We start from the raw sequence: 144,179 nt of genomic DNA, 5'->3' as shown, positions 1-144,179 counted from the left end.
GTTTCCTTTGTCACCTCTACCTTTCAGTTTCTTATGTCACTTCTACTTTTCAGTTTCCTGTCACCTCTACATTTCAGCTTCATATGTCACCTCTACCTTTCAGTTTCCTTTTGTCACCTCAACCTATCAGTTTCCTGTCCCCTCTACCTCTTAGTTTCATGTCACCTCTACCTCTCAGGTTCCTTTGTCACCTCTACCTTTCAGTTTCCTGTTACCTCTACCTTTCAGTTTCCTGTCACCTCTACTTTTTAGTTCCATATGTCACCTCTACCTTTCAGTTTCCTTTGTCACCCCTACCTTTTAGTTTCCTGTGACATCTACCTTTCAGTTTCCTTTGTCACCTCTACCTTTCAGTTTCCTGTCACCTCTACCTTTCAGTTTCCTGTCAACTTTACTTTTCAACTTCATATGTCACCTCTACCTTTCAGTTTCCTTTGTCACCTATACCTTTCAGTTTCCTGTCACTTCTACCTTTCAGTTTCCCTTGTCATCTATACCTTTCAGTTTCCTGTCATTTCTACCTTTCAGTTTCCTTTGTCACCTCTACCTTTCAGTTTCCTGTCATCTCTACCTTTAAGTTTCCTATATCCTGTCTACTTTTCAGTTTCCTTTGTCACCTCTACCTTTCAGTTTCCTGTCACCTCTACTTTTCAGCTTTATATATCACCTCTACCTTTCAGTTTCCTTTGTCACCTCTACCTTTTTGTTTCCTGTGACTTCGACCTTCCAGTTTCCTACGTCACCTCTACCTTTTAGTGTCCTGTCACCTCTACCTTTCAGTTTCTTATGTCACCTCTAACTTTCAGTTTCCTGTCACCTCTACTATTCAGTTTCCTATGTCACCTCTACCTTTCAGTTTCCTATGTCACCTCTACCTTTCAGTTTCCTGTCACCTCTACCTTTCAGTTACCGTTGTCACCTCTACCTTTCAGTTTCCTGTCACTTCTACTTTTCATCTTTATATGTCAGCTCTACCTGTCAGTTTCCTTTTTTCACCTCTACCTTTCAGTTTCCTGTCACTTTTACTTTTCATCTTTATATGTCAGCTCTACCTTTCAGTTTCCTTTGTCACCTCTACCTTTCAGTTTCCTATGTCACTTCTACTTTTCAGTTTCCTTTGTCACCTCTACCTTTCAGTTTCCTTTGTCACCTCTACTTTTTAGTTTCATGTCAACTCTACCTCTCAAGTACCTTTGTCACCTCTACCTTTATGTTTCCTGTCACCTCTGCCTTTCAGTTTCCTGCCACCTCTACCTTTCAGTATCCTTCGTCACCTCTACCTTTCAGTTTCCTGTCACTTCTACTTTTCATCTTGATATGTCAGCTCTACCTTTCAGTTTCCTTTGTCACCTCTACCTTTCAGTTTCTTATGTCACTTCTACTTTTCAGTTTCCTGTCACCTCTACATTTCAGCTTCATATGTCACCTCTACCTTTCAGTTTCCTTTTGTCACCTCAACCTATCAGTTTCCTGTCCCCTCTACCTCTTAGTTTCATGTCACCTCTACCTCTCAGGTTCCTTTGTCACCTCTACCTTTCAGTTTCCTGTTACCTCTACCTTTCAGTTTCCTGTCACCTCTACTTTTTAGTTCCATATGTCACCTCTACCTTTCAGTTTCCTTTGTCACCCCTACCTTTTAGTTTCCTGTGACATCTACCTTTCAGTTTCCTTTGTCACCTCTACCTTTCAGTTTCCTGTCACCTCTACCTTTCAGTTTCCTGTCAACTTTACTTTTCAACTTCATATGTCACCTCTACCTTTCAGTTTCCTTTGTCACCTATACCTTTCAGTTTCCTGTCACTTCTACCTTTCAGTTTCCCTTGTCATCTATACCTTTCAGTTTCCTGTCATTTCTACCTTTCAGTTTCCTTTGTCACCTCTACCTTTCAGTTTCCTGTCATCTCTACCTTTAAGTTTCCTATATCCTGTCTACTTTTCAGTTTCCTTTGTCACCTCTACCTTTCAGTTTCCTGTCACCTCTACTTTTCAGCTTTATATATCACCTCTACCTTTCAGTTTCCTTTGTCACCTCTACCTTTTTGTTTCCTGTGACTTCGACCTTCCAGTTTCCTAGGTAACCTCTACCTTTTAGTGTCCTGTCACCTCTACCTTTCAGTTTCTTATGTCACCTCTAACTTTCAGTTTCCTGTCACCTCTACTATTCAGTTTCCTATGTCACCTCTACCTTTCAGTTTCCTATGTCACCTCTACCTTTCAGTTTCCTGTCACCTCTACCTTTCAGTTACCGTTGTCACCTCTACCTTTCAGTTTCCTGTCACTTCTACTTTTCATCTTTATATGTCAGCTCTACCTGTCAGTTTCCTTTGTCACCTCTACCTTTCAGTTTCCTGTCACTTTTACTTTTCATCTTTATATGTCAGCTCTACCTTTCAGTTTCCTTTGTCACCTCTACCTTTCAGTTTCCTATGTCACTTCTACTTTTCAGTTTCCTTTGTCACCTCTACCTTTCAGTTTCCTTTGTCACCTCTACTTTTTAGTTTCATGTCAACTCTACCTCTCAAGTACCTTTGTCACCTCTACCTTTATGTTTCCTGTCACCTCTGCCTTTCAGTTTCGTGCCACCTCTACCTTTCAGTATCCTTCGTCACCTCTACCTTTCAGTTTCCTGTCACCTCTACTTTTCAGCTTTATATGTCATCTCTACCTTTCAGTTTCCTTTGTCACCTCTACATTTCAGCTTCATATATCACCTCTACCTTTCAGTTTCATTTTGTCACCTCTACCTATCAGTTTCCTGTCCCCTCTACCTCTTAGTTTCATGTCAACTCTACCTCTCAGGTTCCTTTGTCACCTCTACCTTTCAGTTTCCTGTTACCTCTAGCTTTCAGTTTCCTGTCACCTCTACATTTTAGTTCCATATGTCACCTCTACCTTTAAGTTTCCTTTGTCACCCCTACCTTTTAGTTTCCTGTGACCTCTGCCTTTCAGTTTCCTTTGTCACCAAAACTTTCAGTTTACTGTCACCTCTACCTTTCAGTTTCCTGTCAACTTTACTTTTCAACTTCATATGTCACCTCTACCTTTCAGTTTCCTTTGTCACCTATACCTTTCAGTTTACTGTCACTTCTACCTTTCAGTTTCCCTTGTCACCTATACCTTTCAGTTTCCTGTCATTTCATCCTTTCAGTTTCCTTTGTCACCTCTACCTTTCAGTTTCCTGTCATCTCTACCTTTTCAGTTTCCTTTGTCACCTATACCTTTCAGTTTCCTGTCAGTTCTACCTTTCAGTTCCCTATGTCACCTCTACCTTTCAGTTTCCTATGTCACCTCTACCTTTCAGTTTCCTGTCACCTCTACCTTTCAGTTTCTTATGTCACCTCTAACTTTCAGTTTCCTGTCACCTCTACTATTCAGTTTCCTATGTCACCTCTACCTTTCAGTTTCCTATGTCACCTCTACCTTTCAGTTTCCTGTCACCTCTACTTTTCATCTTTATATGTCAGCTCTACCTTTCAGTTTCCTTTGTCACCTCTACCTTTCAGTTTCCTATGTCACTTCTACTTTTCAGTTTCCTTTGTCACCTCTACCTTTCAGTTTCCTTTGTCACCTCTACTTTTTAGTTTCATGTCAACTCTACCTCTTAAGTACCTTTGTCACCTCTACCTTTATGTTTCCTGTCACCTCTGCCTTTCAGTTTCCTGCCACCTCTACCTTTCAGTTTCCTGTCACCTCTACCTTTTTGTTTCCTGTCACCTCTACCTTTCAGTTTCCTTTGTCACCTCTACATTTCAGCTTCATATGTCACCTCTACCTTTCAGTTACCTTTTGTCACCTCTACCTTTCAGTTTCCTGTCACCTCTACTTTTCAGCTTTATATGTCATCTCTACCTTTCCGTTTCCTTTGTCACCTCTACATTTCAGCTTCATATGTCACCTCTACCTTTCAGTTTCCTTTTGTCACCTCTACCTTTCAGATTCCTGTCCCCTCTACCTTTTAGTTTCATGTCACCTCTACCTCTCAGCTTCCTTTGTCACCTCTACCTTTAAGTTTCCTGTTACCTCTACCTTTCAGTTCCATATGTCACCTCTACCTTTCAGTTTCCTTTGTCACCTCTACCTTTCAGTTTCCCTTGTCACCTATACCTTTCAGTTTCCTGTCACTTCTACCTTTCAGTTTCCTTTGCCACCTCTACCTTTCAGTTTCCTTTCACCTCTACTTTTCAGCTTCATATTACACCTCTAACTTTGAGTTTCCTTTTTCACCTATACCTTTTAGTTTCCTGTCACTTCTACCTTCCATTTTCCTATGTCACCTCTACCTTTCAGTTTCCTATGTCCCCTCTACCTTTCAGTTTCCTGTAACCTCTAACTTTCAGTTTCATGTCACGTCTACTTTTCAGTTTCCTTTGTCACCTCTACCTCTCAGGTTCCTTTGTCACCTCTATCTTTCAGTTTCCTGTTACCTCTACCTTTCAGTTTCCTGTCTCCTCTACTTTTTAGTTCCATATGTCACCTCTACCTTTCAGTTTCCTTTGTCACCCCTACCTTTTAGTTTCCTGTGACCTCTACCTTTCAGTTTCCTTTGTCACCTCTACCTTTCAGTTTCCTGTCACTTCTACCTTTCAGTTTCCCTTGTCACCAAAACGTTCAGTTTCCTGTCACCTCTACCTTTCAGTTTCCTGTCAACTTTACATTTCAACTTCATATGTCACCTCTACCTTTCAGTTTCCTTCGTCACCTATACCTTTAAGTTTCCTGTCACTTCTACCTTTCAGTTTCCCTTGTCATCTATACCTTTCAGTTTCCTGTCATTTCTACCTTTGAGTTTCCTTTGTCACCTCTACCTTTCAGTTTCCTGTCATCTCTACCTTTAAGTTTCCTATATCCTGTCTACTTTTCAGTTTCCTTTGTCACCTCTACCTTTCAGTTTCCTGTCACCTCTACTTTTCAGCTTTATATATCACCTCTACCTTTCAGTTTCCTTTGTCACCTCTACCTTTTTGTTTCCTGTGACTTCGACCTTCCAGTTTCCTAAGTCACCTCTACCTTTTAGTGTCCTGTCACCTCTACCTTTCAGTTTCTTATGTCACCTCTAACTTTCAGTTTCCTGTCACCTCTACTATTCAGTTTCCTATGTCACCTTTACCTTTCAGTTTCCTATGTCACCTCTACCTTTCAGTTTCCTGTCACCTCTACCTTTCAGTTACCGTTGTCACCTCTACCTTTCAGTTTCCTGTCACTTCTACTTTTCATCTTGATATGTCAGCTCTACCTTTCAGTTTCCTTTGTCACCTCTACCTTTCAGTTTCTTATGTCACTTCTACTTTTCAGTTTCCTGTCACCTCTACATTTCAGCTTCATATGTCACCTCTACCTTTCAGTTTCCTTTTGTCACCTCTACCTTTCAGTTTCCTTTGTCACCTCTACTTTTTAGTTTCATGTCAACTCTACCTCTCAAGTACCTTTGTCACCTCTACCTTTATGTTTCCTGTCACCTCTGCCTTTCAGTTTCCTGCCACCTCTACCTTTCAGTTTCCTGTCACCTCTACCTTTTTGTTTCCTGTCACCTCTACCTCTGTTTCCTTTGTCATCTCTACCTTTCAGTTTCCTTTGTCACCTCTACATTTCAGCTTCATATGTCACCTCTACCTTTCAGTTTCCTTTTGTGACCTCTACCTTTCAGTTTCCTGTCACCTCTACTTTTCAGCTCTATATGTCATCTCTACCTTTCCGTTTCCTTTGTCACCTCTACATTTCAGCTTCATATGTCAACTCTACCTTTCAGTTTCCTTTTGTCACCTCTACCTTTCAGTTTCCTGTCCCCTCTACCTTTTAGTTTCATGTCACCTCTACCTCTCAGCTTCCTTTGTCACCTCTACCTTTAAGTTTCCTGTTACCTCTACCTTTCAGTTCCATATGTCACCTCTACCTTTCAGTTTCCTTTGTCACCCCTACTTTTTAGTTTCCTGTGACCTCTACCTTTCAGTTTCCTGTCACCTTTACTTTTTACCTTTATATGTCACCTCTACCTTTCAGTTTCCCTTGTCACCTATACCTTTCAGTTTCCTTTGCCACCTCTACCTTTCAGTTTCCTTTCACCTCTACTTTTCAGCTTCATATTACACCTCTACCTTTGAGTTTCCTTTGTCACCTATACCTTTTAGTTTCCTGTCACTTCTACCTTCCATTTTCCTATGTCACCTCTACCTTTCAGTTTCCTATATCCCCTCTACCTTTCAGTTTCCTGTCAGTTCTACCTTTCAGTTCCCTATGTCACCTCTACCTTTCAGTTTCTTATGACACCTCTACCTTTCAGTTTCCTGTAACCTCTACCTTTCAGTTTCATGTCACGTCTACTTTTCAGTTTCCTTTGTCACCTCTACCTTTCAGTTTCCTGTCACCTCTACCTTTCAGCTTCATATTTTACCTCTACCTTTCAGTTTCATTTGTCACCTCTACCTTTAAGTTTCCTGTGACTTCGACCTTCCAGTTTCCTATGTCACCTCTACCTTTTAGTTTCCTGTCACCTCTACCTTTCAGTTTCTTATATCACCTCTACCTTTCAGTTTCCTGTCACCTCTACTATTCGGTTTCCTGTCACCTCTACCTTTCAGTTTCCTATGTCACCTCTACCTTTCAGTTTCCTTTGTCACCTCTACATTTCAGCTTCATATGTCACCTCTACCTATCAGTTTCCTTTTGTCACCTCTACCTTTCAGTTTCCTGTCACCTGTACCTTTTAGTTTAATTTCACCTCTACCTCTCAGGTTCCTTTGTCACCTCTACCTTTCAGTTTCCTGTCACCTCTACCTTTCAGTTTCCTTTGTCACCTGTACCTTTCAGTTACCTATCACCTCTACTTTTGAGCTTTATATGTCATCTCTACCTTTCAGTTTCCTTTGCCACCTCTACATTTCAGTTCCGTATGTAACCTCTACCTTTCAGTTTCCTTTGTCACCCCTGCCTTTTAGTTTCCTGTGACTTCGACCATCCAGTTTCCTATGTCACCTCTACCTTTTAGTTTCCTGTCCCCTCTACCTTTTAGTTTCATGTCACCTCTACCTTTCAGTTTAATGTCACGTCTACTTTTAAGTTTCATTTGTCACCTCTACCTTTAAGTTTCATGTCAACTCTACCTCTCAGGTTCGTTTGTCACCTCTACCTTTCAGTTTCCTGTCACCTCTACTTTTCAGCTATATATGTCATCTCTACCTTTCAGTTTCCTTTGTTACCTCTACATTTCAGCTTCATATGTAACCTCTACCTTTCAGTTTCCTTTTCTTCACCTCTACCTTTCAGTTCTCTGTCCTTTCTACCTTTTAGTTTCATGTCACCTCTACCTCTCAGGTTCCTTTGTCACCTCTACCTTTCAGTTTCCTGTTACCTCTACCTTTCAGTTTCCTGTCACCTCTACTTTTCAGTTCCATATGTCACCTCTACCTTTCAGTTTCCTTTGTCACCCCTACCTTTTAGTTTCCTGTGACTTCGACCTTCCAGTTTCCTATGTCACCTCTACCTTTTAGTTTCCTGTCACCTCTACCTTTCAGTTTCTTATATCACCTCTACCTTTCAGTTTCCTGTCACCTCTACTATTCGGTTTCCTATGTCACCTCTACCTTTCAGTTTCCTGTCACCTCTACCTTTCAGTTTCCTATGTCACCTCTACCTTTCAGTTTCCTTTGTCACCTCTACATTTCAGCTTCATATGTCACCTCTACCTATCAGTTTCCTTTTGTCACCTCTACCTTTCAGTTTCCTGTCACCTGTACCTTTTAGTTTAATTTCACCTCTACCTCTCAGGTTCCTTTGTCACCTCTACCTTTCAGTTTCCTGTCACCTCTACCTTTCAGTTTCCTTTGTCACCTGTACCTTTCAGTTTCCTGTCACCTCTACTTTTCAGCTTTATATGTCATCTCTACATTTCAGTTTCCTTTGTCACCTCTACATTTCAGTTCCGTATGTAACCTCTACCTTTCAGTTTCCTTTGTCACCCTGGCCTTTTAGTTTCCTGTGACTTAGACCATCCAGTTTCCTATGTCACCTCTACCTTTTAGTTTCCTGTCACCTCTACCTTTCAGCTTCATATGTCACCTCTACCTTTCAGTTTCCTTTTGTCACCTCTACCTTTCAGTTTCCTGTCCCCTCTACCTTTTAGTTTCATGTCACCTCTACCTCTCAGCTTCCTTTGTCACCTCTACCTTTAAGTTTCCTGTTACCTCTACCTTTCAGTTTCCTTTGTCACCCCTACCTTTTAGTTTCCTGTGACCTCTACCTTTCAGTTTCCTGTCACCTTTACTTTTTACCTTTATATGTCACCTCTACCTTTCAGTTTCACTTGTCACCTATACCTTTCAGTTTCCTGTCACTTCTACCTTTCAGTTTCCTTTGCCACCTCTACCTTTCAGTTTCCTTTCACCTCTACTTTTCAGCTTCATATGTCACCTCTACCTTTGAGTTTCCTTTGTCACCTATACCTTTTAGTTTCCTGTCACTTCTACCTTCCATTTTCCTATGTCACCTCTACCTTTCAGTTTCCTATGTCCCCTCTACCTTTCAGTTTCCTGTCAGTTCTACCTTTCAGTTCCCTATGTCACCGCTACCTTTCAGTTTCTTATGACACCTCTACCTTTCAGTGTCCTGTAACCTCTACCTTTCAGTTTCATGTCACGTCTACTTTTCAGTTTCCTTTGTCACCTCTACCTTTCAGTTTCCTGTCACCTCTTCCTTTCACCTTCATATTTTACCTCTACCTTTCAGTTTCATTTGTCACCTCTACCTTTAAGTTTCATGTCAACTCTACCTCTCAGGTTCCTTTGTCACCTCTACCTTTCAGTTTCCTGTCACCTCTACTTTTCAGCTTTATATGTCATCTCTACCTTTCAGTTTCCATTGTCACCTCTACATTTCAGCTTCATATGTAACCTCTACCTTTCAGTTTCCTTTTGTCACCTCTACCTTTCAGTTCCCTGTCCTTTCTACCTTTTAGTTTCATGTCACCTCTACCTCTCAGGTTCCTTTGTCACCTCTACATTTCAGCTTCATATGTAACCTCTACCTTTCAGTTTCCTTTTGTCATCTCTACCTTTCAGTTCCCTGTCCTTTCTATCTTTTAGTTTCATGTCACCTCTACCTCTCAGGTTCCTGTTACCTCTACCTTTCAGTTTCCTGTCACCTCTACTTTTCAGTTCCATATGTCACCTCTACCTTTCAGTTTCCTTTGTCACCCCTACCTTTTAGTTTCCTGTGACTTCGACCTTCCAGTTTCCTATGTCACCTCTACCTTTTAGTTTCCTGTCACCTCTACCTTTCAGTTTCTTATGTCACCTCTACCTTTCAGTTTCCTGTCACCTCTACTATTCGGTTTCCTATGTCACCTCTACCTTTCAGTTTCCTGTCACCTCTACCTTTCAGTTTCCTATGTCACCTCTACCTTTCAGTTTCCTTTGTCACCTCTACATTTCAGCTTCATATGTCACCTCTACCTTTCAGTTTACTTTTGTCACCTCTACCTTTCAGTTTCCTGTCACCTTTACCTTTTAGTTTAATTTCACCTCTACCTCTCAGGTTCCTTTGTCACCTCTACCTTTTAGTTTCCTTTGTCACCTCTACATTTCAGTTCCGTATGTAACCTCTACCTTTCAGTTTCCTTTGTCACCCCTTCCTTTTAGTTTCCTGTGACTTCGACCTTCCAGTTTCCTATGTCACCTCTACCTTTTAGTTTCCTGTCACCTCTACCTTTCAGTTTCTTATGTCACCTCTGCCTTTCAGTTTCCTGTCACCTCTACTATTCAGTTTCCTATGTCACCTCTACCTTTCAGTTTCCTATGTCACCTCTACCTTTCAGTTTCCTTTGTCACCTCTACTTTTTAGTTTCATGTCAACTCTACCTCTCAACTACCTTCGTCACCTCTACATTTATGTTTCCATTCACCTCTTCCTTTCAGTTTCCTGTCACCTCTACCTTTCAGTTTCCTATGTCACCTCTACCTTTCAGTTCCATATGTAACCTCTACCTTTCAGTTTCCTTTTGTCACCTCTACCTTTCAGTTCCCTGTCCTTTCTACCTTTTAGTTTCATGTCACCTCTACCTCTCAGGTTCCTTTGTCACCTCTACATTTCAGCTTCATATGTAACCTCTACCTTTCAGTTTCCTTTTGTCATCTCTACCTTTCAGTTCCCTGTCCTTTCTATCTTTTAGTTTCATGTCACCTCTACCTCTCAGGTTCCTGTTACCTCTACCTTTCAGTTTCCTGTCACCTCTACTTTTCAGTTCCATATGTCACCTCTACCTTTCAGTTTCCTTTGTCACCCCTACCTTTTAGTTTCCTGTGACTTCGACCTTCCAGTTTCCTATGTCACCTCTACCTTTTAGTTTCCTGTCACCTCTACTTTTCAGTTTCTTATGTCACCTCTACCTTTCAGTTTCCTGTCACCTCTACTATTCGGTTTCCTATGTCACCTCTACCTTTCAGTTTCCTGTCACCTCTACCTTTCAGTTTCCTATGTCACCTCTACCTTTCAGTTTCCTTTGTCACCTCTACATTTCAGCTTCATATGTCACCTCTACCTTTCAGTTTCCTTTTGTCACCTCTACCTTTCAGTTTCCTGTCACCTTTACCTTTTAGTTTAATTTCACCTCTACCTCTCAGGTTCCTTTGTCACCTCTACCTTTTAGTTTCCTTTGTCACCTCTACATTTCAGTTCCGTATGTAACCTCTACCTTTCAGTTTCCTTTGTCACCCCTTCCTTTTAGTTTCCTGTGACTTCGACCTTCCAGTTTCCTATGTCACCTCTACCTTTTAGTTTCCTGTCACCTCTACCTTTCAGTTTCTTATGTCACCTCTGCCTTTCAGTTTCCTGTCACCTCTACTATTCAGTTTCCTATGTCACCTCTACCTTTCAGTTTCCTATGTCACCTCTACCTTTCAGTTTCCTTTGTCACCTCTACTTTTTAGTTTCATGTCAACTCTACCTCTCAACTACCTTCGTCACCTCTACCTTTATGTTTCAATTCACCTCTTCCTTTCAGTTTCCTGTCACCTCTACCTTTCAGTTTCCTATGTCACCTCTACCTTTCAGTTCCATATGTCACCTCTACCTTTCAGTTTCCTTTGTCACCTCTACCTTTTAGTTTCATGTCACCTCTACTTTTCAGCTTCATATGTAACCTCTAACTTTCAGTTTCCTTTTGTCACCTCTACCTTTCGATTTCATGTCACCTCTACCTCTCAGGTTCCTTTGTCACCTCTACCTTTCAGTTTCCTGTTACCTCTACCTTTCAGTTTCCTGTCACCTCTACTTTTCAGTTCCATATGTCACCTCTACCTTTCAGTTTCCTTTGTCACCTCTACCTTTTGGTTTCCTGTCACCTTTACTTTTAAACTTTATATGTCACCTCTACCTTTTAGTTTCCTTTGTCACCTATACCTTTCAGTTTCCTGTCACTTCTACCTTTCAGTTTCCCTTGTCACCTATACCTTTCAGTCTCCTGTCATTTCTACCTTTCAGTTTCCTCTGTCACCTCTACCTTTCAGTTTCGTGTCACCTCTACCTTTCAGTTTCGTGGTACCTCTACTTTTCAGCTTTATATGTCACCTCTACCTTTTCAGTTTCCTTTGTCACCTATACCTTTCAGTTTCCTGTCACTTCTACCTTCTAGATTCCTTTGTAACCTCTACCTTTCAGTTTCCTATGTCACCTCTACCTTTCAGTTTCCTGTCAGTTCTACCTTTCAGTTCCCTATGTCACCTCTACCTTATAGTTTCCTTTCACCGCTACCTTTCAGTTTCTTATGACACCTCTACCTTTCAATTTCCTGTCACCTCTACCTTTCAGTTTCCTATGTCACCTCTACCTTTCAGTTTCCTGTCACCTCTACCTTTTAGTTTCCTGGCACCTCTACTTTTCAGCTTCATATGTCACCTCTACCTTTCAGTTTCCTTTTGTCACCTCTACCTTTCAGTTTCCTGTCACCCGTTCCTTTTAGTTTCATGTCACCTCTACCTCCCAGGTTCCTTTGCCACCTCTACCTTTAAGTTTCCTGTTACCTCTACCTTTCAGTTTCCTTTTTCACCCCTACCTTTTAGTTTCCTGTGACCTCTACCTTTCAGTTTCCTGTCACCTTTACTTTTTACCTTTATATGTCACCTCTACCTTTCAGTTTCCCTTGTCACCTATACCTTTCAGTTTCCTGTCGATTCTACCTTTCAGTTTCCTTTGCCACCTCTACCTTTCAGTTTCCTTTCACCTCTACTTTTCAGCTTCATATGTCACCTCCACCTTTGAGTTTCCTTTGTCACCTATACCTTTCAGTTTCCTGTCACCTTTACTTTTTACCTTTATATGTCACCTCTACCTTTCAGTTTCCCTTGTCACCTATACCTTTCAGTTTCCTGTCACTTCTACCTTTCAGTTTCCTTTGCCACCTCTACCTTTCAGTTTCCTTTCACCTCTACTTTTCAGCTTCATATGTCACCTCCACCTTTGAGTTTCCTTTGTCACCTATACCTTTTAGTTTCCTGTCACTTCTATCTTCCATTTTCCTATGTCACCTCTACCTTTCAGTTTCCTATGTCACCTCTACCTTTCAGTATCCTGTCAGTTCTACCTTTCAGTTCCCTATGTCACCGCTACCTTTCAGTTTCTTATGACACCTCTACCTTTAAGTTTCATGTCAACTCTACCTCTCAGGTTCGTTTGTCACCTCTACCTTTCAGTTTCCTGTCACCTCTACTTTTCAGCTATATATGTCATCTCTACCTTTCAGTTTCCTTTGTTACCTCTACATTTCAGCTTCATTTGTAACCTCTACCTTTCAGTTTCCTTTTGTCACCTCTACCTTTCAGTTCTCTGTCCTTTCTACCTTTTAGTTTCATGTCACCTCTACCTCTCAGGTTCCTTTGTCACCTCTACCTTTCAGTTTCCTGTTACCTCTACCTTTCAGTTTCCTGTCACTTCTACTTTTCAGTTCCATATGTCACCTCTACCTTTCAGTTTCCTTTGTCACCCCTACCTTTTAGTTTCCTGTGACTTCGACCTTCCAGTTTCCTATGTCACCTCTACCTTTTAGTTTCCTGTCACCTCTACCTTTCAGTTTCTTATATCACCTCTACCTTTCAGTTTCCTGTCACCTCTACTATTCGGTTTCCTATGTCACCTCTACCTTTCAGTTTCCTGTCACCTCTACCTTTCAGTTTCCTATGTCACCTCTACCTTTCAGTTTCCTTTGTCACCTCTACATTTCAGCTTCATATGTCACCTCTACCTATCAGTTTCCTTTTGTCACCTCTACCTTTCAGTTTTCTGTCACCTGTACCTTTTAGTTTAATTTCACCTCTACCTCTCAGGTTCCTTTGTCACCTCTACCTTTCAGTTTCCTGTCACCTCTACATTTCAGTTCCGTATGTAACCTCTACCTTTCAGTTTCCTTTGTCACCCCTGCCTTTTAGTTTCCTGTGACTTCGACCATCCAGTTTCCTATGTCACCTCTACCTTTTAGTTTCCTGTCACCTCTACATTTCAGCTTCATATGTCACCTCTACCTTTCAGTTTCCTTTTGTCACCTCTACCTTTCAGTTTCCTGTCCCCTCTACCTTTTAGTTTCATGTCACCTCTACCTCTCAGCTTCCTTTGTCACCTCTACCTTTAAGTTTCCTGTTACCTCTACCTTTCAGTTTCCTTTTTCACCCCTACCTTTTAGTTTCCTGTGACCTCTACCTTTCAGTTTCCTGTCACCTTTACTTTTTACCTTTATATGTCACCTCTACCTTTCAGTTTCCCTTGTCACCTATACCTTTCAGTTTCCTGTCACTTCTACCTTTCCGTTTCCTTTGCCACCTCTACCTTTCAGTTTCCTTTCACCTCTACTTTTCAGCTTCATATGTCACCTCTACCTTTGAGTTTCCTTTGTCACCTATACCTTTTAGTTTCCTGTCACTTCTACCTTCCATTTTCCTATGTCACCTCTACCTTTCCGTTTCCTATGTCCCCTCTACCTTTCAGTTTCCTGTCATTTCTACCTTTCAGTTCCCTATGTCACCGCTACCTTTCAGTTTCTTATGACACCTCTACCTTTCAGTTTCCTGTAACCTCTACCTTTCAGTTTCATGTCACGTCTACTTTTCAGTTTCCTTTGTCACCTCTACCTTTCAGTTTCCTGTCACCTCTTCCTTTCACCTTCATATTTTACCTCTACCTTTCAGTTTCATTTGTCACCTCTACATTTCAGCTTCATATGTAACCTCTACCTTTCAGTTTCCTTTTGTCACCTCTACCTTTCCGTTTCCTATGTCCCCTCTACCTTTCAGTTTCCTGTCATTTCTACCTTTCAGTTCCCTATGTCACCGCTACCTTTCAGTTTCTTATGACACCTCTACCTTTCAGTTTCCTGTAACCTCTACCTTTCAGTTTCATGTCAACTCTACCTCTCAGGTTCCTTTGTCACCTCTACCTTTCAGTTTCCTGTCACCTCTACTTTTCAGCTTTATATGTCATCTCTACCTTTCAGTTTCCTTTGTCACCTCTACATTTCAGCTTCATATGTAACCTCTACCTTTCAGTTTCCTTTTGTCACCTCTACCTTTCAGTTCCCTGTCCTTTCTACCTTTTAGTTTCATGTCACCTCTACCTCTCAGGTTCCTTTGTCACCTCTACCTCCCAGGTTCCTTTGTCACCTCTACCTTTCAGTTTCCTGACACCTCTACTTTTCAGTTCCATATGTCACCTCTACCTTTCAGTTTCCTTTGTCACCCCTACCTTTTAGTTTCCTGTGACTTCGACCTTCCAGTTTCCTATCTCACCTCTACCTTTTAGTTTCCTGTCACCTCTACCTTTCAGTTTCCTTTGTCACCTCTACTTTTTAGTTTCATGTCAACCCTACCTCTCAACTACCTTCGTCACCTCTACCTTTATGTTTCCTGTCACCTCTACCTTTCAGTTTCCTATGTCACCTCTACCTTTCAGCTTCATATGTCACCTCTACCTCTCAGCTTCCTTTGTCACCTCTACCTTTAAGTTTCCTGTTACCTCTACCTTTCAGTTTCCTTTTTCACCCCTACCTTTTAGTTTCCTGTGACCTCTACCTTTCAGTTTCCTGCCCCCTTTACTTTTTACCTTTATATGTCACCTCTACCTTTCAGTTTCCCTTGTCACCTATACCTTTCAGTTTCCTGTCACTTCTACCTTTCAGTTTCCTTTGCCTTCTCTACCTTTCAGTTTCCTTTCACCTCTACTTTTCAGCTTCATATGTCACCTCTACCTTTGAGTTTCCTTTGTCACCTATACCTTTTAGTTTCCTGTCACTTCTACCTTCCATTTTCCTATGTCACCTCTACCTTTCAGTTTCCTATGTCCCCTCTACCTTTCAGTTTCCTGTCAGTTCTACCCTTCAGTTCCCTATGTCACCGCTACCTTTCAGTTTCATTTGTCACCTCTACCTTTAAGTTTCATGTCAACTCTACCTCTCAGGTTCCTTTGTCACCTCTACCTTTCAGTTTCCTGTCACCTCTACTTTTCAGCTTTATATGTCATCTCTACCTTTCAGTTTCCTTTGTCACCTCTACATTTCAGCTTCATATGTAACCTCTACCTTTCAGTTTCCTTTTGTCACCTCTACCTTTCAGTTCCCTGTCCTTTCTACCTTTTAGTTTCATGTCACCTCTACCTCTCAGGTTCCTTTGTCACCTCTACCTTTCAGTTTCCTGTTACCTCTACCTTTCAGTTTCCTGTCACCTCTACTTTTCAGTTCCATATGTCACCTCTACCTTTCAGTTTCCTTTGTCACCCCTACCTTTTAGTTTCCTGTGACTTCGACCTTCCAGTTTCCTATGTCACCTCTACCTTTTAGTTTCCTGTCACCTCTACCTTTCAGTTTCTTATATCACCTCTACCTTTCAGTTTCCTGTCACCTCTACTATTTGGTTTCCTATGTCACCTCTACCTTTCAGTTTCCTGTCACCTCTACCTTTCAGTTTCCTATGTCACCTCTACCTTTCAGTTTCCTTTTGTCACCTCTACCTTTCACTTTCCTGTCACCTGTACCTTTTAGTTTAATTTCACCTCTACCTCTCAGGTTCCTTTGTCACCTCTACCTTTCAGTTTCCTTTGTCACCTCTACATTTCAGTTCCGTATGTAACCTCTACCTTTCAGTTTCCTTTGTCACCCCTGCCTTTTAGTTTCCTGTGACTTCGACCTTCCAGTTTCCTATGTCACCTCTACCTTTAAGTTTCCTGTCACCTCTACCTTTCAGTTTCTTATGTCACCTCTGCCTTTCAGTTTCCTGTCACCTCTACTATTCAGTTTCCTATGTCACCTCTACCTTTCAGTTTCCTATGTCACCTCTACCTTTCAGTTTCCTTTGTCACCTCTACTTTTTAGTTTCATGTCAACTCTACCTCTCAACTACCTTCGTCACCTCTACCTTTATGTTTCCATTCACCTCTACCTTTCAGTTTCCTGTCACCTCTACCTTTCAGTTTCCTATGTCACCTCTACCTTTCAGTTCCATATGTCACCTCTACCTTTCAGTTTCCTTTGTCACCTCTACCTTTTAGTTTCATGTCACCTCTACTTTTCAGCTTCATATGTAACCTCTAACTTTCAGTTTCCTTTTGTCACTTCTACCTTTCATATTCCTGTCCCCTCTACCTTTTAGATTCATGTCACCTCTACCTCTCAGGTTCCTTTGTCACCTCTACCTTTCAGTTTCCTGTTACCTCTACCTTTCAGTTTCCTGTCACCTCTACTTTTCAGTTCCATATGTCACCTCTACCTTTCAGTTTCCTTTGTCACCTCTACCTTTTAGTTTCCTGTCACCTTTACTTTTAAACTTTAAATGTCACCTCTACCTTTCAGTTTCCTTTGTCACCTATACCTTTCAGTTTCCTGTCACTTCTACCTTTCAGTTTCCCTTGTCACCTATACCTTTCAGTCTCCTGTCATTTCTACCTTTCAGTTTCCTTTGTCACCTCTACCTTTCAGTTTCGTGTCACCTCTACCTTTCAGTTTCGTGTCACCTCTACTTTTCAGCTTTATATGTCACCTCTACCTTTTCAGTTTCCTTTGTCACCTCTACCTTTGAGTTTCCTTTGTCACCTATACCTTTTAGTTTCCTGTCACTTCTACCTTCCATTTTCCTATGTCACCTCTACCTTTCAGTTTCCTATGTCCCCTCTACCTTTCAGTTTCCTGTCACCTCTACCTTTCAGTTTCCTGTCACCTCTACTTTTCAGTTCCATATGTCACCTCTACCTTTCAGTTTCCTTTGTCACCCCTACCTTTTAGTTTCCTGTGACTTCGACCTTCCAGTTTCCTATGTCACCTCTACCTTTTAGTTTCCTGTCACCTCTACCTTTCAGTTTCTTATATCACCTCTACCTTTCAGTTTCCTGTCACCTCTACTATTTGGTTTCCTATGTCACCTCTACCTTTCAGTTTCCTGTCACCTCTACCTTTCAGTTTCCTATGTCACCTCTACCTTTCAGTTTCCTTTTGTCACCTCTACCTTTCAGTTTCCTGTCACCTGTACCTTTTAGTTTAATTTCACCTCTACCTCTCAGGTTCCTTTGTCACCTCTACCTTTCAGTTTCCTTTGTCACCTCTACATTTCAGTTCCGTATGTAACCTCTACCTTTCAGTTTCCTTTGTCACCCCTGCCTTTTAGTTTCCTGTGACTTCGACCTTCCAGTTTCCTATGTCACCTCTACCTTTAAGTTTCCTGTCACCTCTACCTTTCAGTTTCTTATGTCACCTCTGCCTTTCAGTTTCCTGTCACCTCTACTATTCAGTTTCCTATGTCACCTCTACCTTTCAGTTTCCTATGTCACCTCTACCTTTCAGTTTCCTTTGTCACCTCTACTTTTTAGTTTCATGTCAACTCTACCTCTCAACTACCTTCGTCACCTCTACCTTTATGTTTCCATTCACCTCTACCTTTCAGTTTCCTGTCACCTCTACCTTTCAGTTTCCTATGTCACCTCTACCTTTCAGTTCCATATGTCACCTCTACCTTTCAGTTTCCTTTGTCACCTCTACCTTTTAGTTTCATGTCACCTCTACTTTTCAGCTTCATATGTAACCTCTAACTTTCAGTTTCCTTTTGTCATTTCTACCTTTCATATTCCTGTCCCCTCTACCTTTTAGATTCATGTCACCTCTACCTCTCAGGTTCCTTTGTCACCTCTACCTTTCAGTTTCCTGTTACCTCTACCTTTCAGTTTCCTGTCACCTCTACTTTTCAGTTCCATATGTCACCTCTACCTTTCAGTTTCCTTTGTCACCTCTACCTTTTAGTTTCCTGTCACCTTTACTTTTAAACTTTAAATGTCACCTCTACCTTTCAGTTTCCTTTGTCACCTATACCTTTCAGTTTCCTGTCACTTCTACCTTTCAGTTTCCCTTGTCACCTATACCTTTCAGTCTCCTGTCATTTCTACCTTTCAGTTTCCTTTGTCACCTCTACCTTTCAGTTTCGTGTCACCTCTACCTTTCAGTTTCGTGTCACCTCTACTTTTCAGCTTTATATGTCACCTCTACCTTTTCAGTTTCCTTTGTCACCTCTACCTTTGAGTTTCCTTTGTCACCTATACCTTTTAGTTTCCTGTCACTTCTACCTTCCATTTTCCTATGTCACCTCTACCTTTCAGTTTCCTATGTCCCCTCTACCTTTCAGTTTCCTGTCAGTTCTACCTTTCAGTTCCCTATGTCACCGCTACCTTTCAGTTTCTTATGACACCTCTACCTTTCAGTTTCCTGTCACTTCTACCTTTCAGTTTCCTTTGCCACCTCTACCTTTCAGTTTCCTTTCACCTCTACTTTTCAGCTTCATATGTCACCTCCACCTTTGAGTTTCCTTTGTCACCTATACCTTTCAGTTTCCTGTCACCTGTTCCTTTTAGTTTCATGTCACCTCTACCTCCCAGGTTCCTTTGCCACCTCTACCTTTCAGTTTCCTTTTGTCACCTCTACCTTTCAGTTTCCTGTCACCCGTTCCTTTTAGTTTCATGTCACCTCTACCTCCCAGGTTCCTTTGCCACCTCTACCTTTAAGTTTCCTGTTACCTCTACCTTTCAGTTTCCTTTTTCACCCTTACCTTTTAGTTTCCTGTGACCTCTACCTTTCAGTTTCCTGTCACCTTTACTTTTTACCTTTATATGTCACCTCTACCTTTCAGTTTCCCTTGTCACCTATACCTTTCAGTTTCCTGTCACTTCTACCTTTCAGTTTCCTTTGCCACCTCTACCTTTCAGTTTCCTTTCACCTCTACTTTTCAGCTTCATATGTCACCTCCACCTTTGAGTTTCCTTTGTCACCTATACCTTTCAGTTTCCTGTCACCTTTACTTTTTACCTTTATATGTCACCTCTACCTTTCAGTTTCCCTTGTCACCTATACCTTTCAGTTTCCTGTCACTTCTACCTTTCAGTTTCCTTTGCCACCTCTACCTTTCAGTTTCCTTTCACCTCTACTTTTCAGCTTCATATGTCACCTCCACCTTTGAGTTTCCTTTGTCACCTATACCTTTTAGTTTCCTGTCACTTCTACCTTCCATTTTCCTATGTCACCTCTACCTTTCAGTTTCCTATGTCACCTCTACCTTTCAGTTTCCTGTCAGTTCTACCTTTCAGTTCCCTATGTCACCGCTACCTTTCAGTTTCTTATGACACCTCTACCTTTCAGTTTCCTGTAACCTCTACCTTTCAGTTTCATGTCACGTCTACTTTTCAGTTTCATTTGTCACCTCTACCTTTAAGTTTCATGTCAACTCTACCTCTCAGGTTCCTTTGTCACCTCTACCTTTCAGTTTCCTGTCACCTCTACTTTTCAGCTATATATGTCATCTCTACCTTTCAGTTTCCTTTGTTACCTCTACATTTCAGCTTCATATGTAACCTCTACCTTTCAGTTTCCTTTTGTCACCTCTACCTTTCAGTTCCCTGTCCTTTCTACCTTTTAGTTTCATGTCACCTCTACCTCTCAGGTTCCTTTGTCACCTCTACCTTTCAGTTTCCTGTTACCTCTACCTTTCAGTTTCCTGTCACCTCTACTTTTCAGTTCCATATGTCACCTCTACCTTTCAGTTTCCTTTGTCACCCCTACCTTTTAGTTTCCTGTGACTTCGACCTTCCAGTTTCCTATGTCACCTCTACCTTTTAGTTTCCTGTCACCTCTACCTTTCAGTTTCTTATATCACCTCTACCTTTCAGTTTCCTGTCACCTCTACTATTCGGTTTCCTATGTCACCTCTACCTTTCAGTTTCCTGTCACCTCTACCTTTCAGTTTCCTATGTCACCTCTACCTTTCAGTTTCCTTTGTCACCTCTACATTTCAGCTTCATATGTCACCTCTACCTATCAGTTTCCTTTTGTCACCTCTACCTTTCAGTTTCCTGTCACCTGTACCTTTTAGTTTAATTTCACCTCTACCTCTCAGGTTCCTTTGTCACCTCTACCTTTCAGTTTCCTGTCACCTCTACCTTTCAGTTTCCTTTGTCACCTGTACCTTTCAGTTTCCTGTCACCTCTACTTTTCAGCTTTATATGTCATCTCTACCTTTCAGTTTCCTTTGTCACCTCTACATTTCAGTTCCGTATGTAACCTCTACCTTTCAGTTTCCTTTGTCACCCCTGCCTTTTAGTTTCCTGTGACTTCGACCATCCAGTTTCCTATGTCACCTATACCTTTTAGTTTCCTGTCACTTCTACCTTCCATTTTCCTATGTCATCTCTACCTTTCAGTTTCCTATGTCCCCTCTACCTTTCAGTTTCCTGTCAGTTCTACCCTTCAGTTCCCTATGTCACCGCTACCTTTCAGTTTCTTATGACACCTCTACCTTTCAGTTTCCTGTAACCTCTACCTTTCAGTTTCATGTCACGTCTACTTTTCAGTTTTCTTTGTCACCTCTACCTTTCAGTTTCCTGTCACCTCTACCTTTCACCTTCATATTTTACCTCTACCTTTCAGTTTCATTTGTCACCTCTACCTTTAAGTTTCATGTCAACTCTACTTCTCAGGTTCCTTTGTCACCTCTACCTTTCAGTTTCCTGTCACCTCTACTTTTCAGCTTTATATGTCATCTCTACCTTTCAGTTTCCTTTGTCACCTCTTCATTTCAGCTTCATATGTAACCTCTACCTTTCAGTTTCCTTTTGTCACCTCTACGTTTCAGTTCCCTGTCCTTTCTACCTTTTAGTTTCATGTCACCTCTACCTCTCAGGTTCCTTTGTCACCTCTACCTTTCAGTTTCCTGTTACCTCTACCTTTCAGTTTCCTGTCACCTCTACTTTTCAGTTCCATATATCACCTCTACCTATCAGTTTCCTTTGTCACCCCTACCTTTTAGTTTCCTGTGACTTCGACCTTCCAGTTTCCTATGTCACCTCTACCTTTTAGTTTCCTGTCACCTCTACCTTTCAGTTTCTTATGTCACCTCTACCTTTCAGTTTCCTGTCACCTCTACTATTCGGTTTCCTATGTCACCTCTACCTTTCAGTTTCCTGTCACCTCTACCTTTCAGTTTCCTATGTCACCTCTACCTTTCAGTTTCCTTTGTCACCTCTACATTTCAGCTTCATATGTCACCTCTACCTTTCAGTTTCCTTTTGTCACCTCTACCTTTCAGTTTCCTGTCACCTGTACCTTTTAGTTTAATTTCACCTCTACCTCTCAGGTTCCTTTGTCACCTCTACCTTTCAGTTTCCTTTGTCATCTCTACATTTCAGTTCCGTATGTAACCTCTACCTTTCAGTTTCCTTTGTCACCCCTGCCTTTTAGTTTCCTGTGACTTCGACCTTCCAGTTTCCTATGTCACCTCTACCTTTTAGTTTCCTGTCACCTCTACCTTTCAGTTTCTTATGTCACCTCTGCCTTTCAGTTTTCTGTCACCTCTACTATTCAGTTTCCTATGTCACCTCTACCTTTCAGTTTCCTATGTCACCTCTACCTTTCAGTTTCCTTTGTCACCTCTACTTTTTAGTTTCATGTCAACTCTACCTCTCAACTACCTTCGTCACCTCTACCTTTATGTTTCCATTCACCTCTACCTTTCAGTTTCCTATGTCACCTCTACCTTTCAGTTCCATATGTCACCTCTACCTTTCAGTTTCCTTTGTCACCTCTACCTTTTAGTTTCATGTCACCTCTACTTTTCAGCTTCATATGTAACCTCTAACTTTCAGTTTCCTTATGTCACCTCTACCTTTAATTTTCCTGTCCCCTCTACCTTTTAGTTTCATGTCACCTCTACCTCTCAGGTTCCTTTGTCACCTCTACCTTTCAGTTTCCTGTTACCTCTACCTTTCAGTTTCCTGTCACCTCTACTTTTCAGTTCCATATGTCACCTCTACCTTTCAGTTTCCTTTGTCACCTCTACCTTTTAGTTTCCTGTCACCTTTACTTTTAAACTTTATATGTCACCTCTACCTTTCAGTTTCCTTTGTCACCTATACCTTTCAGTTTTCTGTCACTTCTACCTTTCAGTTTCCCTTGTCACCTATACCTTTCAGTCTCCTGTCATTTCTACCTTTCAGTTTCCTTTGTCACCTCTACCTTTCAGTTTCGTGTCACCTCTACCTTTCAGTTTCGTGTCACCTCTACTTTTCAGCTTTATATGTCACCTCTACCTTTTCAGTTCCTTTGTCACCTATACCTTTCAGTTTCCTGTCACTTCTACCTTCTAGATTCCTTTGTCACCTCTACCTTTCAGTTTCCTGTCAGTTCTACCTTTCAGTTCCCTATGTCACCTCTACCTTATAGTTTCCTTTCACCGCTACCTTTCAGTTTCTTATGACACCTCTACCTTTCAATTTCCTGTCACCTCTACCTTTCAGTTTCCTATGTCACCTCTACCTTTCAGTTTCCTGTCACCTCTACCTTTTAGTTTCCTGTCACCTCTACTTTTCAGCTTTATATGTCACCTCTACCTTTTCAGTTTCCTTTGTCATCTATACCTTTCAGTTTCCTGTCACTTCTACCTTCTAGATTCCTTTGTCACCTCTACCTTTCAGTTTCCTGTCACCTCTACCTTTCAGTTTCCTATCAGTTCTACCTTTCAGTTCCCTATGTCACCTCTACCTTATAGTTTCCTTTCACCGCTACCTTTCAGTTTCTTATGACACCTCTACCTTTCAATTTCCTGTCACCTCTACCTTTCAGTTTCCTTTTGTCACCTCTACCTTTCAGTTTCCTGTCACCCGTTCCTTTTAGTTTCATGTCACCTCTACCTCCCAGGTTCCTTTGTCACCTCTACCTTTCAGTTTCCTGTCACCTCTACCTTTCAGTATCCTTTGTCACCTCTACCTTTCAGTTTCCTGTCACCTCTACTTTTCAGCTTTATATGTCATCTCTACCTTTCAGTTTCCTTTGTCACCTCTACATTTCAGCTTCATATGTCACCTCTACCTTTCAGTTTCCTTTTGTCACCTATACCTAGCAGTGTCCTGTCCCCTCTACCTCTTAGTTTCATGTCACCTCTACCTCTCAGGTTCCTTTGTCACCTCTACCTTTCAGTTTCCTGTTACCTCTACCTTTCAGTTTCCTGTCACCTCTACTTTTTAGTTCCATATGTCACCTCTACCTTTCAGTTTACTTTGTCACCCCTACCTTTTAGTTTCCTGTGACCTCTACCTTTCAGTTTCCTTTGTCACCTCTACCTTTCAGTTTCCTGTCACCTATACCTTTCAGTTTCCTGTCAACTTTACTTTTCAACTTCATATGTCACCTCTACCTTTCAGTTTCCTTTGTCACCTATACCTTTCAGTTTCCTGTCACTTCTACCTTTCAGTTTCCCTTGTCACCTCTGCCTTTCAGTTTCCTGTCACCTCTACCTTTCAGTTTCCTATGTCACCTCTACCTTTCAGTTCCATATGTCACCTCTACCTTTCAGTTTCCTTTGTCACCTCTACCTTTTAGTTTCATGTCACCTCTACTTTTCAGCTTCATATCTAACCTCTAACTTTCAGTTTCCTTTTGTCACCTCTACCTTTCATTTTCCTGTCCCCTCTACCTTTTAGTTTCATGTCACCTCTACCTCTCAGGTTCCTTTGTCACCTCTACCTTTCAGTTTCCTGTTACCTCTACCTTTCAGTTTCCTGTCACCTCTACTTTTCAGTTCCATATGTCACCTCTACCTTTCAGTTTCCTTTGTCACCTCTACCTTTTAGTTTCCTGTCACCTATACTTTTAAACTTTATATGTCACCTCTTCCTTTCAGTTTCCTTTGTCACCTTTACCTTTCAGTTTCCTGTCACTTCTACCTTTCAGTTTCCCTTGTCATCTATACCTTTCAGTTTCCTGTCATTTCTACCTTTCAGTTTCCTTTGTCACCTCTACCTTTCAGTTTCCTGTCATCTCTACCTTTAAGTTTCCTATATCCTGTCTACTTTTCAGTTTCCTTTGTCACCTCTACCTTTCAGTTTCCTGTCACCTCTACTTTTCAGCTTTATATATCACCTCTACCTTTCAGTTTCCTTTGTCACCTCTACCTTTTTGTTTCCTGTGACTTCGACCTTCCAGTTTCCTACGTCACCTCTACCTTTTAGTGTCATGTCACCTCTACCTTTCAGTTTCTTATGTCACCTCTAACTTTCAGTTTCCTGTCACCTCTACTATTCAGTTTCCTATGTCACCTCTACCTTTCAGTTTCCTATGTCACCTCTACCTTTCAGTTTCCTGTCACCTCTACCTTTCAGTTACCGTTGTCACCTCTACCTTTCAGTTTCCTGTCACTTCTAATTTTCATCTTTATATGTCAGCTCTACCTGTCAGTTTCCTTTGTCACCTCTACCTTTCAGTTTCCTATGTCACTTCTACTTTTCAGTTTCCTTTGTCACCTCTACCTTTCAGTTTCCTTTGTCACCTCTACTTTTTAGTTTCATGTCAACTCTACCTCTCAAGTACCTTTGTCACCTCTACCTTTATGTTTCCTGCCACCTCTACCTTTCAGTTTCCTGTCACCTCTACCTTTTTGTTTCCTGTCACCTCTACCTCTGTTTCCTTTGTCATCTCTACCTTTCAGTTTCCTTTGTCACCTCTACATTTCAGCTTCATATGTCACCTCTACCTTTCAGTTTCCTTTTGTCACCTCTACCTTTCAGTTTCCTGTCCCCTCTACCTTTTAGTTTCATGTCACCTCTACCTCTCAGCTTCCTTTGTCACCTCTACCTTTACGTTTCCTGTTACCTCTACCTTTCAGTTCCATATGTCACCTCTACCTTTCAGTTTCCTTTGTCACCCCTACTTTATAGTTTCCTGTCACCTCTACCTTTCAGTTTCCCTTGTCACCTATACCTTTCAGTTTCCTGTCACTTCTACCTTTCAGTTTCCTTTGCCACCTCTAACTTTCAGTTTCCTTTCACATCTACTTTTCAGCTTCATATTAGACCTCTACCTTTGAGTTTTCTTTGTCACCTATACCTTTTAGTTTCCTGTCACTTCTACCTTCCATTTTCCTTTGTCACCTCTACCTTTCAGTTTCCTATGTCCCCTCTACCTTTAAGTTTCCTGTGACTTCGACCTTCCAGTTTCCTATGTCACCTCTACCTTTTAGTTTCCTGTCACCTCTACCTTTCAGTTTCTTATATCACCTCTACCTTTCAGTTTCCTGTCACCTCTACTATTCGGTTTCCTGTCACCTCTACCTTTCAGTTTCCTATGTCACCTCTACCTTTCAGTTTCCTTTGTCACCTCTACATTTCAGCTTCATATGTCACCTCTACCTATCAGTTTCCTTTTGTCACCTCTACCCTTCAGTTTCCTGTCACCTGTACCTTTTAGTTTAATTTCACCTCTACCTCTTAGGTTCCTTTGTCACCTCTACCTTTCAGTTTCCTGTCACCTCTACCTTTCAGTTTCCTTTGTCACCTGTACCTTTCAGCTACCTGTCACCTCTACTTTTCAGCTTTATATGTCATCTCTACCTTTCAGTTTCCTTTGCCACCTCTACATTTCAGTTCCGTATGTAACCTCTACCTTTCAGTTTCCTTTGTCACCCCTGCCTTTTAGTTTCCTGTGACTTCGACCATCCAGTTTCCTATGTCACCTCTACCTTTTAGTTTCCTGTCCCCTCTACCTTTTAGTTTCATGTCACCTCTACCTCTCAGCTTCCTTTGCCACCTCTACCTTTAAGTTTCCTGTTACCTCTACCTTTCAGTTTCCTTTTTCACCCCTACCTTTTAGTTTCCTGTGACCTCTACCTTTCAGTTTCCTGTCACCTTTACTTCTTACCTTTATATGTCACCTCTACCTTTCAGTTTCCCTTGTCACCTATACCTTTCAGTTTCCTGTCACTTCTACCTTTCAGTTTCCTTTGCCACCTCTACCTTTCAGTTTCCTTTAACCTCTACTTTTCAGCTTCATATGTCACATCCACCTTTGAGTTTCCTTTGTCACCTATACCTTTTAGTTTCCTGTCACTTCTACCTTCCATTTTCCTATGTCACCTCTACCTTTCAGTTTCCTATGTCACCTCTACCTTTCAGTTTCCTGTCAGTTCTACCTTTCAGTTCCCTATGTCACCGCTACCTTTCAGTTTCTTATGACACCTCTACCTTTCAGTTTCCTGTAACCTCTACCTTTCAGTTTCATGTCACGTCTACTTTTCAGTTTCATTTGTCACCTCTACCTTTAAGTTTCATGTCAACTCTACCTCTCAGGTTCGTTTGTCACCTCTACCTTTCAGTTTCCTGTCACCTCTACTTTTCAGCTATATATGTCATCTCTACCTTTCAGTTTCCTTTGTTACCTCTACATTTCAGCTTCATATGTAACCTCTACCTTTCAGTTTCCTATGTCACCTCTACCTTTCAGTTTCCTTTGTCACCTCTACATTTCAGCTTCATATGTCACCTCTACCTATCAGTTTCCTTTTGTCACCTCTACCTTTCAGTTTCCTGTCACCTGTACCTTTTAGTTTAATTTCACCTCTACCTCTCAGGTTCCTTTGTCACCTCTACCTTTCAGTTTCCTGTCACCTCTACCTTTCAGTTTCCTTTGTCACCTGTACCTTTCAGTTTCCTGTCACCTCTACTTTTCAGCTTTATATGTCATCTCTACCTTTCAGTTTCCTTTGTCACCTCTACATTTCAGTTCCGTATGTAACCTCTACCTTTCAGTTTCCTTTGTCACCCCTGCCTTTCAGTTTCCTGTGACTTCGACCATCCAGTTTCCTATGTCACCTCTACCTTTTAGTTTCCTGTCACCTCTACCTTTCAGTTTCTTATGTCACCTCTGCCTTTCAGTTTCCTGTCTCCTCTAGTATTCAGTTTCCTATGTCACCTCTACCTTTCAGTTTCCTTTGTCACCTCTACATTTCAGCTTCATATGTCACCTCTACTTTTCAGTTTCCTTTTGTCACCTCTACCTTTCAGTTTCCTGTCCCCTCTACCTTTTAGTTTCATGTCACCTCTACCTCTCAGCTTCCTTTGTCACCTCTACCTTTAAGTTTCCTGTTACCTCTACCTTTCAGTTTCCTTTGTCACCCCTACCTTTTAGTTTCCTGTGACCTCCACCTTTCAGTTTCCTGTCACCTTTACTTTTTACCTTTATATGTCACCTCTACCTTTCAGTTTCCCTTGTCACCTATACCTTTCAGTTTCCTGTCACTTCTACCTTTCAGTTTCCTTTGCCACCTCTACCTTTCAGTTTCCTTTCACCTCTACTTTTCAGCTTCATATGTCACCTCTACCTTTGAGTTTCCTTTGTCACCTATACCTTTTAGTTTCCTGTCACTTCTACCTTCCATTTTCCTATGTCACCTCTACCTTTCAGTTTCCTATGTCCCCTCTACCTTTCAGTTTCCTGTCAGTTCTACCTTTCAGTTCCCTATGTCACCGCTACCTTTCAGTTTCTTATGACACCTCTACCTTTCAGTTTCCTGTAACCTCTACCTTTCAGTTTCATGTCACGTCTACTTTTCAGTTTCCTTTGTCACCTCTACCTTTCAGTTTCCTGTCACCTCTTCCTTTCACCTTCATATTTTACCTCTACCTTTCAGTTTCATTTGTCACCTCTACCTTTAAGTTTCATGTCAACTCTACCTCTCAGGTTCCTTTGTCACCTCTACCTTTCAGTTTCCTGTCACCTCTACTTTTCAGCTTTATATGTCATCTCTACCTTTCAGTTTCCTTTGTCACCTCTACATTTCAGCTTCATATGTAACCTCTACCTTTCAGTTTCCTTTTGTCACCTCTACCTTTCAGTTCCCTGTCCTTTCTACCTTTTAGTTTCATGTCACCTCTACCTCTCAGGTTCCTTTGTCACCTCTACCTTTCAGTTTCCTGTTACCTCTAGCTTTCAGTTTCCTGTCACCTCTACTTTTCAGTTCCATATGTCACCTCTACCTTTCAGTTTCCTTTGTCACCCCTACCTTTTAGTTTCCTGTGACCTCGACCTTCCAGTTTCCTATGTCACCTCTACCTTTTAGTTTCCTGTCACCTCTACCTTTCAGTTTCTTATGTCACCTCTACCTTTCAGTTTCCTGTCACCTCTACTATTCGGTTTCCTATGTCACCTCTACCTTTCAGTTTCCTGTCACCTCTACCTCTCAGGTTCCTTTGTCACCTCTACCTTTCAGTTTCCTTTGTCACCTCTACATTTCAGTTCCGTATGTAACCTCTACCTTTCAGTTTCCTTTGTCACCCCTGCCTTTTAGTTTCCTGTGACTTCGACCTTCCAGTTTCCTATGTCACCTCTACCTTTTAGTTTCCTGTCACCTCTACCTTTTAGTTTCTTATGTCACCTCTGCCTTTCAGTTTCCTGTCACCTCTACTATTCAGTTTCCTATGTCACCTCTACCTTTTAGTTTCCTATGTCACATCTACCTTTCAGTTTCCTTTGTCACCTCTACTTTTTAGTTTCATGTCAACCCTACCTCTCAACTACCTTCGTCACCTCTACCTTTATGTTTCCTGTCACCTCTACCTTTCAGTTTCCTATGTCACCTCTACCTTTCAGCTTCATATGTCACCTCTACCTCTCAGCTTCCTTTGTCGCCTCTACCTTTAAGTTTCCTGTTACCTCTACCTTTCAGTTTCCTTTTTCACCCCTACCTTTTAGTTTCCTGTGACCTCTACCTTTCAGTTTCCTGTCACCTTTACTTTTTACCTTTATATGTCACCTCTACCTTTCAGTTTCCCTTGTCACCTATACCTTTCAGTTTCCTGTCACTTCTACCTTTCAGTTTCCTTTGCCGTCTCTACCTTTCAGTTTCCTTTCACCTCTACTTTTCAGCTTCATATGTCACCTCTACCTTTGAGTTTCCTTTGTCACCTATACCTTTTAGTTTCCTGTCACTTCTACCTTCCATTTTCCTATGTCACCTCTACCTTTCAGTTTCCTATGTCCCCTCTACCTTTCAGTTTCCTGTCAGTTCTACCCTTCAGTTCCCTATGTCACAGCTACCTTTCAGTTTCTTATGACACCTCTACCTTTCAGTTTCCTGTAACCTCTACCTTTCAGTTTCATGTCACGTCTACTTTTCAGTTTCCTTTGTCACCTCTACCTTTCAGTTTCCTGTCACCTCTACCTTTCACCTTCATATTTTACCTCTACCTTTCAGTTTCATTTGTCACCTCTACCTTTAAGTTTCATGTCAACTCTACCTCTCAGGTTCCTTTGTCACCTCTACCTTTCAGTTTCCTGTCACCTCTACTTTTCAGCTTTATATGTCATCTCTACCTTTCAGTTTCCTTTGTCACCTCTACATTTCAGCTTCATATGTAACCTCTACCTTTCAGTTTCCTTTTGTCACCTCTACCTTTCAGTTCCCTGTCCTTTCTACCTTTTAGTTTCATGTCACCTCTACCTCTCAGGTTCCTTTGTCACCTCTACCTTTCAGTTTCCTGTTACCTCTACCTTTCAGTTTCCTGTCACCTCTACTTTTCAGTTCCATATGTCACCTCTACCTTTCAGTTTCCTTTGTCACCCCTACCTTTTAGTTTCCTGTGACCTCGACCTTCCAGTTTCCTATGTCACCTCTACCTTTTAGTTTCCTGTCACCTCTACCTTTCAGTTTCTTATGTAACCTCTACCTTTCAGTTTCCTGTCACCTCTACTATTCGGTTTCCTATGTCACCTCTACCTTTCAGTTTCCTGTCACCTCTACCTTTCAGTTTCCTATGTCACCTCTACCTTTCAGTTTCCTTTGTCACCTCTACATTTCAGCTTCATATGTCACCTCTACCTTTCAGTTTCCTTTTGTCACCTCTACCTTTCAGTTTCCTGTCACCTGTACCTTTTAGTTTAATTTCACCTCTACCTCTCAGGTTCCTTTGTCACCTCAACCTTTCAGTTTCCTTTGTCACCTCTACCTTTCAGCTTCATATGTCACCTCTACCTCTCAGCTTCCTTTGTCGCCTCTACCTTTAAGTTTCCTGTTACCTCTACCTTTCAGTTTCCTTTTTCACCCCTACCTTTTAGTTTCCTGTGACCTCTACCTTTCAGTTTCCTGTCACCTTTACTTTTTACCTTTATATGTCACCTCTACCTTTCAGTTTCCCTTGTCACCTATACCTTTCAGTTTCCTGTCACTTCTACCTTTCAGTTTCCTTTGCCGTCTCTACCTTTCAGTTTCCTTTCACCTCTACTTTTCAGCTTCATATGTCACCTCTACCTTTGAGTTTCCTTTGTCACCTATACCTTTTAGTTTCCTGTCACTTCTACCTTCCATTTTCCTATGTCACCTCTACCTTTCAGTTTCCTATGTCCCCTCTACCTTTCAGTTTCCTGTCAGTTCCACCCTTCAGTTCCCTATGTCACCGCTACCTTTCAGTTTCTTATGACACCTCTACCTTTCAGTTTCCTGTAACCTCTACCTTTCAGTTTCATGTCACGTCTACTTTTCAGTTTCCTTTGTCACCTCTACCTTTCAGTTTCCTGTCACCTCTACCTTTCACCTTCATATTTTACCTCTACCTTTCAGTTTCATTTGTCACCTCTACCTTTAAGTTTCATGTCAACTCTACCTCTCAGGTTCCTTTGTCACCTCTACCTTTCAGTTTCCTGTCACCTCTACTTTTCAGCTTTATATGTCATCTCTACCTTTCAGTTTCCTTTGTCACCTCTACATTTCAGCTTCATATGTAACCTCTACCTTTCAGTTTCCTTTTGTCACCTCTACCTTTCAGTTCCCTGTCCTTTCTACCTTTTAGTTTCATGTCACCTCTACCTCTCAGGTTCCTTTGTCACCTCTACCTTTCAGTTTCCTGTTACCTCTACCTTTCAGTTTCCTGTCACCTCTACTTTTCAGTTCCATATGTCACCTCTACCTTTCAGTTTCCTTTGTCACCCCTACCTTTTAGTTTCCTGTGACTTCGACCTTCCAGTTTCCTATGTCACCTCTACCTTTTAGTTTCCTGTCACCTCTACCTTTCAGTTTCTTATGTCACCTCTACCTTTCAGTTTCCTGTCACCTCTACTATTCGGTTTCCTATGTCACCTCTACCTTTCAGTTTCCTGTCACCTCTACCTTTCAGTTTCCTATGTCACCTCTACCTTTCAGTTTCCTTTGTCACCTCTACATTTCAGCTTCATATGTCACCTCTACCTTTCAGTTTCCTTTTGTCACCTCTACCTTTCAGTTTCCTGTCACCTGTACCTTTTAGTTTAATTTCACCTCTACCTCTCAGGTTCCTTTGTCACCTCAACCTTTCAGTTTCCTTTGTCACCTCTACATTTCAGTTCCGTATGTAACCTCTACCTTTCAGTTTCCTTTGTCACCCCTGCCTTTTAGTTTCCTGTGACTTCGACCTTCCAGTTTCCTATGTCACCTCTACCTTTTAGTTTCCTGTCACCTCTACCTTTCAGTTTCTTATGTCACCTCTGCCTTTCAGTTTCCTGTCACCTCTACTATTCAGTTTCCTATGTCACCTCTACCTTTCAGTTTCCTATGTCACCTCTACCTTTCAGTTTCCTTTGTCACCTCTACTTTTTAGTTTCATGTCAACCCTACCTCTCACCTACCTTCGTCACCTCTACCTTTATGTTTCCTGTCACCTCTACCTTTCAGTTTCCTGTCACCTCTACCTTTCAGTTTCCTATGTCACCTCTACCTTTCAGCTTCATATGTCACCTCTACCTCTCAGCTTCCTTTGTCACCTCTACCTTTAAGTTTCCTGTTACCTCTACCTTTCAGTTTCCTTTTTCACCCCTACCTTTTAGTTTCCTGTGACCTCTACCTTTCAGTTTCCTGTCACCTTTACTTTTTACCTTTATATGTCACCTCTACCTTTCAGTTTCCCTTGTCACCTATACCTTTCAGTTTCCTGTCACTTCTACCTTTCAGTTTCCTTTGCCTTCTCTACCTTTCAGTTTCCTTTCACCTCTACTTTTCAGCTTCATATGTCACCTCTACCTTTGAGTTTCCTTTGTCACCTATACCTTTTAGTTTCCTGTCACTTCTAGCTTCCATTTTCCTATGTCACCTCTACCTTTCAGTTTCCTATGTCCCCTCTACGTTTCAGTTTCCTGTCAGTTCTACCCTTCAGTTCCCTATGTCACCGCTACCTTTCAGTTTCTTATGACACCTCTACCTTTCAGTTTCCTGTAACCTCTACCTTTCAGTTTCATGTCACGTCTACTTTTCAGTTTCCTTTGTCACCTCTACCTTTCAGTTTCCTGTCACCTCTACCTTTCACCTTCATATTTTACCTCTACCTTTCAGTTTCATTTGTCACCTCTACCTTTAAGTTTCATGTCAACTCTACCTCTCAGGTTCCTTTGTCACCTCTACCTTTCAGTTTCCTGTCACCTCTACTTTTCAGCTTTATATGTCATCTCTACCTTTCAGTTTCCTTTGTCACCTCTACATTTCAGCTTCATATGTAACCTCTACCTTTCAGTTTCCTTTTGTCACCTTTACCTTTCAGTTCCCTGTCCTTTCTACCTTTTAGTTTCATGTCACCTCTACCTCTCAGGTTCCTTTGTCACCTCTACCTTTCAGTTTCCTGTTACCTCTACCTTTCAGTTTCCTGTCACCTCTACTTTTCAGTTCCATATGTCACCTCTACCTTTCAGTTTCCTTTGTCACCCCTACCTTTTAGTTTCCTGTGACTTCGACCTTCCAGTTTCCTATGTCACCTCTACCTTTTAGTTTCCTGTCACCTCTACCTTTCAGTTTCCTTTGTCACCTGTACCTTTCAGTTACCTATCACCTCTACTTTTCAGCTTTATATGTCATCTCTACCTTTCAGTTTCCTTTGCCACCTCTACATTTCAGTTCCGTATGTAACCTCTACCTTTCAGTTTCCTTTGTCACCCCTGCCTTTTAGTTTCCTGTGACTTCGACCATCCAGTTTCCTATGTCACCTCTACCTTTTAGTTTCCTGTCCCCTCTACCTTTTAGTTTCATGTCACCTCTACCTCTCAGCTTCCTTTGCCACCTCTACCTTTAAGTTTCCTGTTACCTCTACCTTTCAGTTTCCTTTTTCACCCCTAACCTTTAGTTTCCTGTGACCTCTACCTTTCAGTTTCCTTTAACCTCTACTTTTCAGCTTCATATGTCACCTCCACCTTTGAGTTTCCTTTGTCACCTATACCTTTTAGTTTCCTGTCACTTCTACCTTCCATTTTCCTATGTCACCTCTACCTTTCAGTTTCCTATGTCACCTCTACCTTTCAGTTTCCTGTCAGTTCTACCTTTCAGTTTCCTATGTCACCGCTACCTTTCAGTTTCTTATGACACCTCTACCTTTCAGTTTCCTGTAACCTCTACCTTTCAGTTTCATGTCACGTCTACTTTTAAGTTTCATTTGTCACCTCTACCTTTAAGTTTCATGTCAACTCTACCTCTCAGGTTCGTTTGTCACCTCTACCTTTCAGTTTCCTGTCACCTCTACTTTTCAGCTATATATGTCATCTCTACCTTTCAGTTTCCTTTGTTACCTCTACATTTCAGCTTCATATGTAACCTCTACCTTTCAGTTTCCTTTTGTCACCTCTACCTTTCAGTTCTCTGTCCTTTCTACCTTTTAGTTTCATGTCACCTCTACCTCTCAGGTTCCTTTGTCACCTCTACCTTTCAGTTTCCTTTTACCTCTACCTTTCAGTTTCCTGTCACCTCTACTTTTCAGTTCCATATGTCACCTCTACCTTTCAGTTTCCTTTGTCACCCCTACCTTTTAGTTTCCTGTGACTTCGACCTTCCAGTTTCCTATGTCACCTCTACCTTTTAGTTTCCTGTCACCTCTACCTTTCAGTTTCTTATATCACCTCTACCTTTCAGTTTCCTGTCACCTCTACTATTCGGTTTCCTATGTCACCTCTACCTTTCAGTTTCCTGTCACCTCTACCTTTCAGTTTCCTATGTCACCTCTACCTTTCAGTTTCCTTTGTCACCTCTACATTTCAGCTTCATATGTCACCTCTACCTATCAGTTTCCTTTTGTCACCTCTACCTTTCAGTTTCCTGTCACCTGTACCTTTTAGTTTAATTTCACCTCTACCTCTCAGGTTCCTTTGTCACCTCTACCTTTCAGTTTCCTGTCACCTCTACCTTTCAGTTTCCTTTGTCACCTGTACCTTTCAGTTTCCTGTCACCTCTACTTTTCAGCTTTATATGTCATCTCTACCTTTCAGTTTCCTTTGTCACCTCTACATTTCAGTTCCGTATGTAACCTCTACCTTTCAGTTTCCTTTGTCACCCCTGCCTTTTAGTTTCCTGTGACTTCGACCATCCAGTTTCCTATGTCACCTCTACCTTTTAGTTTCCTGTCACCTCTACCTTTCAGTTTCTTATGTCACCTCTGCCTTTCAGTTTCCTGTCTCCTCTACTATTCAGTTTCCTATGTCACCTCTACCTTTCAGTTTCCTTTGTCACCTCTACATTTCAGCTTCATATGTCACCTCTACCTTTCAGTTTCCTTTTGTCACCTCTACCTTTCAGTTTCCTGTCCCCTCTACCTTTTAGTTTCATGTCACCTCTACCTCTCAGCTTCCTTTGTCACCTCTACCTTTAAGTTTCCTGTTACCTCTACCTTTCAGTTTCCTTTTTCACCCCTACCTTTTAGTTTCCTGTGACCTCTACCTTTCAGTTTCCTGTCACCTTTACTTTTTACCTTTATATGTCACCTCTACCTTTCAGTTTCCCTTGTCACCTATACCTTTCAGTTTCCTGTCACTTCTACCTTTCAGTTTCCTTTGCCACCTCTACCTTTCAGTTTCCTTTCACCTCTACTTTTCAGCTTCATATGTCACCTCTACCTTTGAGTTTCCTTTGTCACCTATACCTTTTAGTTTCCTGTCACTTCTACCTTCCATTTTCCTATGTCACCTCTACCTTTCAGTTTCCTATGTCCCCTCTACCTTTCAGTTTCCTGTAACCTCTACCTTTCAGTTTCATGTCACGTCTACTTTTCAGTTTCCTTTGTCACCTCTACCTTTCAGTTTCCTGTCACCTCTTCCTTTCACCTTCATATTTTACCTCTACCTTTCAGTTTCATTTGTCACCTCTACCTTTAAGTTTCATGTCAACTCTACCTCTCAGGTTCCTTTGTCACCTCTACCTTTCAGTTTCCTGTCACCTCTACTTTTTCAGCTTTATATGTCATCTCTACCTTTCAGTTTCCTTTGTCACCTCTACATTTCAGCTTCATATGTAACCTCTACCTTTCAGTTTCCTTTTGTCACCTCTACCTTTCAGTTCCCTGTCCTTTCTACCTTATAGTTTCATGTCACCTCTACCTCTCAGGTTCCTTTGTCACCTCTACCTTTCAGTTTCCTGTTACCTCTAGCTTTCAGTTTCCTGTCACCTCTACTTTTCAGTTCCATATGTCACCTCTACCTTTCAGTTTCCTTTGTCACCCCTACCTTTTAGTTTCCTGTGACTTCGACCTTCCAGTTTCCTATGTCACCTCTACCTTTTAGTTTCCTGTCACCTCTACCTTTCAGTTTCTTATGTCACCTCTACCTTTCAGTTTCCTGTCACCTCTACTATTCGGTTTCCTATGTCACCTCTACCTTTCAGTTTCCTGTCACCTCTACCTTTCAGTTTCCTATGTCACCTCTACCTTTCAGTTTCCTTTGTCACCTCTACATTTCAGCTTCATATGTCACCTCTACCTTTCAGTTTCCTTTTGTCACCTTTACCTTTCAGTTTCCTGTCACCTGTACCTTTTAGTTTAATTTCACCTCTACCTCTCAGGTTCCTTTGTCACCTCTACCTTTCAGTTTCCTTTGTCACCTCTACATTTCAGTTCCGTATGTAACCTCTACCTTTCAGTTTCCTTTGTCACCCCTGCCTTTTAGTTTCCTGTGACTTCGACCTTCCAGTTTCCTATGTCACCTCTACCTTTTAGTTTCCTGTCACCTCTACCTTTCAGTTTCTTATGTCACCTCTGCCTTTCAGTTTCCTGTCACCTCTACTATTCAGTTTCCTATGTCACCTCTACCTTTCAGTTTCCTATGTCACCTCTACCTTTCAGTTTCCTTTGTCACCTCTACTTTTTAGTTTCATGTCAACTCTACCTCTCAACTACCTTCGTCACCTCTACCTTTATGTTTCCTGTCACCTCTACCTTTCAGTTTCCCTTGTCACCTATACCTTTTAGTTTCCTGTCACTTCTACCTTTCAGTTTCCTTTGCCGTCTCTACCTTTCAGTTTCCTTTCACCTCTACTTTTCAGCTTCATATGTCACCTCTACCTTTGAGTTTCCTTTGTCACCTATACCTTTTAGTTTCCTGTCACTTCTACCTTCCATTTTCCTATGTCACCTCTACCTTTCAGTTTCCTATGTCCCCTCTACCTTTCAGTTTCCTGTCAGTTCTACCCTTCAGTTCCCTATGTCACCGCTACCTTTCAGTTTCTTATGACACCTCTACCTTTCAGTTTCCTGTAACCTCTACCTTTCAGTTTCATGTCACGTCTACTTTTCAGTTTCCTTTGTCACCTCTACCTTTCAGTTTCCTGTCACCTCTACCTTTCACCTTCATATTTTACCTCTACCTTTCAGTTTCATTTGTCACCTCTACCTTTAAGTTTCATGTCAACTCTACCTCTCAGGTTCCTTTGTCACCTCTACCTTTCAGTTTCCTGTCACCTCTACTTTTCAGCTTTATATGTCATCTCTACCTTTCAGTTTCCTTTGTCACCTCTACATTTCAGCTTCATATGTAACCTCTACCTTTCAGTTTCCTTTTGTCACCTCTACCTTTCAGTTCCCTGTCCTTTCTACCTTTTAGTTTCATGTCACCTCTACCTCTCAGGTTCCTTTGTCACCTCTACCTTTCAGTTTCCTGTTACCTCTACCTTTCAGTTTCCTGTCCCCTCTACTTTTCAGTTCCATATGTCACCTCTACCTATCAGTTTCCTTTGTCACCCCTACCTTTTAGTTTCCTGTGACTTCGACCTTCCAGTTTCCAATGTCACCTCTACCTTTTAGTTTCCTGTCACCTCTACCTTTCAGTTTCTTATGTCACCTCTACCTTTCAGTTTCCTGTCACCTCTACTATTCGGTTTCCTATGTCACCTCTACCTTTCAGTTTCCTGTCACCTCTACCTTTCAGTTTCCTATGTCACCTCTACCTTTCAGTTTCCTTTGTCACCTCTACATTTCAGCTTCATATGTCACCTCTACCTTTCAGTTTCCTTTTGTCACCTCTACCTTTCAGTTTCCTGTCACCTGTACCTTTTAGTTTAATTTCACCTCTACCTCTAAGGTTCCTTTGTCACCTCTACCTTTCAGTTTCCTTTGTCACCTCTACATTTCAGTTCCGTATGTAACCTCTACCTTTCAGTTTCCTTTTGTCACCTCTACCTTTCAGTTCCCTGTCCTTTCTACCTTATAGTTTCATGTCACCTCTACCTCTCAGGTTCCTTTGTCACCTCTACCTTTCAGTTTCCTGTTACCTCTAGCTTTCAGTTTCCTGTCACCTCTACTTTTCAGTTCCATATGTCACCTCTACCTTTCAGTTTCCTTTGTCACCCCTACCTTTTAGTTTCCTGTGACTTCGACCTTCCAGTTTCCTATGTCACCTCTACCTTTTAGTTTCCTGTCACCTCTACCTTTCAGTTTCTTATGTCACCTCTACCTTTCAGTTTCCTGTCACCTCTACTATTCGGTTTCCTATGTCACCTCTACCTTTCAGTTTCCTGTCACCTCTACCTTTCAGTTTCCTATGTCACCTCTACCTTTCAGTTTCCTTTGTCACCTCTACATTTCAGCTTCATATGTCACCTCTACTTTTCAGTTTCCTTTTGTCACCTTTACCTTTCAGTTTCCTGTCACCTGTACCTTTTAGTTTAATTTCACCTCTACCTCTCAGGTTCCTTTGTCACCTCTACCTTTCAGTTTCCTTTGTCACCTCTACATTTCAGTTCCGTATGTAACCTCTACCTTTCAGTTTCCTTTGTCACCCCTGCCTTTTAGTTTCCTGTGACTTCGACCTTCCAGTTTCCTATGTCACCTCTACCTTTTAGTTTCCTGTCACCTCTACCTTTCAGTTTCTTATGTCACCTCTGCCTTTCAGTTTCCTGTCACCTCTACTATTCAGTTTCCTATGTCACCTCTACCTTTCAGTTTCCTATGTCACCTCTACCTTTCAGTTTCCTTTGTCACCTCTACTTTTTAGTTTCATGTCAACCCTACCTCTCAACTACCTTCGTCACCTCTACCTTTATGTTTCCTGTCACCTCCACCTTTCAGTTTCCCTTGTCACCTATACCTTTTAGTTTCCTGTCACTTCTACCTTTCAGTTTCCTTTGCCGTCTCTACCTTTCAGTTTCCTTTCACCTCTACTTTTCAGCTTCATATGTCACCTCTACCTTTGAGTTTCCTTTGTCACCTATACCTTTTAGTTTCCTGTCACTTCTACCTTCCATTTTCCTATGTCACCTCTACCTTTCAGTTTCCTATGTCCCCTCTACCTTTCAGTTTCCTGTCAGTTCTACCCTTCAGTTCCCTATGTCACCGCTACCTTTCAGTTTCTTATGACACCTCTACCTTTCAGTTTCCTGTAACCTCTACCTTTCAGTTTCATGTCACGTCTACTTTTCAGTTTCCTTTGTCACCTCTACCTTTCAGTTTCCTGTCACCTCTACCTTTCACCTTCATATTTTACCTCTACCTTTCAGTTTCATTTGTCACCTCTACCTTTAAGTTTCATGTCAACTCTACCTCTCAGGTTCCTTTGTCACCTCTACCTTTCAGTTTCCTGTCACCTCTACTTTTCAGCTTTATATGTCATCTCTACCTTTCAGTTTCCTTTGTCACCTCTACATTTCAGCTTCATATGTAACCTCTACCTTTCAGTTTCCTTTTGTCACCTCTACCTTTCAGTTCCCTGTCCTTTCTACCTTTTAGTTTCATGTCACCTCTACCTCTCAGGTTCCTTTGTCACCTCTACCTTTCAGTTTCCTGTTACCTCTACCTTTCAGTTTCCTGTCCCCTCTACTTTTCAGTTCCATATGTCACCTCTACCTATCAGTTTCCTTTGTCACCCCTACCTTTTAGTTTCCTGTGACTTCGACCTTCCAGTTTCCAATGTCACCTCTACCTTTTAGTTTCCTGTCACCTCTACCTTTCAGTTTCTTATGTCACCTCTACCTTTCAGTTTCCTGTCACCTCTACTATTCGGTTTCCTATGTCACCTCTACCTTTCAGTTTCCTGTCACCTCTACCTTTCAGTTTCCTATGTCACCTCTACCTTTCAGTTTCCTTTGTCACCTCTACATTTCAGCTTCATATGTCACCTCTACCTTTCAGTTTCCTTTTGTCACCTCTACCTTTCAGTTTCCTGTCACCTGTACCTTTTAGTTTAATTTCACCTCTACCTCTAAGGTTCCTTTGTCACCTCTACCTTTCAGTTTCCTTTGTCACCTCTACATTTCAGTTCCGTATGTAACCTCTACCTTTCAGTTTCCTTTTGTCACCTCTACCTTTCAGTTCCCTGTCCTTTCTACCTTATAGTTTCATGTCACCTCTACCTCTCAGGTTCCTTTGTAACCTCTACCTTTCAGTTTCCTGTTACCTCTAGCTTTCAGTTTCCTGTCACCTCTACTTTTCAGTTCCATATGTCACCTCTACCTTTCAGTTTCCTTTGTCACCCCTACCTTTTAGTTTCCTGTGACTTCGACCTTCCAGTTTCCTATGTCACCTCTACCTTTTAGTTTCCTGTCACCTCTACCTTTCAGTTTCTTATGTCACCTCTACCTTTCAGTTTCCTGTCACCTCTACTATTCGGTTTCCTATGTCACCTCTACCTTTCAGTTTCCTGTCACCTCTACCTTTCAGTTTCCTATGTCACCTCTACCTTTCAGTTTCCTTTGTCACCTCTACATTTCAGCTTCATATGTCACCTCTACTTTTCAGTTTCCTTTTGTCACCTTTACCTTTCAGTTTCCTGTCACCTGTACCTTTTAGTTTAATTTCACCTCTACCTCTCAGGTTCCTTTGTCACCTCTACCTTTCAGTTTCCTTTGTCACCTCTACATTTCAGTTCCGTATGTAACCTCTACCTTTCAGTTTCCTTTGTCACCCCTGCCTTTTAGTTTCCTGTGACTTCGACCTTCCAGTTTCCTATGTCACCTCTACCTTTTAGTTTCCTGTCACCTCTACCTTTCAGTTTCTTATGTCACCTCTGCCTTTCAGTTTCCTGTCACCTCTACTATTCAGTTTCCTATGTCACCTCTACCTTTCAGTTTCCTATGTCACCTCTACCTTTCAGTTTCCTTTGTCACCTCTACTTTTTAGTTTCATGTCAACCCTACCTCTCAACTACCTTCGTCACCTCTACCTTTATGTTTCCTGTCACCTCCACCTTTCAGTTTCCCTTGTCACCTATACCTTTTAGTTTCCTGTCACTTCTACCTTTCAGTTTCCTTTGCCGTCTCTACCTTTCAGTTTCCTTTCACCTCTACTTTTCAGCTTCATATGTCACCTCTACCTTTGAGTTTCCTTTGTCACCTATACCTTTTAGTTTCCTGTCACTTCTACCTTCCATTTTCCTATGTCACCTCTACCTTTCAGTTTCCTATGTCCCCTCTACCTTTCAGTTTCCTGTCAGTTCTACCCTTCAGTTCCCTATGTCACCGCTACCTTTCAGTTTCTTATGACACCTCTACCTTTCAGTTTCCTGTAACCTCTACCTTTCAGTTTCATGTCACGTCTACTTTTCAGTTTCCTTTGTCACCTCTACCTTTCAGTTTCCTGTCACCTCTACCTTTCACCTTCATATTTTACCTCTACCTTTCAGTTTCATTTGTCACCTCTACCTTTAAGTTTCATGTCAACTCTACCTCTCAGGTTCCTTTGTCACCTCTACCTTTCAGTTTCCTGTCACCTCTACTTTTCAGCTTTATATGTCATCTCTACCTTTCAGTTTCCTTTGTCACCTCTACATTTCAGCTTCATATGTAACCTCTACCTTTCAGTTTCCTTTTGTCACCTCTACCTTTCAGTTCCCTGTCCTTTCTACCTTTTAGTTTCATGTCACCTCTACCTCTCAGGTTCCTTTGTCACCTCTACCTTTCAGTTTCCTGTTACCTCTACCTTTCAGTTTCCTGTCCCCTCTACTTTTCAGTTCCATATGTCACCTCTACCTATCAGTTTCCTTTGTCACCCCTACCTTTTAGTTTCCTGTGACTTCGACCTTCCAGTTTCCAATGTCACCTCTACCTTTTAGTTTCCTGTCACCTCTACCTTTCAGTTTCTTATGTCACCTCTACCTTTCAGTTTCCTGTCACCTCTACTATTCGGTTTCCTATGTCACCTCTACCTTTCAGTTTCCTGTCACCTCTACCTTTCAGTTTCCTATGTCACCTCTACCTTTCAGTTTCCTTTGTCACCTCTACATTTCAGCTTCATATGTCACCTCTACCTTTCAGTTTCCTTTTGTCACCTCTACCTTTCAGTTTCCTGTCACCTGTACCTTTTAGTTTAATTTCACCTCTACCTCTAAGGTTCCTTTGTCACCTCTACCTTTCAGTTTCCTTTGTCACCTCTACATTTCAGTTCCGTATGTAACCTCTACCTTTCAGTTTCCTTTGTCACCCCTGCCTTTTAGTTTCCTGTGACTTCGACCTTCCAGTTTCCTATGTCACCTCTACCTTTTGGTTTCCTGTCACCTCTACCTTTCAGTTTCTTATGTCACCTCTGCCTTTCAGTTTCCTGTCACCTCTACTATTCAGTTTCCTATGTCACCTCTACCTTTCAGTTTCCTATGTCACCTCTACCTTTCAGTTTCCTTTGTCACCTCTACTTTTTAGTTTCATGTCAACTCTACCTCTCAACTACCTTCGTCACCTCTACCTTTATGTTTCCATTCACCTCTACCTTTCAGTTTCCTATGTCATCTCTACCTTTCAGTTCCATATGTCACCTCTACCTTTCAGTTTCCTTTGTCACCTCTACCTTTTAGTTTCATGTCACCTCTACTTTTCAGCTTCATATGTAACCTCTAACTTTCAGTTTCCTTTTGTCACCTCTACCTTTCATTTTCCTGTCCCCTCTACCTTTTAGTTTCATGTCACCTCTACCTCTCAGGTTCCTTTGTCACCTCTACCTTTCAGTTTCCTGTTACCTCTACCTTTCAGTTTCCTGTCACCTCTACTTTTCAGTTCCATATGTCACCTCTACCTTTCAGTTTCCTTTGTCACCTCTACCTTTTAGTTTCCTGTCACCTTTACTTTTAAACTTTATATGTCACCTCTACCTTTCAGTTTCCTTTGTCACCTATACCTTTCAGTTTCCTGTCACTTCTACCTTTCAGTTTCCCTTGTCACCTATACCTTTCAGTCTCCTGTCATTTCTACCTTTCAGTTTCCTTTGTCACCTCTACCTTTCAGTTTCGTGTCACCTCTACCTTTCAGTTTCGTGTCACCTCTACTTTTCAGCTTTATATGTCACCTCTACCTTTTCAGTTTCCTTTGTCACCTATACCTTTCAGTTTCCTGTCACTTCTACCTTCTAGATTCCTTTGTCACCTCTACCTTTCAGTTTCCTATGTCACCTCTACCTTTCAGTTTCCTGTCAGTTCTACCTTTCAGTTCCCTATGTCACCTCTACCTTATAGTTTCCTTTCACCGCTACCTTTCAGTTTCTTATGACACCTCTACCTTTCAATTTCCTGTCACCTCTACCTTTCAGTTTCCTATGTCACCTCTACCTTTCAGTTTCCTGTCACCTCTACCTTTTAGTTTCCTGTCACCTCTACTTTTCAGCTTTATATGTCACCTCTACCTTTTCAGTTTCCTTTGTCACCTATACCTTTCAGTTTCCTGTCACTTCTACCTTCTAGATTCCTTTGTCACCTCTACCTTTCAGTTTCCTATGTCACCTCTACCTTTCATTTTCCTGTCAGTTCTACCTTTCAGTTCCCTATGTCACCTCTACCTTATAGTTTCCTTTCACCGCTACCTTTCAGTTTCTTATGACACCTCTACCTTTCAATTTCCTGTCACCTCTACCTTTCAGTTTCCTATGTCACCTCTACCTTTCAGTTTCCTGTCACCTCTACCTTTTAGTTTCCTGTCACCTCTACTTTTCAGCTTTATATGTCACCTCTACCTTTTCAGTTTCCTTTGTCACCTATACCTTTCAGTTTCCTGTCACTTCTACCTTCTAGATTCCTTTGTCACCTCTACCTTTCAGTTTCCTATGTCACCTCTACCTTTCATTTTCCTGTCAGTTCTACCTTTCAGTTCCCTATGTCACCTCTACCTTATAGTTTCCTTTCACCGCTACCTTTCAGTTTCTTATGACACCTCTACCTTTCAATTTCCTGTCACCTCTACCTTTCAGTTTACTATGTCACCTCTACCTTTCAGTTTCCTGTCACCTCTACTTTTCAGCTTTATATGTCATCTCTACCTTTCCGTTTCCCCAAGTCACCTCTACCTTTCAGTTTCCTTTTGTCACCTCTACCTTTCAGTTTCCTGTCACCCCTTCCTTTTAGTTTCATGTCACCTCTACCTCCCAGGTTCCTTTGTCACCTCTACCTTTCAGTTTCCTGTCACCTCTACCTTTCAGTATCCTTTGTCACCTCTACCTTTCAGTTTCCTGTCACCTCTACTTTTCAGCTTTATATGTCATCTCTACCTTTCAGTTTCCTTTGTCACCTCTACATTTCAGCTTCATATGTCACCTCTACCTTTCAGTTTCCTTTTGTCACCTCTACCTATCAGTTTCCTGTCCCCTCTACCTCTTAGTTTCATGTCACCTCTACCTCTCAGGTTCCTTTGTCACCTCTACCTTTCAGTTTCCTGTTACCTCTACCTTTCAGCTTCCTGTCACTTCTACTTTTTAGTTCCATATGTCACCTCTACCTTTCAGTTTCCTTTGTCACCCCTACCTTTTAGTTTCCTGTGACCTCTACCTTTCAGTTTCCTTTGTCACCTCTACCTTTCAGTTTCCTGTCACTTCTACCTTTCAGTTTCCCTTGTCACCAAAACTTTCAGTTTCCTGTCACCTCTACCTTTCAGTTTCCTGTCAACTTTACTTTTCAACTTCATATGTCACCTCTACCTTTCAGTTTCCTTTGTCACCTATACCTTTCAGTTTCCTGTCACTTCTACCTTTCAGTTTCCCTTGTCACCTATACCTTTCAGTTTCCTGTCATTTCTACCTTTCAGTTTCCTTTGTCACCTCTACCTTTCAGTTTCCTGTCATCTCTACCTTTTCAGTTTCCTTTGTCACCTATACCTTTCAGTTTCCTGTCACTTCTACCTTCTAGATTCCTATGTCACCTCTACCTTTCAGTTTCCTATGTCACCTCTACCTTTCAGTTTCCTGTCTGTTCTACCTTTCAGTTCCCTATGTCACCTCTACCTTATAGTTTCCTTTCACCGCTACCTTTCAGTTTCTTATGACACCTCTACCTTTCAATTTCCTGTAACCTCTACCTTTCAGTTTCATGTCACTTCTACATTTCAGTTTCCTGTCACCTTTACCTTTCAGTTTCCTGTCACCTCTACCTTTCAGTTTCTTATGTCACCTCTACCTTTAAGTTTCCTATATCCTGTCTACTTTTCAGTTTCCTTTGTCACCTCTACCTTTCAGTTTCCTGTCACCTCTACTTTTCAGCTTTATATATCACCTCTACCTTTCAGTTTCCTTTGTCACCTCTACCTTTTTGTTTCCTGTGACTTCGACCTTCCAGTTTCCTACGTCACCTCTACCTTTTAGTGTCCTGTCACCTCTACCTTTCAGTTTCTTATGTCACCTCTAACTTTCAGTTTCCTGTCACCTCTGCTATTCAGTTTCCTATGTCACCTCTACCTTTCAGTTTCCAATGTCACCTCTACCTTTCAGTTTCCTGTCACCTCTACCTTTCAGTTACCGTTGTCACCTCTACCTTTCAGTTTCCTGTCACTTCTACTTTTCATCTTGATATGTCAGCTCTACCTTTCAGTTTCCTTTGTCACCTCTACCTTTCAGTTTCCTATGTCACTTCTACTTTTCAGTTTCCTTTGTCACCTCTACCTTTCAGTTTCCTTTGTCACTTCTACCTTTCAGTTTCCCTTGTCATCTATACCTTTCAGTTTCCTGTCATTTCTACCTTTCAGTTTCCTTTGTCACCTCTACCTTTCAGTTTCGTGTCACCTCTACCTTTCAGTTTCGTGTCACCTCTACTTTTCAGCTTTATATGTCACCTCTACCTTTTCAGTTTCCTTTGTCACCTATACCTTTCAGTTTCCTGTCACTTCTACCTTCTAGATTCCTTTGTCACCTCTACCTTTCAGTTTCCTATGTCACCTCTACCTTTCAGTTTCCTGTCAGTTCTACCTTTCAGTTCCCTATGTCACCTCTACCTTATAGTTTCCTTTCACCGCTACCTTTCAGTTTCTTATGACACCTCTACCTTTCAATTTCCTGTCACCTCTACCTTTCAGTTTCCTATGTCACATCTACCTTTCAGTTTCCTGTCACCTCTACTTTTCAGCTTTATATGTCATCTCTACCTTTCCGTTTCCTATGTCACCTCTACCTTTCAGTTTCCTTTTGTCACCTCTACCTTTCAGTTTCCTGTCACCCCTTCCTTTTAGTTTCATGTCACCTCTACCTCCCAGGTTCCTTTGTCACCTCTACCTTTCAGTTTCCTGTCACCTCTACCTTTCAGTATCCTTTGTCACCTCTACCTTTCAGTTTCCTGTCACCTCTACTTTTCAGCTTTATATGTCATCTCTACCTTTCAGTTTCCTTTGTCACCTCTACATTTCAGCTTCATATGTCACCTCTACCTTTCAGTTTCCTTTTGTCACCTCTACCTATCAGTTTCCTGTCCCCTCTACCTCTTAGTTTCATGTCACCTCTACCTCTCAAGTTCCTTTGTCACCTCTACCTTTCAGTTTCCTGTTACCTCTACCTTTCAGCTTCCTGTCACTTCTACTTTTTAGTTCCATATGTCACCTCTACCTTTCAGTTTCCTTTGTCACCCCTACCTTTTAGTTTCCTGTGACCTCTACCTTTCAGTTTCCTTTGTCACCTCTACCTTTCAGTTTCCTGTCAACTTTACTTTTCAACTTCATATGTCACCTCTACCTTTCAGTTTCCTTTGTCACCTATACCTTTCAGTTTCCTGTCACTTCTACCTTTCAGTTTCCCTTGTCACCTATACCTTTCACTTTCCTGTCATTTCTACCTTTCAGTTTCCTTTGTCACCTCTACCTTTCAGTTTCCTGTCATCTCTACCTTTTCAGTTTCCTTTGTCACCTATACCTTTCAGTTTCCTGTCACTTCTACCTTCTAGATTCCTATGTCACCTCTACCTTTCAGTTTCCTTTCAGTTCTACCTTTCAGTTCCCTATGTCACCTCTACCTTATAGTTTCCTTTCACCGCTACTTTTCAGTTTCTTATGACACCTCTACCTTTCAATTTCCTGTAACCTCTACCTTTCAGTTTCATGTCACTTCTACATTTCAGTTTCCTGTCACCTCTACCTTTCAGTTTCCTTTTGTCACCTCTACCTTTCAGTTTCCTGTCACCCCTTCCTTTTAGTTTCATGTCACCTCTACCTCCCAGGTTCCTTTGTCACCTCTACCTTTCAGTTTCCTGTCACCTCTACCTTTCAGTATCCTTTGTCACCTCTACCTTTCAGTTTCCTGTCACCTCTACTTTTCAGCTTTATATGTCATCTCTACCTTTCAGTTTCCTTTGTCACCTCTACATTTCAGCTTCATATGTCACCTCTACCTTTCAGTTTCCTTTTGTCACCTCTACCTATCAGTTTCCTGTCCCCTCTACCTCTTAGTTTCATGTCACCTCTACCTCTCAAGTTCCTTTGTCACCTCTACCTTTCAGTTTCCTGTTACCTCTACCTTTCAGCTTCCTGTCACTTCTACTTTTTAGTTCCATATGTCACCTCTACCTTTCAGTTTCCTTTGTCACCCCTACCTTTTAGTTTCCTGTGACCTCTACCTTTCAGTTTCCTTTGTCACCTCTACCTTTCAGTTTCCTGTCAACTTTACTTTTCAACTTCATATGTCACCTCTACCTTTCAGTTTCCTTTGTCACCTATACCTTTCAGTTTCCTGTCACTTCTACCTTTCAGTTTCCCTTGTCACCTATACCTTTCAGTTTCCTGTCATTTCTACCTTTCAGTTTCCTTTGTCACCTCTACCTTTCAGTTTCCTGTCATCTCTACCTTTTCAGTTTCCTTTGTCACCTATACCTTTCAGTTTCCTGTCACTTCTACCTTCTAGATTCCTATGTCACCTCTACCTTTCAGTTTCCTTTCAGTTCTACCTTTCAGTTCCCTATGTCACCTCTACCTTATAGTTTCCTTTCACCGCTACTTTTCAGTTTCTTATGACACCTCTACCTTTCAATTTCCTGTAACCTCTACCTTTCAGTTTCATGTCACTTCTACATTTCAGTTTCCTGTCACCTTTACCTTTCAGTTTCCTGTCACCTCTACCTTTCAGTTTCTTATGTCACCTCTACCTTTAAGGTTCCTATATCCTGTCTACTTTTCAGTTTCCTTTGTCACCTCTACCTTTCAGTTTCCTGTCACCTCTACTTTTCAGCTTTATATATCACCTCTACCTTTCAGTTTCCTTTGTCACCTCTACCTTTTTGTTTCCTGTGACTTCGACCTCAGTTTCCTACGTCACCTCTACCTTTTAGTGTCCTGTCACCTCTACCTTTCAGTTTCCTTTGTCACCTCTACCTTTTTGTTTCCTGTGACTTCGACCTCAGTTTCCTACGTCACCTCTACCTTTTAGTGTCCTGTCACCTCTACCTTTTTGTTTCCTGTCACCTCTACCTCTGTTTCCTTTGTCATCTCTACCTTTCAGTTTCCTTTGTCACCTTTACATTTCAGCTTCATATGTCACCTCTACCTTATAGTTTCCTTTCACCGCTACCTTTCAGTTTTTTATGACACCTCTACCTTTCAATTTCCTTTTACCTCTACCTTTCAGTTTCATGTCACTTCTACATTTCAGTTTCCTGTCACCTTTACCTTTCATTTTCCTTTCACCTCTACCTTTCAGTTTCTTATGTCACCTCTACCTTTAAGTTTCCTATATCCTGTCTACTTTTCAGTTTCCTTTGTCACCTCTACCTTTCAGCTTTATGTATCACCTCTACCTTTCAGTTTCCTTTGTCACCTCTACTTTTTTGTTTCCTGTGACTTCGACCTTCCAGTTTCCTACGTCACCTCTACCTTTTAGTGTCCTGTCACCTCTACCTTTCAGTTTCTTATGTCACCTCTAACTTTCAGTTTCCTGTCACCTCTGCTATTCAGTTTCCTATGTCACCTCTACCTTTCAGTTTCCTATGTCACCTCTACCTTTCAGTTTCCTGTCACCTCTACCTTTCAGTTCCCGTTGTCACCTCTACCTTTCAGTTTCCTGTCACTTCTACTTTTCATCTTTATATGTCAGCTCTACCTTTCAGTTTCCTTTGTCACCTCTACCTTTCAGTTTCCTATGTCACTTCTACTTTTCAGTTTCCTTTGTCACCTCTACCTTTCAGTTTCCTTTGTCACCTCTACTTTTTAGTTTCATGTCAACTCTACCTCTCAAGTACCTTTGTCAGCTCTACCTTTATGTTTCCTGTCACCTCTGCCTTTCAGTTTGCTGGCACCTCTACTTTTCAGTTTCCTGTCACCTCTACCTTTTTGTTTCCTGTCACCTCTACCTCTGTTTCCTTTGTCATCTCTACCTTTCAGTTTCCTTTGTCACCTTTACATTTCAGCTTCATATATCACCTCTACCTTTCAGTTTCCTTTTGTCACCTATACCTTTCAGTTTCCTGTCACCTCTACTTTTCAGCTTTATATGTCATCTCTACCTTTCCGTTTCCTATGTCACCTCTACCTTTCAGTTTCCTTTTGTCACCTCTACCTTTCAGTTTCCTGTCACCTCTACTTTTCAGCTTTATATGTCATCTCTACCTTTCAGTTTCCTTTGTCACCTCTACATTTCAGCTTCATATGTCACCTCTACCGTTCAGTTTCCTTTTGTCACCTCTACCTTTCAGTTTCCTGTTACCTCTACCTTTCAGCTTCCTGTCACTTCTACTTTTTAGTTCCATATGTCACCTCTACCTTTCAGTTTCCTTTGTCACCCCTACCTTTTAGTTTCCTGTGACCTCTACCTTTCAGTTTCCTTTGTCACCTCTACCTTTCAGTTTCCTGTCACTTCTACCTTTCAGTTTCCCTTGTCACCAAAACTTTCAGTTTCCTGTCACCTCTACCTTTGAGTTTCCTGTCAACTTTGCTTTTCAACTTCATATGTCACCTCTACCTTTCAGTTTCCTTTGTCACCTATACCTTTCAGTTTCCTGTCACTTCAACCTTTCAGTTTCCCTTGTCACCTATACCTTTCAGTTTCCTGTCATTTCTACCTTTCAGTTTCCTTTGTCACCTCTACCTTTTAGTGTCCTGTCACCTCTACCTTTCAGTTTCTTATGTCACCTCTAACTTTCAGTTTCCTGTCACCTCTGCTATTCAGTTTCCTATGTCACCTCTACCTTTCAGTTTCCTATGTCACCTCTACCTTTCAGTTTCCTGTCACCTCTACCTTTCAGTTCCCGTTGTCACCTCTACCTTTCAGTTTCCTGTCACTTCTACTTTTCATCTTTATATGTCAGCTCTACCTTTCAGTTTCCTTTGTCACCTCTACCTTTCAGTTTCCTATGTCACTTCTACTTTTCAGTTTCCTTTGTCACCTCTACCTTTCAGTTTCCTTTGTCACCTCTACTTTTTAGTTTCATGTCAACTCTACCTCTCAAGTACCTTTGTCAGCTCTACCTTTATGTTTCCTGTCACCTCTGCCTTTCAGTTTGCTGGCACCTCTACTTTTCAGTTTCCTGTCACCTCTACCTTTTTGTTTCCTGTCACCTCTACCTCTGTTTCCTTTGTCATCTCTACCTTTCAGTTTCCTTTGTCACCTTTACATTTCAGCTTCATATATCACCTCTACCTTTCAGTTTCCTTTTGTCACCTATACCTTTCAGTTTCCTGTCACCTCTACTTTTCAGCTTTATATGTCATCTCTACCTTTCCGTTTCCTATGTCACCTCTACCTTTCAGTTTCCTTTTGTCACCTCTACCTTTCAGTTTCCTGTCACCTCTACTTTTCAGCTTTATATGTCATCTCTACCTTTCAGTTTCCTTTGTCACCTCTACATTTCAGCTTCATATGTCACCTCTACCGTTCAGTTTCCTTTTGTCACCTCTACCTTTCAGTTTCCTGTTACCTCTACCTTTCAGCTTCCTGTCACTTCTACTTTTTAGTTCCATATGTCACCTCTACCTTTCAGTTTCCTTTGTCACCCCTACCTTTTAGTTTCCTGTGACCTCTACCTTTCAGTTTCCTTTGTCACCTCTACCTTTCAGTTTCCTGTCACTTCTACCTTTCAGTTTCCCTTGTCACCAAAACTTTCAGTTTCCTGTCACCTCTACCTTTGAGTTTCCTGTCAACTTTGCTTTTCAACTTCATATGTCACCTCTACCTTTCAGTTTCCTTTGTCACCTATACCTTTCAGTTTCCTGTCACTTCAACCTTTCAGTTTCCCTTGTCACCTATACCTTTCAGTTTCCTGTCATTTCTACCTTTCAGTTTCCTTTGTCACCTCTACCTTTCAGTTTCCTGTCATCTCTACCTTTTCAGTTTCCTTTGTCACCTATACCTTTCAGTTTCCTGTCACTTCTACCTTCTAGATTCCTATGTCACCTCTACCTTTCAGTTTCCTATGTCACCTCTACCTTTCCGTTTCCTGTCAGTTCTACCTTTCAGTTCCCTATGTCACCTCTACCTTATAGTTTCCTTTCACCGCTACCTTTCAGTTTCTTATGACACCTCTACCTTTCAATTTCCTGTAACCTCTACCTTTCAGTTTCATGTCACTTCTACATTTCAGTTTCCTGTCACCTTTACCTTTCAGTTTCCTGTCACCTCTACCTTTCAGTTTCTTATGTCACCTCTACCTTTAAGTTTCCTATATCCTGTCTACTTTTCAGTTTCCTTTGTCACCTCTACCTTTCAGTTTCCTGTCACCTCTACTTTTCAGCTTTATATATCACCTCTACCTTTCAGTTTCCTTTGTCACCTCTACCTTTTTGTTTCCTGTGACTTCGACCTTCCAGTTTCCTACGTCACCTCTACCTTTTAGTGTCCTGTCACCTCTACCTTTCAGTTTCTTATGTCACCTCTAACTTTCAGTTTCCTGTCACCTCTGCTATTCAGTTTCCTATGTCACCTCTACCTTTCAGTTTCCTATGTCACCTCTACCTTTCAGTTTCCTTTCACCTCTACCTTTCAGTTACCGTTGTCACCTCTACCTTTCAGTTTCCTGTCACTTCTACTTTTCATCTTTATATGTCAGCTCTACCTTTCAGTTTCCTTTGTCACCTCTACCTTTCAGTTTCCTATGTCACTTCTACTTTACAGTTTCCTTTGTCACCTCTACCTTTCAGTTTCCTTTGTCACCTCTACTTTTTAGTTTCATTTCAACTCTACCTCTCAAGTACCTTTGTCACCTCTACTTTTATGTTTCCTGTCACCTCTGCCTTTCAGTTTCCTGCCACCTCTACCTTTCAGTTTCCTGTCACCTCTACCTTTTTGTTTCCTGTCACCTATACCTCTGTTTCCTTTGTCATCTCTACCTTTCAGTTTCCTTTTTCACCTTTACATTTCAGCTTCATATGTCACCTCTACCTTTCAGTTTCCTTTTGTCACCTCTACCTTTCAGTTTCCTGTCACCTCTACTTTTCAGCTTTATATGTCATCTCTACCTTTCCGTTTCCTTTGTCACCACTACATTTCAGCTTCATATGTCACCTCTACCTTTCAGTTTCCTTTTGTCACCTCTACCTTTCAGTTTCCTGTCCCCTCTACCTTTTAGTTTCATGTCACCTCTACCTCTCAGCTTCCTTTGTCACCTCTACCTTTAAGTTTCCTGTTACCTCTACCTTTCAGTTCCATATATCATCTCTACCTTTCAGTTTCCTTTGTCACCCCTACCTTTTAGTTTCCTGTGACCTCTACCTTTCAGTTTCCTGTCACCTTTACTTTTTACCTTTATATGTCACCTCTACCTTTCAGTTTCCCTTGTCACCTATACCTTTCAGTTTCCTGTCACTTCTACCTTCCATTTTCCTATGTCCCCTCTACCTTTCAGTTTCCTGTCAGTTCTACCTTTCAGTTCCCTATGTCACCGCTACCTTTCAGTTTCTTATGACACCTCTACCTTTCAGTTTCCTGTAACCTCTACCTTTCAGTTTCATGTCACGTCTACTTTTCAGTTTCCTTTGTCACCTCTACCTTTCAGTTTCCTGTCACCTCTACCTTTCAGCTTCATATTTTACCTCTACCTTTCAGTTTCATTTTTCACCTCTACCTTTAAGTTTCATGTCAACTCTACCTCTCAGGTTCCTTTGTCACCTCTACCTTTCAGTTTCCTGTCACCTCTACTTTTCAGCTTTATATGTCATCTCTACCTTTCAGTTTCCTTTGTCACCTCTACATTTCAGCTTCATATGTAACCTCTACCTTTCAGTTTCCTTTTGTCACCTCTACCTTTCAGTTCCCTGTCCTTTTAACTTTTAGTTTCATGTCACCTCTACCTCTCAGGTTCCTTTTTCACCTCTACCTTTCAGTTTCCTGTTACCTCTACCTTTCAGTTTCCTGTCACCTCTACTTTTCAGTTCCATATGTCACCTCTACCTTTCAGTTTCCTTTGTCACCCCTACCTTTTAGTTTCCTGTGACTTCGACCTTCGAGTTTCCTATGTCACCTCTACCTTTTAGTTTCCTGTCACCTCTACCTTTCAGTTTCTTATATCACCTCTACCTTTCAGTTTCCTGTAACCTCTACCTTTCAGTTTCATGTCACTTCTACATTTCAGTTTCCTGTCACCTTTACCTTTCAGTTTCCTGTCACTTCAACCTTTCAGTTTCCCTTGTCACCTATACCTTTCAGTTTCCTGTCATTTCTACCTTTCAGTTTCCTTTGTCACCTCTACCTTTCAGTTTCCTGTCATCTCTACCTTTTCAGTTTCCTTTGTCACCTATACCTTTCAGTTTCCTGTCACTTCTACCTTCTAGATTCCTATGTCACCTCTACCTTTCAGTTTCCTATGTCACCTCTACCTTTCCGTTTCCTGTCAGTTCTACCTTTCAGTTCCCTATGTCACCTCTACCTTATAGTTTCCTTTCACCGCTACCTTTCAGTTTCTTATGACACCTCTACCTTTCAATTTCCTGTAACCTCTACCTTTCAGTTTCATGTCACTTCTACATTTCAGTTTCCTGTCACCTTTACCTTTCAGTTTCCTGTCACCTCTACCTTTCAGTTTCTTATGTCACCTCTACCTTTAAGTTTCCTATATCCTGTCTACTTTTCAGTTTCCTTTGTCACCTCTACCTTTCAGTTTCCTGTCACCTCTACTTTTCAGCTTTATATATCACCTCTACCTTTCAGTTTCCTTTGTCACCTCTACCTTTTTGTTTCCTGTGACTTCGACCTTCCAGTTTCCTACGTCACCTCTACCTTTTAGTGTCCTGTCACCTCTACCTTTCAGTTTCTTATGTCACCTCTAACTTTCAGTTTCCTGTCACCTCTGCTATTCAGTTTCCTCTGTCACCTCTACCTTTCAGTTTCCTATGTCACCTCTACCTTTCAGTTTCCTTTCACCTCTACCTTTCAGTTACCGTTGTCACCTCTACCTTTCAGTTTCCTGTCACTTCTACTTTTCATCTTTATATGTCAGCTCTACCTTTCAGTTTCCTTTGTCACCTCTACCTTTCAGTTTCCTATGTCACTTCTACTTTACAGTTTCCTTTGTCACCTCTACCTTTCAGTTTCCTTTGTCACCTCTACTTTTTAGTTTCATTTCAACTCTACCTCTCAAGTACCTTTGTCACCTCTACTTTTATGTTTCCTGTCACCTCTGCCTTTCAGTTTCCTGCCACCTCTACCTTTCAGTTTCCTGTCACCTCTACCTTTTTGTTTCCTGTCACCTATACCTCTGTTTCCTTTGTCATCTCTACCTTTCAGTTTCCTTTTTCACCTTTACATTTCAGCTTCATATGTCACCTCTACCTTTCAGTTTCCTTTTGTCACCTCTACCTTTCAGTTTCCTGTCACCTCTACTTTTCAGCTTTATATGTCATCTCTACCTTTCCGTTTCCTTTGTCACCACTACATTTCAGCTTCATATGTCACCTCTACCTTTCAGTTTCCTTTTGTCACCTCTACCTTTCAGTTTCCTGTCCCCTCTACCTTTTAGTTTCATGTCACCTCTACCTCTCAGCTTCCTTTGTCACCTCTACCTTTAAGTTTCCTGTTACCTCTACCTTTCAGTTCCATATATCATCTCTACCTTTCAGTTTCCTTTGTCACCCCTACCTTTTAGTTTCCTGTGACCTCTACCTTTCAGTTTCCTGTCACCTTTACTTTTTACCTTTATATGTCACCTCTACCTTTCAGTTTCCCTTGTCACCTATACCTTTCAGTTTCCTGTCACTTCTACCTTCCATTTTCCTATGTCCCCTCTACCTTTCAGTTTCCTGTCAGTTCTACCTTTCAGTTCCCTATGTCACCGCTACCTTTCAGTTTCTTATGACACCTCTACCTTTCAGTTTCCTGTAACCTCTACCTTTCAGTTTCATGTCACGTCTACTTTTCAGTTTCCTTTGTCACCTCTACCTTTCAGTTTCCTGTCACCTCTACCTTTCAGCTTCATATTTTACCTCTACCTTTCAGTTTCATTTTTCACCTCTACCTTTAAGTTTCATGTCAACTCTACCTCTCAGGTTCCTTTGTCACCTCTACCTTTCAGTTTCCTGTCACCTCTACTTTTCAGCTTTATATGTCATCTCTACCTTTCAGTTTCCTTTGTCACCTCTACATTTCAGCTTCATATGTAACCTCTACCTTTCAGTTTCCTTTTGTCACCTCTACCTTTCAGTTCCCTGTCCTTTTAACTTTTAGTTTCATGTCACCTCTACCTCTCAGGTTCCTTTTTCACCTCTACCTTTCAGTTTCCTGTTACCTCTACCTTTCAGTTTCCTGTCACCTCTACTTTTCAGTTCCATATGTCACCTCTACCTTTCAGTTTCCTTTGTCACCCCTACCTTTTAGTTTCCTGTGACTTCGACCTTCGAGTTTCCTATGTCACCTCTACCTTTTAGTTTCCTGTCACCTCTACCTTTCAGTTTCTTATATCACCTCTACCTTTCAGTTTCCTGTCACCTCTACTATTCGGTTTCCAATGTCACCTCTACCTTTCAGTTTCCTGTCACCTCTACCTTTCAGTTTCCTATGTCACCTCTTCCTTTCAGTTTCCTTTGTCACCTCTACATTTCAGCTTCATATGTCACCTCTACCTATCAGTTTCGTTTTGTCACCTCTACCTTTCAGTTTCCTGTCACCTGTACCTTTTAGTTTAATTTCACCTCTACCTCTCAGGTTCCTTTGTCACCTCTACCTTTCAGTTTCCTGTCACCTCTACCTTTCAGTTTCCTTTGTCACCTGTACCTTTCAGTTTCCTGTCACCTCTACTTTTCAGCTTTATATGTCATCTCTACCTTTCAGTTTCCTTTGTCACCTCTACATTTCATTTCCGTATGTAACCTCTACCTTTCAGTTTCCTTTGTCACCCCTGCCTTTTAGTTTCCTGTGACTTCGACCATCCAGTTTCCTATGTCACCTCTACCTTTTAGTTTCCTGTCACCTCTAGCTTTCAGTTTCTTATGTCACCTCTGCCTTTCAGTTTCCTGTCACCTCTACCTTTCAGTTTCCTTTTGTCACCTCTACCTTTCAGTTTCCTGTCCCCTCTACCTTTTAGTTTCATGTCACCTCTACCTCTCAGCTTCCTTTGTCACCTCTACCTTTAAGTTTCCTGTTACCTCTACCTTTCAGTTTCCTTTTTCACCCCTACCTTTTAGTTTCCTGTGACCTCTACCTTTCAGTTACCCTTGTCACCTATACCTTTTAGTTTCCTTTCACTTCTACCTTTCAGTTTCCTTTCACGTCTACTTTTCAGCTTCATATGTCACCTCTACCTTTGAGTTTCCTTTGTCACCTATACCTTTTAGTTTCCTGTCACTTCTAGCTTCCATTTTCCTATGTCACCTCTACCTTTCAGTTTCCTACGTCCCCTCTACCTTTCAGTTTCCTGTCAGTTCTACCTTTCAGTTCCCTATGTCACCGCTACCTTTCAGTTTCTTATGACACCTCTACCTTTCAGTTTCCTGTAACCTCTACCTTTCAGTTTCATGTCACGTCTACTTTTCAGTTTCATTTGTCACCTCTACCTTTAAGTTTCATGACAACTCTACCTCTCAGGTTCCTTTGTCAACTCTACCTTTGAGTTTCCTGTCACCTCTACTTTTCAGCTATATATGTCATCTCTACCTTTCAGTTTCCTTTGTTACCTCTACATTTCAGCTTCATATGTAACCTCTACCTTTCAGTTTCCTTTTGTCACCTCTACCTTTCAATTCCCTGTCCTTTCTACCTTTTAGTTTCATGTCACCTCTACCTCTCAGGTTCCTTTGTCACCTCTACCTTTCAGTTTCCTGTTACCTCTACCTTTCAGTTTCCTGTCACCTCTACTTTTCAGTTCCATATGTCACCTCTACCTTTCAGTTTCCTTTGTCACCCCTAGCTTTTAGTTTCCTGTGACTTCGACCTTCCAGTTTCCTATGTCACCTCTACCTTTCAGTTTCCTGTCTCCTCTACTATTCAGTTTCCTATGTCACCTCTACCTTTCAGTTTCCTTTGTCACCTCTACATTTCAGCTTCATATGTCACCTCTACCTTTCAGTTTCCTTTTGTCACCTCTACCTTTCAGTTTCCTGTCCCCTCTACCTTTTAGTTTCATGTCACCTCTACCTCTCAGCTTCCTTTGTCACCTCTACCTTTCAGTTTCCTGTCCCCTCTACCTTTTAGTTTCATGTCACCTCTACCTCTCAGCTTCCTTTGTCACCTCTACCTTTAAGTTTCCTGTTACCTCTACCTTTCAGTTTCCTTTTTCACCCCTACCTTTTAGTTTCCTGTGACCTCTACCTTTCAGTTTCCTGTCACCTTTACTTTTTACCTTTATATGTCACCTCTACCTTTCAGTTTCCCTTGTCACCTATACCTTTCAGTTTCCTGTCACTTCTACCTTTCAGTTTCCTTTGCCACCTCTACCTTTTAGTTTCCTTTCACCTCTACTTTTCAGCTTCATATTACACCTCTACCTTTGAGTTTCCTTTGTCACCTATACCTTTTAGTTTCCTGTCACTTCTACCTTCCATTTTCCTATGTCACCTCTACCTTTCAGTTTCCTATGTCCCCTCTACCTTTCAGTTTCCTGTCAGTTCTACCTTTCAGTTCCCTATGTCACCGCTACCTTTCAGTTTCTTATGACACCTCTACCTTTCAGTTTCCTGTAACCTCTACCTTTCAGCTTCATATTTTACCTCTACCTTTCAGTTTCATTTTTCACCTCTACCTTTAAGTTTCATGTCAACTCTACCTCTCAGGTTCCTTTGTCACCTCTACCTTTCAGTTTCCTGTCACCTCTACTTTTCAGCTTTGTATGTCATCTCTACCTTTCAGTTTACTTTGACACCTCTACATTTCAGCTTCATATGTAACCTCTACCTTTCAGTATCTTTTTGTCACCTCTACCTTTCAGTACCCTGTCCTTTCTACCTTTTAGTTTCATGTCACCTCTACCTCTCAGGTTCCTTTGTCACCTCTACCTTTCAGTTTCCTGTTACCTCTACCTTTCAGTTTCCTGTCACCTCTACTTTTCAGTTCCATATGTCACCTCTACCTTTCAGTTTCCTTTGTCACCCCTACCTTTTAGTTTCCTGTGACTTCGACCTTCGAGTTTCCTATGTCACCTCTACCTTTTAGTTTCCTGTCACCTCTACCTTTCAGTTTCTTATATCACGTCTACCTTTCAGTTTCCTGTCACCTCTACTTTTCAGCTTTATATGTCATCTCTACCTTTCAGTTTCCTTTGTCACCTCTACATTTCATTTCCGTATGTAACCTCTACCTTTCAGTTTCCTTTGTCACCCCTGCCTTTTAGTTTCCTGTGACTTCGACCATCCAGTTTCCTATGTCACCTCTACCTTTCAGTTTCTTATGTCACCTCTGCCTTTCAGTTTCCTGTCACCTCTACTATTCAGTTTCCTATGTCACCTCTACCTTTCAGTTTCCTTTGTCACCTCTACATTTCATCTTCATATGTCACCTCTACCTTTCAGTTTCCTTTTGTCACCTCTACCTTTCAGTTTCCTGTCCCCTCTACCTTTTAGTTTCATGTCACCTCTACCTCTCAGCTTCCTTTGTCACCTCTACCTTTAAGTTTCCTGTTACCTCTACCTTTCAGTTTCCTTTTTCACCCCTACCTTTTAGTTTCCTGTGACCTCTACCTTTCAGTTTCCTGTCACCTTTACTTTTTACCTTTATATGTCACCTCTACCTTTCGGTTTCCCTTGTCACCTATACCTTTTAGTTTCCTTTCACTTCTACCTTTCAGTTTCCTTTCACGTCTACTTTTCAGCTTCATATGTCACCTCTACCTTTGAGTTTCCTTTGTCACCTATACCTTTTAGTTTCCTGTCACTTCTAGCTTCCATTTTCCTATGTCACCTCTACCTTTCAGTTTCCTACGTCCCCTCTACCTTTCAGTTTCCTGTCAGTTCTACCTTTCAGTTCCCTATGTCACCGCTACCTTTCAGTTTCTTATGACACCTCTACCTTTCAGTTTCCTGTAACCTCTACCTTTCAGTTTCATGTCACGTCTACTTTTCAGTTTCATTTGTCACCTCTACCTTTAAGTTTCATGACAACTCTACCTCTCAGGTTCCTTTGTCACATCTACCTTTCAGTTTCCTGTCACCTCTACTTTTCAGCTATATATGTCATCTCTACCTTTCAGTTTCCTTTGTTACCTCTACATTTCAGCTTCATATGTAACCTCTACCTTTCAGTTTCCTTTTGTCACCTCTACCTTTCAATTCCCTGTCCTTTCTACCTTTTAGTTTCATGTCACCTCTACCTCTCAGGTTCCTTTGTCACCTCTACCTTTCAGTTTCCTGTTACCTCTACCTTTCAGTTTCCTGTCACCTCTACTTTTCAGTTCCATATGTCACCTCTACCTTTCAGTTTCCTTTGTCACCCCTACCTTTTAGTTTCCTGTGACTTCGACCTTCCAGTTTCCTATGTCACCTCTACATTTTAGTTTCCTGTCACCTCTACCTTTCAGTTTCTTATATCACCTCTACCTTTCAGTTTCCTGTCACCTCTACTATTCGGTTTCCTATGTCACCTCTACCTTTCAGTTTCCTGTCACCTCTACCTTTCAGTTTCCTATGTCACCTCTACCTTTCAGTTTCCTTTGTCACCTCTACATTTCAGCTTCATATGTCACCTCTACCTATCAGTTTCCTTTTGTCACCTCTACCTTTCAGTTTCCTTTCACCTGTACCTTTTAGTTTAATTTCACCTCTACCTCTCAGGTTCCTTTGTCACCTCTACCTTTCAGTTTCCTGTCACCTCTACCTTTCAGTTTCCTTTGTCGCCTGTACCTTTCAGTTTCCTGTCACCTCTACTTTTCAGCTTTATATGTCATCTCTACCTTTCAGTTTCCTTTGTCACCTCTACATTTCAGTTTCGTATGTAACCTCTACCTTTCAGTTTCCTTTGTCACCCCTGCCTTTTAGTTTCCTGTGACTTCGACCATCCAGTTTCCTATGTCACCTCTACCTTTTAGTTTCCTGTCACCTCTACCTTTCAGTTTCTTATGTTACCTCTGCCTTTCAGTTTCCTGTCTCCTCTACTATTCAGTTTCCTATGTCACCTCTACCTTTCAGTTTCCTTTGTCACCTCTACATTTCAGCTTCATATGTCACCTCTACCTTTCAGTTTCCTTTTGTCACCTCTACCTTTCAGTTTCCTGTCCCCTCTACCTTTTAGTTTCATGTCACCTCTACCTCTCAGCTTCCTTTGTCACCTCTACCTTTCAGTTTCCTGTCCCCTCTACCTTTTAGTTTCATGTCACCTCTACCTCTCAGGTTCCTTTGTCACCTCTACCTTTAAGTTTCCTGTTACCTCTACCTTTCAGTTTCCTTTTTCACCCCTACCTTTTAGTTTCCTGTGACCTCTACCTTTCAGTTTCCTGTCACCTTTACTTTTTACCTTTATATGTCACCTCTACCTTTCAGTTTCCCTTGTCACCTATACCTTTCAGTTTCCTGTCACTTCTACCTTTCAGTTTCCTTTGCCACCTCTACCTTTTAGTTTCCTTTCACCTCTACTTTTCAGCTTCATATTACACCTCTACCTTTGAGTTTCCTTTGTCACCTATACCTTTTAGTTTCCTGTCACTTCTACCTTCCATTTCCTATGTCACCTCTACCTTTCAGTTTCCTATGTCCCCTCTACCTTTCAGTTTCCTGTCAGTTCTACCTTTCAGTTCCCTATGTCACCGCTACCTTTCAGTTTCTTATGACACCTCTACCTTTCAGTTTCCTGTAACCTCTACCTTTCAGTTTCATGTCACGTCTACTTTTCAGTTTCATTTGTCACCTCTACCTTTAAGTTTCATGACAACTCTACCTCTCAGGTTCCTTTGTCACCTCTACCTTTCAGTTTCCTGTCACCTCTACTTTTCAGCTATATATGTCATCTCTACCTTTCAGTTTCCTTTGTTACCTCTACATTTCAGCTTCATATGTAACCTCTACCTTTCAGTTTCCTTTTGTCACCTCTACCTTTCAATTCCCTGTCCTTTCTACCTTTTAGTTTCATGTCACCTCTACCTCTCAGGTTCCTTTGTCACCTCTACCTTTCAGTTTCCTGTTACCTCTACCTTTCAGTTTCCTGTCACCTCTACTTTTCAGTTCCATATGTCACCTCTACCTTTCAGTTTCCTTTGTCACCCCTACCTTTTAGTTTCCTGTGACTTCGACCTTCCAGTTTCCTATGTCACCTCTACCTTTTAGTTTCCTGTCACCTCTACCTTTCAGTTTCTTATATCACCTCTACCTTTCAGTTTCCTGTCACCTCTACTATTCGGTTTCCTATGTCACCTCTACCTTTCAGTTTCCTGTCACCTCTACCTTTCAGTTTCCTATGTCACCTCTACCTTTCAGTTTCCTTTGTCACCTCTACATTTCAGCTTCATATGTCACCTCTACCTATCAGTTTCCTTTTGTCACCTCTACCTTTCAGTTTCCTTTCACCTGTACCTTTTAGTTTAATTTCACCTCTACCTCTCAGGTTCCTTTGTCACCTCTACCTTTCAGTTTCCTGTCACCTCTACCTTTCAGTTTCCTTTGTCACCTGTACCTTTCAGTTTCCTGTCACCTCTACTTTTCAGCTTTATATGTCATCTCTACCTTTCAGTTTCCTTTGTCACCTCTACATTTCAGTTTCGTATGTAACCTCTACCTTTCAGTTTCCTTTGTCACCCCTGCCTTTTAGTTTCCTGTGACTTCGACCATCCAGTTTCCTATGTCACCTCTACCTTTTAGTTTCCTGTCACCTCTACCTTTCAGTTTCTTATGTTACCTCTGCCTTTCAGTTTCCTGTCTCCTCTACTATTCAGTTTCCTATGTCACCTCTACCTTTCAGTTTCCTTTGTCACCTCTACATTTCAGCTTCATATGTCACCTCTACCTTTCAGTTTCCTTTTGTCACCTCTACCTTTCAGTTTCCTGTCCCCTCTACCTTTTAGTTTCATGTCACCTCTACCTCTCAGCTTCCTTTGTCACCTCTACCTTTCAGTTTCCTGTCCCCTCTACCTTTTAGTTTCATGTCACCTCTACCTCTCAGCTTCCTTTGTCACCTCTACCTTTAAGTTTCCTGTTACCTCTACCTTTCAGTTTCCTTTTTCACCCCTACCTTTTAGTTTCCTGTGACCTCTACCTTTCAGTTTCCTGTCACCTTTACTTTTTACCTTTATATGTCACCTCTACCTTTCAGTTTCCCTTGTCACCTATACCTTTCAGTTTCCTGTCACTTCTACCTTTCAGTTTCCTTTGCCACCTCTACCTTTTAGTTTCCTTTCACCTCTACTTTTCAGCTTCATATTACACCTCTACCTTTGAGTTTCCTTTGTCACCTATACCTTTTAGTTTCCTGTCACTTCTACCTTCCATTTTCCTATGTCACCTCTACCTTTCAGTTTCCTATGTCCCCTCTACCTTTCAGTTTCCTGTCAGTTCTACCTTTCAGTTCCCTATGTCACCGCTACCTTTCAGTTTCTTATGACACCTCTACCTTTCAGTTTCCTGTAACCTCTACCTTTCAGCTTCATATTTTACCTCTACCTTTCAGTTTCATTTTTCACCTCTACCTTTAAGTTTCATGTCAACTCTACCTCTCAGGTTCCTTTGTCACCTCTACCTTTCAGTTTCCTGTCACCTCTACTTTTCAGCTTTGTATGTCATCTCTACCTTTCAGTTTACTTTGACACCTCTACATTTCAGCTTCATATGTAACCTCTACCTTTCAGTATCTTTTTGTCACCTCTACCTTTCAGTACCCTGTCCTTTCTACCTTTTAGTTTCATGTCACCTCTACCTCTCAGGTTCCTTTGTCACCTCTACCTTTCAGTTTCCTGTTACCTCTACCTTTCAGTTTCCTGTCACCTCTACTTTTCAGTTCCATATGTCACCTCTACCTTTCAGTTTCCTTTGTCACCCCTACCTTTTAGTTTCCTGTGACTTCGACCTTCGAGTTTCCTATGTCACCTCTACCTTTTAGTTTCCTGTCACCTCTACCTTTCAGTTTCTTATATCACGTCTACCTTTCAGTTTCCTGTCACCTCTACTATTCGGTTTCCTATGTCACCTCTACCTTTCAGTTTCCTGTCACCTCTACCTTTCAGTTTCCTATGTCCCCTCTTCCTTTCAGTTTCCTTTGTCACCTCTACATTTCAGCTTCATATGTGACCTCTACCTTTTCTTATATCACGTCTACCTTTCAGTTTCCTGTCACCTCTACTATTCGGTTTCCTATGTCACCTCTACCTTTCAGTTTCCTGTCACCTCTACCTTTCAGTTTCCTATGTCCCCTCTTCCTTTCAGTTTCGTTTTGTCACCTCTACCTTTCAGTTTCCTGTCACCTGTACCTTTTAGTTTAATTTCACCTCTACCTCTCAGGTTCCTTTGTCACCTCTACCTTTCAGTTTCCTGTCACCTCTACCTTTCAGTTTCCTTTGTCACCTGTACCTTTCAGTTTCCTGTCACCTCTACTCTTCAGCTTTAAATGTCATCTCTACCTTTCAGTTTCCTTTGTCACCTCTACATTTCAGTTCCGTATGTAACCTCTACCTTTCAGTTTCCTTTGTCACCCCTGCCTTTTAGTTTCCTGTGACTTCGACCATCCAGTTTCCTATGTCACCTCTACCTTTTAGTTTCCCTTCACCTCTACCTTTCAGTTTCTTATGTCACCTCTGCCTTTCAGTTTCCTGTCACCTCTACTATTCAGTTTCCTATGTCACCTCTACCTTTCAGTTTCCTTTGTCACCTCTACATTTCAGCTTCATATGTCACCTCTAACTTTCAGTTTCCTTTTGTCACCTCTACCTTTCAGTTTCCTGTCCCCTCTACCTTTTAGTTTCATGTCACCTCTACCTCTCAGCTTCCTTTGTCACCTCTACCTTTAAGTTTCCTGTTACCTCTACCTTTCAGTTTCCTTTTTCACCCCTACCTTTTAGTTTCCTGTGACCTCTACCTTTCAGTTTCCTGTCACCTTTACTTTTTACCTTTATATGTCACCTCTACCTTTCAGTTTCCCTTGTCACCTATACCTTTCAGTTTCCTGTCACTTCTACCTTTCAGTTTCCTTTGCCACCTCTACCTTTCAGTTTCCTTTCACCTCTACTTTTCAGCTTCATATGTCACCTCTACCTTTGAGTTTCCTTTGTCACCTATACCTTTTAGTTTCCTGTCACTTCTAGCTTCCATTTTCCTATGTCACCTATACCTTTCAGTTTCCTATGTCCCCTCTACCTTTCAGTTTCCTGTCAGTTCTACCTTTCAGTTCCCTATGTCACCGCTACCTTTCAGTTTGTTATGACACCTCTACCTTTCTACCTTTTAGTTTCATGTCACCTTTACCTCTCAGGTTCCTTTGTCACCTCTACCTTTCAGTTTCCTGTTACCTCTACCTTTCAGTTTCCTGTCACCTCTACTTTTCAGCTCCATATGTCACCTCTACCTTTCAGTTTCCTATGTCCCCTATACCTTTCAGTTTCCTGTCAGTTCTACCTTTCAGTTCCCTATGTCACCGCTACCTTTCAGTTTCTTATGACACCTCTACCTTTCAGTTTCCTGTAACCTCTACCTTTCAGCTTCATATTTTACCTCTACCTTTCAGTTTCATTTTTCACCTCTACCTTTAAGTTTCATGTCAACTCTACCTCTCAGGTTCCTTTGTCACCTCTACCTTTCAGTTTCCTGTCACCTCTACTTTTCAGCTTTGTATGTCATCTCTACCTTTCAGTTTCCTTTGACACCTCTACATTTCAGCTTCATATGTAACCTCTACCTTTCAGTATCTTTTTGTCACCTCTACCTTTCAGTACCCTGTCCTTTCTACCTTTTAGTTTCATGTCACCTCTACCTCTCAGGTTCCTTTGTCACCTCTACCTTTCAGTTTCCTGTTACCTCTACCTTTCAGTTTCCTGTCACCTCTACTTTTCAGTTCCATATGTCACCTCTAACTTTCAGTTTCCTTTGTCACCCCTACCTTTTAGTTTCCTGTGACTTCGACCTTCGAGTTTCCTATGTCACCTCTACCTTTTAGTTTCCTGTCACCTCTACCTTTCAGTTTCTTATATCACGTCTACCTTTCAGTTTCCTGTCACCTCTACTATTCGGTTTCCTATGTCACCTCTACCTTTCAGTTTCCTGTCACCTCTACCTTTCAGTTTCCTATGTCCCCTCTTCCTTTCAGTTTCCTTTGTCACCTCTACATTTCAGCTTCATATGTGACCTCTACCTATCAGTTTCGTTTTGTCACCTCTACCTTTCAGTTTCCTGTCACCTGTACCTTTTAGTTTAATTTCACCTCTACCTCTCAGGTTCCTTTGTCACCTCTACCTTTCAGTTTCCTGTCACCTCTACCTTTCAGTTTCCTTTGTCACCTGTACCTTTCAGTTTCCTGTCACCTCTACTTTTCAGCTTTATATGTCATCTCTACCTTTCAGTTTCCTTTGTCACCTCTACATTTCAGTTCCGTAATTAACCTCTACCTTTCAGTTTCCTTTGTCACCCCTGCCTTTTAGTTTCCTGTGACTTCGACCGTCCAGTTTCCTATGTCACCTCTACCTTTTAGTTTCCCTTCACCTCTACCTTTCAGTTTCTTATGTCACCTCTGCCTTTCAGTTTCCTGTCACCTCTACTATTCAGTTTCCTATGTCACCTCTACCTTTCAGTTTCCTTTGTCACCTCTACATTTCAGCTTCATATGTCACCTCTACCTTTCAGTTTCCTTTTGTCACCTCTACCTTTCAGTTTCCTGTCCCCTCTACCTTTTAGTTTCATGTCACCTCTACCTCTCAGCTTCCTTTGTCACCTCTACCTTTAAGTTTCCTGTTACCTCTACCTTTCAGTTTCCTTTTTCACCCCTACCTTTTAGTTTCCTGTGACCTCTACCTTTCAGTTTCCTGTCACCTTTACTTTTTACCTTTATATGTCACCTCTACCTTTCAGTTTCCCTTGTCACCTATACCTTTCAGTTTCCTGTCACTTCTACCTTTCAGTTTCCTTTGCCACCTCTACCTTTCAGTTTCCCTTCACCTCTACTTTTCAGCTTCATATGTCACCTCTACCTTTGAGTTTCCTTTGTCACCTATACCTTTTAGTTTCCTGTCACTTCTAGCTTCCATTTTCCTATGTCACCTATACCTTTCAGTTTCCTATGTCCCCTCTACCTTTCAGTTTCCTGTCAGTTCTACCTTTCAGTTCCCTATGTCACCGCTACCTTTCAGTTTGTTATGACACCTCTACCTTTCAGTTTCCTGTAACCTCTACCTTTCAGTTTCATGTCACGTCTACTTTTCAGTTTCATTTGTCACCTCTACCTTTAAGTTTCATGACAACTCTACCTCTCAGGTTCCTTTGTCAACTCTACCTTTGAGTTTCCTGTCACCTCTACTTTTCAGCTATATATGTCATCTCTACCTTTCAGTTTCCTTTGTTACCTCTACATTTCAGCTTCATATGTAACCTCTACCTTTCAGTTTCCTTTTGTCACCTCTACCTTTCAATTCCCTGTCCTTTCTACCTTTTAGTTTCATGTCACCTCTACCTCTCAGGTTCCTTTGTCACCTCTACCTTTCAGTTTCCTGTTACCTCTACCTTTCAGTTTCCTGTCACCTCTACTTTTCAGCTCCATATGTCACCTCTACCTTTCAGTTTCCTTTGTCACGTATACCTTTTACTTTCCTGTCACTTCTAGCTTCCATTTTCCTATGTCACCTATACCTTTCAGTTTCCTATGTCCCCTCTATCTTTCAGTTTCCTGTCAGTTCTACCTTTCAGTTCCCTATGTCACCGCTACCTTTCAGTTTCTTATGACACCTCTACCTTTCAGTTTCCTGTAACCTCTACCTTTCAGTTTCATGTCACGTCTACTTTTCAGTTTCATTTGTCACCTCTATCTTTAAGTTTCATGACAACTCTACCTCTCAGGTTCCTTTGTCAACTCTACCTTTCAGTTTCCTTTGTCACCTCTACATTTCAGCTTCATATGTCACCTCTACCTTTCAGTTTCCTTTTGTCACCTCTACCTTTCAGTTTCCTGTCCCCTCTACCTTTTAGTTTCATGTCACCTCTACCTCTCAGCTTCCTTTGTCACCTCTACCTTTAAGTTTCCTGTTACCTCTACCTTTCAGTTTCCTTTTTCACCCCTACCTTTTAGTTTCCTGTGACCTCTACCTTTCAGTTTCCTGTCACCTTTACTTTTTACCTTTATATGTCACCTCTACCTTTCAGTTTCCCTTGTCACCTATACCTTTCAGTTTCCTGTCACTTCTACCTTTCAGTTTCCTTTGCCACCTCTACCTTTCAGTTTCCTTTCACCTCTACTTTTCAGCTTCATATGTCACCTCTACCTTTGAGTTTCCTTTGTCACCTATACCTTTTAGTTTCCTGTCACTTCTAGCTTCCATTTTCCTATGTCACCTATACCTTTCAGTTTCCTATGTCCCCTCTACCTTTCAGTTTCCTGTCAGTTCTACCTTTCAGTTCCCTATGTCACCGCTACCTTTCAGTTTGTTATGACACCTCTACCTTTCAGTTTCCTGTAACCTCTACCTTTCAGTTTCATGTCACGTCTACTTTTCAGTTTCATTTGTCACCTCTACCTTTAAGTTTCATGACAACTCTACCTCTCAGGTTCCTTTGTCAACTCTACCTTTGAGTTTCCTGTCACCTCTACTTTTCAGCTATATATGTCATCTCTACCTTTCAGTTTCCTTTGTTACCTCTACATTTCAGCTTCATATGTAACCTCTACCTTTCAGTTTCCTTTTGTCACCTCTACCTTTCAATTCCCTGTCCTTTCTACCTTTTAGTTTCATGTCACCTCTACCTCTCAGGTTCCTTTGTCACCTCTACCTTTCAGTTTCCTGTTACCTCTACCTTTCAGTTTCCTTTGTCACCCCTACCTTTTAGTTTCCTGTGACTTCGACCTTCCAGTTTCCTATGTCACCTCTACCTTTTAGTTTCCTGTCACCTCTACCTTTCAGTTTCTTATATCACCTATACCTTTCAGTTTCCTGTCACCTCTACTATTCGGTTTCCTATGTCACCTCTACCTTTCAGTTTCCTGTCACCTCTACCTTTCAGTTTCCTATGTCACCTCTACCTTTCAGTTTCCTTTGTCACCTCTACATTTCAGCTTCATATGTCACCTCTACCTATCAGTTTCCTTTTGTCACCTCTACCTTTCAGTTTCCTTTCACCTGTACCTTTTAGTTTAATTTCACCTCTACCTCTCAGGTTCCTTTGTCACCTCTACCTTTCAGTTTCCTGTCACCTCTACCTTTCAGTTTCCTTTGTCACCTGTACCTTTCAGTTTCCTGTCACCTCTACTTTTCAGCTTTATATGTCATCTCTACCTTTCAGTTTCCTTTGTCACCTCTACATTTCAGTTTCGTATGTAACCTCTACCTTTCAGTTTCCTTTGTCACCCCTGCCTTTTAGTTTCCTGTGACTTCGACCATCCAGTTTCCTATGTCACCTCTACCTTTTAGTTTCCTGTCACCTCTACCTTTCAGTTTCTTATGTTACCTCTGCCTTTCAGTTTCCTGTCTCCTCTACTATTCAGTTTCCTATGTCACCTCTACCTTTCAGTTTCCTTTGTCACCTCTACATTTCAGCTTCATATGTCACCTCTACCTTTCAGTTTCCTTTTGTCACCTCTACCTTTCAGTTTCCTGTCCCCTCTACCTTTTAGTTTCATGTCATCTCTACCTCTCAGCTTCCTTTGTCACCTCTACCTTTAAGTTTCCTGTCCCCTCTACCTTTTAGTTTCATGTCACCTCTACCTCTCAGGTTCCTTTGTCACCTCTACCTTTCAGTTTCCTGTTACCTCTACCTTTCAGTTTCCTGTCACCTCTACTTTTCAGTTCCATATATCACCTCTACCTTTCAGTTTCCTTTGTCACCCCTACCTTTTAGTTTCCTGTGACTTCGACCTTCCAGTTTCCTATGTCACCTCTACCTTTTAGTTTCCTGTCACCTCTACCTTTCAGTTTCTTATATCACCTCTACCTTTCAGTTTCCTGTCACCTCTACTATTCGGTTTCCTATGTCACCTCTACCTTTCAGTTTCCTGTCACCTCTACCTTTCAGTTTCCTATGTCACCTCTACCTTTCAGTTTCCTTTGTCACCTCTACATTTCAGCTTCATATGTCACCTCTACCTATCAGTTTCCTTTTGTCACCTCTACCTTTCAGTTTCCTTTCACCTGTACCTTTTAGTTTAATTTCACCTCTACCTCTCAGGTTCCTTTGTCACCTCTACCTTTCAGTTTCCTGTCACCTCTACCTTTCAGTTTCCTTTGTCACCTGTACCTTTCAGTTTCCTGTCACCTCTACTTTTCAGCTTTATATGTCATCTCTACCTTTCAGTTTCCTTTGTCACCTCTACATTTCAGTTTCGTATGTAACCTCTACCTTTCAGTTTCCTTTGTCACCCCTGCCTTTTAGTTTCCTGTGACTTCGACCATCCAGTTTCCTATGTCACCTCTACCTTTTAGTTTCCTGTCACCTCTACCTTTCAGTTTCTTATGTTACCTCTGCCTTTCAGTTTCCTGTCTCCTCTACTATTCAGTTTCCTATGTCACCTCTACCTTTCAGTTTCCTTTGTCACCTCTACATTTCAGCTTCATATGTCACCTCTACCTTTCAGTTTCCTTTTGTCACCTCTACCTTTCAGTTTCCTGTCCCCTCTACCTTTTAGTTTCATGTCACCTCTACCTCTCAGCTTCCTTTGTCACCTCTACCTTTCAGTTTCCTGTCCCCTCTACCTTTTAGTTTCATGTCACCTCTACCTCTCAGCTTCCTTTGTCACCTCTACCTTTAAGTTTCCTGTTACCTCTACCTTTCAGTTTCCTTTTTCACCCCTACCTTTTAGTTTCCTGTGACCTCTACCTTTCAGTTTCCTGTCACCTTTACTTTTTACCTTTATATGTCACCTCTACCTTTCAGTTTCCCTTGTCACCTATACCTTTCAGTTTCCTGTCACTTCTACCTTTCAGTTTCCTTTGCCACCTCTACCTTTTAGTTTCCTTTCACCTCTACTTTTCAGCTTCATATTACACCTCTACCTTTGAGTTTCCTTTGTCACCTATACCTTTTAGTTTCCTGTCACTTCTACCTTCCATTTTCCTATGTCACCTCTACCTTTCAGTTTCCTATGTCCCCTCTACCTTTCAGTTTCCTGTCAGTTCTACCTTTCAGTTCCCTATGTCACCGCTACCTTTCAGTTTCTTATGACACCTCTACCTTTCAGTTTCCTGTAACCTCTACCTTTCAGCTTCATATTTTACCTCTACCTTTCAGTTTCATTTTTCACCTCTACCTTTAAGTTTCATGTCAACTCTACCTCTCAGGTTCCTTTGTCACCTCTACCTTTCAGTTTCCTGTCACCTCTACTTTTCAGCTTTGTATGTCATCTCTACCTTTCAGTTTACTTTGACACCTCTACATTTCAGCTTCATATGTAACCTCTACCTTTCAGTATCTTTTTGTCACCTCTACCTTTCAGTACCCTGTCCTTTCTACCTTTTAGTTTCATGTCACCTCTACCTCTCAGGTTCCTTTGTCACCTCTACCTTTCAGTTTCCTGTTACCTCTACCTTTCAGTTTCCTGTCACCTCTACTTTTCAGTTCCATATGTCACCTCTACCTTTCAGTTTCCTTTGTCACCCCTACCTTTTAGTTTCCTGTGACTTCGACCTTCGAGTTTCCTATGTCACCTCTACCTTTTAGTTTCCTGTCACCTCTACCTTTCAGTTTCTTATATCACGTCTACCTTTCAGTTTCCTGTCACCTCTACTATTCGGTTTCCTATGTCACCTCTACCTTTCAGTTTCCTGTCACCTCTACCTTTCAGTTTCCTATGTCCCCTCTTCCTTTCAGTTTCGTTTTGTCACCTCTACCTTTCAGTTTCCTGTCACCTGTACCTTTTAGTTTAATTTCACCTCTACCTCTCAGGTTCCTTTGTCACCTCTACCTTTCAGTTTCCTGTCACCTCTACCTTTCAGTTTCCTTTGTCACCTGTACCTTTCAGTTTCCTGTCACCTCTACTCTTCAGCTTTATATGTCATCTCTACCTTTCAGTTTCCTTTGTCACCTCTACATTTCAGTTCCGTATGTAACCTCTACCTTTCAGTTTCCTTTGTCACCCCTGCCTTTTAGTTTCCTGTGACTTCGACCATCCAGTTTCCTATGTCACCTCTACCTTTTAGTTTCCCTTCACCTCTACCTTTCAGTTTCTTATGTCACCTCTGCCTTTCAGTTTCCTGTCACCTCTACTATTCAGTTTCCTATGTCACCTCTACCTTTCAGTTTCCTTTGTCACCTCTACATTTCAGCTTCATATGTCACCTCTAACTTTCAGTTTCCTTTTGTCACCTCTACCTTTCAGTTTCCTGTCCCCTCTACCTTTTAGTTTCATGTCACCTCTACCTCTCAGCTTCCTTTGTCACCTCTACCTTTAAGTTTCCTGTTACCTCTACCTTTCAGTTTCCTTTTTCACCCCTACCTTTTAGTTTCCTGTGACCTCTACCTTTCAGTTTCCTGTCACCTTTACTTTTTACCTTTATATGTCACCTCTACCTTTCAGTTTCCCTTGTCACCTATACCTTTCAGTTTCCTGTCACTTCTACCTTTCAGTTTCCTTTGCCACCTCTACCTTTCAGTTTCCTTTCACCTCTACTTTTCAGCTTCATATGTCACCTCTACCTTTGAGTTTCCTTTGTCACCTATACCTTTTAGTTTCCTGTCACTTCTAGCTTCCATTTTCCTATGTCACCTATACCTTTCAGTTTCCTATGTCCCCTCTACCTTTCAGTTTCCTGTCAGTTCTACCTTTCAGTTCCCTATGTCACCGCTACCTTTCAGTTTGTTATGACACCTCTACCTTTCAGTTTCCTGTAACCTCTACCTTTCAGTTTCATGTCACGTCTACTTTTCAGTTTCATTTGTCACCTCTACCTTTAAGTTTCATGACAACTCTACCTCTCAGGTTCCTTTGTCAACTCTACCTTTGAGTTTCCTGTCACCTCTACTTTTCAGCTATATATGTCATCTCTACCTTTCAGTTTCCTTTGTTACCTCTACATTTCAGCTTCATATGTAACCTCTACCTTTCAGTTTCCTTTTGTCACCTCTACCTTTCAATTCCCTATGTCACCGCTACCTTTCAGTTTCTTATGACACCTCTACCTTTCAGTTTCCTGTAACCTCTACCTTTCAGTTTCATGTCACGTCTACTTTTCAGTTTCATTTGTCACCTCTATCTTTAAGTTTCATGACAACTCTACCTCTCAGGTTCCTTTGTCAACTCTACCTTTCAGTTTCCTTTGTCACCTCTACATTTCAGCTTCATATGTCACCTCTACCTTTCAGTTTCCTTTTGTCACCTCTACCTTTCAGTTTCCTGTCCCCTCTACCTTTTAGTTTCATGTCACCTCTACCTCTCAGCTTCCTTTGTCACCTCTACCTTTAAGTTTCCTGTTACCTCTACCTTTCAGTTTCCTTTTTCACCCCTACCTTTTAGTTTCCTGTGACCTCTACCTTTCAGTTTCCTGTCACCTTTACTTTTTACCTTTATATGTCACCTCTACCTTTCAGTTTCCCTTGTCACCTATACCTTTCAGTTTCCTGTCACTTCTACCTTTCAGTTTCCTTTGCCACCTCTACCTTTCAGTTTCCTTTCACCTCTACTTTTCAGCTTCATATGTCACCTCTACCTTTGAGTTTCCTTTGTCACCTATACCTTTTAGTTTCCTGTCACTTCTAGCTTCCATTTTCCTATGTCACCTATACCTTTCAGTTTCCTATGTCCCCTCTACCTTTCAGTTTCCTGTCAGTTCTACCTTTCAGTTCCCTATGTCACCGCTACCTTTCAGTTTGTTATGACACCTCTACCTTTCAGTTTCCTGTAACCTCTACCTTTCAGTTTCATGTCACGTCTACTTTTCAGTTTCATTTGTCACCTCTACCTTTAAGTTTCATGACAACTCTACCTCTCAGGTTCCTTTGTCAACTCTACCTTTGAGTTTCCTGTCACCTCTACTTTTCAGCTATATATGTCATCTCTACCTTTCAGTTTCCTTTGTTACCTCTACATTTCAGCTTCATATGTAACCTCTACCTTTCAGTTTCCTTTTGTCACCTCTACCTTTCAATTCCCTGTCCTTTCTACCTTTTAGTTTCATGTCACCTCTACCTCTCAGGTTCCTTTGTCACCTCTACCTTTCAGTTTCCTGTTACCTCTACCTTTCAGTTTCCTTTGTCACCCCTACCTTTTAGTTTCCTGTGACTTCGACCTTCCAGTTTCCTATGTCACCTCTACCTTTTAGTTTCCTGTCACCTCTACCTTTCAGTTTCTTATATCACCTATACCTTTCAGTTTCCTGTCACCTCTACTATTCGGTTTCCTATGTCACCTCTACCTTTCAGTTTCCTGTCACCTCTACCTTTCAGTTTCCTATGTCACCTCTACCTTTCAGTTTCCTTTGTCACCTCTACATTTCAGCTTCATATGTCACCTCTACCTATCAGTTTCCTTTTGTCACCTCTACCTTTCAGTTTCCTTTCACCTGTACCTTTTAGTTTAATTTCACCTCTACCTCTCAGGTTCCTTTGTCACCTCTACCTTTCAGTTTCCTGTCACCTCTACCTTTCAGTTTCCTTTGTCACCTGTACCTTTCAGTTTCCTGTCACCTCTACTTTTCAGCTTTATATGTCATCTCTACCTTTCAGTTTCCTTTGTCACCTCTACATTTCAGTTTCGTATGTAACCTCTACCTTTCAGTTTCCTTTGTCACCCCTGCCTTTTAGTTTCCTGTGACTTCGACCATCCAGTTTCCTATGTCACCTCTACCTTTTAGTTTCCTGTCACCTCTACCTTTCAGTTTCTTATGTTACCTCTGCCTTTCAGTTTCCTGTCTCCTCTACTATTCAGTTTCCTATGTCACCTCTACCTTTCAGTTTCCTTTGTCACCTCTACATTTCAGCTTCATATGTCACCTCTACCTTTCAGTTTCCTTTTGTCACCTCTACCTTTCAGTTTCCTGTCCCCTCTACCTTTTAGTTTCATGTCACCTCTACCTCTCAGCTTCCTTTGTCACCTCTACCTTTCAGTTTCCTGTCCCCTCTACCTTTTAGTTTCATGTCACCTCTACCTCTCAGCTTCCTTTGTCACCTCTACCTTTAGGTTTCCTGTTACCTCTACCTTTCAGTTTCCTTTTTCACCCCTACCTTTTAGTTTCCTGGGACCTCTACCTTTCAGTTTCCTGTCACCTTTACTTTATACCTTTATATGTCACCTCTACCTTTCAGTTTCCCTTGTCACCTATACCTTTCAGTTTCCTGTCACTTCTACCTTTCAGTTTCCTTTGCCACCTCTACCTTTTAGTTTCCTTTCACCTCTACTTTTCAGCCTCATATTACACCTCTACCTTTGAGTTTCCTTTGTCACCTATACCTTTTAGTTTCCTGTCACTTCTACCTTCCATTTTCCTATGTCACCTCTACCTTTCAGTTTCCTATGTCCCCTCTACCTTTCAGTTTCCTGTCAGTTCTACCTTTCAGTTCCCTATGTCACCGCTACCTTTCAGTTTCTTATGACACCTCTACCTTTCAGTTTCCTGTAACCTCTACCTTTCAGCTTCATATTTTACCTCTACCTTTCAGTTTCATTTTTCACCTCTACCTTTAAGTTTCATGTCAACTCTACCTCTCAGGTTCCTTTGTCACCTCTACCTTTCAGTTTCCTGTCACCTCTACTTTTCAGCTTTGTATGTCATCTCTACCTTTCAGTTTACTTTGACACCTCTACATTTCAGCTTCATATGTAACCTCTACCTTTCAGTATCTTTTTGTCACCTCTACCTTTCAGTACCCTGTCCTTTCTACCTTTTAGTTTCATGTCACCTCTACCTCTCAGGTTCCTTTGTCACCTCTACCTTTCAGTTTCCTGTTACCTCTACGTTTCAGTTTCCTGTCACCTCTACTTTTCAGTTCCATATGTCACCTCTACCTTTCAGTTTCCTTTGTCACCCCTACCTTTTAGTTTCCTGTGACTTCGACCTTCGAGTTTCCTATGTCACCTCTACCTTTTAGTTTCCTGTCACCTCTACCTTTCAGTTTCTTATATCACGTCTACCTTTCAGTTTCCTGTCACCTCTACTTTTCAGCTTTATATGTCATCTCTACCTTTCAGTTTCCTTTGTCACCTCTACATTTCATTTCCGTATGTAACCTCTACCTTTCAGTTTCCTTTGTCACCCCTATCTTTTAGTTTCCTGTGACTTCGACCATCCAGTTTCCTATGTCACCTCTACCTTTCAGTTTCTTATGTCACCTCTGCCTTTCAGTTTCCTGTCACCTCTACTATTCAGTTTCCTATGTCACCTCTACCTTTCAGTTTCCTTTGTCACCTCTACATTTCAGCTTCATATGTCACCTCTACCTTTCAGTTTCCTTTTGTCACCTCTACCTTTCAGTTTCCTGTCCCCTCTACCTTTTAGTTTCATGTCACCTCTACCTCTCAGCTTCCTTTGTCACCTCTACCTTTAAGTTTCCTGTTACCTCTACCTTTCAGTTTCCTTTTTCACCCCTACCTTTTAGTTTCCTGTGACCTCTACCTTTCAGTTTCCTGTCACCTTTACTTTTTACCTTTATATGTCACCTCTACCTTTCGGTTTCCCTTGTCACCTATACCTTTTAGTTTCCTTTCACTTCTACCTTTCAGTTTCCTTTCACGTCTACTTTTGAGCTTCATATGTCACCTCTACCTTTGAGTTTCCTTTGTCACCTATACCTTTTAGTTTCCTGTCACTTCTAGCTTCCATTTTCCTATGTCACCTCTACCTTTCAGTTTCCTACGTCCCCTCTACCTTTCAGTTTCCTGTCAGTTCTACCTTTCAGTTCCCTATGTCACCGCTACCTTTCAGTTTCTTATGACACCTCTACCTTTCAGTTTCCTGTAACCTCTACCTTTCAGTTTCATGTCACGTCTACTTTTCAGTTTCATTTGTCACCTCTACCTTTAAGTTTCATGACAACTCTACCTCTCAGGTTCCTTTGTCACATCTACCTTTCAGTTTCCTGTCACCTCTACTTTTCAGCTATATATGTCATCTCTACCTTTCAGTTTCCTTTGTTACCTCTACATTTCAGCTTCATATGTAACCTCTACCTTTCAGTTTCCTTTTGTCACCTCTACCTTTCAATTCCCTGTCCTTTCTACCTTTTAGTTTCATGTCACCTCTACCTCTCAGGTTCCTTTGTCACCTCTACCTTTCAGTTTCCTGTTACCTCTACCTTTCAGTTTCCTGTCACCTCTACTTTTCAGTTCCATATGTCACCTCTACCTTTCAGTTTCCTTTGTCACCCCTACCTTTTAGTTTCCTGTGACTTCGACCTTCCAGTTTCCTATGTCACCTCTACCTTTTAGTTTCCTGTCACCTCTACCTTTCAGTTTCTTATATCACCTCTACCTTTCAGTTTCCTGTCACCTCTACTATTCGGTTTCCTATGTCACCTCTACCTTTCAGTTTCCTGTCACCTCTACCTTTCAGTTTCCTATGTCACCTCTACCTTTCAGTTTCCTTTGTCACCTCTACATTTCAGCTTCATATGTCACCTCTACCTATCAGTTTCCTTTTGTCACCTCTACCTTTCAGTTTCCTTTCACCTGTACCTTTTAGTTTAATTTCACCTCTACCTCTCAGGTTCCTTTGTCACCTCTACCTTTCAGTTTCCTGTCACCTCTACCTTTCAGTTTCCTTTGTCACCTGTACCTTTCAGTTTCCTGTCACCTCTACTTTTCAGCTTTATATGTCATCTCTACCTTTCAGTTTCCTTTGTCACCTCTACATTTCAGTTTCGTATGTAACCTCTACCTTTCAGTTTCCTTTGTCACCCCTGCCTTTTAGTTTCCTGTGACTTCGACCATCCAGTTTCCTATGTCACCTCTACCTTTTAGTTTCCTGTCACCTCTACCTTTCAGTTTCTTATGTTACCTCTGCCTTTCAGTTTCCTGTCTCCTCTACTATTCAGTTTCCTATGTCACCTCTACCTTTCAGTTTCCTTTGTCACCTCTACATTTCAGCTTCATATGTCACCTCTACCTTTCAGTTTCCTTTTGTCACCTCTACCTTTCAGTTTCCTGTCCCCTCTACCTTTTAGTTTCATGTCACCTCTACCTCTCAGCTTCCTTTGTCACCTCTACCTTTCAGTTTCCTGTCCCCTCTACCTTTTAGTTTCATGTCACCTCTACCTCTCAGCTTCCTTTGTCACCTCTACCTTTAAGTTTCCTGTTACCTCTACCTTTCAGTTTCCTTTTTCACCCCTACCTTTTAGTTTCCTGTGACCTCTACCTTTCAGTTTCCTGTCACCTTTACTTTTTACCTTTATATGTCACCTCTACCTTTCAGTTTCCCTTGTCACCTATACCTTTCAGTTTCCTGTCACTTCTACCTTTCAGTTTCCTTTGCCACCTCTACCTTTTAGTTTCCTTTCACCTCTACTTTTCAGCTTCATATTACACCTCTACCTTTGAGTTTCCTTTGTCACCTATACCTTTTAGTTTCCTGTCACTTCTACCTTCCATTTTCCTATGTCACCTCTACCTTTCAGTTTCCTATGTCCCCTCTACCTTTCAGTTTCCTGTCAGTTCTACCTTTCAGTTCCCTATGTCACCGCTACCTTTCAGTTTCTTATGACACCTCTACCTTTCAGTTTCCTGTAACCTCTACCTTTCAGTTTCATGTCACGTCTACTTTTCAGTTTCATTTGTCACCTCTACCTTTAAGTTTCATGACAACTCTACCTCTCAGGTTCCTTTGTCACCTCTACCTTTCAGTTTCCTGTCACCTCTACTTTTCAGCTATATATGTCATCTCTACCTTTCAGTTTCCTTTGTTACCTCTACATTTCAGCTTCATATGTAACCTCTACCTTTCAGTTTCCTTTTGTCACCTCTACCTTTCAATTCCCTGTCCTTTCTACCTTTTAGTTTCATGTCACCTCTACCTCTCAGGTTCCTTTGTCACCTCTACCTTTCAGTTTCCTGTTACCTCTACCTTTCAGTTTCCTGTCACCTCTACTTTTCAGTTCCATATGTCACCTCTACCTTTCAGTTTCCTTTGTCACCCCTACCTTTTAGTTTCCTGTGACTTCGACCTTCCAGTTTCCTATGTCACCTCTACCTTTTAGTTTCCTGTCACCTCTACCTTTCAGTTTCTTATATCACCTCTACCTTTCAGTTTCCTGTCACCTCTACTATTCGGTTTCCTATGTCACCTCTACCTTTCAGTTTCCTGTCACCTCTACCTTTCAGTTTCCTATGTCACCTCTACCTTTCAGTTTCCTTTGTCACCTCTACATTTCAGCTTCATATGTCACCTCTACCTATCAGTTTCCTTTTGTCACCTCTACCTTTCAGTTTCCTTTCACCTGTACCTTTTAGTTTAATTTCACCTCTACCTCTCAGGTTCCTTTGTCACCTCTACCTTTCAGTTTCCTGTCACCTCTACCTTTCAGTTTCCTTTGTCACCTGTACCTTTCAGTTTCCTGTCACCTCTACTTTTCAGCTTTATATGTCATCTCTACCTTTCAGTTTCCTTTGTCACCTCTACATTTCAGTTTCGTATGTAACCTCTACCTTTCAGTTTCCTTTGTCACCCCTGCCTTTTAGTTTCCTGTGACTTCGACCATCCAGTTTCCTATGTCACCTCTACCTTTTAGTTTCCTGTCACCTCTACCTTTCAGTTTCTTATGTTACCTCTGCCTTTCAGTTTCCTGTCTCCTCTACTATTCAGTTTCCTATGTCACCTCTACCTTTCAGTTTCCTTTGTCACCTCTACATTTCAGCTTCATATGTCACCTCTACCTTTCAGTTTCCTTTTGTCACCTCTACCTTTCAGTTTCCTGTCCCCTCTACCTTTTAGTTTCATGTCACCTCTACCTCTCAGCTTCCTTTGTCACCTCTACCTTTCAGTTTCCTGTCCCCTCTACCTTTTAGTTTCATGTCACCTCTACCTCTCAGCTTCCTTTGTCACCTCTACCTTTAAGTTTCCTGTTACCTCTACCTTTCAGTTTCCTTTTTCACCCCTACCTTTTAGTTTCCTGTGACCTCTACCTTTCAGTTTCCTGTCACCTTTACTTTTTACCTTTATATGTCACCTCTACCTTTCAGTTTCCCTTGTCACCTATACCTTTCAGTTTCCTGTCACTTCTACCTTTCAGTTTCCTTTGCCACCTCTACCTTTTAGTTTCCTTTCACCTCTACTTTTCAGCTTCATATTACACCTCTACCTTTGAGTTTCCTTTGTCACCTATACCTTTTAGTTTCCTGTCACTTCTACCTTCCATTTTCCTATGTCACCTCTACCTTTCAGTTTCCTATGTCCCCTCTACCTTTCAGTTTCCTGTCAGTTCTACCTTTCAGTTCCCTATGTCACCGCTACCTTTCAGTTTCTTATGACACCTCTACCTTTCAGTTTCATATTTTACCTCTACCTTTCAGTTTCATTTTTCACCTCTACCTTTAAGTTTCATGTCAACTCTACCTCTCAGGTTCCTTTGTCACCTCTACCTTTCAGTTTCCTGTCACCTCTACTTTTCAGCTTTGTATGTCATCTCTACCTTTCAGTTTACTTTGACACCTCTACATTTCAGCTTCATATGTAACCTCTACCTTTCAGTATCTTTTTGTCACCTCTACCTTTCAGTACCCTGTCCTTTCTACCTTTTAGTTTCATGTCACCTCTACCTCTCAGGTTCCTTTGTCACCTCTACCTTTCAGTTTCCTGTTACCTCTACCTTTCAGTTTCCTGTCACCTCTACTTTTCAGTTCCATATGTCACCTCTACCTTTCAGTTTCCTTTGTCACCCCTACCTTTTAGTTTCCTGTGACTTCGACCTTCGAGTTTCCTATGTCACCTCTACCTTTTAGTTTCCTGTCACCTCTACCTTTCAGTTTCTTATATCACGTCTACCTTTCAGTTTCCTGTCACCTCTACTATTCGGTTTCCTATGTCACCTCTACCTTTCAGTTTCCTGTCACCTCTACCTTTCAGTTTCCTATGTCCCCTCTTCCTTTCAGTTTCCTTTGTCACCTCTACATTTCAGCTTCATATGTGACCTCTACCTTTTCTTATATCACGTCTACCTTTCAGTTTCCTGTCACCTCTACTATTCGGTTTCCTATGTCACCTCTACCTTTCAGTTTCCTGTCACCTCTACCTTTCAGTTTCCTATGTCCCCTCTTCCTTTCAGTTTCGTTTTGTCACCTCTACCTTTCAGTTTCCTGTCACCTGTACCTTTTAGTTTAATTTCACCTCTACCTCTCAGGTTCCTTTGTCACCTCTACCTTTCAGTTTCCTGTCACCTCTACCTTTCAGTTTCCTTTGTCACCTGTACCTTTCAGTTTCCTGTCACCTCTACTCTTCAGCTTTATATGTCATCTCTACCTTTCAGTTTCCTTTGTCACCTCTACATTTCAGTTCCGTATGTAACCTCTACCTTTCAGTTTCCTTTGTCACCCCTGCCTTTTAGTTTCCTGTGACTTCGACCATCCAGTTTCCTATGTCACCTCTACCTTTTAGTTTCCCTTCACCTCTACCTTTCAGTTTCTTATGTCACCTCTACCTTTCAGTTTCCTTTGTCACCTGTACCTTTCAGTTTCCTGTCACCTCTACTTTTCAGCTTTATATGTCATCTCTACCTTTCAGTTTCCTTTGTCACCTCTACATTTCAGTTTCGTATGTAACCTCTACCTTTCAGTTTCCTTTGTCACCCCTGCCTTTTAGTTTCCAGTGACTTCGACCATCCAGTTTCCTATGTCACCTCTACCTTTTAGTTTCCTGTCACCTCTACCTTTCAGTTTCTTATGTTACCTCTGCCTTTCAGTTTCCTGTCTCCTCTACTATTCAGTTTCCTATGTCACCTCTACCTTTCAGTTTCCTTTGTCACCTCTACATTTCAGCTTCATATGTCACCTCTACCTTTCAGTTTCCTTTTGTCACCTCTACCTTTCAGTTTCCTGTCCCCTCTACCTTTTAGTTTCATGTCACCTCTACCTCTCAGCTTCCTTTGTCACCTCTACCTTTCAGTTTCCTGTCCCCTCTACCTTTTAGTTTCATGTCACCTCTACCTCTCAGCTTCCTTTGTCACCTCTACCTTTAAGTTTCCTGTTACCTCTACCTTTCAGTTTCCTTTTTCACCCCTACCTTTTAGTTTCCTGTGACCTCTACCTTTCAGTTTCCTGTCACCTTTACTTTTTACCTTTATATGTCACCTCTACCTTTCAGTTTCCCTTGTCACCTATACCTTTCAGTTTCCTGTCACTTCTACCTTTCAGTTTCCTTTGCCACCTCTACCTTTTAGTTTCCTTTCACCTCTACTTTTCAGCTTCATATTACACCTCTACCTTTGAGTTTCCTTTGTCACCTATACCTTTTAGTTTCCTGTCACTTCTACCTTCCATTTTCCTATGTCACCTCTACCTTTCAGTTTCCTATGTCCCCTCTACCTTTCAGTTTCCTGTCAGTTCTACCTTTCAGTTCCCTATGTCACCGCTACCTTTCAGTTTCTTATGACACCTCTACCTTTCAGTTTCATATTTTACCTCTACCTTTCAGTTTCATTTTTCACCTCTACCTTTAAGTTTCATGTCAACTCTACCTCTCAGGTTCCTTTGTCACCTCTACCTTTCAGTTTCCTGTCACCTCTACTTTTCAGCTTTGTATGTCATCTCTACCTTTCAGTTTACTTTGACACCTCTACATTTCAGCTTCATATGTAACCTCTACCTTTCAGTATCTTTTTGTCACCTCTACCTTTCAGTACCCTGTCCTTTCTACCTTTTAGTTTCATGTCACCTCTACCTCTCAGGTTCCTTTGTCACCTCTACCTTTCAGTTTCCTGTTACCTCTACCTTTCAGTTTCCTGTCACCTCTACTTTTCAGTTCCATATGTCACCTCTACCTTTCAGTTTCCTTTGTCACCCCTACCTTTTAGTTTCCTGTGACTTCGACCTTCGAGTTTCCTATGTCACCTCTACCTTTTAGTTTCCTGTCACCTCTACCTTTCAGTTTCTTATATCACGTCTACCTTTCAGTTTCCTGTCACCTCTACTATTCGGTTTCCTATGTCACCTCTACCTTTCAGTTTCCTGTCACCTCTACCTTTCAGTTTCCTATGTCCCCTCTTCCTTTCAGTTTCCTTTGTCACCTCTACATTTCAGCTTCATATGTGACCTCTACCTTTTCTTATATCACGTCTACCTTTCAGTTTCCTGTCACCTCTACTATTCGGTTTCCTATGTCACCTCTACCTTTCAGTTTCCTGTCACCTCTACCTTTCAGTTTCCTATGTCCCCTCTTCCTTTCAGTTTCGTTTTGTCACCTCTACCTTTCAGTTTCCTGTCACCTGTACCTTTTAGTTTAATTTCACCTCTACCTCTCAGGTTCCTTTGTCACCTCTACCTTTCAGTTTCCTGTCACCTCTACCTTTCAGTTTCCTTTGTCACCTGTACCTTTCAGTTTCCTGTCACCTCTACTCTTCAGCTTTATATGTCATCTCTACCTTTCAGTTTCCTTTGTCACCTCTACATTTCAGTTCCGTATGTAACCTCTACCTTTCAGTTTCCTTTGTCACCCCTGCCTTTTAGTTTCCTGTGACTTCGACCATCCAGTTTCCTATGTCACCTCTACCTTTTAGTTTCCCTTCACCTCTACCTTTCAGTTTCTTATGTCACCTCTGCCTTTCAGTTTCCTGTCACCTCTACTATTCAGTTTCCTATGTCACCTCTACCTTTCAGTTTCCTTTGTCACCTCTACATTTCAGCTTCATATGTCACCTCTAACTTTCAGTTTCCTTTTGTCACCTCTACCTTTCAGTTTCCTGTCCCCTCTACCTTTTAGTTTCATGTCACCTCTACCTCTCAGCTTCCTTTGTCACCTCTACCTTTAAGTTTCCTGTTACCTCTACCTTTCAGTTTCCTTTTTCACCCCTACCTTTTAGTTTCCTGTGACCTCTACCTTTCAGTTTCCTGTCACCTTTACTTTTTACCTTTATATGTCACCTCTACCTTTCAGTTTCCCTTGTCACCTATACCTTTCAGTTTCCTGTCACTTCTACCTTTCAGTTTCCTTTGCCACCTCTACCTTTCAGTTTCCTTTCACCTCTACTTTTCAGCTTCATATGTCACCTCTACCTTTGAGTTTCCTTTGTCACCTATACCTTTTAGTTTCCTGTCACTTCTAGCTTCCATTTTCCTATGTCACCTATACCTTTCAGTTTCCTATGTCCCCTCTACCTTTCAGTTTCCTGTCAGTTCTACCTTTCAGTTCCCTATGTCACCGCTACCTTTCAGTTTGTTATGACACCTCTACCTTTCAGTTTCCTGTAACCTCTACCTTTCAGTTTCATGTCACGTCTACTTTTCAGTTTCATTTGTCACCTCTACCTTTAAGTTTCATGACAACTCTACCTCTCAGGTTCCTTTGTCAACTCTACCTTTGAGTTTCCTGTCACCTCTACTTTTCAGCTATATATGTCATCTCTACCTTTCAGTTTCCTTTGTTACCTCTACATTTCAGCTTCATATGTAACCTCTACCTTTCAGTTTCCTTTTGTCACCTCTACCTTTCAATTCCCTGTCCTTTCTACCTTTTAGTTTCATGTCACCTCTACCTCTCAGGTTCCTTTGTCACCTCTACCTTTCAGTTTCCTGTTACCTCTACCTTTCAGTTTCCTGTCACCTCTACTTTTCAGCTCCATATGTCACCTCTACCTTTCAGTTTCCTTTGTCACGTATACCTTTTAGTTTCCTGTCACTTCTAGCTTCCATTTTCCTATGTCACCTATACCTTTTAGTTTCCCTTCACCTCTACCTTTCAGTTTCTTATGTCACCTCTGCCTTTCAGTTTCCTGTCACCTCTACTCTTCAGTTTCCTATGTCACCTCTACCTTTCAGTTTCCTTTGTCACCTCTACATTTCAGCTTCATATGTCACCTCTACCTTTCAGTTTCCTTTTGTCACCTCTACCTTTCAGTTTCCTGTCCCCTCTACCTTTTAGTTCCATGTCACCTCTACCTCTCAGCTTCCTTTGTCACCTCTACCTTTAAGTTTCCTGTTACCTCTACCTTTCAGTTTCCTTTTTCACCCCTACCTTTTAGTTTCCTGTGACCTCTACCTTTCAGTTTCCTGTCACCTTTACTTTTTACCTTTATATGTCACCTCTACCTTTCAGTTTCCCTTGTCACCTATACCTTTCAGTTTCCTGTCACTTCTACCTTTCAGTTTCCTTTGCCACCTCTACCTTTCAGTTTCCTTTCACCTCTACTTTTCAGCTTCATATGTCACCTCTACCTTTGAGTTTCCTTTGTCACCTATACCTTTTAGTTTCCTGTCACTTCTAGCTTCCATTTTCCTATGTCACCTATACCTTTCAGTTTCCTATGTCCCCTCTACCTTTCAGTTTCCTGTCAGTTCTACCTTTCAGTTCCCTATGTCACCGCTACCTTTCAGTTTGTTATGACACCTCTACCTTTCAGTTTCCTGTAACCTCTACCTTTCAGTTTCATGTCACGTCTACTTTTCAGTTTCATTTGTCACCTCTACCTTTAAGTTTCATGACAACTCTACCTCTCAGGTTCCTTTGTCAACTCTACCTTTGAGTTTCCTGTCACCTCTACTTTTCAGCTATATATGTCATCTCTACCTTTCAGTTTCCTTTGTTACCTCTACATTTCAGCTTCATATGTAACCTCTACCTTTCAGTTTCCTTTTGTCACCTCTACCTTTCAATTCCCTGTCCTTTCTACCTTTTAGTTTCATGTCACCTCTACCTCTCAGGTTCCTTTGTCACCTCTACCTTTCAGTTTCCTGTTACCTCTACCTTTCAGTTTCCTGTCACCTCTACTTTTCAGCTCCATATGTCACCTCTACCTTTCAGTTTCCTTTGTCACGTATACCTTTTAGTTTCCTGTCACTTCTAGCTTCCATTTTCCTATGTCACCTATACCTTTCAGTTTCCTATGTCCCCTCTATCTTTCAGTTTCCTGTCAGTTCTACCTTTCAGTTCCCTATGTCACCGCTACCTTTCAGTTTCTTATGACACCTCTACCTTTCAGTTTCCTGTAACCTCTACCTTTCAGTTTCATGTCACGTCTACTTTTCAGTTTCATTTGTCACCTCTATCTTTAAGTTTCATGACAACTCTACCTCTCAGGTTCCTTTGTCAACTCTACCTTTCAGTTTCCTTTGTCACCTCTACATTTCAGCTTCATATGTCACCTCTACCTTTCAGTTTCCTTTTGTCACCTCTACCTTTCAGTTTCCTGTCCCCTCTACCTTTTAGTTTCATGTCACCTCTACCTCTCAGCTTCCTTTGTCACCTCTACCTTTAAGTTTCCTGTTACCTCTACCTTTCAGTTTCCTTTTTCACCCCTACCCTTTAGTTTCCTGTGACCTCTACCTTTCAGTTTCCTGTCACCTTTACTTTTTACCTTTATATGTCACCTCTACCTTTCAGTTTCCCTTGTCACCTATACCTTTCAGTTTCCTGTCACTTCTACCTTTCAGTTTCCTTTGCCACCTCTACCTTTCAGTTTCCTTTCACCTGTACCTTTTAGTTTAATTTCACCTCTACCTCTCAGGTTCCTTTGTCACCTCTACCTTTCAGTTTCCTTTGTCACCTGTACCTTTCAGTTTCCTGTCACCTCTACTTTTCAGCTTTATATGTCATCTCTACCTTTCAGTTTCCTTTGTCACCTCTACATTTCAGTTTCGTATGTAACCTCTACCTTTCAGTTTCCTTTGTCACCCCTGCCTTTTAGTTTCCTGTGACTTCGACCATCCAGTTTCCTATGTCACCTCTACCTTTCAGTTTCCCGTCACCTCTACTATTCAGTTTCCTATGTCACCTCTACCTTTCAGTTTCCTTTGTCACCTCTACATTTCAGCTTCATATGTCACCTCTACCTTTCAGTTTCCTTTTGTCACCTCTACCTTTCAGTTTCCTGTCCCCTCTACCTTTTAGTTTCATGTCACCTCTACCTCTCAGCTTCCTTTGTCACCTCTACCTTTAAGTTTCCTGTTACCTCTACCTTTCAGTTTCCTTTTTCACCCCTACCTTTTAGTTTCCTGAGACCTCTACCTTTCAGTTTCCTGTCACCTTTACTTTTTACCTTTATATGTCACCTCTACCTTTCAGTTTCCCTTGTCACCTCTACCTTTCAGTTTCCTATGTCCCCTCTACCTTTCAGTTTCCTGTCACCTCTACTTTTCAGCTTAATATGTAACCTCTACCTTTCAGTTTCCTTTTGTCACCTCTACCTTTCAGTTCCCTGTCCTTTCTACCTTTTAGTTTCATGTCACCTCTACCTCTCAGGTTCCTTTGTCACCTCTACCTTTCAGTTTCCTGTTACCTCTACCTTTCAGTTTCCTGTCACCTCTACCTTTCAGTTTTCATTTGTCACCTGTACCTTTCAGTGTCCTGTCACCTCTACTTTTCAGCTTTATATGTCATCTCTACCTTTCAGTTTCCTTTGTCACCTCTACATTTCAGTTTCGTATGTAACCTCTACCTTTCAGTTTCCTTTGTCACCCCTGCCTTTTAGTTTCCTGTGACTTCGGCCATCCAGTTTCCTATGTCACCTCTACCTTTTAGTGTCCTGTCACCTCTACCTTTCAGTTTCTTATGTTACCTTTACTTTTTACCTTTATATGTCACCTCTACCTTTCAGTTTCCCTTGTCACCTATACCTTTCAGTTTCCTGTCACTTCTACCTTTCAGTTTCCTTTGCCACCTCTACCTTTCAGTTTCCTTTCACCTCTACTTTTCAGCTTCATATGTCACCTCTACCTTTGAGTTTCCTTTGTCACCTATACCTTTTAGTTTCCTGTCACTTCTACCTTCCATTTTCCTATGTAACCTCTACCTTTCAGTTTCCTATGTCCCCTCTACCTTTCAGTTTCCTGTCAGTTCTACCTTTCAGTTCCCTATGTCACCGCTACCTTTCAGTTTCTTATGACACCTCTACCTTTCAGTTTCCTGTAACCTCTACCTTTCAGTTTCATGTCACGTCTACTTTTCAGTTTCCTTTGTCACCTTTACCTTTCAGTTTCCTGTCACCTCTACCTTTCACCTTCATATTTTACCTCTACCTTTCAGTTTCATTTGTCACCTCTACCTTTAAGTTTCATGTCAACTCTACCTCTCAGGTTCCTTTGTCACCTCTACCTTTCACTTTCCTGTCACCTCTACTTTTCAGCTTTATATGTCATCTCTACCTTTCAGTTTTCTTTGTCACCTCTACATTTCTGCTTCATATGTAACCTCTACCTTTCAGTTTCCTTTTGTCACCTCTACCTTTCAGTTCCCTGTCCTTTCTACCTTTTAGTTTCATGTCACCTCTACCTCTCAGGTTCCTTTGTCACCTCTACCTTTCAGTTTCCTTTTACCTCTACCTTTCAGTTTCCTGTCACCTCTACTTTTCAGTTCCATATGTCACCTCTACCTTTCAGTTTCCTTGTCACCTCTACCTTTTAGTTTCCTGTCACCTCTACTTTTCAACTTCCTATGTCACCTCTACCTTTCAATTTTCTTTTTGTCACCTCTACCTTTCAGTTTCCTGTCCCCTCTACCTTTTAGTTTCATGTCACCTCTACCTCTCAGGTTCATTTGTCACCTCTACCTCTCAGTTTCCTGTCACCTCTACCTTTCAGTTTCCTGTCACCTCTACCTTTCAGTTTCCTTTGTCACCTCTACCTTTCAGTTTCCTGTTATCTCTACCTTTCAGTTTCCTGTCACCTCTACTTTTCAGTTCCATATGTCACCTCTACCTTTCAGTTTTCTTTGTCACCCCTACCTTTTAATTTCCTGTGACCTCTACCTTTCAGTTTCCTATGTCACCTCTACCTTTCAGTTTCCTGTCACCTCTACCTTTCAGATTCCTTTGTCCCCTCTACCTTTCAGTTTCCTGTCAGTTCTACCTTTCAGTTTCCCTTGTCACCTATACCTTTCAGTTTCCTGTCATTTCTACCTTTCAGTTTCCTTTGTCACCTCTACCTTTCAGTTTCGTGTCACCTCAACTTTTCAACTTTATATGTCACCTCTACCTTTCAGTTTCCTTTGTCACCTATACCTTTCAGTTTCCTGTCACTTCTACCTTTCAGTTTCCCTTGTCACCTATACCTTTCAGTTTCCTGTCATTTCTACCTTTCAGTTTCCTTTGTCACCTCTACCTTTCAGTTTCGTGTCACCTCAACTTTTAAGCTTTATATGTCACCTCTACCTTTTCAATTTCCTTTGTCACCTATACCTTTCAGTTTCCTGTCACTTCTACCTTCTAGATTCCTATGTCACCTCTACCTTTCAGTTTCCTATGTCACCTCTACCTTTTGGTTTCCTGTCAGTTCTACCTTTCAGTTCCCTATGTCACCTCTACCTTATAGTTTCCTTTCACCGCTACCTTTCAGTTTCTTATGAAACCTCTACCTTTCAATTTCCTGTAACCTCTACCTTTCAGTTTCATGTCACTTCTACATTTCAGTTTCCTGTCACCTTTACCGTTCAGTTTCCTGTCACCTCTACCTTTTAGGTTCCTATGTCACCTCTACCTTTCAGTTTCCTATATCACGTCTACTTTTCAGTTCCATATGTCACCTCTACCTTTCAGTTTCATGTCACCTCTACCTCTCAGGTTCATTTGTCACCTCTACCTCTCAGTTTCCTGTCACCTCTACCTTTCAGTTTCCTGTCACCTCTACCTTTCAGTTTCCTTTGTCACCTCTACCTTTCAGTTTCCTGTTATCTCTACCTTTCAGTTTCCTGTCACCTCTACTTTTCAGTTCCATATGTCACCTCTACCTTTCAGTTTTCTTTGTCACCCCTACCTTTTAATTTCCTGTGACCTCTACCTTTCAGTTTCCTATGTCACCTCTACCTTTCAGTTTCCTGTCACCTCTACCTTTCAGATTCCTTTGTCACCTCTACCTTTCAGTTTCCTGTCAGTTCTACCTTTCAGTTTCCCTTGTCACCTATAGCTTTCAGTTTCCTGTCATTTCTACCTTTCAGTTTCCTTTGTCACCTCTACCTTTCAGTTTCGTGTCACCTCAACTTTTCAACTTTATATGTCACCTCTACCTTTCAGTTTCCTTTGTCACCTATACCTTTCAGTTTCCTGTCACTTCTACCTTTCAGTTTCCCTTGTCACCTATACCTTTCAGTTTCCTGTCATTTCTACCTTTCAGTTTCCTTTGTCACCTCTACCTTTCAGTTTCGTGTCACCTCAACTTTTAAGCTTTATATGTCACCTCTACCTTTTCAATTTCCTTTGTCACCTATACCTTTCAGTTTCCTGTCACTTCTACCTTCTAGATTCCTATGTCACCTCTACCTTTCAGTTTCCTATGTCACCTCTACCTTTTGGTTTCCTGTCAGTTCTACCTTTCAGTTCCCTATGTCACCTCTACCTTATAGTTTCCTTTCACCGCTACCTTTCAGTTTCTTATGAAACCTCTACCTTTCAATTTTCTGTAACCTCTACCTTTCAGTTTCATGTCACTTCTACATTTCAGTTTCCTGTCACCTTTACCGTTCAGTTTCCTTTCACCTCTACCTTTTAGGTTCCTATGTCACCTCTACCTTTCAGTTTCCTATATCACGTCTACTTTTCAGTTCCATATGTCACCTCTACCTTTCAGTTTCCTGTTACCTCTACATTTCAGTTTCCTGTCACCTCTACTTTTCAGTTCCATATGTCACCTCTACCTTTCAGTTTCCTTTGTCACCCCTACCTTTTAGTTTCCATTGACCTCTACCTTTCAGTTTCCTATGTCACCTCTACCTTTCAGTTTCCTTCGTCACCTATACCTTTATGTTTCCTTTCACTACTACCTTTCAGTTTCCTTTGTCACCTCTACCTTTCAGTTTCCTTTGTCACCTCTACCTTTCAGTTTCCTGTCAGTTCTACCTTTCAGTTTCCCTTGTCACCTATACCTTTCAGTTTCCTGTCATTTCTACCTTTCAGTTTCCTTTGTCACCTCTACCTTTCAGTTTCGTGTCACCTGAACTTTTCAACTTTATATGTCACCTCTACCTTTCAGTTTCCTTTGTCACCTATACCTTTCAGTTTCCTGTCACTTCTACCTTTCAGTTTCCCTTGTCACCTATACCTTTCAGTTTCCTGTCATTTCTACCTTTCAGTTTCCTTTGTCACCTCTACCTTTCAGTTTCGTGTCACCTCAACTTTTAAGCTTTATATGTCACCTCTACCTTTTCAATTTCCTTTGTCACCTATACCTTTCAGTTTCCTGTCACTTCTACCTTCTAGATTCCTATGTCACCTCTACCTTTCAGTTTCCTATGTCACCTCTACCTTTTGGTTTCCTGTCAGTTCTACCTTTCAGTTCCCTATGTAACCTCTACCTTATAGTTTCCTTTCACCGCTACCTTTCAGTTTCTTATGAAACCTCTACCTTTCAATTTCCTGTAACCTCTACCTTTCAGTTTCATGTCACTTCTACATTTCAGTTTCCTGTCACCTTTACCGTTCAGTTTCCTGTCACCTCTACCTTTTAGGTTCCTATGTCACCTCTACCTTTCAGTTTCCTATATCACGTCTACTTTTCAGTTCCATATGTCACCTCTACCTTTCAGTTTCCTGTTACCTCTACATTTCAGTTTCCTGTCACCTCTACTTTTCAGTTCCATATGTCACCTCTACCTTTCAGTTTCCTTTGTCACCCCTACCTTTTAGTTTCCATTGACCTCTACCTTTCAGTTTCCTATGTCACCTCTACCTTTCAGTTTCCTTCGTCACCTATACCTTTATGTTTCCTTTCACTACTACCTTTCAGTTTCCTTTGTCACCTCTACCTTTCAGTTTCCTGTCACCTCTACTTTTCAGCTTTATATGTTACCTCTACCTTTCAGTTTGCTGTCAGTTCTACCTTTCAGTTCCCTATGTCACTTCTACCTTTCAGTTTCCTGTCACATTTACCTTTCAGTTTCCTATGTCACCTCTAACTTTCAGTTTCCTTTGTCACCTCTACTTTTTAGTTTCATGTCAACTCTACCTCTCAAGTACCTTTGTCACCTCTACCTTTATGTTTCCGGTCACCTCTACCTTTCAGTTTCCTGTCACCTCTACCTTTCAGTTTCCTTTTGTCACTTCTACCTTTCAGTTCCATATGTCACCTCTACCTTTCAGTTTCCTTTGTCACCTCTACCTTTTAGTTTCCTGTCACCTCTACTTTTCAGCTTCATATGTAACCTCTAACTTTCAGTTTCCTTTTGTCACCTCTACCTCTCATTTTCCTGTCCCCTCTACCTTTTATTTTCATGTCACCTCTACCTCTCAGGTTCCTTTGTCACCTCTACTTTTCAGTTCCATATGTCACCTCTACCTTTCAGTTTCCTTTGTCACCTCTACCTTTTAGTTTCCTGTCACCTTTACTTTTCAACTTTATATGTCACCTCTACCTTTCAGTTTCCTTTGTCACCTATACCTTTCAGTTTCCTGTCACTTCTACCTTTCAGTTTCCCTTGTCACCTATACCTTTCAGTTTCCTGTCATTTCTACCTTTCAGTTTCCTTTGTCACCTCTACCTTTCAGTTTCGTGTCACCTCTACCTTTCAGTTTCGTGTCACCTCTACTTTTCAGCTTTATATGTCACCTCTACCTTTTCAGTTTCCTTTGTCACCTATACCTTTCAGTTTCCTGTCACTTCTACCTTCTAGATTCCTATGTCACCTCTACCTTTCAGTTTCCTACGTCACCTCTACCTTTCAGTTTCCTGTCACTTCTACCTTTCAGATCCCTATGTCACCTCTACCTTATAGTTTCCTTTCACCGCTACCTTTCAGTTTCTTATGACACCTCTACCTTTCAATTTCCTGTAACCTCTACCTTTCAGTTTCATGTCACTCCTACATTTCAGTTTCCTGTCACCTTTACCTTTCAGTTTCCTGTCACCTCTACCTTTCAGTTTCCTTTTGTCACCTCTACCCTTCAGTTTCCTATATCACCTCTACCTTTCAGTTTCCTTTGTCACCTATACCTTTATGTTTCCTTTCACTTCTACCTTTCAGTTTCCTTTGTCACCTTCACCTTTCAGTTTCCTGTCACCTCTACTTTTCAGCTTTATATGTCACCTCTACCTTTCAGTTTCCTGTCAGTTCTACCTCTCAGTTCACTATGTCACCTCTACCTTATAGTTTCCTTTCACCGCTACCTTTCAGTTTCTTATGACGCCTCTACCTTTCAGTTTCCTGCAACCTCTACGTTTCAGTTTCATGTCACTTCTACCTTTCAGTTTCCTGTCACATTTACCTTTCAGTTTCCTATGTCACCTCTACCTTTCAGTTTCCTTTGTCACCTCTACTTTTTAGTTTCATGTCAACTCTACCTCTCAAGTACCTTTGTCACCTCTACCTTTATGTTTCCTGTCACCTCTAACCTTCAGTTTCCTGTCACCTCTACCTTTCAGTTTCCTATGTCACCTCTACCTTTCAGTTCCCTATGTCACCTCTACCTTTCAGTTTCCTGTTATCTCTACCTTTCAGTTTCCTGTCACCTCTACTTTTCAGTTCCATATGTCACCTCTACCTTTCAGTTTTCTTTGTCACCCCTACCTTTTAATTTCCTGTGACCTCTACCTTTCAGTTTCCTATGTCACCTCTACCTTTCAGTTTCCTGTCACCTCTACCTTTCAGTTTCCTTTGTCACCTCTACCTTTCAGTTTCCTGTCACCTTTACTTTTCAACTTTATATGTCACCTCTACCTTTCAGTTTCCTTTGTCACCTATACCTTTCAGTTTCCTGTCACTTCTACCTTTCAGTTTCCCTTGTCACCTATACCTTTCAGTTTCCTGTCATTTCTACCTTTCAGTTTCCTTTGTCACCTCTACCTTTCAGTTTCGTGTCACCTCAACTTTTCAGCTTTATATGTCACCTCTACCTTTTCAGTTTCCTTTGTCACCTATACCTTTCAGTTTCCTGTCACTTCTACCTTCTAGATTCCTATGTCACCTCTACCTTTCAGTTTCCTATGTCACCTCTACCTTTCAGTTTCCTGTCAGTTCTACCTTTCAGTTCCCTATGTCACCTCTACCTTATAGTTTCCTTTCACCGCTACCTTTCAGTTTCTTATGAATCTTCTACCTTTCAATTTCCTGTAACCTCTACCTTTCAGTTTCATGTCACTTCTACATTTCAGTTTCCTGTCACCTCTACCTTTTAGGTTCCTATGTCACCTCTACCTTTCAGTTTCCTATATCACGTCTACTTTTCAGTTCCATATGTCACCTCTACCTTTCAGTTTCCTGTTACCTCTACCTTTCAGTTTCCTGTCACCTCTACTTTTCAGTTCCATATGTCACCTCTACCTTTCAGTTTCCTTTGTAACCCCTACCTTTTAGTATCCTGTGACCTCTACCTTTCAGTTTCTTATGTCACCTCTGCCTTTCAGTTTCCTGTCACCTCTACCTTTATGTTTCCTTTCACTACTACCTTTCAGTTTCCTTTGTCACCTCTACCTTTCAGTTTCCTGTCACCTCTACTTTTCAGCTTTATATGTTACCTCTACCTTTCAGTTTGCTGTCAGTTCTACCTTTCAGTTCCCTATGTCACCTCTACCTTGTAGTTTCCTTTCACCGCTACCTTTCAGTTTCTTGTGACGCCTCTACCTTTCAGTTTCCTGCAACCTCTACGTTTCAGTTTCATGTCACTTCTACCTTTCAGTTTCCTGTCACATTTACCTTTCAGTTTCCTATGTCACCTCTAACTTTCAGTTTCCTTTGTCACCTCTACTTTTTAGTTTCATGTCAACTCTACCTCTCAAGTACCTTTGTCACCTCTACCTTTATGTTTCCTGTCACCACTACCTTTCAGTTTCCTGTCACCTCTACCTTTCAGTTTCCTTTTGTCACCTCTACCTTTCAGTTCCATATGTCACCTCTACCTTTCAGTTTCCTTTGTCACCTCTACCTTTTAGTTTCCTGTCACCTCTACTTTTCAGCTTCATATGTAACCTCTAACTTTCAGTTTCCTTTTGTCACCTTTACCTTTCATTTTCCTGTCCCCTCTACCTTTTAGTTTCATGTCACCTCTACCTCTCAGGTTCCTTTGTCACCTCTACCTTTCAGTTTCCTGTTACCTCTACCTTTCAGTTTCCTGTCACCTCTACTTTTCAGTTCCATATGTCACCTCTACCTTTCAGTTTCCTTTGTCACCTCTACCTTTTAGTTTCCTGTGACCTTTACTTTTCAACTTTATATGTCACCTCTACCTTTCAGTTTCCTTTGTCACCTATACCTTTCAGTTTCCTGTCACTTCTACCTTTCAGTTTCCCTTGTCACCTATACCTTTCAGTTTCCTGTCATTTCTACCTTTCAGTTTCCTTTGTCACCTCTACCTTTCAGTTTCGTGTCACCTCTACCTTTCAGTTTCGTGTCACCTCTACTTTTCAGCTTTATATGTCACCTCTACCTTTTCAGTTTCCTTTGTCACCTATACCTTTCAGTTTCCTGTCACTTCTACCTTCTAGATTCCTATGTCAACTCTACCTTTCAGTTTCCTATGTCACCTCTACCTTTCAGTTTCCTGTCACTTCTACCTTTCAGATCCCTATGTCATCTCTACCTTATAGTTTCCTTTCACCGCTACCTTTCAGTTTCTTATGACACCTCTACCTTTCAATTTCCTGTAACCTCTACCTTTCAGTTTCATGTCACTTCTACATTTCAGTTTCCTGTCACCTTTACCTTTCAGTTTCCTGTCACCTCTACCTTTGAGGTTCCTATGTCACCTCTACCTTTCAGTTTCCTATATCACGTCTACTTTTCAGTTCCATATGTCACCTCTACCTTTCATTTTCCTGTTACCTCTACCTTTCAGTTTCCTGTCACCTCTACTTTTCAGTTCCATATGTGACCTCTACCTTTCAGTTTCCTTTGTGACCCCTACCTTTTAGTTTCCTGTGACCTCTACCTTTCAGTTTCCTATGTCACCTCTACCTTTCAGTTTCCTTTGTCACCTATACCTTTATGTTTCCTTTCACTTCTACCTTTCAGTTTCCTTTGTCACCTTCACCTTTCAGTTTCCTGTCACCTCTACTTTTCAGCTTTATATGTCACCTCTACCTTTCAGTTTCCTGTCACTTCTACTTTTCAGCTTTATATGTCACCTCTACCTTTCAGTTTCCTGTCAGTTCTACCTTACAGTTCACTATGTCACCTCTACCTTATAGTTTCCTTTCACCGCTACCTTTCAGTTTCTTATGACGCCTCTACCTTTCAGTTTCCTGCAACCTCTACGTTTCAGTTTCATGTCACTTCTACCTTTCAGTTTCCTGTCACATTTACCTTTCAGTTTCCTGTGTCACCTCTACTTTTCAGCTTCATATGTCACCTCTAACTTTCAGTTTCCTGTCCCCTCTACCTTTTAGTTTCATGTCACCTCTACCTCTCAGGTTCCTTTGTCACCTCTACCTTTCAGTTTCCTGTTACCTCTACCTTTCAGTTTCCTGTCACCTCTACTTTTAGGTTCCATATGTCACCTCTACCTTTCAGTTTCCTTGTCACCTCTACCTTTTAGTTTCCTGTCACCTCTACTTTTCAACTTCATATGTCACCTCTACCTTTCAGTTTTCTTTTTGTCACCTCTACCTTTCAGTTTCGTGTCCCCTCTACCTTTTAGTTTCCTGTTATCTCTACCTTTCAGTTTCCTGTCACCTCTACTTTTCAGTTCCATATGTCCCCTCTACCTTTCATATTTCATTGTCACCCCTACCTTTTAATTTCCTGTGACCTCTACCTTTCAGTTTCCTATGTCACATCTACCTTTCAGTTTCCTGTCACCTCTACCTTTCAGTTTCCTTTGTCACCTCTACCTTTCAGTTTCCTGTCACCTTTACTTTTCAACTTTATATGTCACCTCTACCTTTCAGTTTCCTTTGTCACCTATACCTTTCAGTTTCCTGTCACTTCTACCTTTCAGTTTCCCTTGTCACCTATACCTTTCAGTTTCCTGTCATTTCTACCTTTCAGTTTCCTTTGTCACCTCTACCTTTCAGTTTCGTGTCACCTCTACCTTTCAGTTTCGTGTCACCTCTACTTTTCAGCTTTATATGTCACCTCTACCTTTTCAGTTTCCTTTGTCACCTATACCTTTCAGTTTCCTGTCACTTCTACCTTCTAGATTCCTATGTCAACTCTACCTTTCAGTTTCCTATGTCACCTCTACCTTTCAGTTTCCTGTCACTTCTACCTTTCAGATCCCTATGTCATCTCTACCTTATAGTTTCCTTTCACCGCTACCTTTCAGTTTCTTATGACACCTCTACCTTTCAATTTCCTGTAACCTCTACCTTTCAGTTTCATGTCACTTCTACATTTCAGTTTCCTGTCACCTTTACCTTTCAGTTTCCTGTCACCTCTACCTTTGAGGTTCCTATGTCACCTCTACCTTTCAGTTTCCTATATCACGTCTACTTTTCAGTTCCATATGTCACCTCTACCTTTCATTTTCCTGTTACCTCTACCTTTCAGTTTCCTGTCACCTCTACTTTTCAGTTCCATATGTGACCTCTACCTTTCAGTTTCCTTTGTGACCCCTACCTTTTAGTTTCCTGTGACCTCTACCTTTCAGTTTCCTATGTCACCTCTACCTTTCAGTTTCCTTTGTCACCTATACCTTTATGTTTCCTTTCACTTCTACCTTTCAGTTTCCTTTGTCACCTTCACCTTTCAGTTTCCTGTCACCTCTACTTTTCAGCTTTATATGTCACCTCTACCTTTCAGTTTCCTGTCACTTCTACTTTTCAGCTTTATATGTCACCTCTACCTTTCAGTTTCCTGTCAGTTCTACCTTACAGTTCACTATGTCACCTCTACCTTATAGTTTCCTTTCACCGCTACCTTTCAGTTTCTTATGACGCCTCTACCTTTCAGTTTCCTGCAACCTCTACGTTTCAGTTTCATGTCACTTCTACCTTTCAGTTTCCTGTCACATTTACCTTTCAGTTTCCTGTGTCACCTCTACTTTTCAGCTTCATATGTCACCTCTAACTTTCAGTTTCCTGTCCCCTCTACCTTTTAGTTTCATGTCACCTCTACCTCTCAGGTTCCTTTGTCACCTCTACCTTTCAGTTTCCTGTTACCTCTACCTTTCAGTTTCCTGTCACCTCTACTTTTAGGTTCCATATGTCACCTCTACCTTTCAGTTTCCTTGTCACCTCTACCTTTTAGTTTCCTGTCACCTCTACTTTTCAACTTCATATGTCACCTCTACCTTTCAGTTTTCTTTTTGTCACCTCTACCTTTCAGTTTCGTGTCCCCTCTACCTTTTAGTTTCCTGTTATCTCTACCTTTCAGTTTCCTGTCACCTCTACTTTTCAGTTCCATATGTCCCCTCTACCTTTCATTTTTTATTGTCACCCCTACCTTTTAATTTCCTGTGACCTCTACCTTTCAGTTTCCTATGTCACATCTACCTTTCAGTTTCCTGTCACCTCTACCTTTCAGTTTCCTTTGTCACCTCTACCTTTCAGTTTCCTGTCACCTTTACTTTTCAACTTTATATGTCACCTCTACCTTTCAGTTTCCTTTGTCACCTATACCTTTCAGTTTCCTGTCACTTCTACCTTTCAGTTTCCCTTGTCACCTATACCTTTCAGTTTCCTGTCATTTCTACCTTTCAGTTTCCTTTGTCACCTCTACCTTTCAGTTTCGTGTCACCTCAACTTTTCAGCTTTATATGTCACCTCTACCTTTTCAGTTTCCTTTGTCACCTATACCTTTCAGTTTTCTTTTTGTCACCTCTACCTTTCAGTTTCCTGTCACCTTTACCTTTCAGTTTCCTGTCACCTCTACCTTTCAGGTTCCTATGTCACCTCTACCTTTCAGTTTCCTATGTCACCTCTACCTTTCAGTTTCCTATATCACGTCTACTTTTCAGTTCCATATGTCACCTCTACCTTTCATTTTCCTGTTACCTCTACCTTTCAGTTTCCTGTCACCTCTACTTTTCAGTTCCATATGTCACCTCTACCTTTCAGTTTCCTTTGTGACCCCTACCTTTTAGTTTCCTGTGACCTCTACCTTTCAGTTTCCTATGTCACCTCTACCTTTCAGTTTCCTTTGTCACCTATACCTTTATGTTTCCTTTCACTTCTACCTTTCAGTTTCCTTTGTCACCTTCACCTTTCAGTTTCCTGTCACCTCTACTTTTCAGCTTTATATGTCACCTCTACCTTTCAGTTTCCTGTCACTTCTACTTTTCAGCTTTATATGTCACCTCTACCTTTCAGTTTCCTGTCAGTTCTACCTTTCAGTTCACTATGTCACCTCTACCTTATAGTTTCCTTTCACCGCTACCTTTCAGTTTCTTATGACGCCTCTACCTTTCAGTTTCCTGCAACCTCTACGTTTTAGTTTCATGTCACTTCTACCTTTCAGTTTCCTGTCACATTTACCTTTCAGTTTCCTGTGTCACCTCTACTTTTCAACTTCATATGTCACCTCTAACTTTCAGTTTCCTTTTGTCACCTCTACCTTTCAGTTTCCTGTCCCCTCTACCTTTTAGTTTCATGTCACTTCTACCTCTCAGGTTCCTTTGTCACCTCTACCTTTCAGTTTCCTGTTACCTCTACCTTTCAGTTTCCTGTCACCTCTACTTTTCGGTTCCATATGTCACCTCTACCTTTCAGTTTCCTTGTCACCTCTACCTTTTAGTTTCCTGTCACCTCTACTTTTCAACTTCATATGTCACCTCTACCTTTCAGTTTTCTTTTTGTCACCTCTACCTTTCAGTTTCGTGTCCCCTCTACCTTTTAGTTTCCTGTTATCTCTACCTTTCAGTTTCCTGTCACCTCTACTTTTCAGTTCCATATGTCCCCTCTACCTTTCATTTTTCATTGTCACCCCTACCTTTTAATTTCCTGTGACCTCTACCTTTCAGTTTCCTATGTCACCTCTACCTTTCAGTTTCCTGTCACCTCTACCTTTCAGTTTCCTTTGTCACCTCTACCTTTCAGTTTCCTGTCACCTTTACTTTTCAACTTTAAATGTCACCTCTACCTTTCAGTTTCCTTTGTCACCTATACCTTTCAGTTTCCTGTCACTTCTACCTTTCAGTTTCCCTTGTCACCTATACCTTTCAGTTTCCTGTCATTTCTACCTTTCAGTTTCCTTTGTCACCTCTACCTTTCAGTTTCGTGTCACCTCAACTTTTCAGCTTTATATGTCACCTCTACTTTTCAGTTTCCTTTGTCACCTATACCTTTCAGTTTCCTGTCACTTCTACCTTCTAGATTCCTATGTCACCTCTACCTTTCAGTTTCCTATGTCACCTCTACCTTTCAGTTTCCTGTCAGTTCTACCTTTCAGTTCCCTATGTCACCTCTACCTTATAGTTTCCTTTCACCGCTACCTTTCAGTTTCTTATGAAACCTCTACCTTTCAATTTCCTGTAACCTCTACCTTTCAGTTTCATGTCACTTCTACATTTCAGTTTCCTGTCACCTTTACCGTTCAGTTTCCTGTCACCTCTACCTTTTAGGTTCCTATGTCACCTCTACCTTTCAGTTTCCTATATCACGTCTACTTTTCAGTTCCATATGTCACCTCTACCTTTCAGTTTCCTGTTACCTCTACCTTTCAGTTTCCTGTCACCTCTACTTTTCAGTTCCATATGTCACCTCTACCTTTCAGTTTCCTTTGTAACCCCTACCTTTTAGTATCCTGTGACCTCTTCCTTTCAGTTTCCTATGTCACCTCTACTTTTCAGCTTTATATGTCAGCTCTACCTTTCAATTTCCTTCGTCACCTATACCTTTATGTTTCCTTTCACTACTACCTTTCAGTTTCCTTTGTCACCTCTACCTTTCAGTTTCCTGTCACCTCTACTTTTCAGCTTTATATGTTACCTCTACCTTTCAGTTTGCTGTCAGTTCTACCTTTCAGTTCCCTATGTCACCTCTACCTTATAGTTTCCTTTCACCGCTACCTTTCAGTTTCTTATGACGCCTCTACCTTTCAGTTTCCTGCAACCTCTACGTTTCAGTTTCATGTCACTTCTACCTTTCAGTTTCCTGTCACATTTACCTTTCAGTTTCCTATGTCACCTCTAACTTTCAGTTTCCTTTGTCACCTCTACTTTTTAGTTTCATGTCAACTCTACCTCTCAAGTACCTTTGTCACCTCTACCTTTATGTTTCCTGTCACCACTACCTTTCAGTTTCCTGTCACCTCTACCTTTCAGTTTCCTTTTGTCACCTCTACCTTTCAGTTCCATATGTCACCCCTACCTTTCAGTTTCCTTTGTCACCTCTACCTTTTAGTTTCCTGTCACCTCTACTTTTCAGCTTCATATGTAACCTCTAACTTTCAGTTTCCTTTTATCACCTCTACCTTTCATTTTCCTGTCCCCTCTACCTTTTAGTTTTATGTCACCTCTACCTCTCAGGTTCCTTTGTCACCTCTACCTTTCAGTTTCCTGTTACCTCTACCTTTCAGTTTCCTGTCACCTCTACTTTTCAGTTCCATATGTCACCTCTACCTTTCAGTTTCCTTTGTCACCTCTACCTTTTAGTTTCCTGTCACCTTTACTTTTCAACTTTATATGTCACCTCTACCTTTCAGTTTCCTTTGTCACCTATACCTTTCAGTTTCCTGTCACTTCTACCTTTCAGTTTCCCTTGTCACCTATACCTTTCAGTTTCCTGTCACCTTTACCTTTCAGTTCCATATGTCACCTCTACCTTTCAGTTTCCTCTGTCACCTCTACCTTTTAGTTTCCTGTCACCTCTACTTTTCAGCTTCATATGTAACCTCTAACTTTCAGTTTCCTTTTGTCACCTCTACCTTTCATTTTCCTGTCCCCTCTACCTTTTAGTTTCATGTCACTTCTCCCCACAGGTTCCTTTGTCACCTCTACCTTTCAGTTTCCTGTTACCTCTACCTTTCAGTTTCCTGTCACCTCTACTTTTCAGTTCCATATGTCACCTCTACCTTTCAGTTTCCTTTGTCACCTCTACCTTTTAGTTTCCTGTCACCTTTACTTTCAGTTTCGTGTCACCTCTACTTTTCAGCTTTATATGTCACCTCTACCTTTTCAGTTTCCTTTGTCACCTATACCTTTCAGTTTCCTGTCACTTCTACCTTCTAGATTCCTATGTCACCTCTACCTTTCAGTTTCATGTCACTTCTACATTTCAGTTTCCTGTCACCTCTACCTTTTAGGTTCCTATGTCACCTCTACCTTTCAGTTTCCTATATCATGTCTACTTTTCAGTTCCATATGTCACCTCTACCTTTCAGTTTCCTGTTACCTCTACCTTTCAGTTTCCTGTCACCTCTACTTTTCAGTTCCATATGTCACCTCTACCTTTCAGTTTCCTTTGTAACCCCTACCTTTTAGTATCCTGTGACCTCTTCCTTTCAGTTTCCTATGTCACCTCTACTTTTCAGCTTTATATGTCACCTCTACCTTTCAATTTCCTTCGTCACCTATACCTTTATGTTTCCTTTCACTACTACCTTTCAGTTTCCTTTGTCACCTCTACCTTTCAGTTTCCTGTCACCTCTACTTTTCAGCTTTATATGTTACCTCTACCTTTCAGTTTGCTGTCAGTTCTACCTTTCAGTTCCCTATGTCACCTCTACCTTATAGTTTCCTTTCACCGCTACCTTTCAGTTTCTTATGACGCCTCTACCTTTCAGTTTCCTGCAACCTCTACGTTTCAGTTTCATGTCACTTCTACCTTTCAGTTTCCTGTCACATTTACCTTTCAGTTTCCTATGTCACCTCTAACTTTCAGTTTCCTTTGTCACCTCTACTTTTTAGTTTCATGTCAACTCTACCTCTCAAGTACCTTTGTCACCTCTACCTTTATGTTTCCTGTCACCACTACCTTTCAGTTTCCTGTCACCTCTACCTTTCAGTTTCCTTTTGTCACCTCTACCTTTCAGTTCCATATGTCACCTCTACCTTTCAGTTTCCTTTGTCACCTCTACCTTTTAGTTTCCTGTCACCTCTACTTTTCAGCTTCATATGTAACCTCTAACTTTCAGTTTCCTTTTATCACCTCTACCTTTCATTTTCCTGTCCCCTCTACCTTTTAGTTTTATGTCACCTCTACCTCTCAGGTTCCTTTGTCACCTCTACCTTTCAGTTTCCTTTGTCACCTCTACCTTTCAGTTTCCTGTCACCTTTACTTTTCAACTTTAAATGTCACCTCTACCTTTCAGTTTCCTTTGTCACCTATACCTTTCAGTTTCCTGTCACTTCTACCTTTCAGTTTCCCTTGTCACCTATACCTTTCAGTTTCCTGTCATTTCTACCTTTCAGTTTCCTTTGTCACCTCTACCTTTCAGTTTCGTGTCACCTCAACTTTTCAGCTTTATATGTCACCTCTACCTTTTCAGTTTCCTTTGTCACCTATACCTTTCAGTTTCCTGTCACTTCTACCTTCTAGATTCCTATGTCACCTCTACCTTTCAGTTTCCTATGTCACCTCTACCTTTCAGTTTCCTGTCAGTTCTACCTTTCAGTTCCCTATGTCACCTCTACCTTATAGTTTCCTTTCACCGCTACCTTTCAGTTTCTTATGAAACCTCTACCTTTCAATTTCCTGTAACCTCTACCTTTCAGTTTCATGTCACTTCTACATTTCAGTTTCCTGTCACCTTTACCGTTCAGTTTCCTGTCACCTCTACCTTTTAGGTTCCTATGTCACCTCTACCTTTCAGTTTCCTATATCACGTCTACTTTTCAGTTCCATATGTCACCTCTACCTTTCAGTTTCCTGTTACCTCTACCTTTCAGTTTCCTGTCACCTCTACTTTTCAGTTCCATATGTCACCTCTACCTTTCAGTTTCCTTTGTAACCCCTACCTTTTAGTATCCTGTGACCTCTTCCTTTCAGTTTCCTATGTCACCTCTACTTTTCAGCTTTATATGTCACCTCTACCTTTCAATTTCCTTCGTCACCTATACCTTTATGTTTCCTTTCATTACTACCTTTCAGTTTCCTTTGTCACCTCTACCTTTCAGTTTCCTGTCACCTCTACTTTTCAGCTTTATATGTTACCTCTACCTTTCAGTTTGCTGTCAGTTCTACCTCTCAGTTCCCTATGTCACCTCTACCTTATAGTTTCCTTTCACCGCTACCTTTCAGTTTCTTATGACGCCTCTACCTTTCAGTTTCCTGCAACCTCTACGTTTCAGTTTCATGTCACTTCTACCTTTCAGTTTCCTGTCACATTTACCTTTCAGTTTCCTATGTCACCTCTAACTTTCAGTTTCCTTTGTCACCTCTACTTTTTAGTTTCATGTCAACTCTACCTCTCAAGTACCTTTGTCACCTCTACCTTTATGTTTCCTGTCACCACTACCTTTCAGTTTCCTGTCACCTCTACCTTTCAGTTTCCTTTTGTCACCTCTACCTTTCAGTTCCATATGTCACCCCTACCTTTCAGTTTCCTTTGTCACCTCTACCTTTTAGTTTCCTGTCACCTCTACTTTTCAGCTTCATATGTAACCTCTAACTTTCAGTTTCCTTTTATCACCTCTATCCTTTCATTTTCCTGTCCCCTCTACCTTTTAGTTTTATGTCACCTCTACCTCTCAGGTTCCTTTGTCACCTCTACCTTTCAGTTTCCTGTTACCTCTACCTTTCAGTTTCCTGTCACCTCTACTTTTCAGTTCCATATGTCACCTCTACCTTTCAGTTTCCTTTGTCACCTCTACCTTTTAGTTTCCTGTCACCTTTACTTTTCAACTTTATATGTCACCTCTACCTTTCAGTTTCCTTTGTCACCTATACCTTTCAGTTTCCTGTCACTTCTACCTTTCAGTTTCCCTTGTCACCTATACCTTTCAGTTTCCTGTCACCTTTACCTTTCAGTTCCATATGTCACCTCTACCTTTCAGTTTCCTCTGTCACCTCTACCTTTTAGTTTCCTGTCACCTCTACTTTTCAGCTTCATATGTAACCTCTAACTTTCAGTTTCCTTTTGTCACCTCTACCTTTCATTTTCCTGTCCCCTCTACCTTTTAGTTTCATGTCACCTCTACCTCTCAGGTTCCTTTGTCACCTCTACCTTTCAGTTTCCTGTTACCTCTACCTTTCAGTTTCCTGTCACCTCTACTTTTCAGTTCCATATGTCACCTCTACCTTTCAGTTTCCTTTGTCACCTCTACCTTTTAGTTTCCTGTCACCTTTACTTTTCAACTTTATATGTCACCTCTACCTTTCAGTTTCCTTTGTCACCTATACCTTTCAATTTCCTGTCACTTCTACCTTTCAGTTTCCCTTGTCACCTATACCTTTCAGTTTCCTGTCATTTCTACCTTTCAGTTTCCTTTGTCACCTCTACCTTTCAGTTTCGTGTCACCTCTACCTTTCAGTTTCGTTTCACCTCTACTTTTCAGCTTTATATGTCACCTCTACCTTTTCAGTTTCCTTTGTCACCTATACCTTTCAGTTTCCTGTCACTTCTACCTTCTAGATTCCTATGTCACCTCTACCTTTCAGTTTCATGTCACTTCTACATTTCAGTTTCCTGTCACCTCTACCTTTTAGGTTCCTATGTCACCTCTACCTTTCAGTTTCCTATATCATGTCTACTTTTCAGTTCCATATGTCACCTCTACCTTTCAGTTTCCTGTTACCTCTACCTTTCAGTTTCCTGTCACCTCTACTTTTCAGTTCCATATGTCACCTCTACCTTTCAGTTTCCTTTGTAACCCCTACCTTTTAGTATCCTGTGACCTCTTCCTTTCAGTTTCCTATGTCACCTCTACTTTTCAGCTTTATATGTCACCTCTACCTTTCAATTTCCTTCGTCACCTATACCTTTATGTTTCCTTTCACTACTACCTTTCAGTTTCCTTTGTCACCTCTACCTTTCAGTTTCCTGTCACCTCTACTTTTCAGCTTTATATGTTACCTCTACCTTTCAGTTTGCTGTCAGTTCTACCTTTCAGTTCCCTATGTCACCTCTACCTTATAGTTTCCTTTCACCGCTACCTTTCAGTTTCTTATGACGCCTCTACCTTTCAGTTTCCTGCAACCTCTACGTTTCAGTTTCATGTCACTTCTACCTTTCAGTTTCCTGTCACATTTACCTTTCAGTTTCCTATGTCACCTCTAACTTTCAGTTTCCTTTGTCACCTCTACTTTTTAGTTTCATGTCAACTCTACCTCTCAAGTACCTTTGTCACCTCTACCTTTATGTTTCCTGTCACCACTACCTTTCAGTTTCCTGTCACCTCTACCTTTCAGTTTCCTTTTGTCACCTCTACCTTTCAGTTCCATATGTCACCTCTACCTTTCAGTTTCCTTTGTCACCTCTACCTTTTAGTTTCCTGTCACCTCTACTTTTCAGCTTCATATGTAACCTCTAACTTTCAGTTTCCTTTTATCACCTCTACCTTTCATTTTCCTGTCCCCTCTACCTTTTAGTTTTATGTCACCTCTACCTCTCAGGTTCCTTTGTCACCTCTACCTTTCAGTTTCCTGTTACCTCTACCTTTCAGTTTCCTGTCACCTCTACTTTTCAGTTCCATATGTCACCTCTACCTTTCAGTTTCCTTTGTCACCTCTACCTTTTAGTTTCCTGTCACCTTTACTTTTCAACTTTATATGTCACCTCTACTTTTCAGCTTCATATGTAACCTCTAACTTTCAGTTTCCTTTTATCACCTCTACCTTTCATTTTCCTGTCCCCTCTACCTTTTAGTTTTATGTCACCTCTACCTCTCAGGTTCCTTTGTCACCTCTACCTTTCAGTTTCCTGTTACCTCTACCTTTCAGTTTCCTGTCACCTCTACTTTTCAGTTCCATATGTCACCTCTACCTTTCAGTTTCCTTTGTCACCTCTACCTTTTAGTTTCCTGTCACCTTTACTTTTCAACTTTATATGTCACCTCTACCTTTCAGTTTCCTTTGTCACCTATACCTTTCAGTTTCCTGTCACTTCTACCTTTCAGTTTCCCTTGTCACCTATACCTTTCAGTTTCCTGTCACCTTTACCTTTCAGTTCCATATGTCACCTCTACCTTTCAGTTTCCTTTTCACCTCTACCTTTTAGTTTCCTGTCACCTCTACTTTTCAGCTTCATATGTAACCTCTAACTTTCAGTTTCCTTTTGTCACCTCTACCTTTCATTTTCCTGTCCCCTCTACCTTTTAGTTTCATGTCACCTCTACCTCTCAGGTTCCTTTGTCACCTCTACCTTTCAGTTTCCTGTTACCTCTACCTTTCAGTTTCCTGTCACCTCTACTTTTCAGTTCCATATGTCACCTCTACCTTTCAGTTTCCTTTGTCACCTCTACCTTTTAGTTTCCTGTCACCTTTACTTTTCAACTTTATATGTCACCTCTACCTTTCAGTTTCCTTTGTCACCTATACCTTTCAATTTCCTGTCACTTCTACCTTTCAGTTTCCCTTGTCACCTATACCTTTCAGTTTCCTGTCATTTCTACCTTTTAGTTTCCTTTGTCACCTCTACCTTTCAGTTTCGTGTCACCTCTACTTTTCAGCTTTATATGTCACCTCTACCTTTTCAGTTTCCTTTGTCACCTATACCTTTCAGTTTCCTGTCACTTCTACCTTCTAGATTCCTATGTCACCTCTACCTTTCAGTTTCATGTCACTTCTACATTTCAGTTTCCTGTCAGCTCTACCTTTTAGGTTCCTATGTCACCTCTACCTTTCAGTTTCCTATATCACGTCTACTTTTCAGTTCCATATGTCACCTCTACCTTTCAGTTTCCTGTTACCTCTACCTTTCAGTTTCCTGTCACCTCTACTTTTCAGTTCCATATGTCACCTCTACCTTTCAGTTTCCTTTGTAACCCCTACCTTTTAGTATCCTGTGACCTCTTCCTTTCAGTTTCCTATGTCACCTCTACTTTTCAGCTTTATATGTCACCTCTACCTTTCAATTTCCTTCGTCACCTATACCTTTATGTTTCCTTTCACTACTACCTTTCAGTTTCCTTTGTCACCTCTACCTTTCAGTTTCCTGTCACCTCTACTTTTCAGCTTTATATGTTACCTCTACCTTTCAGTTTGCTGTCAGTTCTACCTTTCAGTTCCCTATGTCACCTCTACCTTATAGTTTCCTTTCACCGCTACCTTTCAGTTTCTTATGACGCCTCTACCTTTCAGTTTCCTGCAACCTCTACGTTTCAGTTTCATGTCACTTCTACCTTTCAGTTTCCTGTCACATTTACCTTTCAGTTTCCTATGTCACCTCTAACTTTCAGTTTCCTTTGTCACCTCTACTTTTTAGTTTCATGTCAACTCTACCTCTCAAGTACCTTTGTCACCTCTACCTTTATGTTTCCTGTCACCACTACCTTTCAGTTTCCTGTCACCTCTACCTTTCAGTTTCCTTTTGTCACCTCTACCTTTCAGTTCCATATGTCACCTCTACCTTTCAGTTTCCTTTGTCACCTCTACCTTTTAGTTTCCTGTCACCTCTACTTTTCAGCTTCATATGTAACCTCTAACTTTCAGTTTCCTTTTATCACCTCTACCTTTCATTTTCCTGTCCCCTCTACCTTTTAGTTTTATGTCACCTCTACCTCTCAGGTTCCTTTGTCACCTCTACCTTTCAGTTTCCTGTTACCTCTACCTTTCAGTTTCCTGTCACCTCTACTTTTCAGTTCCATATGTCACCTCTACCTTTCAGTTTCCTTTGTCACCTCTACCTTTTAGTTTCCTGTCACCTTTACTTTTCAACTTTATATGTCACCTCTACCTTTCAGTTTCCTTTGTCACCTATACCTTTCAGTTTCCTGTCACTTCTACCTTTCAGTTTCCCTTGTCACCTATACCTTTCAGTTTCCTGTCACCTTTACCTTTCAGTTCCATATGTCACCTCTACCTTTCAGTTTCCTTTGTCACCTCTACCTTTTAGTTTCCTGTCACCTCTACTTTTCAGCTTCATATGTAACCTCTAACTTTCAGTTTCCTTTTGTCACCTCTACCTTTCATTTTCCTGTCCCCTCTACCTTTTAGTTTCATGTCACCTCTACCTCTAAGGTTCCTTTGTCACCTCTACCTTTCAGTTTCCTGTTACCTCTACCTTTCAGTTTCCTCTCACCTCTACTTTTCAGTTCCATATGTCACCTCTACCTTTCAGTTTCCTTTGTCACCTCTACCTTTTAGTTTCCTGTCACCTTTACTTTTCAACTTTATATGTCACCTCTACCTTTCAGTTTCCTTTGTCACCTATACCTTGCAATTTCCTGTCACTTCTACCTTTCAGTTTCCCTTGTCACCTATACCTTTCAGTTTCCTGTCATTTCTACCTTTCAGTTTCCTTTGTCACCTCTACCTTTCAGTTTCGTGTCACCTCTACCTTTCAGTTTCGTGTCACCTCTACTTTTCAGCTTTATATGTCACCTCTACCTTTTCAGTTTCCTTTGTCACCTATACCTTTCAGTTTCCTGTCACTTCTACCTTCTAGATTCCTATGTCACCTCTACCTTTCAGTTTCATGTCACTTCTACATTTCAGTTTCCTGTCACCTCTACCTTTTAGGTTCCTATGTCACCTCTACCTTTCAGTTTCCTATATCACGTCTACTTTTCAGTTCCATATGTCACCTCTACCTTTCAGTTTCCTGTTACCTCTACCTTTCAGTTTCCTGTCACCTCTACTTTTCAGTTCCATATGTCACCTCTACCTTTCAGTTTCCTTTGTAACCCCTACCTTTTAGTATCCTGTGACCTCTACCTTTCAGTTTCCTATGTCACCTCTACTTTTCAGCTTTATATGTCACCTCTACCTTTCAATTTCCTTCGTCACCTATACCTTTATTTCCTTTCACTACTACCTTTCAGTTTCCTTTGTCACCTCTACCTTTCAGTTTCCTGTCACCTCTACTTTTCAGCTTTATATGTTACCTCTACCTTTAAGTTTGCTGTCAGTTCTACCTTTCAGTTCCCTATGTCACCTCTACCTTATAGTTTCCTTTCACCGCTACCTTTCAGTTTCTTATGACGCCTCTACCTTTCAGTTTCCTGCAACCTCTACGTTTCAGTTTCATGTCACTTCTACCTTTCAGTTTCCTGTCACATTTACCTTTCAGTTTACTATGTCACCTCTAACTTTCAGTTTCCTTTGTCACCTCTACTTTTTAGTTTCATGTCAACTCTACCTCTCAAGTACCTTTGTCACCTCTACCTTTATGTTTCCTGTCACCACTACCTTTCAGTTTCCTGTCACCTCTACCTTTCAGTTTCCTTTTGTCACCTCTACCTTTCAGTTCCATATGTCACCTCTACCTTTCAGTTTCCTTTGTCACCTCTACCTTTTAGTTTCCTGTCACCTCTACTTTTCAGCTTCATATGTAACCTCTAACTTTCAGTTTCCTTTTGTCACCTTTACCTTTCATTTTCCTGTCCCCTCTACCTTTTAGTTTCATGTCACCTCTACCTCTCAGGTTCCTTTGTCACCTCTACCTTTCAGCTTCCTGTTACCTCTACCTTGCAGTTTCCTGTCACCTCTACTTTTCAGTTCCATATGTCACCTCTACCATTCAGTTTCCTTTGTCACCTCTACCTTTTAGTTTCCTGTCACCTTTACTTTTCAACTTTATATGTCACCTCTACCTTTCAGTTTCCTTTGTCACCTATACCTTTCAGTTTCCTGTCACTTCTACCTTTCAGTTTCCCTTGTCACCTATACCTTTCAGTTTCCTGTCATTTCTACCTTTCAGTTTCCTTTGTCACCTCTACCTTTCAGTTTCGTGTCACTTCTACCTTCTAGATTCCTATGTCAACTCTACCTTTCAGTTTCCTATGTCACCTCTACCTTTCAGTTTCCTGTCACTTCTACCTTTCAGATCCCTGTCACCTCTACCTTATAGTATCCTTTCACCGCTACTTTTCAGTTTCTTATGACACCTCTACCTTTTAATTTCCTGTAACCTCTACCTTTCAGTTTCATGTCACTTCTACATTTCAGTTTCCTGTCACCTTTACCTTTCAGTTTCCTGTCACCTCTACCTTTCAGGTTCCTATGTCACCTCTACCTTTCAGTTTCCTATATCACGTCTACTTTTCAGTTCCATATGTCACCTCTACCTTTCATTTTCCTGTTACCTCTACCTTTCAGTTTCCTGTCACCTCTACTTTTCAGTTCCATATGTCACCTCTACCTTTCAGTTTCCTTTGTGACCCCTACCTTTTAGTTTCCTGTGACCTCTACCTTTCAGTTTCCTATGTCACCTCTACCTTTCAGTTTCCTTTGTCACCTATACCTTTATGTTTCCTTTCACTTCTACCTTTCAGTTTCCTTTGTCACCTTCACCTTTCAGTTTCCTGTCACCTCTACTTTTCAGCTTTATATGTCACCTCTACCTTTCAGTTTCCTGTCACTTCTACTTTTCAGCTTTATATGTCACCTCTACCTTTCAGTTTCCTGTCAGTTCTACCTTTCAGTTCACTATGTCACCTCTACCTTATAGTTTCCTTTCACCGCTACCTTTCAGTTTCTTATGACGCCTCTACCTTTCAGTTTCCTGCAACCTCTACGTTTCAGTTTCATGTCACTTCTACCTTTCAGTTTCCTGTCACATTTACCTTTCAGTTTTCTTTTTGTCACCTCTACCTTTCAGTTTCGTGTCCCCTCTACCTTTTAGTTTCCTGTTATCTCTACCTTTCAGTTTCCTGTCACCTCTACTTTTCAGTTCCATATGTCCCCTCTACCTTTCATTTTTCATTGTCACCCCTACCTTTTAATTTCCTGTGACCTCTACCTTTCAGTTTCCTATGTCACTTCTACCTTTCAGTTTCCTGTCACCTCTACCTTTCAGTTTCCTTTGTCACCTCTACCTTTCAGTTTCCTGTCACCTTTACTTTTCAACTTTATATGTCACCTCTACCTTTCAGTTTCCTTTGTCACCTATACCTTTCAGTTTCCTGTCACTTCTACCTTTCAGTTTCCCTTGTCACCTATACCTTTCAGTTTCCTGTCATTTCTACCTTTCAGTTTCCTTTGTCACCTCTACCTTTCAGTTTCCTGTCACCTCAACTTTTCAGCTTTATATGTCACCTCTACCTTTTCAGTTTCCTTTGTCACCTATACCTTTCAGTTTCCTGTCACTTCTACCTTCTAGATTCCTATGTCACCTCTATCTTTCAGTTTCCTATGTCACCTCTACCTTTCAGTTTCCTGTTAGTTCTACCTTTCAGTTCCCTATGTCACCTCTACCTTATAGTTTCCTTTCACCGCTACCTTTCAGTTTCTTATGAAACCTCTACCTTTCAATTTCCTGTAACCTCTACCTTTCAGTTTCATGTCACTTCTACATTTCAGTTTCCTGTCACCTTTACCGTTCAGTTTCCTGTCACCTCTACCTTTTAGGTTCCTATGTCACCTCTACCTTTCAGTTTCCTATATCACGTCTACTTTTCAGTTCCATATGTCACCTCTACCTTTCAGTTTCCTGTTACCTCTACCTTTCAGTTTTCTGTCACCTCTACTTTTCAGTTCCATATGTCACCTCTACCTTTCAGTTTCCTTTGTAACCCCTACCTTTTAGTATCCTGTGACCTCTTCCTTTCAGTTTCCTATGTCACCTCTACTTTTCAGCTTTATATGTCACCTCTACCTTTCAATTTCCTTCGTCACCTATACCTTTATGTTTCCTTTCACTGCTACCTTTCAGTTTCCTTTGTCACCTCTACCTTTCATTTTCCTGTCACCTCTACGTTTCAGTTTCATGTCACTTCTACCTTTCAGTTTCCTGTCACATTTACCTTTCAGTTTCCTATGTCACCTCTAACTTTCAGTTTCCTTTGTCACCTCTACTTTTTAGTTTCATGTCAACTCTACCTCTCAAGTACCTTTGTCACCTCTACCTTTATGTTTCCTGTCACCACTACCTTTCAGTTTCCTGTCACCTCTACCTTTCAGTTTCCTTTTGTCACCTCTACCTTTCAGTTCCATATGTCACCTCTACCTTTCAGTTTCCTTTGTCACCTCTACCTTTTAGTTTCCTGTCATCTCTACTTTTCAGCTTCATGTGTAACCTCTAACTTTCAGTTTCCTTTTATCACCTCTACCTTTCATTTTCCTGTCCCCTCTACCTTTTAGTTTTATGTCACCTCTACCTCTCAGGTTCCTTTGTCACCTCTACCTTTCAGTTTCCTGTTACCTCTACCTTTCAGTTTCCTGTCACCTCTACTTTTCAGTTCCATATGTCACCTCTACCTTTCAGTTTCCTTTGTCACCTCTACCTTTTAGTTTCCTGTCACCTTTACTTTTCAACTTTATATGTCACCTCTACCTTTCAGTTTCCTTTGTCACCTATACCTTTCAGTTTCCTGTCACTTCTACCTTTCAGTTTCCCTTGTCACCTATACCTTTCAGTTTCCTGTCACCTTTACCTTTCAGTTCCATATGTCACCTCTACCTTTCAGTTTCCTTTGTCACCTCTACCTTTTAGTTTCCTGTCACCTCTACTTTTCAGCTTCATATGTAACCTCTAACTTTCAGTTTCCTTTTGTCACCTCTACCTTTCATTTTCCTGTCCCCTCTACCTTTTAGTTTCATGTCACCTCTACCTCTCAGGTTCCTTTGTCACCTCTACCTTTCAGTTTCCTGTTACCTCTACCTTTCAGTTTCCTGTCACCTCTACTTTTCAGTTCCATATGTCACCTCTACCTTTCAGTTTCCTTTGTCACCTCTACCTTTTAGTTTCCTGTCACCTTTACTTTTCAACTTTATATGTCACCTCTACCTTTCAGTTTCCTTTGTCACCTATACCTTTCAGTTTCCTGTCACTTCTACCTTTCAGTTTCCCTTGTCACCTATACCTTTCAGTTTCCTGTCATTTCTACCTTTCAGTTTCCTTTGTCACCTCTACCTTTCAGTTTCGTGTCACCTCTACCTTTCATTTTCGTGTCACCTCTACTTTTCAGCTTTATATGTCACCTCTACCTTTTCAGTTTCCTTTGTCACCTATACCTTTCAGTTTCCTGTCACTTCTACCTTCTAGATTCCTATGTCACCTCTACCTTTCAGTTTCCTATGTCACCTCTACCTTTCAGTTTCCTGTCACTTCTACCTTTCAGATCCCTATGTCACCTCTACCTTATAGTTTCCTTTCACCGCTACCTTTCAGTTTCATATGACACCTCTACCTTTCAATTTCCTGTAACCTCTACCTTTCAGTTTCATGTCACTTCTACATTTCAGTTTCCTGTCACCTTTACCTTTCAGTTTCCTGTCACCTCTACCTTTCAGGTTCCTATGTCACCTCTACCTTTCAGGTTCCTATGTCACCTCTACCTTTCAGTTTCCTATATCACGTCTACTTTTCAGTTCCATATGTCACCTCTACCTTTCAGTTTCCTTGTCACCTCTACCTTTTAGTTTCCTGTCACCTCTACTTTTCAACTTCATATGTCACCTCTACCTTTCAGTTTTCTTTTTGTCACCTCTACCTTTCAGTTTCCTGTCCCCTCTACCTTTTAGTTTCATGTCACCTCTACCTCTCAGGTTCATTTGTCACCTCTACCTTTCAGTTTCCTGTTACCTCTACCTTTCAGTTTCCTGTCACCTCTACCTTTCAATTTCCTTTGTCACTTCTACCTTTCAGTTTCCTGTTATCTCTACCTTTCAGTTTCCTGTCACCTCTACTTTTCAGTTCCATATGTCCCCTCTACCTTTCAGTTTTCTTTGTCACCCCTACCTTTTAATTTCCTGTGACCTCTACCTTTCAGTTTCCTATGTCACCTCTACCTTTCAGATCCATATGTCACCTCTACCTTTCAGTTTCCTTTGTCACCTCTACCTTTCAGTTTCCTGTCACCTTTACTTTTCAACTTTATATGTCACCTCTACCTTTCAGTTTCCTTTGTCACCTATACTTTTCAGTTTCCTGTCATTTCTACCTTTCAGTTTCTTTTGTCACCTCTACCTTTCAGTTTCGTGTCACCTCAACTTTTCAGCTTTATATGTCACCTCTACCTTTTCAGTTTCCTTTTTCACCTATACCTTTCAGTTTCCTGTCACTTCTACCTTCTAGATTCCTATGTCACCTCTACCTTTCAGTTTCCTGTCACCTCTACCTTTCAGTTTCCTGTCAGTTCTACCTTTCAGTTCCCTATGTCACCTCTACCTTATAGTTTCCTTTCACCGCTACCTTTCAGTGTCTTATGAAACCTCTACCTTTCAATTTCCTGTAACCTCTACCTTTCAGTTTCATGTCACTTCTACATTTCAGTTTCCTGTCACCTTTACCGTTCAGTTTCCTGTCACCTCTACCTTTTAGGTTCCTATGTCACCTCTATCTTTCAGTTTCCTATATCACGTCTACTTTTCAGTTCCATATGTCACCTCTACCTTTCAGTTTCCTGTTACCTCTACCTTTCAGTTTCCTGTCACCTCTACTTTTCAGTTCCATATGTCACCTCTACCTTTCAGTTTCCTTTGTGACCCCTACCTTTTAGTTTCCTGTGACCTCTACCTTTCAGTTTCCTATGTCACCTCTACCTTTCAGTTTCCTTTGTCACCTATACCTTTATGTTTCCTTTCACTTCTACCTTTCAGTTTCCTTTGTCACCTTCACCTTTCAGTTTCCTGTCACCTCTACTTTTCAGCTTTATATGTCACCTCTACCTTTCAGTTTCCTGTCACTTCTACTTTTCAGCTTTATATGTCACCTCTACCTTTCAGTTTCCTGTCAGTTCTACCTTTCAGTTCACTATGTCACCTCTACCTTATAGTTTCCTTTCACCGCTACCTTTCAGTTTCTTATGACGCCTCTACCTTTCAGTTTCCTGCAACCTCTACGTTTCAGTTTCATGTCACTTCTACCTTTCAGTTTCCTGTCACATTTACCTTTCAGTTTTCTTTTTGTCACCTCTACCTTTCAGTTTCGTGTCCCCTCTACCTTTTAGTTTCCTGTTATCTCTACCTTTCAGTTTCCTGTCACCTCTACTTTTCAGTTCCATATGTCCCCTCTACCTTTCATTTTTCATTGTCACCCCTACCTTTTAATTTCCTGTGACCTCTACCTTTCAGTTTCCTATGTCACCTCTACCTTTCAGTTTCCTGTCACCTCTACCTTTCAGTTTCCTTTGTCACCTCTACCTTTCAGTTTCCTGTCACCTTTACTTTTCAACTTTATATGTCACCTCTACCTTTCAGTTTCCTTTGTCACCTATACCTTTCAGTTTCCTGTCAATTCTACCTTTCAGTTTCCCTTGTCACCTATACCTTTCAGTTTCCTGTCATTTCTACCTTTCAGTTTCCTTTGTCACCTCTACCTTTCAGTTTCGTGTCACCTCAACTTTTCAGCTTTATATGTTACCTCTACCTTTTCAGTTTCCTTTGTCACCTATACCTTTCAGTTTCCTGTCACTTCTACCTTCTAGATTCCTATGTCACCTCTACCTTTCAGTTTCCTATGTCACCTCTACCTTTCAGTTTCCTGTTAGTTCTACCTTTCAGTTCCCTATGTCACCTCTACCTTATAGTTTCCTTTCACCGCTACCTTTCAGTTTCTTATGAAACCTCTACCTTTCAATTTCCTGTAACCTCTACCTTTCAGTTTCATGTCACTTCTACATTTCAGTTTCCTGTCACCTTTACCGTTCAGTTTCCTGTCACCTCTACCTTTTAGGTTCCTATGTCACCTCTACCTTTCAGTTTCCTATATCACGTCTACTTTTCAGTTCCATATGTCACCTCTACCTTTCAGTTTCCTGTTACCTCTACCTTTCAGTTTCCTCTCACCTCTACTTTTCAGTTCCATATGTCACCTCTACCTTTCAGTTTCCTTTGTAACCCCTACCTTTTAGTATCCTGTGACCTCTTCCTTTCAGTTTCCTATGTCACCTCTACTTTTCAGCTTTATATGTCACCTCTACCTTTCAATTTCCTTCGTCACCTATACCTTTATGTTTCCTTTCACTACTACCTTTCAGTTTCCTTTGTCACCTCTACCTTTCATTTTCCTGTCACCTCTACGTTTCAGTTTCATGTCACTTCTACCTTTCAGTTTCCTGTCACATTTACCTTTCAGTTTCCTATGTCACCTCTAACTTTCAGTTTCCTTTGTCACCTCTACTTTTTAGTTTCATGTCAACTCTACCTCTCAAGTACCTTTGTCACCTCTACCTTTATGTTTCCTGTCACCACTACCTTTCAGTTTCCTGTCACCTCTACCTTTCAGTTTCCTTTTGTCACCTCTACCTTTCAGTTCCATATGTCACCTCTACCTTTCAGTTTCCTTTGTCACCTCTACCTTTTAGTTTCCTGTCACCTCTACTTTTCAGCTTCATATGTAACCTCTAACTTTCAGTTTCCTTTTATCACCTCTACCTTTCATTTTCCTGTCCCCTCTACCTTTTAGTTTTATGTCACCTCTACCTCTCAGGTTCCTTTGTCACCTCTACCTTTCAGTTTCCTGTTACCTCTACCTTTCAGTTTCCTGTCACCTCTACTTTTCAGTTCCATATGTCACCTCTACCTTTCAGTTTCCTTTGTCACCTCTACCTTTTAGTTTCCTGTCACCTTTACTTTTCAACTTTATATGTCACCTCTACCTTTCAGTTTCCTTTGTCACCTATACCTTTCAGTTTCCTGTCACTTCTACCTTTCAGTTTCCTGTAACCTTTACCTTTCAGTTCCATATGTCACCTCTACCTTTCAGTTTCCTTTGTCACCTCTACCTTTTAGTTTCCTGTCACCTCTACTTTTCAGCTTCATATGTAACCTCTAACTTTCAGTTTCCTTTTGTCACCTCTACCTTTCATTTTCCTGTCCCCTCTACCTTTTAGTTTCATGTCACCTCTACCTCTCAGGTTCCTTTGTCACCTCTACCTTTCAGTTTCCTGTTACCTCTACCTTTCAGTTTCCTGTCACCTCTACTTTTCAGTTCCATATGTCACCTCTACCTTTCAGTTTCCTTTGTAACCCCTACCTTTTAGTATCCTGTGACCTCTTCCTTTCAGTTTCCTATGTCACCTCTACTTTTCAGCTTTATATGTCACCTCTACCTTTCAATTTCCTTCGTCACCTATACCTTTATGTTTCCTTTCACTACTACCTTTCAGTTTCCTTTGTCACCTCTACCTTTCATTTTCCTGTCACCTCTACGTTTCAGTTTCATGTCACTTCTACCTTTCAGTTTCCTGTCACATTTACCTTTCAGTTTCCTATGTCACCTCTAACTTTCAGTTTCCTTTGTCACCTCTACTTTTTAGTTTCATGTCAACTCTACCTCTCAAGTACCTTTGTCACCTCTACCTTTCAGTTTCATGTCACTTCTACATTTCAGTTTCCTGTCACCTTTACCGTTCAGTTTCCTGTCACCTCTACCTTTTAGGTTCCTATGTCACCTCTATCTTTCAGTTTCCTATATCACGTCTACTTTTCAGTTCCATATGTCACCTCTACCTTTCAGTTTCCTGTTACCTCTACCTTTCAGTTTCCTGTCACCTCTACTTTTCAGTTCCATATGTCACCTCTACCTTTCAGTTTCCTTTGTGACCCCTACCTTTTAGTTTCCTGTGACCTCTACCTTTCAGTTTCCTATGTCACCTCTACCTTTCAGTTTCCTTTGTCACCTATACCTTTATGTTTCCTTTCACTTCTACCTTTCAGTTTCCTTTGTCACCTTCACCTTTCAGTTTCCTGTCACCTCTACTTTTCAGCTTTATATGTCACCTCTACCTTTCAGTTTCCTGTCACTTCTACTTTTCAGCTTTATATGTCACCTCTACCTTTCAGTTTCCTGTCAGTTCTACCTTTCAGTTCACTATGTCACCTCTACCTTATAGTTTCCTTTCACCGCTACCTTTCAGTTTCTTATGACGCCTCTACCTTTCAGTTTCCTGCAACCTCTACGTTTCAGTTTCATGTCACTTCTACCTTTCAGTTTCCTGTCACATTTACCTTTCAGTTTTCTTTTTGTCACCTCTACCTTTCAGTTTCGTGTCCCCTCTACCTTTTAGTTTCCTGTTATCTCTACCTTTCAGTTTCCTGTCACCTCTACTTTTCAGTTCCATATGTCCCCTCTACCTTTCATTTTTCATTGTCACCCCTACCTTTTAATTTCCTGTGACCTCTACCTTTCAGTTTCCTATGTCACCTCTACCTTTCAGTTTCCTGTCACCTCTACCTTTCAGTTTCCTTTGTCACCTCTACCTTTCAGTTTCCTGTCACCTTTACTATTCAACTTTATATGTCACCTCTACCTTTCAGTTTCCTTTGTCACCTATACCTTTCAGTTTCCTGTCACTTCTACCTTTCAGTTTCCCTTGTCACCTATACCTTTCAGTTTCCTGTCATTTCTACCTTTCAGTTTCCTTTGTCACCTCTACCTTTCAGTTTCGTGTCACCTCAACTTTTCAGCTTTATATGTTACCTCTACCTTTTCAGTTTCCTTTGTCACCTATACCTTTCAGTTTCCTGTCACTTCTACCTTCTAGATTCCTATGTCACCTCTACCTTTCAGTTTCCTATGTCACCTCTACCTTTCAGTTTCCTGTTAGTTCTACCTTTCAGTTCCCTATGTCACCTCTACCTTATAGTTTCCTTTCACCGCTACCTTTCAGTTTCTTATGAAACCTCTACCTTTCAATTTCCTGTAACCTCTACCTTTCAGTTTCATGTCACTTCTACATTTCAGTTTCCTGTCACCTTTACCGTTCAGTTTCCTGTCACCTCTACCTTTTAGGTTCCTATGTCACCTCTACCTTTCAGTTTCCTATATCACGTCTACTTTTCAGTTCCATATGTCACCTCTACCTTTCAGTTTCCTGTTACCTCTACCTTTCAGTTTCCTGTCACCTCTACTTTTCAGTTCCATATGTCACCTCTACCTTTCAGTTTCCTTTGTAACCCCTACCTTTTAGTATCCTGTGACCTCTTCCTTTCAGTTTCCTATGTCACCTCTACTTTTCAGCTTTATATGTCACCTCTACCTTTCAATTTCCTTCGTCACCTATACCTTTATGTTTCCTTTCACTACTACCTTTCAGTTTCCTTTGTCACCTCTACCTTTCATTTTCCTGTCACCTCTACGTTTCAGTTTCATGTCACTTCTACCTTTCAGTTTCCTGTCACATTTACCTTTCAGTTTCCTATGTCACCTCTAACTTTCAGTTTCCTTTGTCACCTCTACTTTTTAGTTTCATGTCAACTCTACCTCTCAAGTACCTTTGTCACCTCTACCTTTATGTTTCCTGTCACCACTACCTTTCAGTTTCCTGTCACCTCTACCTTTCAGTTTCCTTTTGTCACCTCTACCTTTCAGTTCCATATGTCACCTCTACCTTTCAGTTTCCTTTGTCACCTCTACCTTTTAGTTTCCTGTCACCTCTACTTTTCAGCTTCATATGTAACCTCTAACTTTCAGTTTCCTTTTATCACCTCTACCTTTCATTTTCCTGTCCCCTCTACCTTTTAGTTTTATGTCACCTCTACCTCTCAGGTTCCTTTGTCACCTCTACCTTTCAGTTTCCTGTTACCTCTACCTTTCAGTTTCCTGTCACCTCTACTTTTCAGTTCCATATGTCACCTCTACCTTTCAGTTTCCTTTGTCACCTCTACCTTTTAGTTTCCTGTCACCTTTACTTTTCAACTTTATATGTCACCTCTACCTTTCAGTTTCCTTTGTCACCTATACCTTTCAGTTTCCTGTCACTTCTACCTTTCAGTTTCCTGTAACCTTTACCTTTCAGTTCCATATGTCACCTCTACCTTTCAGTTTCCTTTGTCACCTCTACCTTTTAGTTTCCTGTCACCTCTACTTTTCAGCTTCATATGTAACCTCTAACTTTCAGTTTCCTTTTGTCACCTCTACCTTTCATTTTCCTGTCCCCTCTACCTTTTAGTTTCATGTCACCTCTACCTCTCAGGTTCCTTTGTCACCTCTACCTTTCAGTTTCCTGTTACCTCTACCTTTCAGTTTCCTGTCACCTCTACTTTTCAGTTCCATATGTCACCTCTACCTTTCAGTTTCCTTTGTAACCCCTACCTTTTAGTATCCTGTGACCTCTTCCTTTCAGTTTCCTATGTCACCTCTACTTTTCAGCTTTATATGTCACCTCTACCTTTCAATTTCCTTCGTCACCTATACCTTTATGTTTCCTTTCACTACTACCTTTCAGTTTCCTTTGTCACCTCTACCTTTCATTTTCCTGTCACCTCTACGTTTCAGTTTCATGTCACTTCTACCTTTCAGTTTCCTGTCACATTTACCTTTCAGTTTCCTATGTCACCTCTAACTTTCAGTTTCCTTTGTCACCTCTACTTTTTAGTTTCATGTCAACTCTACCTCTCAAGTACCTTTGTCACCTCTACCTTTATGTTTCCTGTCACCACTACCTTTCAGTTTCCTGTCACCTCTACCTTTCAGTTTCCTTTTGTCACCTCTACCTTTCAGTTCCATATGTCACCTCTACCTTTCAGTTTCCTTTGTCACCTCTACCTTTTAGTTTCCTGTCACCTCTACTTTTCAGCTTCATATGTAACCTCTAACTTTCAGTTTCCTTTTATCACCTCTACCTTTCATTTTCCTGTCCCCTCTACCTTTTAGTTTTATGTCACCTCTACCTCTCAGGTTCCTTTGTCACCTCTACCTTTCAGTTTCCTGTTACCTCTACCTTTCAGTTTCCTGTCACCTCTACTTTTCAGTTCCATATGTCACCTCTACCTTTCAGTTTCCTTTGTCACCTCTACCTTTTAGTTTCCTGTCACCTTTACTTTTCAACTTTATATGTCACCTCTACCTTTCAGTTTCCTTTGTCACCTATACCTTTCAGTTTCCTGTCACTTCTACCTTTCAGTTTCCTGTAACCTTTACCTTTCAGTTCCATATGTCACCTCTACCTTTCAGTTTCCTTTGTCACCTCTACCTTTTAGTTTCCTGTCACCTCTACTTTTCAGCTTCATATGTAACCTCTAACTTTCAGTTTCCTTTTGTCACCTCTACCTTTCATTTTCCTGTCCCCTCTACCTTTTAGTTTCATGTCACCTCTACCTCTCAGGTTCCTTTGTCACCTCTACCTTTCAGTTTCCTGTTACCTCTACCTTTCAGTTTCCTGTCACCTCTACTTTTCAGTTCCATATGTCACCTCTACCTTTCAGTTTCCTTTGTCACCTCTACCTTTCATTTTCCTGTCCCCTCTACCTTTTAGTTTCATGTCACCTCTACCTTTCAGTTTCCTTTGTCACCTATACCTTTCAGTTTCCTGTCACTTCTACCTTTCAGTTTCCCTTGTCACCTATACCTTTCAGTTTCCTGTCATTTCTACCTTTCAGTTTCCTTTGTCACCTCTACCTTTCAGTTTCGTGTCACCTCTACCTTTCATTTTCGTGTCACCTCTACTTTTCAGCTTTATATGTCACCTCTACCTTTTCAGTTTCCTTTGTCACCTATACCTTTCAGTTTCCTGTCACTTCTACCTTCTAGATTCCTATGTCACCTCTACCTTTCAGTTTCCTATGTCACCTCTACCTTTCAGTTTCCTGTCACTTCTACCTTTCAGATCCCTATGTCACCTCTACCTTATAGTTTCCTTTCACCGCTACCTTTCAGTTTCTTATGACACCTCTACCTTTCAATTTCCTGTAACCTCTACCTTTCAGTTTCATGTCACTTCTACATTTCAGTTTCCTGTCACCTTTACCTTTCAGTTTCCTGTCACCTCTACCTTTCAGGTTCCTATGTCACCTCTACCTTTCAGGTTCCTATGTCACCTCTACCTTTCAGTTTCCTATATCACGTCTACTTTTCAGTTCCATATGTCACCTCTACCTTTCAGTTTCCTTGTCACCTCTACCTTTTAGTTTCCTGTCACCTCTACTTTTCAACTTCATATGTCACCTCTACCTTTCAGTTTTCTTTTTGTCACCTCTACCTTTCAGTTTCCTGTCCCCTCTACCTTTTAGTTTCATGTCACCTCTACCTCTCAGGTTCATTTGTCACCTCTACCTTTCAGTTTCCTGTTACCTCTACCTTTCAGTTTCCTGTCACCTCTACCTTTCAATTTCCTTTGTCACTTCTACCTTTCAGTTTCCTGTTATCTCTACCTTTCAGTTTCCTGTCACCTCTACTTTTCAGTTCCATATGTCCCCTCTACCTTTCAGTTTTCTTTGTCACCCCTACCTTTTAATTTCCTGTGACCTCTACCTTTCAGTTTCCTATGTCACCTCTACCTTTCAGATCCATATGTCACCTCTACCTTTCAGTTTCCTTTGTCACCTCTACCTTTCAGTTTCCTGTCACCTTTACTTTTCAACTTTATATGTCACCTCTACCTTTCAGTTTCCTTTGTCACCTATACCTTTCAGTTTCCTGTCATTTCTACCTTTCAGTTTCTTTTGTCACCTCTACCTTTCAGTTTCGTGTCACCTCAACTTTTCAGCTTTATATGTCACCTCTACCTTTTCAGTTTCCTTTGTCACCTATACCTTTCAGTTTCCTGTCACTTCTACCTTCTAGATTCCTATGTCACCTCTACCTTTCAGTTTCCTATGTCACCTCTACCTTTCAGTTTCCTGTCAGTTCTACCTTTCAGTTCCCTATGTCACCTCTACCTTATAGTTTCCTTTCACCGCTACCTTTCAGTGTCTTATGAAACCTCTACCTTTCAATTTCCTGTAACCTCTACCTTTCAGTTTCATGTCACTTCTACATTTCAGTTTCCTGTCACCTTTACCGTTCAGTTTCCTGTCACCTCTACCTTTTAGGTTCCTATGTCACCTCTATCTTTCAGTTTCCTATATCACGTCTACTTTTCAGTTCCATATGTCACCTCTACCTTTCAGTTTCCTGTTACCTCTACCTTTCAGTTTCCTGTCACCTCTACTTTTCAGTTCCATATGTCACCTCTACCTTTCAGTTTCCTTTGTCACCCCTACCTTTTAGTTTCCTGTGACCTCTACCTTTCAGTTTCCTATGTCACCTCTACTTTTCAGCTTTATATGTCACCTCTACCTTTCAGTTTCCTTCGTCACCTATACCTTTATGTTTCCTTTCACTACTACCTTTCAGTTTCCTTTGTCACCTCTACCTTTCAGTTTCCTGTCACCTCTACTTTTCAGCTTTATATGTTACCTCTACCTTTCAGTTTGCTGTCAGTTCTACCTTTCAGTTCCCTATGTCACCTCTACCTTATAGTTTCCTTTCACCGCTACCTTTCAGTTTCTTATGACGCCTCTACCTTTCAGTTTCCTGCAACCTCTACGTTTCAGTTTCATGTCACTTCTACCTTTCAGTTTCCTGTCACATTTACCTTTCAGTTTCCTATGTCACGTCTACCTTTCAGTTTCCTTTGTCACCTCTACTTTTTAGTTTCATGTCAACTCTACCTCTCAAGTACCTTTTTCACCTCTACCTTTATGTTTCCTGTCACCTCTACCTTTCAGTTTCCTGTCACCTCTACCTTTCAGTTTGCTTTTGTCACCTCTACCTTTCAGTTCCATATGTCACCTCTACCTTTCAGTTTCCTTTGTCACCTCTACCTTTTAGTTTCCTGTCACCTCTACTTTTCAGCTTCATATGTAACCTCTAACTTTCAGTTTCCTTTTGTCACCTCTACCTTTCATTTTCCTGTCCCCTCTACCTTTTAGTTTCATGTCACCTCTACCTCTCAGGTTCCTTTGTCACCTCTACCTTTCAGTTTCCTGTTACCTCTACCTTTCCGTTTCCTGTCACCTCTACTTTTCAGTTCCATATGTCACCTCTACCTTTCAGTTTCCTTTGTCACCTCTACCTTTTAGTTTCATGTAACCTTTACTTTTCAACTTAATATGTCACCTCTACCTTTCAGTTTCCTTTGTCACCTATACCTTTCAGTTTCCTGTCACTTCTACCTTTCAGTTTCCCTTGTCACCTATACCTTTCAGTTTCCTGTCATTTCTACCTTTCAGTTTCCTTTGTCACCTCTACCTTTCAGTTTCGTGTCACCTCTACCTTTCATTTTCGTGTCACCTCTACTTTTCAGCTTTATATGTCACCTCTACCTTTTCAGTTTCCTTTGTCACCTATACCTTTCAGTTTCCTGTCACTTCTACCTTCTAGATTCCTATGTCACCTCTACCTTTCAGTTTCCTATGTCACCTCTACCTTTCAGTTTCCTGTCACTTCTACCTTTCAGATCCCTATGTCACCTCTACCTTATAGTTTCCTTTCACCGCTACCTTTCAGTTCTTATGACACCTCTACCTTTCAATTTCCTGTAACCTCTACCTTTCAGTTTCATGTCACTTCTACATTTCAGTTTCCTGTCACCTTTACCTTTCAGTTTCCTGTCACCTCTACCTTTCAGGTACCTATGTCACCTCTACCTTTCAGGTTCCTATGTCACCTCTACCTTTCAGTTTCCTATATCACGTCTACTTTTCAGTTCCATATGTCACCTCTACCTTTCAGTTTCCTTGTCACCTCTACCTTTTAGTTTCCTGTCACCTCTACTTTTCAACTTCATATGTCACCTCTACCTTTCAGTTTTCTTTTTGTCACCTCTACCTTTCAGTTTCCTGTCCCCTCTACCTTTTAGTTTCATGTCACCTCTACCTCTCAGGTTCATTTGTCACCTCTACCTTTCAGTTTCCTGTTACCTCTACCTTTCAGTTTCCTGTCACCTCTACCTTTCAATTTCCTTTGTCACTTCTACCTTTCAGTTTCCTGTTATCTCTACCTTTCAGTTTCCTGTCACCTCTACTTTTCAGTTCCATATGTCCCCTCTACCTTTCAGTTTTCTTTGTCACCCCTACCTTTTAATTTCCTGTGACCTCTACCTTTCAGTTTCCTATGTCACCTCTACCTTTCAGATCCATATGTCACCTCTACCTTTCAGTTTCCTTTGTCACCTCTACCTTTCAGTTTCCTGTCACCTTTACTTTTCAACTTTATATGTCACCTCTACCTTTCAGTTTCCTTTGTCACCTATACCTTTCAGTTTCCTGTCATTTCTACCTTTCAGTTTCTTTTGTCACCTCTACCTTTCAGTTTCGTGTCACCTCAACTTTTCAGCTTTATATGTCACCTCTACCTTTTCAGTTTCCTTTGTCACCTATACCTTTCAGTTTCCTGTCACTTCTACCTTCTAGATTCCTATGTCACCTCTACCTTTCAGTTTCCTATGTCACCTCTACCTTTCAGTTTCCTGTCAGTTCTACCTTTCAGTTCCCTATGTCACCTCTACCTTATAGTTTCCTTTCACCGCTACCTTTCAGTGTCTTATGAAACCTCTACCTTTCAATTTCCTGTAACCTCTACCTTTCAGTTTCATGTCACTTCTACATTTCAGTTTCCTGTCACCTTTACCGTTCAGTTTCCTGTCACCTCTACCTTTTAGGTTCCTATGTCACCTCTATCTTTCAGTTTCCTATATCACGTCTACTTTTCAGTTCCATATGTCACCTCTACCTTTCAGTTTCCTGTTACCTCTACCTTTCAGTTTCCTGTCACCTCTACTTTTCAGTTCCATATGTCACCTCTACCTTTCAGTTTCCTTTGTCACCCCTACCTTTTAGTTTCCTGTGACCTCTACCTTTCAGTTTCCTGTCACTTCTACCTTTCAGATCCCTATGTCACCTCTACCTTATAGTTTCCTTTCACCGCTACCTTTCAGTTTCTTATGACACCTCTACCTTTCACTTTCCTGTAACCTCTACCTTTCAGTTTCATGTCACTTCTACATTTCAGTTTCCTGTCACCTTTACCTTTCAGTTTCCTGTCACCTCTACCTTTCAGGTTCCTATGTCACCTCTACCTTTCAGGTTCCTATGTCACCTCTACCTTTCAGTTTCCTATATCACGTCTACTTTTCAGTTCCATATGTCACCTCTACCTTTCAGTTTCCTTGTCACCTCTACCTTTTAGTTTCCTGTCACCTCTACTTTTCAACTTCATATGTCACCTCTACCTTTCAGTTTTCTTTTTGTCACCTCTACCTTTCAGTTTCCTGTCCCCTCTACCTTTTAGTTTCATGTCACCTCTACCTCTCAGGTTCATTTGTCACCTCTACCTTTCAGTTTCCTGTTACCTCTACCTTTCAGTTTCCTGTCACCTCTACCTTTCAATTTCCTTTGTCACTTCTACCTTTCAGTTTCCTGTTATCTCTACCTTTCAGTTTCCTGTCACCTCTACTTTTCAGTTCCATATGTCCCCTCTACCTTTCAGTTTTCTTTGTCACCCCTACCTTTTAATTTCCTGTGACCTCTACCTTTCAGTTTCCTATGTCACCTCTACCTTTCAGATCCATATGTCACCTCTACCTTTCAGTTTCCTTTGTCACCTCTACCTTTCAGTTTCCTGTCACCTTTACTTTTCAACTTTATATGTCACCTCTACCTTTCAGTTTCCTTTGTCACCTATACCTTTCAGTTTCCTGTCATTTCTACCTTTCAGTTTCTTTTGTCACCTCTACCTTTCAGTTTCGTGTCACCTCAACTTTTCAGCTTTATATGTCACCTCTACCTTTTCAGTTTCCTTTGTCACCTATACCTTTCAGTTTCCTGTCACTTCTACCTTCTAGATTCCTATGTCACCTCTACCTTTCAGTTTCCTATGTCACCTCTACCTTTCAGTTTCCTGTCAGTTCTACCTTTCAGTTCCCTATGTCACCTCTACCTTATAGTTTCCTTTCACCGCTACCTTTCAGTGTCTTATGAAACCTCTACCTTTCAATTTCCTGTAACCTCTACCTTTCAGTTTCATGTCACTTCTACATTTCAGTTTCCTGTCACCTTTACCGTTCAGTTTCCTGTCACCTCTACCTTTTAGGTTCCTATGTCACCTCTATCTTTCAGTTTCCTATATCACGTCTACTTTTCAGTTCCATATGTCACCTCTACCTTTCAGTTTCCTGTTACCTCTACCTTTCAGTTTCCTGTCACCTCTACTTTTCAGTTCCATATGTCACCTCTACCTTTCAGTTTCCTTTGTCACCCCTACCTTTTAGTTTCCTGTGACCTCTACCTTTCAGTTTCCTATGTCACCTCTACTTTTCAGCTTTATATGTCACCTCTACCTTTCAGTTTCCTTCGTCACCTATACCTTTATGTTTCCTTTCACTACTACCTTTCAGTTTCCTTTGTCACCTCTACCTTTCAGTTTCCTGTCACCTCTACTTTTCAGCTTTATATGTTACCTCTACCTTTCAGTTTGCTGTCAGTTCTACCTTTCAGTTCCCTATGTCACCTCTACCTTATAGTTTCCTTTCACCGCTACCTTTCAGTTTCTTATGACGCCTCTACCTTTCAGTTTCCTGCAACCTCTACGTTTCAGTTTCATGTCACTTCTACCTTTCAGTTTCCTGTCACATTTACCTTTCAGTTTCCTATGTCACCTCTAACTTTCAGTTTCCTTTGTCACCTCTACTTTTTAGTTTCATGTCAACTCTACCTCTCAAGTACCTTTTTCACCTCTACCTTTATGTTTCCTGTCACCTCTACCTTTCAGTTTCCTGTCACCTCTACCTTTCAGTTTGCTTTTGTCACCTCTACCTTTCAGTTCCATATGTCACCTCTACCTTTCAGTTTCCTTTGTCACCTCTACCTTTTAGTTTCCTGTCACCTCTACTTTTCAGCTTCATATGTAACCTCTAACTTTCAGTTTCCTTTTGTCACCTCTACCTTTCATTTTCCTGTCCCCTCTACCTTTCAGTTTCCCTTGTCACCTATACTTTTCAGTTCCATATGTCACCTCTACCTTTCAGTTTCCTTTGTCACCTCTACCTTTTAGTTTCATGTCACCTTTACTTTTCAACTTAATATGTCACCTCTACCTTTCAGTTTCCTTTGTCACCTATACCTTTCAGTTTCCTGTCACTTCTACCTTTCAGTTTCCCTTGTCACCTATACCTTTCAGTTTCCTGTCATTTCTACCTTTCAGTTTCCTTTGTCACCTCTACCTTTCAGTTTCGTGTCACCTCTACCTTTCAGTTTCGTGTCACCTCTACTTTTCAGCTTTATATGTCACCTCTACCTTTTCAGTTTCCTTTGTCACCTATACCTTTCAGTTTCCTGTCACTTCTACCTTCTAGCTTCCTATGTCACCTCTACCTTTCAGTTTCCTATGTCCCCTCTTCCTTTCAGTTTCCTTTGTCACCTCTACCTTTTAGTTTCCTGTCACCTTTACTTTTCAACTTTATATGTCACCTCTACCTTTCAGTTTCCTTTGTCACCTATACCTTTCAGTTTCCTGTCACTTCTACCTTTCAGTTTCCCTTGTCACCTATACCTTTCAGTTTCCTGTCATTTCTACCTTTCAGTTTCCTTTGTCACCTCTACCTTTCAGTTTCGTGTCACCTCTACCTTTCAGTTTCGTGTCACCTCTACTTTTCAGCTTTATATGTCACCTCTACCTTTTCAGTTTCCTTTGTCACCTATACCTTTCAGTTTCCTGTCACTTCTACCTTCTAGATTCCTATGTCACCTCTACCTTTCAGTTTCCTATGTCACCTCTACCTTTCAGTTTCCTGTCACTTCTACCTTTCAGATCCCTATGTCACCTCTACCTTATAGTTTCCTTTCACCGCTACCTTTCAGTTTCTTATGAGACCTCTACCTTTCAATTTCCTGTAACCTCTACCTTTCAGTTTCATGTCACTTCTACATTTCAGTTTCCTGTCACCTTTACCTTTCAGTTTCCTGTCACCTCTACCTTTCAGGTTCCTATGTCACCTCTACCTTTCAGTTTCCTATATCACGTCTACTTTTCAGTTCCATATGTCACCTCTACCTTTCAGTTTCCTGTTACCTCTACCTTTCAGTTTCCTGTCACCTCTACTTGTCAGTTCCATATGTCACCTCTACCTTTCAGTTTCCTTTGTGACCCCTACCTTTTAGTTTCCTGTGACCTCTACCTTTCAGTTTCCTATGTCACCTCTACCTTTCAGTTTCCTTTGTCACCTTCACCTTTCAGTTTCCTGTCACCTCTACTTTTCAGCTTTATATGTCACCTCTACCTTTCAGTTTCCTGTCAGTTCTACCTTTCAGTTCACTATGTCACCTCTACCTTACAGTTTCCTTTCACCGCTACCTTTCAGTTTCTTATGACGCCTCTACCTTTCAGTTTCCTGCAACCTCTACGTTTCAGTTTCATGTCACTTCTACCTTTCAGTTTCCTGTCACTTTTACCTTTCAGTTTCCTATGTCACCTCTACCTTTCAGTTTCCTTTGTCACCTCTACTTTTTAGTTTCATGTCAACTCTACCTCTCAAGTACCTTTGTCACCTCTACCTTTCAGTTTCCTGTCACCTCTACCTTTCAGTTTCCTGTCACCTCTACCTTTCAGTTTCCTATGTCACCTCTACCTTTCAGTTCCCTATGTCACCTCTACCTTTCAGTTTCCTGTTATCTCTACCTTTCAGTTTCCTGTCACCTCTACTTTTCAGTTCCATATGTCACCTCTACCTTTCAGTTTTCTTTGTCACCCCTACCTTTTAATTTCCTGTGACCTCTACCTTTCAGTTTCCTATGTCACCTCTACCTTTCAGTTTCCTGTCACCTCTACCTTTCAGTTTCCTTTGTCACCTCTACCTTTCAGTTCCCTGTCACCTTTACTTTTCAACTTTTTATGTCACCTCTACCTTTCAGTTTCCTTTGTCACCTATACCTTTCAGTTTCCTGTCACTTCTACCTTTCAGTTTCCCTTGTCACCTATACCTTTCAGTTTCCTGTCATTTCTACCTTTCAGTTTCCTTTGTCACCTCTACCTTTCAGTTTCGTGTCACCTCAACTTTTCAGCTTTATATGTCACCTCTACCTTTTCAGTTTCCTTTGTCACCTCTACCTTTCAGTTTCCTGTCACTTCTACCTTCTAGATTCCTATGTCACCTCTACCTTTCAGTTTCCTATGTCCCCTCTTCCTTTCAGTTTCCTTTGTCACCTCTACCTTTTAGTTTCCTGTCACCTTTACTTTTCAACTTTATATGTCACCTCTACCTTTCAGTTTCCTTTGTCACCTATACCTTTCAGTTTCCTGTCACTTCTACCTTTCAGTTTCCCTTGTCACCTATACCTTTCAGTTTCCTGTCATTTCTACCTTTCAGTTTCCTTTGTCACCTCTACCTTTCAGTTTCGTGTCACCTCTACCTTTCAGTTTCGTGTCACCTCTACTTTTCAGCTTTATATGTCACCTCTACCTTTTCAGTTTCCTTTGTCACCTATACCTTTCAGTTTCCTGTCACTTCTACCTTCTAGATTCCTATGTCACCTCTACCTTTCAGTTTCCTATGTCACCTCTACCTTTCAGTTTCCTGTCACTTCTACCTTTCAGATCCCTATGTCACCTCTACCTTATAGTTTCCTTTCACCGCTACCTTTCAGTTTCTTATGAGACCTCTACCTTTCAATTTCCTGTAACCTCTACCTTTCAGTTTCATGTCACCTCTACCTTTTCAGTTTCCTTTGTCACCTATACCTTTCAGTTTCCTGTCACTTCTACCTTCTAGATTCCTATGTCACCTCTACCTTTCAGTTTCCTATGTCACCTCTACCTTTCAGTTTCCTGTCACTTCTACCTTTCAGATCCCTATGTCACCTCTACCTTATAGTTTCCTTTCACCGCTACCTTTCAGTTTCTTATGAGACCTCTACCTTTCTATTTCCTGTAACCTCTACCTTTCAGTTTCATGTCACTTCTACATTTCAGTTTCCGGTCACCTTTACCTTTCAGTTTCCTGTCACCTCTACCTTTCAGGTTCCTATGTCACCTCTACCTTTCAGTTTCCTATATCACGTCTACTTTTCAGTTCCATATGTCACCTCTACCTTTCAGTTTCCTGTTACCTCTACCTTTCAGTTTCCTGTCACCTCTACTTGTCAGTTCCATATGTCACCTCTACCTTACAGTTTCCTTTCACCGCTACCTTTCAGTTTCTTATGACGCCTCTACCTTTCAGTTTCCTGCAACCTCTACGTTTCAGTTTCCTATGTCACCTCTACCTTTCAGTTTCCTTTGTCACCTCTACTTTTTAGTTTCATGTCAACTCTACCTCTCAAGTACCTTTGTCACCTCTACCTTTCAGTTTCCTGTCACCTCTACCTTTCAGTTTCCTGTCACCTCTACCTTTCAGTTTCCTATGTCACCTCTACCTTTCAGTTCCCTATGTCACCTCTACCTTTCAGTTTCCTGTTATCTCTACCTTTCAGTTTCCTGTCACCTCTACTTTTCAGTTCCATATGTCACCTCTACCTTTCAGTTTTCTTTGTCACCCCTACCTTTTAATTTCCTGTGACCTCTACCTTTCAGTTTCCTATGTCACCTCTACCTTTCAGTTTCCTTTGTCACCTCTACCTTTCAGTTTCCTTTGTCACCTCTACCTTTCAGTTCCCTGTCACCTTTACTTTTCAACTTTTTATGTCACCTCTACCTTTCAGTTTCCCTTGTCACCTATACCTTTCAGTTTCCTGTCATTTCTACCTTTCAGTTTCCTTTGTCACCTCTACCTTTCAGTTTAGTGTCACCTCAACTTTTCAGCTTTATATGTCACCTCTACCTTTTCAGTTTCCTTTGTCACCTCTACCTTTCAGTTTCCTGTCACTTCTACCTTCTAGATTCCTATGTCACCTCTACCTTTCAGTTTCCTATGTCACCTCTACCTTTCAGTTTCCTGTCAGTTCTACCTTTCAGTTCCCTATGTCACCTCTACCTTATAGTTTCCTTTCACTGCTACCTTTCAGTTTCTTATGAAACCTCTACCTTTCAATTTCCTGTATCACGTCTACTTTTCAGTTCCATATGTCACCTCTACCTTTCAGTTTCCTTGTCACCTCTACCTTTTAGTTTCTTGTCACCTCTACTTTTCAACTTCATATGTCACCTCTACCTTTCAGTTTTCTTTTTGTCACCTCTACCTTTCAGTTTCCTGTCCCCTCTACCTTTTAGTTTCATGTCACCTCTACCTCTCAGGTTCATTTGTCACCTCTACCTTTCAGTTTCCTGTCACCTCTACCTTTCAATTTCCTTTGTCACTTCTACCTTTCAGTTTCCTGTTATCTCTACCTTTCAGTTTCCTGTCACCTCTACTTTTCAGTTCCATATGTCCCCTCTACCTTTCAGTTTTCTTTGTCACCCCTACCTTTTAATTTCCTGTGACCTCTACCTTTCAGTTTCCTATGTCACCTCTACCTTTCAGATCCATATGTCACCTCTACCTTTCAGTTTCCTTTGTCACCTCTACCTTTCAGTTTCCTGTCACCTTTACTTTTCAACTTTATATGTCACCTCTACCTTTCAGTTTCCTTTGTCACCTATACCTTTCAGTTTCCTGTCATTTCTACCTTTCAGTTTCTTTTGTCACCTCTACCTTTCAGTTTTGTGTCACCTCAACTTTTCAGCTTTATATGTCACCTCTACCTTTTCAGTTTCCTTTGTCACCTATACCTTTCAGTTTCCTGTCACTTCTACCTTCTAGATTCCTATGTCACCTCTACCTTTCAGTTTCCTATGTCACCTCTACCTTTCAGTTTCCTGTCAGTTCTACCTTTCAGTTCCCTATGTCACCTCTACCTTATAGTTTCCTTTCACCGCTACCTTTCAGTGTCTTATGAAACCTCTACCTTTCAATTTCCTGTAACCTCTACCTTTCAGTTTCATGTCACTTCTACATTTCAGTTTCCTGTCACCTTTACCGTTCAGTTTCCTGTCACCTCTACCTTTTAGGTTCCTATGTCACCTCTATCTTTCAGTTTCCTATATCACGTCTACTTTTCAGTTCCATATGTCACCTCTACCTTTCAGTTTCCTGTTACCTCTACCTTTCAGTTTCCTGTCACCTCTACTTTTCAGTTCCATATGTCACCTCTACCTTTCAGTTTCCTTTGTCACCCCTACCTTTTAGTTTCCTGTGACCTCTACCTTTCAGTTTCCTATGTCACCTCTACTTTTCAGCTTTATATGTCACCTCTACCTTTCAGTTTCCTTCGTCACCTATACCTTTATGTTTCCTTTCACTACTACCTTTCAGTTTCCTTTGTCACCTCTACCTTTCAGTTTCCTGTCACCTCTACTTTTCAGCTTTATATGTTACCTCTACCTTTCAGTTTGCTGTCAGTTCTACCTTTCAGTTCCCTATGTCACCTCTACCTTATAGTTTCCTTTCACCGCTACCTTTCAGTTTCTTATGACGCCTCTACCTTTCAGTTTCCTGCAACCTCTACGTTTCAGTTTCATGTCACTTCTACCTTTCAGTTTCCTGTCACATTTACCTTTCAGTTTCCTATGTCACCTCTAACTTTCAGTTTCCTTTGTCACCTCTACTTTTTAGTTTCATGTCAACTCTACCTCTCAAGTACCTTTGTCACCTCTACCTTTATGTTTCCTGTCACCTCTACCTTTCAGTTTCCTGTCACCTCTACCTTTCAGTTTCCTTTTGTCACCTCTACCTTTCAGTTCCATATGTCACCTCTACCTTTCAGTTTCCTTTGTCACCTCTACCTTTTAGTTTCCTGTCACCTCTACTTTTCAGCTTCATATGTAACCTCTAACTTTCAGTTTCCTTTTGTCACCTCTACCTTTCATTTTCCTGTCCCCTCTACCTTTTAGTTTCATGTCACCTCTACCTCTCAGGTTCCTTTGTCACCTCTACCTTTCAGTTTCCTGTTACCTCTACCTTTCAGTTTCCTGTCACCTCTACTTTTCAGTTCCATATGTCACCTCTACCTTTCAGTTTCCTTTGTCAACTCTACCTTTTAGTTTCCTGTCACCTTTACTTTTCAACTTTATATGTCACCTCTACCTTTCAGTTTCCTTTGTCACCTATACCTTTCAGTTTCCTGTCACTTCTACCTTTCAGTTTCCCTTGTCACCTATACCTTTCAGTTTCCTGTCATTTCTACCTTTCAGTTTCCTTTGTCACCTCTACCTTTCAGTTTCCTGTCATTTCTACCTTTCAGTTTCGTGTCACCTCTACTTTTCAGCTTTATTTGTCACCTCTACCTTTTCAGTTTCCTTTGTCACCTATACCTTTCAGTTTCCTGTCACTTCTACCTTCTAGATTCCTATGTCACCTCTACCTTTCAGTTTCCTATGTCACCTCTACCTTTCAGTTTCCTGTCACTTCTACCTTTCAGATCCCTATGTCACCTCTACCTTATAGTTTCCTTTCACCGCTACCTTTCAGTTTCTTATGACACCTCTACCTTTCAATTTCCTGTAACCTCTACCTTTCAGTTTCATGTCACTTCTACATTTCAGTTTCCTGTCACCTTTACCTTTCAGTTTCCTGTCACCTCTACCTTTCAGGTTCCTTTGTCACCTCTACCTTTCAGTTTCCTATATCACGTCTACTTTTCAGTTCCATATGTCACCTCTACCTTTCAGTTTCCTGTTACCTCTACCTTTCAGTTTCCTGTCACCTCTACTTTTCAGTTCCATATGTCACCTCTACCTTTCAGTTTCCTTTGTAACCCCTACCTTTTAGTTTCCTGTCACCTCTACTTTTCAGCTTCATATGTAACCTCTAACTTTCAGTTTCCTTTTGTCACCTCTACCTTTCATTTTCCTGTCCCCTCTACCTTTTAGTTTCATGTCACCTCTACCTCTCAGGTTCCTTTGTCACCTCTACCTTTCAGTTTCCTGTTACCTCTACCTTTCAGTTTCCTGTCACCTCTACTTTTCAGTTCCATATGTCACCTCTACCTTTCAGTTTCCTTTGTCAACTCTACCTTTTAGTTTCCTGTGACCTTTACTTTTCAACTTTATATGTCACCTCTACCTTTCAGTTTCCTTTGTCACCTATACCTTTCAGTTTCCTGTCACTTCTACCTTTCAGTTTCCCTTGTCACCTATACCTTTCAGTTTCCTGTCATTTCTACCTTTCAGTTTCCTTTGTCACCTCTACCTTTCAGTTTCCTGTCATTTCTACCTTTCAGTTTCGTGTCACCTCTACCTTTCAGTTTCGTGTCACCTCTACTTTTCAGCTTTATTTGTCACCTCTACCTTTTCAGTTTCCTTTGTCACCTATACCTTTCAGTTTCCTGTCACTTCTACCTTCTAGATTCCTATGTCACCTCTACCTTTCAGATCCCTATGTCACCTCTACCTTATAGTTTCCTGTCACTGCTACCTTTCAGTTTCTTATGACACCTCTACCTTTCAATTTCCTGTAACCTCTACCTTTCAGTTTCATGTCACTTCTACATTTCAGTTTCCTGTCACCTTTACCTTTCAGTTTCCTGTCACCTCTACCTTTCAGGTTCCTTTGTCACCTCTACCTTTCAGTTTCCTATATCACGTCTACTTTTCAGTTCCATATGTCACCTCTACCTTTCAGTTTCCTGTTACCTCTACCTTTCAGTTTCCTGTCACCTCTACTTTTCAGTTCCATATGTCACCTCTACCTTTCAGTTTCCTTTGTGACCCCTACCTTTTAGTTTCCTGTCACCTCTACTTTTCAGCTTCATATGTAACCTCTAACTTTCAGTTTCCTTTTGTCACCTCTACCTTTCATTTTCCTGTCCCCTCTACCTTTTAGTTTCATGTCACCTCTACCTCTCAGGTTCCTTTGTCACCTCTACCTTTCAGTTTCCTGTTACCTCTACCTTTCAGTTTCCTGTCACCTCTACTTTTCAGTTCCATATGTCACCTCTACCTTTCAGTTTCCTTTGTCAACTCTACCTTTTAGTTTCCTGTGACCTTTACTTTTCAACTTTATATGTCACCTCTACCTTTCAGTTTCCTTTGTCACCTATACCTTTCAGTTTCCTGTCACTTCTACCTTTCAGTTTCCCTTGTCACCTATACCTTTCAGTTTCCTGTCATTTCTACCTTTCAGTTTCCTTTGTCACCTCTACCTTTCAGTTTCCTGTCATTTCTACCTTTCAGTTTCGTGTCACCTCTACCTTTCAGTTTCGTGTCACCTCTACTTTTCAGCTTTATTTGTCACCTCTACCTTTTCAGTTTCCTTTGTCACCTATACCTTTCAGTTTCCTGTCACTTCTACCTTCTAGATTCCTATGTCACCTCTACCTTTCAGATCCCTATGTCACCTCTACCTTATAGTTTCCTGTCACTGCTACCTTTCAGTTTCTTATGACACCTCTACCTTTCAATTTCCTGTAACCTCTACCTTTCAGTTTCATGTCACTTCTACATTTCAGTTTCCTGTCACCTTTACCTTTCAGTTTCCTGTCACCTCTACCTTTCAGGTTCCTTTGTCACCTCTACCTTTCAGTTTCCTATATCACGTCTACTTTTCAGTTCCATATGTCACCTCTACCTTTCAGTTTCCTGTTACCTCTACCTTTCAGTTTCCTGTCACCTCTACTTTTCAGTTCCATATGTCACCTCTACCTTTCAGTTTCCTTTGTGACCCCTACCTTTTAGTTTCCTGTGACCTCTACCTTTCAGTTTCCTGTCACCTCTACTTTTCAGCTTCAAATGTCACCTCTAACTTTCAGTTTCCTTTTGTCACCTCTACCTTTCAGTTTCCCGTCCCCTCTACATTTTAGTTTCATGTCACCTCTACCTTTCAGGTTCCTTTGTCACCTCTACCTTTCAATTCAATTCAATTCAATTTTATTTATAGTGTCAAATCATAACAAAAGTTATCTCAGGACACTTTACAGAGTAGGTAAAGACCACACTCAATGACTTATTTATGATTTACATAGACCCAACAATTCCTCTGTAGAGTACAGTGGCAACGAAAACCTTCCCTATAACAGGCAGGAACGTCAGACAGACCCAGCTCTGTGGAGGACGGCCATCTGTCTTGACCGGTTGGGGAGGAAGAAAAGGAGAGAGAAAGAGAGAAAAGACACACAGATGGACAGGGAGAGACGGACAGACACACTTCCAGAGATGCAAGCAAAGCCTAACAGTAACTATAATATTTATAGTAATGTGAATATGACGTATATGTTAAGGCAGTTAATACAACAGAATAGTAGAAACAAGCACAGCTAAAGTGACAGAATATGAAAATGATAATAATTATGGTGGCAAACATGATCAATGATGAGTAGTGGCAATAGCAGCTACAATACAGCTACAAATTTTATAGTTTATTAAACTAGTGATAGTATATATGAGTAACAGTGACAATAGCAGCAGGAAGCGTCATGTAGGACCACGGCAGCAAGCACCACCACGATCAGCAGAGACCTGCGAGACGACAAAGCACAAACAGCTCCGGGGAAGAAGCTGAATCAGTAACATGCATTGATGGGACATGAATGATTCAGACAGAGAGGAGAGAAGCTCAGAGTATCAGGAAAAGTATTATCCCCCGGCAGACTAGGCCTATAGCAGCATAATTAAGCAGAATAAAGTCTCATCGTAAGCCCTAGCTGTAAGCTTTATCAAAAAGGAAAGTTTTAAGTTTACTCTTAAATAAGGGGACAGTGTCTGCCTCCCGAATAACATTTGGGAGTTGGTTCCACAGGAGAGGAGCTTGGTAGCTGAAGGCTCTGCCTCCCATTCTACTTTTGGAGACTCTAGGAACGACGAGTAGCCCTGCATTCTCAGAGCGCAGAGATCTAGATGGGTGATACGGTACTATGAGCTCTTTAAGATACGACGGAGCCTGACCAATAAGAGCTTTGTACGTAAGGAGAAGGATTTTAAATTCTATTCTAGATTTTACAGGTAGCCAGTGCAGAGAAGCTAATACAGGAGAAATATGTTCTCTTCTATTTGTTTTAGTTAGTACACGAGCTGCAGCATTTTGGACTAACTGGAGACTCTTAACAGACTTATTGGAGCAGCCTGATAATAAGGAATTGCAATAGTCCAGCCTAGAAGTAACAAATGCATGAACAAGTTTCTCTGCATCTTTCTGAGACACAATGTTCCTAATTTTTGCAATATTACGCAGGTGAAAATATGCAGTCCTTGTCGTTAGTTTTATGTGAGAATTGAAGGACATATCCTGATCAAAAATAACACCCAGATTCCTTACTGTGGTGCTGGAGGACAACACAACATCATCCAGAGTAACAATGTCTTTAGCTATTGAATTTCGGAGGCCTTTGGGGCCAAGTACAATAATTTCAGTTTTGTCTGAGTTTAACATCAGGAAATTGCAGGTCATCCAGCTTTTTATTTCCTTAATGCACATTTGAAGTTTATCTAACTGATGGGTTTCTTCTGGTTTGATCGACAAATATAATTGTGTATCATCAGCATAACAATGAAAATGTATGGAGTGCTTCCTTATAATAATTCCTAAGGGAAGCATATATAAGGTGAAAAGAATCGGTCCAAGGACAGAACCCTGTGGGACTCCGTGACTAACTTTAGTGTGCATGGAGGATTTGTCATTAACATGTACAAACTGAGATCTATCTGATAGATATGACTTAAACCAGCTCAGTGCGGTTCCTTTAATGCCGATCAGATGCTCTAGTCTGTGTAGCAGGATGTGATGGTCAATAGTGTCGAAGGCAGCACTAAGATCTAGTAAGACAAGTACAGAGACAAGTCCTTCGTCTGAAGCTATTAGAAGGTCGTTAGTAATTTTCACCAGTGCTGTCTCAGTGCTATGATTTGCTCTAAATCCTGACTGGAAATCCTCAAATAACTCATTATTATGTAAAAAGTCGCACAACTGATTGGCAACTAATTTCTCGAGGATCTTAGAGAGAAAAGGAAGGTTAGATATAGGTCTATAGTTGGCTAGTACCTCAGGATCAAGACTGGGCTTTTTAAGAAGAGGTTTAATTACAGCTACTTTAAAAGACTGTGGTACATAACCTGCTGACAAAGACATGTTAATCATATGTAATACAGGAGTGCTAATTAAAGGTAACACTTCTTTAAGTAACCTACTTGGAATAGAGTCTAGAAGACAAGTAGAAGGTTTTGATGCTGAAATAGTAGATGTTAATTTGTTAAGGTCGACTGTAGAAAAGCAGTCCAAGAATATTTCAGGTCGTACAGTTTGTAAGGTTCCTGGGTTTGATGAACAAATAGTGCCAAGCGAGTTGATTTTGTCTCTAATAGTTATAATTTTGTCATTAAAGAAGGTCATGAAGTCGTTACTACTGAGGGTTATAGGAATACATGGCTCAATAGAGCTGTGGCTCTCTGTCAGCCTGGCTACAGTGCTAAAAAGAAATCTAGGATTGTTCTTATTCTCCTCTATTAAAGATGAGTAATAGGCTGCTCTGGCATTACGGAGGTCCTTCCTATAGGTTTTAAGACTTTCTTGCCAAACTAAGTGAGATTCCTCCAGTTTAGTGGAGCGCCATTTACTTTCCAACTTTCGCGATATTTGTTTTAATTCACGGGTTTGTGAGTTATACCACGGAGCTAACTTCCTCTGTTTTATTATCTTCTTTTTTAAAGGAGCAACAGAGTCAAGTGTTGTTCTTAGAGAGCCTGCAACACTTTCAACAAGGTGATCAATTTCAGAGAAACTAACGTTAGTGCAGGAATCTTGAATATTAGGATAAGGCATTAAAGTAAATGCAGATGGAATCGCTTCCTTAAATTTAGTTATAGCACTATCAGATAAACATCTGGTGTAGACACTTTTACCCAGTGGTGAGTAGTCCTGTAATATGAATTCAAAAGTTATTAAATAATGGTCTGATAAAATAGGATTCTGTGGAAAGACTATTAAGTCATCAATTTCCACACCATAAACCAAAACAAGGTTGAGGGTGTGATTAAAACAGTGAGTAGGTTTATGTACACTCTGACTAAAACCAATCGAATCTAATAGAGAGATAAACGCGATACTGAGACTATTATTATCGCTGTCCACATGAATATTAAAATCACCTACAATTATTACTTTGTCGGATTTAAGGACTAAATTTGACAGAAACTCTGAGAATTCGGACAGAAATTCAGAGTAGGGACCGGGAGCACGGTACACTATAACAAATATAATTGACTGCACATTTTTCCAGGTTGAATGTGAAAGACTAAGAACAAGACTTTCAAATGAATTATAATTTAGTTTAGGTTTAGGGTTTATTAATAGGCCTGAATTATAAATAGCTGCAACGCCTCCTCCTCGACCTTTCAGGTTCCTTTGTCACCTCTACCTTTCAGTTTCCTGTTATCTCTACCTTTCAGTTTCCTGTCACCTCTACTTTTCAGTTCCATATGTCACCTCTACCTTTCAGTTTCCTTGTCACCTCTACCTTTTAGTTTCCTGTCACCTCTACTTTTCAACTTCATATGTCACCTCTACCTTTCAGTTTTCTTTTTGTCACCTCTACCTTTCAGTTTCCTGTCCCCTCTACCTTTTAGTTTCATGTCACCTCTACCTCTCAGGTTCATTTGTCACCTCTACCTTTCAGTTTCCTGTTACCTCTACCTTTCAGTTTCCTGTCACCTCTACTTTTCAGTTCCATATGTCACCTCTACCTTTCAGTTTCCTTTGTCACCTCTACCTTTTAGTTTCCTGTCACCTCCTCTTTTCAACTTTATATGTCACCTCTACCTTTCAGTTTCCTGTCCCCTCTACCTTTTAGTTTCATGTCACCTCTACCTTTCAGTTTCCTGTTACCTCTACCTTTTAGTTTCCTGTCACCTCTACCTTTCAGTTTCTTATGTCACCTCTACCTTTCAGTTTCCTGTCACCTCTACTTTTCAGTTTCCTATGTCACCTCTACCTTTCAGTTTCCTGTCACCTCTACCTTTCAGTTACCTTTGTCACCTCTACCTTTCAGTTTCCTGTCACCATTACTTTTCAGCTTTATATGTCACCTCTACCTTTCAGTTTCCTGTCAGTTCTACCTTTCAGTTCCCTATGTCACCTCTACCTTATAGTTTCCTTTCACCGCTACCTTTCAGTTTCTTATGACGCCTCTACCTTTCAGTTTCCTGCAACCTCTACGTTTCAGTTTCATGTCCCTTTTACCTTTCAGTTTCCTGTCACATTTACCTTTCAGTTTCTCATGTCACCTCTACCTTTCAGTTTCTTTTGTCACCTCTACTTTTTAGTTTCATGTCAACTCTACCTCTTAAGTACCTTTGTCACCTCTACCTTTATGTTTCCTGTCACCTCTACCTTTCAGTTTCCTGTCACCTCTACCTTTCAGTTTCCTTTGTCACCCCTACCTTTTAGTTTCCTGTGACCTCTACCTTTCAGTTTCCTATGTCACCTCTACCTTTCAGTTTCCTTTGTCACCTATACCTTTATGTTTCCTTTCACCTCTACCTCTCAGTTTCCTTTGTCACCTCTACCTTTCAGTTTCCTATCACCTCTACTTTTCAGCTTTATATGTCCCCTCTACCTTTCAGTTTCCTGTCAGTTCTACCTTTCAGTTCACTATGTCACCTCTACCTTATAGTTTCCTTTCACCGCTGCCTTTCAGTTTCTTATGACGCCTCTACCTTTCAGTTTCCTGCAACCTCTACGTTTCAGTTTCATGTCACTTCTACCTTTCAGTTTCCTGTCACATTTACCTTTCAGTTTCCTATGTCACCTCTACCTTTCAGTTTCCTTTGTCACCTCTACTTTTTAGTTTCACGTCAACTCTACCTCTCAAGTACCTTTGTCACCTCTACCTTTATGTTTCCTGTCACCTCTACCTTTCAGTTTCCTGTCACCTCTACCTTTCAGTTTCCTATGTCACCTCTACCTTTCAGTTCCATATGTCACCTCTACCTTTCAGTTTCCTTTGTCACCTCTACCTTTTAGTTTCCTGTCACCTCTACTTTTCAGCTTCATATGTCACCTCTAACTTTCAGTTTCCTTTTGTCACCTCTACCTTTCAGTTTCCTGTCCCCTCTACCTTTTAGTTTCATGTCACCTCTACCTCTCAGGTTCCTTTGTCACCTCTACCTTTCAGTTTCCTGTCACCTCTACCTTTCAGTTTCCTTTGTCACCCCTACCTTTTAGTTTCCTGTGACCTCGACCTTCCAGTTTCCTGTGTCATCTCTACCTTTTCGTTTCCTGTCACCTCTACCTTTCAGTTTCTTATGTCACCTCTACCTTTCAGTTTCCTGTCACCTCTACTTTTCAGTTTCCTATGTCACCTCTACCTTTCAGTTTCCTATGTCACCTCTACCTTTCAGTTTCCTGTCACCTCTACCTTTCAGTTACCTTTGTCACCTCTACCTTTCAGTTTCCTGTCACCTCTACTTTTCAGCTTTATATGTCACCTCTACCTTTCAGTTTCCTGTCAGTTCTACCTTTCAGTTCCCTATGTCACCTCTACCTTATAGTTTCCTTTCACCGCTACCTTTCAGTTTCTTATGACGCCTCTACCTTTCAGTTTCCTGCAACCTCTACGTTTCAGTTTCATGTCACTTCTACCTTTCAGTTTCCTGTCACATTTACCTTTCAGTTTCTCATGTCACGTCTACCTTTCAGTTTCCTTTGTCACCTCTACTTTTTAGTTTCATGTCAACTCTACCTCTTAAGTACCTTTGTCACCTCTACCTTTATGTTTCCTGTCACCTCTACCTTTCAGTTTCCTGTCACCTCTACCTTTCAGTTTCCTTTGTCACCCCTACCTTTTAGTTTCCTGTGACCTCTACCTTTCAGTTTCCTATGTCACCTCTACCTTTCAGTTTCCTTTGTCACCTATACCTTTATGTTTCCTTTCACCTCTACCTCTCAGTTTCCTTTGTCACCTCTACCTTTCAGTTTCCTGTCAGTTCTACCTTTCAGTTCACTATGTCACCTCTACCTTTCAGTTTCCTGTCACCTCTACCTTTCAGTTTCCTATGTCACCTCTACCTTTCAGTTCCATTAATCACCTCTACCTTTCAGTTTCCTTTGTCACCTCTACCTTTTAGTTTCCTGTCACCTCTACTTTTCAGCTTCATATGTCACCTCTAACTTTCAGTTTCCTTTTGTCACCTCTACCTTTCAGTTTCCTGTCCCCTCTACATTTTAGTTTCATGTCACCTCTACCTCTCAGGTTCCTTTGTCACCTCTACCTTTCAGTTTCCTGTCACCTCTACCTTTCAGTTTCCTTTGTCACCCCTACCTTTTAGTTTCCTGTGACTTCGACCTTCCAGTTTCCTATGTCATCTCTCCCTTTTAGTTTCCTGTCACCTCTACCTTTCAGTTTCTTATGTCACCTCTACCTTTCAGTTTCCTGTCACCTCTACTTTTCAGTTTCCTATGTCACTTCTACCTTTCAGTTTCCTATGTCACCTCTACCTTTCAGTTTCCTGTCACCTCTACCTTTCAGTTACCTTTGTCACCTCTACCTTTCAGTTTCCTGTCACCTCTACTTTTCAGCTTTATATGTCACCTCTACCTTTCAGTTTCCTGTCAGTTCTACCTTTCAGTTCCCTATGTCACCTCTACCTTATAGTTTCCTTTCACCGCTACCTTTCAGTTTCTTATGACGCCTCTACCTTTCAGTTTCCTGCAACCTCTACGTTTCTGTTTCATGTCACTTCTACCTTTCAGTTTCCTGTCACATTTACCTTTCAGTTTCTCATGTCACGTCTACCTTTCAGTTTCCTTTGTCACCTCTACTTTTTAGTTTCATGTCAACTCTACCTCTTAAGTACCTTTGTCACCTCTACCTTTTAGTTTCCTGTGACCTCTACCTTTCAGTTTCCTATGTCACCTCTACCTTTCAGTTTCCTTTGTCACCTATACCTTTATGTTTCCTTTCACCTCTACCTCTCAGTTTCCTTTGTCACCTCTACCTTTCAGTTTCCTATCACCTCTACTTTTCAGCTTTATATGTCCCCTCTACCTTTCAGTTTCCTGTCAGTTCTACCTTTCAGTTCACTATGTCACCTCTACCTTATAGTTTCCTTTCACCGCTACCTTTCAGTTTCTTATGACGCCTCTACCTTTCAGTTTCCTGCAACCTCTACGTTTCAGTTTCATGTCACTTCTACCTTTCAGTTTCCTGTCACATTTACCTTTCAGTTTCCTATGTCACCTCTACCTTTCAGTTTCCTTTGTCACCTCTACTTTTTAGTTTCATGTCAACTCTACCTCTCAAGTACCTTTGTCACCTCTACCTTTCAGTTTCCTGTCACCTCTACCTTTCAGTTTCCTTTGTCACCTCTACCTTTCAGTTTCCTGTCCCCTCCACCTTTTAGTTTCATGTCACCTCTACCTCTCAGGTTCCTTTGTCACCTCTACCTTTCAGTTTCCTGTTATCTCTACCTTTCAGTTTCCTGTCACCTCTACTTT

The sequence above is a fragment of the Echiichthys vipera genome, assembly GCF_963691815.1.
Source record: "Echiichthys vipera genome assembly, chromosome: Y".
NCBI classification, from domain to species: domain Eukaryota; kingdom Metazoa; phylum Chordata; class Actinopteri; order Perciformes; family Trachinidae; genus Echiichthys; species Echiichthys vipera.
This window is presented reverse-complemented; position numbering follows the sequence as displayed.